This window comes from Python bivittatus, unplaced genomic scaffold (genome assembly GCF_059951505.1).
Source record: "Python bivittatus isolate LINGU-HERP-01145 unplaced genomic scaffold, Pbiv_v1 ctg000970_np1212, whole genome shotgun sequence".
Lineage (NCBI taxonomy): Eukaryota > Metazoa > Chordata > Lepidosauria > Squamata > Pythonidae > Python > Python bivittatus.
The window spans coordinates 987,242-1,102,085 of NW_028277121.1; the positions used below are offsets into that span (position 1 = coordinate 987,242).

At 42.0% G+C, this 114,844-nt stretch overlaps 1 protein-coding gene across 11 annotated transcripts; it reads right to left on the minus strand.

Moving 5' to 3' along the window:
• Positions 1 to 1,323: 1,323 nt before the first annotated feature.
• On the minus strand, positions 1,324 to 81,144 carry RBM47 (RNA binding motif protein 47). 11 transcript variants are annotated; one of them, XM_088131274.1, is made up of 6 exons: positions 81,082 to 81,144; positions 80,801 to 80,931; positions 25,186 to 26,345; positions 10,602 to 10,808; positions 7,590 to 7,783; positions 1,324 to 4,680 (listed from the first exon to the last, which is right to left on the minus strand). In XM_088131274.1, the coding sequence occupies exons 3-6, from the start codon at positions 26,312 to 26,314 to the stop codon at positions 4,429 to 4,431; spliced, it is 1,782 nt and encodes a 593-aa protein (XP_087987400.1). In that variant the 5' UTR covers positions 26,315 to 26,345; positions 80,801 to 80,931; positions 81,082 to 81,144; the 3' UTR covers positions 1,324 to 4,428. The 11 variants fall into 11 exon arrangements, with proteins under 11 accessions (XP_087987400.1, XP_087987402.1, XP_087987403.1 ...); XM_088131276.1 differs by lacking the exons at positions 80,801 to 80,931; positions 81,082 to 81,144 and adding an exon at positions 79,860 to 79,995; XM_088131277.1 differs by lacking the exons at positions 80,801 to 80,931; positions 81,082 to 81,144 and adding an exon at positions 79,291 to 79,352.
• Positions 81,145 to 114,844: the final 33,700 nt, after the last annotated feature.

The window sequence follows — 114,844 nt, forward strand, 5'->3', positions numbered from 1 at the left end:
TGGTTTCCCAGGCTTATGTTGAAACAATAAGGTTGCAGCTTCCAATACTGCCCAGACAGGAACAATCGGTGACCATCCTGTCTTTTTAGGAGACAGGAGAAAATCGGTAGTGATAAAGACCCTTGCTTATAAGGAAAGTTGCCTTCTCAAGAGCAGCAAGGGTCCATTTCAGAGGATTTTCTTTATACCTTGAGGATGAATTGAAAGTTGGCACACATGGAGAAAATCCAATACTTAATATAGAAAAATAATTTCATCTGGGTTTTATGAATTGCTTTGGGCATGTCTCTGCTTCTGCATCAGTGAAGCCCCCGAGCTATCCCTCTAAACCAGGGTTTCTCCAGCATGCTGGCTGGGGAATTCTGGGAGTTGAAGTCCACACGTCTTAAAGTTCCCAAGGTTGAGAAACCCTGCTTTAAACTATTTAACAGCATACAACGCTGCATTTGTAAGAAATGTGATATTAGCCTATTTTTTGAGGGATCTGGTGTAACTTTCCATTGAACTCTCAAATAGGGCCAAGAGCTTTCCTTTAGGCCAGGGTTCCCAACAGCAGCAACTTTAAGATGGATGGACTTTGACTGGCTGGGGAATTCTGGGAGTTGAAGTCCATCCATCTCAAAGTTGCTATGGTTGGGAAACACTGCTTTGGACCAACAGCGCCCTGTTTGCATGGGGCCATAAGAGAAACCCTTGAAATTACTAGCAGCAATATGCAACCATCTGAACCGAAGGGTAAAATGTGATTTGGAGCATGAATGAGTATGCACCTTGGCACCCACTGGGATCATCATAGAGCAACAGCACCTTTTCCTGGGCTTGCACAGCTGCCTTCCGCAATCCTAGGCAAAGACTTATTTATGGCGTTTCCAACAGTTGCCTCACACGTGCTTCAAATCACGTCTTGCTCTTGGAATCCCAAAAGTTATATAGTCTTTAAGACAGTTGGCTCCAACTCGGAGGTGCATTCCATTGCCGGTCCTAGTTGCCCTGCTACCTTGGCATTTGAAGAGCGGAGGCCCCCATATTTGGAAAGGGCCAGGTTGGACAGTCCAACATGAGATGCAACTTTGTGTGCCTCTGTTGCTCTTCACAAACTGCATCTGAAGACATGGAGGGCCAGCAGATAGATTCACAACACCAGGACACAGGTGAACAGGCCAGATGTGTATGGAAGCAGAAGCAAGCAGAGGAGTAGGTGCCCAAATCTCTGTTTCTGGCCTGAAGTGTGAGCAGAACACCTGGAACCCTTTTAATTAACTTGAACAGTGGTAAAATGCATGTCTAGAATGGAGGACAAGGGCCTGTTTTTTAAGGAATGTTTTATTGACTACATCCTAAGAAAGTACTTTTAAATGAAACCGCAACAGCACATACAAAAGAACAGAAATACAGTAAAATACCAACTCTAATACCTTAGAAAATAAGGAGATTTTATATCTATATATCTTTAGATATATAGATATATAAACATTTCTCTCGTTTGTTCTTAATCTAAGAAAAAGAAAAGTTCACATTTCAAGTCATAACCTGTCTCAGTAGTGTATCAATGAAATGGTTCAGAAACTGTTGTAAAGTCAGACCTCAGACTGGGCCGGTCCACGATTGAGCGGCCAGTGTCCGAACTGGTACCTGGGCCACGATTCTGAGTTCCTACGGGGAAGTGCATTTTTAAAAACGATGCCCGGCGTTCGTTTGGGATCCAGCATTTCTTGCAGGTTGGATGCATGTCTATATAAAATGCAGCGAAAGCTTCCTTGGGTGGTTGTTTTAAGGGTACCTGGGTAATTGGCACATCCTCCTTCCTTTGAGTTAGTTAAAAAAACCCTGCTCCCTCCCTCCCTCCCTCCCTCCCTCTCTCTTTTTGCAAGCCAGAGATTACAAATAAAGCCAGGGTAGAACTTTGTCTTCAGCGCCTTATTTCTCAGTTAAATCAGGGCCCACGGCGCTCGGATTCAAGGGGCTGGGAGGTTTTTCCTATCAAAAGATCCCCCTTCCCAGCCCCCGGCCACCTCCCATACATTCAGCGGCAGGAAGAAAAGTCGTGACCTTGACAGTAGTGTTCTGGGTGAAGGCCAGGCACTTGCGGTATGCAGAAACCCTGAAATATTTGAGCTCACAGGGAACTAGAGCCCAGACCTTAACAGCAAGTTGGCCTTACGATCCAACTGGTGGGTCGTTCGGACTCCCAGCTTAGAGCGCACTAGCTCTGTTGGGGGAAAAAAATCAGTAGTACCAGCAGCCCTTTGAGGTAGGGTGCAGCAGTAATTCAAGCCACGGGAGATATTTCCTAGGGCCACCTTTTAAAAAACCATGACTGCCATTTCTCTCTTTCACAGAATACTTTACAGTTTTTGTTTACGGTGGGAAGACGCTTCTTGAAAACATTGATATTCTGTGTTAGGGTTTCAGTTCAGTCAAGATTTGCTGGCAAAGATTATCCTTAAAAGCATATGAACTTGTCACCTTAAATATACGCCACGTGGCATATCCAAGCTTCGCCACAGAGGTTAATGCACACTCGAGTTGGGATCCCGGGGAATTGCACTTAAGCAGTTGGGCACACCATGACTCGCATTTCCACACTTGCTTTTGCCCGAGCCTCTATGTTGCAACAAGCTTTGAGGTTTGGGGGCCACGCTTCTTTGGGACCATTGGGGAGGAGGTTTTGTTGAAGGTCCAGTGTATGCCCAGAGTCTCCTTCCACAGCCCTTTCGATTCCCCCACCTTTGGCGCATTATTGCACACCCCATTTCAAAAAAGGCTTTAGGGAATATCAGGCATCTCACAGGAGGGGGATTAAACCACATTACAAGGTGCGCAAAAATGGGGTGGGCTTGGATCACCTGGGCACAGGCACCATCTTGATTGTTTTGACCCACACCTGGATGCCCCTGAAAAAAAAAGGAAAGAAAGCAGCATACAGGTATGCAGAAATACCTAGGCGAAAGCGTCCTCTGCATCTGCAGAATAGTTGGGAAATGGCAGAAGAAATGAGAGGGGAATAGATCAAAACTGGGTCAAACAAACCACAATTACTCTGGCTGTCTGCAAGACTGACCCTAGCTTGCTCGAAACGCCTGGAATCCATGTGAGCACAGCCATTGTGATGTGTCTATTTTAATGTCTATTTGATCTGGAAATATGGACTTCAAATAAATATAAATTTAGGAGCCTCTGACTGCCAGTAAAGATTTCTATTTTTCAGGAAGAAAACAGCCCTTTCATTCTTACATTAGCTTTTAAGCAATAAAGGAAGTTAAGAGACAGAAGATCTAGAGAATCTGGATAAAACAACTGCTATTTGCATATGGACAAAAGATTACAGGACTTTTTTGATTCAACCAAGATAGTCATGGAGTGGCTAAATAGCCCATGATTCTATGCTTGAATAAATAATGCCCCAGTTTCAGGATAGGACAGGGCTGTAGACCAAATCTGGCTATTTGTCCACGTTTCCAATATTGTCTACTTTTTAACAAAGTCAGCACTCTGAAAAATGAAGCCTGCAGCTAGGGCTTGGGGTAATTAAAGCCCTCTCTATGTTCACATATTGTGGGGTTTTTTTCTTCTTCCATCCTAGGAATATCAACTTTTGTAATAAATGAAGGAAAATAATATTTTTCCTACTACACCAATGACTTATACACCAAGTGTGAAAATCAAAAAAATGAATAAGACTCTCTGGAGAACGCAAAACAAAAATTCTCCTTAACTTTAAGGGTAGTTTTAACGGGGCTGGTACTTAATGAGAGGTCTCTACAACAAAACTCGTGGCTCTAGATTGCAAAGAAATCTCACCAATTGCAGAAGATAATGCAGAGGTCTCAGTAACTTTCAAATTGCACTTTCCAGTTTAACTTCTTAAATAAAACACACATTTGTATGTATATCTATCTATCTATCTATATCTTTTAAAAAATCTTTTGCATGTATTCTTTAAATATTGAATATATTCTTCAAAATATATTGTTTAAAAACTTTTCCCTACCTGCTCAGGTGCACTTTTTAATATTTAGTTGATATATTATTAAAGGCACTACAAAATAGACATCTCTGGAGTGCAGGACTTACTAAAAATAACCTTCATACCACAAATACGGTGAAAAGAAAATGGCTAAAAAAAAACAAAAACAAAAAACTACAACGGTATATAAACCTGTATGAAAACGCGGCCTTCAAAAACCAGCCACGTTAGAAACGTAGGAATACAGGCATGTTACTTTTTTTAAAAAAGCCTAAAAAGTTAGTAAAAACTTCGTCTGTATAAAAGATTTCAAACATGATGCTATATTTGTTATAAACTTCACTTCCAGGTTTTATCCTCAGTTTACTGATATCCAAGCATGTAATTCTACAGTGGGTTTTTCTTCATAAATAGTAAAATGTTCCTTCAGCTTTGCCCTGCCGTGCCTCTGGCCAGCAGCCTCAGTAGGTTTGGTAGACGTCATGGATTGGGACCTGGATCGCGGCAGCCGGAAACGCTTGGGGGATATACCCCGCGTACCCCCCGTAAGCTGCAGCTGCCGCTGCGGCCGCCGCGGCGTTCTTCTGTAGTGTGGCAATAGTTGTCGCGGCCGCTGGGGCAGCAAATGGCACGTAACCTGCGCCGTAGATTCCCGCGGCTGGAATTCTCTGCACGCTGGGCGCCATGGCGTACACGGGAGTTATCGGACGGCCCTGCCGAAAACAGCGTTCAAAAGTTAACCCTGCCACACTCTGTAAGGGACCAGACCTCATGGAAGGGTGTCTGCGGGGGTCAAAAAGGTCAAGATGGTGGCCACCACAAAAGGGCGGGGACACCATCTCGACTTCATCTGACGCACGCACGCACTCCGCAGACAACCGTTTCGTATGCTTATGAATCACATATTGGGAATCAGGCCAGTGCCTGTTTTGGGAGGGACTGTAGATTCATTCATTCATGTTCTAGATTTCCTGCCTTTTGTATAGGAGTTCAAGGGGGTGCACAGAGGGCTCCCTCCTTCCACTTTTCCCCACAACCACCACTGTACGAGGTAGGATGAGCAGAGAGGCGGCAACTGGCCCAAAGTCACCCAGGAATCCTCCTTGGCTGGCATCTAGGTCTGTGCAGTGCCAACCCAGCCCCTTTGCCACTAACCCACGTAGGTTCTCTACTTAGTGGCTGTGCATACTTGAGATTGGCAGTGCCCCACTATGTCCAAGTGATACGGAGGGGTATCGAATCCTCTCTGCTGAAATTACCTTTTCTTCTGAGACCATCAAAACTGCGTTAGACTGAGCCGTTGCACTGAGGCTATTCTTAACAACAGGCTCTCGGGTACAAGGGAATTTGCAGGAACAGGCCAAAAAAAGGAACAAGTTGTGCAACGGCCTTTTGTGACGGACGTGAGGCGTTGCTGAGCCTAGGCTGCTTGCAAACGTTGGGCCCTGGCAAAGCCAAACGAAGCACCCAGCGTACTGGGCGTAATGGTTCTCAAAAGATCCCAGCGGGCTAGCAAAATGATTACATCTTGGTGAAAGATACACTAGTTGGTTTGCTTTATCATCCATAATACACTCTGGATATGACTAGTTCAAGGAATAAAAATATGTACCAAACTGGAGAGATAAAATGCTGAATGCTAATTATTTCAGGGCAGAAATGGGACCGAGAGCTGAGGAAGGCGTCCCTCAAGTCGAGCTTGACTCCTTGGGAACAATATGGAAGTGGTTTTCCAGCCTTCACCCCTCAGCTCTCCTAGTGGTCTCCCATCTTTCCGACTGCAATTGGGACCGGCAACTCTGTTGCTAAGTGACTTGGTTGTAAAGTGAAACATTATGTGACCGTGCCCGACTTATGCCAGTTCCAGCTGCGGTGTTAAGTGTGACTGTGACTTGTGTCTTCCTGCTGCCTTCCACATTGACTTTGCTTGTCAGAAGCTGGCTGTGAAGGTCACAAATGGCAACCATGTGACTGCGGGATGCTGCGATCATCATAAATGCGTGCCGGTTGCCAAGCACCTGAATCACGATCACGTGACCATGGGGATGCTGCGACGGCCACAACTTCAAGGACTGGTTGTAAATCTCCTTTTTCAGTGCCGTCATAACTTTGAATGGTCACTGAACAAGCAATCGGTAAATGAGGACTACTTGTATGCCAATAACATCCAATTGCAGGAGACCAAGCTGGGTCTGAGACAGGGTGCATTATGTTAGCCCTACCAGTGTTCTTTTCTGATGGAAACAGGAGGGATGTCTGTAGGGAGGGGGTCAAAAAAGTCAGCATGGCAGCCAGAACAATGCATGTAAAAAAGGCTTTGACCACATGGTTGTGGCCGCCATCCTGACCTTTTTGACCCCCTCCCCATGGACATACCTGGAACACAGCAAGAGTCGTGAAAAGCAGCAGGGTCACGGTGACACATAAATGGCAGCCTGCACATAGCAACATGATGCAAATCTTGCCCTTATATACGTGAGTTCCAATGCCTGATGCAGGCTTGCAAATCACATTATTTGCATCACGACATCACAGCTCACAGATCATCCCTTGCATCCCCTCCTGCGTAGCTGCAAGCTTTAGCTTCTCCTTCCTGCTAGAGGCCCTGTTTCTCTCAGTGAAAGCCTTAAAATGGAAGCAAAATTACATTGTGCAGGTATTCAAAAAATAGCATTTTTCTCCTGCGTTGTAGAAACAAGTAAATTGACTGGGAGGGATGGAAGCAAATCTCTTTCAGAGCCAAGACCAGACGGAATGCTGATAAGCTCACATCCCATAATAAATCAGCACTATTCACCCTGCTCCCATTACCTCTTGGTCCCTTAATTCTCGCAAGTGCCCGTGCCTGAATGCAGCATAATATTCAATGCAAAATAAATATCATAACTGCATTTTAGACAAAACTAGAAAAACTTTTTTCAAAAAACCTCAAGGAGTCATGATGGAGGGACGGAATATTGCAAGATTCTGGCACACCAGGGGATTTCCAGAAAAGGAAGGGCCTCATTTTGACATCAAGCAAAGTTTTACATGTTTCGCGCCAGCAAGAAGCATCCAGGATGTTCAACAATGGTTAGTGCTAACTGCACCGAGTTTCAAAGGAGACGGCTTCAAAGCACGGTTTCTGAATCTGGGTTGTTTCAAAGCACCATCGTTAAGGTGACCACAATTTTGAGTTTGGACAAGATTAGAAGCTGCAGTTAACTAAACATTCAAGTTTCCAAACACAACCCCTCCGTCCTGTAGTTCCAACGCGAGTTCAAAAGGGCAGAACTTCCCTCGTGAAGTCAAGGCACGTTTCGTCGTTCTGATGGCGGAGTAACTGGCAGCAGACGCCCGACCGCTACGTAATGCTATTTCCTTCCCAAAGGCAGAAAATGAATTGTGACCTGATGCAACTTGGAATGCTCAAAATGGCTTTAAAGGCAATCCCACCTAGTCTGCCAGGAAAGCAGTGTCTGTTTAACTCGTCTACCATTACCCGTTCCCTGCAAGCAAAGAGGGCTTCTTCCCTTAATGCGAGCAGGGACCTGCTAAAGGGACCTTAATGCGGTACTTGAAGGGGTCGGTATTTCTACACCTTAGGAAAACCTCTTGAGAACCTTTAGATTAAAGAGCATACCTGAAAAGGAGGTGGGGTGGAAACCGCAGGTATTACTGCAGCCGCCGCCGCCGCCGCCACACTTGCCGGATCCTGCTGGACAGCGATGGGGCTGATGATGTGCTCAACCGTGTGGATCTTCCCGTCGTCAATCACCTTTGCTGCTGGCGTGGCTTGAAACATGGAATACTGGGTTCCAATGGTTGGAATTGCCACTACGACAGACCAGAGCAGTTCACGATCAGGCGAGCCTTGACAGTAAAACGGTAGCTTTTAAGCGAGCAAAAGTGTCGCTTGAGTTGTCCTGCACGCCGTGATCAAGCCTTAGTTATCGGATCAGAAACAGAGGCCCTGTTTTGATTCAACGCAATACTAGAATCATTCTGCCTGCTCTCTTTGGTTCAAGTACAGGGAGTCCCCAGGTTAAGAATGCCCGGTTTAAGGACAACCCATAGTTAAGAACGAAGCCTATTGTAGTAAAATTCGAGTAAAATACACAATGGTTTGAGTTCATTACACAATACTACTTATACAGTATTATACAATAATACTGTCCCAGCCTGTATACAAATTCAGCTTAAGGACAGACCTCGGAAACAGAACTCGTTCTTAAACTGGGGACTACCTGTAGTAAATACTCTCCTACGTGCATACTGAAGGGAGGATGTTTATTTTTTTCATAGAAGGATATGAAAAACAGCCCTGGCATATAGCCATGAGCCTCACTTCTGCATATTTCAGTACAAAACACAAGGAAATCTCTCCACTTCTCCATCGTTGTCAGCAAGAAAGAATGTGCCTCAGCAAAATTCATCATCTCATAGAAAATATTAGAGACGTCTGACAGCTGAGGAAAGAAAGCTAATTAGAAAATAGACAGAACTCATGCAGTCCAATTTCTGTCCAATTTTTTAAAGAACCCAAGATGGTTTCAGAAATAAGATGCGATAGTCCTTCAAAATATTAAAGTGTCACTTATAGATCTGAGGTGCAATTTGTAAGCTATGTATCTTGGCTGGCAGAGAAAAAATAGGACAGCATCATTAGTCTCCCCTGTTGAGAAACTCTCATGATGACTGTTTTTCCCCCCTAGCTTCTTTGAGTGGAAAGGGTGAAGATTTGCCTGGTTAAGCTAGATCCTCAGACAGAACAGGGTGGGGAACTGATGGTCCATAGCCCACAGTATATATTTCTCTGGGCCCAATCCCAAATCTGAATCCAGAAAGTGAAATGTCTACTTAGACGGAACAAGAACGTTTTCATCTCTTTTTGAAGTATCTAACAGCAACGGCGCAGCGGCCTTGCATGAAGAAGGCCCAGGGTCCTCTCCAGTGAAATGATTTTGCTGGGAGCTGGACCACCACTTCTGGTCAGAACCAGACATACTAGGCTAGATGAATCAATGGTCAAATTAAGGTGTGGGTTCTCCATCTCTGGAGGTTTTAAGAAGAGGTTCTCCTGTATAGTTTACATGGTATTCCTGCCCATTGCAGAGGATCAGACTGGTCTAGCTCTACATTTTTACGATTCAGTGCTAAGCATCTCTTGCACATCTCATCACCTGCTGCAGCCATTGGCTCCACAAAGACTTTCTTAAAGAGCCAAATTGCCTACGAAGCAGTTAAATTATGCTGTGGCCATGGCTAGAAGGACGACGTGGCCAGAAGCTGGCATTAAAAAAAGGACACACAAAATCACACAGTGTGATATTGAGTAATACAACCTCATTTGCCTTCACATCTTTAACAGAATGTTCAGAAGGAAATTTGTAGGCTGTTGCTACCTAACTTGGTGAATTCCAAGTACATATAAGCCAGCTAACAAGATTTAGATTAAAAAAATACTATGCTCTCTTTTCCAGAAATAGAAGTAACTTTGTTTTGTATACATATACGTACATATATACATGCATATACACACATACATACATGTGTGTGTGCACGTGCCTCTGTGTATGTACACACATATATGAATATATAAGTAGTTGGTATTTACACTGTATTTGGGTGAGCAAGGGACAAAGTATACAACGTATTAACTACATAGCATGCTACATAGCATAGCATCCACCTTCTGGATTTATTTAATGCTCTGTATTAAAAGCCCAGTGACTTGATTTGGACCAAGATCCCACCATTCAAGAAATTTTGGATGATTCATCCCTTGCATCTGTGGTAGGATGCCAGCATTAGGGGTGATGAATTTTCTCAAAGAGGAAACAGGGTTTATGTGGTTGTAGCCATTACAGTAAAAGCATGGTGGGCCAGAGTAGATACATAAATAAGGCCAACTCCATGTTATAATTGGAATTTATTATGTAGTTTGCTGCCAAGAGAACCTCTGTAACTCAAACTGGTATTATCTTGCTACTGTACGATCTCAGGACAAGCCCTGGGTCCTTTAAGAAGCGCTAATCAGTGCAGGATGGTCTCCATGCTGGATCTGAAGCACCGGTGCTCACTTTGGACCCAAAAGCTGCACACTTCTTTTCTTTTTTTTAATGTATATAATTTTTATTAGAGAGGTTCTCAACAGAATAAAAACAGTACAAGTTTTGAGCTGAAAGTAAGAAGAATAAAGAAAAATAAGAAGTGAAGAAGTAAAAAGAAAGAAGTGAAAAGGAAAGAAAAAGAAAAATGGAGAAGAAGAGGCTTCCAATCTTCTTAGCAGCAGTTATAAATGCATTTATATTTTATCCTCTCTCTAAAGTTAAATCATAATTTCCTTCTTTCCATACTCTACCCTAATAATCAAATCCATAAATCACGTTCATTTTTCCAGCAAAAAGTCCACACGGGGTTTCCCGTCACTAGTAAATGTAGTGGTTGATCTTTCTCTGAGCAAGCAAGTGAATTTTGCCATCGCGGCTAGTCCTACCTCCTTCACCACCCATTCCTCCAAAAGCTGCACACTGTTTTAGAGGCACCTATAACTCTTACCGGAATAAGAGGGTCCACCAGTGCAAGAAAAATAACACAAGTTTCTTTATATCCTTTCCCACTACCTTCTTCCCATCTCAAGAATCATACTGACCTGTACCAGGTTTAATTGCAACTGGGTTGACGGCAGGCAATTCCAAATTGGGAACCAGTTCATAGCCTTTTTCTTGCTGCTTTCCTTTCCCTTCGTGGTATCTGCTATATATGCCACGGCCTGCCGAGTAACCCCCCAGGTATGACCCTCTTGGACCGGGCGCTCTGTTGCCTGCCGCACCTCGTCCTCTGCCTCTAACACTGCCTGCTTGTAAATAAAAAATACAGAACAGACAAATTACACACAGAACCGGCAAGAGTGTTCGCTGAAAGGCTATGATGTAACACTAGCAAGGAAAAAGGCATTGCAAGACTCTGAAAACATTTTGCCTGATTTCTGATATGGAGCACGACATCCAGGAATTGGAAAGATTTGGCTTTGTTTGTTTTTAGCATTTTAATACTCAGCCACATTCTCATGTTATTTATTAACTATCCAGGCTGGTTTTTGCAATATTTTCTAATTCCATTGCTCTAGGACCTGATTTTGCAGAATAAACCTCGCAACTAAACCTAATTGGGACATGTTCAGGAGAGAGGACAATCTAGAACAGCGTTTCTCAACCTCAGCGATTTTAAGACGTGTGGATGCTGGCTGGGGAATTCTGGGAGTTGGAGTCCACACATCTTAACGTTGCAGAGGTTGAGAAACACAGATCTAGAAAGTTCAGAGGGAAGGCGAAGTTAGGAGTGGATGAGAGGACATGCTATGCTGAAAAGGAGCCTGATCTATACAAGCAGGTGCTTTGAATCCTCCCATTCCTACAGATACTCCTTAGCTTGATCTTGCTGGGATTGTCGCCACAAGTTCTCCATGGGGGCCACCACCAAAAACAGTTCAGGCATTTCAGCTTGTTCAAAATCCTATAGTTAGGCCACAGTTCAGGTTAGATAGGCAAACATGGAACTCTACTTTGAAAAGGAACACTAGCTGGGCAGCTCCATAATCCACAATGCTAGTTATGGCCTAGATGCCTTGATGCTAGACTTACTGGTTACAGCCCTTGGTGTCTTGCAACCAGGCTATCTGAAGGAGTCCGCCCGAACACTGAAAACTTTGGGAACTGCCTTGAGGGCTTTGGTGGCCCCAAAGAAAGGGTCTTCTCGGAGACAACCCAGATTTAGAAATTGGTTAGCCATTTGTGTGTAGTGTTTCACTGCCAAGGGAGCCAAAGGAATAGAAATAGAGAGGATGTGTGGCCATTTTCCCACTGTTGGGCTGATCTCAGTGCTACCCTCCTCCTGTTATGGAAAGAAAGATTGCACTGTGCCATCAATCGGAGCATTGTTCACTCTTCCCTTTTGCCCCGCTCCTACAGTCTAGGCTGCTTTTCTTAAAGACGCAGAAATAAAAGCAATAACAGACCTATGTAGAGAGAGAAACACATACAAGCTTACAGACACGTTGTAACATCTGATTTACAAACAGCAGCAAAACTCAATCAAAAGTTTCCTGAGAAGCAGCCCTGTTAGTAAGATCATGAGCGCAGAAAAGAAGTAACATTCAGTGTTTTTCTTTTTACTGTTTTCAGACAGAAAACAGGCTTTTAAAAAAAAAAAATTAGTGAAGAACTTTTTTTATAAGATAAAAACAACACAACTTTAAAGAAAAATTAAAGAAAAGTAAAAGTGATAACAGAAATGAAAGAAAAAAGACGAAGAAGAAAAAGAAAAAAAGATATAAAGAAATGGCTTCCAATCTTCTTTACAGCAGTTCTAAACACGTTTATGTTTTATCCTCTCTGAAGTGACATCGGGGCTCCCTTCTTTCCATATTCTACCCTTTCTAATCCTAAACCCATAAATCTCGAGTTCATTTTTTCTGTTTTCAGCAAAAAGTCTGTAAGGGGTAGAAAACAGGCTTTTCCGAGTCACCCTTGGAAGGCAAATCTGAACCAAATTGTGGGTGCGTCAGCAATATTACGGATAAGGGAGGAAAATCTATACTCCATCATCATCGAACTGTCGCACTCACGCTCCTGTATGGGATTCGGGGCTCACATACTATTTTGCACGTTATTTCTCAGCTCGGCTACTTTTATTACTGTTGGGTAGCAAGTGTTCCAGCAAGGGCTGCAATCGAAAAAGGGGCTCCACCTGTTTTGCCTCCTCCCGCCGTCTTTCTGAGCTCAGGAAAGGGGAAAACATTTACAAGCAGGAAATGCATGGCAGGCTTTTTTTTTTGCTCCTCTCTCTCAGTTGTCGTTGTTAAGGAGATGTTGACCCAAAGGACAGTGCAGTTGGGAAGAACCACACCATCTTTATTTTTTAAATCGACGTTCCTGGGCAGCTGTGTTGCAGTTGCTGGATTTCCCCCCCCCCCCAAATCAAAACCCAAACAACTTCAATCTCATCGCCGTTAGAGAGGAAAGGCTGATAATGTGTCCCCTGGACTCTAAGTTGCGAGAGAAAGTTGTGCTGAATTTGCTGGACTGCAATGGAAGCGTCGCAGGAACTTGCATTCCTACACAGGGATCAAGATTTTTGAGGATTTTTGTTTAAAAAAATAAAAGCAGCCTGAACAACAGCGTGTCTCCTCTTTGGCCTGAACCTTCAGTGCTGTAAATCAGGGTTCCTCAACCTTGGCAACTTTAAGATGGGTGGACTTCAACTCTCAGAATTCCCCAGTCAGCAAGGCTGGCTGGGGAATTCTGGGAGTTGAAGTCCACCCATCTTAAAGTTGCCAAGGTTGAGGAACCCTGCTGTAAATGGCTCGCTCTCGCTCTGCAAGCACAAACCACAGATGTACCTTTTCCAGCCCTGCCTGCTTCTCCTGCAATTCCAAATTGACATACTAGCCTGTCAAACGGTGTCATGTCAGAAACACAGTGGCACGTGTTCCAGGTTGCTTAATTTATGCCCACCAAACCACAGCAGTGGCACAGCTGAGCCCTAGCACTGGAAAAGCCCAGATGCAGTGGTGGTGCAGGGACTTCTAAGCAACTGCAGGTATGTGGAGTCTGGTGCTCTCTGAGCTTGGCTGTTTGCTTGCAGACGTTTCATTACCCGACTAGGTAACATCATCAGTGCTAGTGAGTGTGGGGTGTGGAGGGTCTCTTTTTTTATACAGCAGCTTGCCCTGCCAGTGTTGTTGGGGGTGTGGTTTTCTCCTTGGTAGATCCTTGATTAGGGTATTGTTTTCTGCTTGATTGTTTGTCTGGTGTTAATCCCTATTTACCTGAGTGTTGGTTGCTGGAGAGGATGTGGGTCTGGTCTTTTTGTTTCCTTCTTAGCTTTTTTATTGTCCCTTTTGAAATGGTGTGCCATTTCTACTGACCATTCATTTTGTCACAATGAAAACTCCTTAATCTCACAACACACGGACAGACTCAACCATAGTTTCAACTGGGAAACTGAGCATTCTAGACCAAGCCAAATCCAAAAATGCTAGGAAATTCCTGGAAGCTTGGCATTCAGCTAAATCAGCCATCAACAGACACATACAGGTAGTCCTCAACTTATGACAATTGAGACCAGAATTTTCATCGCTAAGCGATGAGGTCGTTAAGTGAGTCACACCCAATTTTACTTTTTTGCTGTGGTCGTTAAGCGAATCACTGCAGTCATTAAGCAAATCACACAGTTGTTAAATTCGGTTCCCCCCATTGACTTTGCTTGTCAGAAGCCTCCTGGGAAGATCACAAATGGTGATCACATGACCCCAGGATGCTGCAACTGTTGTAAATACATGTTGGTTACCAAGTGCCCAAATTTTGATCACGCAATTCTGATGTGTCAATGAATAATTTATATAACTGGAAATAAAGAACGCTTGTAGACTGCACGTATCTCTGAGCTGGTAAGAAGTGGACAAGAGTAAGTTGATTTGCAAGGTAGCCTCCCAATTAGAACATCTAACTTGCACAGAATAATGTGGGCATGTTTAGATAACACCTGTCTGCTATTGTGTCCTTACCTTTAGCAGGGAAAGTTGTATGTGGCATGGATATGATTAAGGCTGGTAACCTAAACTTATCTTTCCTTATCTTTCTGAAAAGCATTGTAAGACATGATTGACCCAACCGTGATGGGAGGCAAGAGAACAGCATTTATGGTCCCATCTGATTACTCTTTTCCTCTGTGTAATGCTACTAATCATGAAAGGGAATAGTATGATATGGACGGATGGATGGATGGATGAATGGATGTAAAATTGCTCTTATTGGACCACCCCAAGCTAAGGGTGCTCAAGTAAGAGAGGAGTTATGACATTTTGCAATTTGAGAATGTATGTTTTGTTTCTCTAAGACCGGGCCTAATTCTTGCAGTTGATTGGTTAGTTTACCATATTATTCCCTCTTTACATGAAGTTCTTCATGGTTCCAAATGACATCCAGAAAAGGAGAGTATCACTGGACTTGGGGATGTCCTAAGGTTTGCAGAAGTACAAACATTCTACGGGAAAAAGATAGATGGGCAAGTCCACCACCATGAAGAATAAATACTGAATACACCTAAGAGACTATACAATAATGATGGATCAAAATGTGACGGGAGAGGGAATGGAATAGATTACAGTGCAGGCAGGCATGGGTGGCTGACTAGAACGTCAAGCTGGAATGCTCAACACTGCAACCTTTTATTTCATCTCCACTTACGTTACCAATCAGAAATGTATTCTCTAATTGCTTATCCTTGGATCACCAAAATACAGGCTCTTAGAAAGGTGCCTTAAACTGAATTCCAGTATGGCTGGCACTTGACCGCAGTAGTTCTCCAGACAGATCCACTGGACTGCTTCTGCAGCCAGAGCATGTATTGGACCACCCACAAATATAGGGACAACATCTGTACACACAGATAAACCCTAAAATCTCCACCAGTACAACAGAACCATAAAAGAGAGAGAAAGAAAGCTATGAGCGAACAAAAGCAGCCCAAGAAAAATTGAGCATGACCTCTGGGCCACTGGAAAGCTGGAGGAGGACGAATGGAACGGACCATCTTGGAGAAAGGTATGGCTGGTCAGCTGACTGAAATACTCTTTCCTGAAGACTTTTCTTGCAGGTCTCCCTAATTACTAGAGAATACACCAGGGTTCAATTCAAAGGCGGTTCTCCTTTGAGTTGACTCTTCTAACTGGATCAGGTGTTTTTGAGTTGATTAACGAAATGATAAAGCTTCAAATCGCATCAATTCAGTTTGACAACTCATATCAAATCCCATGTTTAATCTTGGTGATTCGTATCACCCTAGAATACATCACAACCTGTAATAACAGTAAATACTAAATAAGATACTGAACTATTTTAGTTCAGCAAAGTATATTATGGTATGCAATTATTTGATTACATACAAAACATTTCATTTATAGAGAGGGAATGTATAAGGAGAAGCCTGTTTATATTCAAAATTTCTAAGAATTTTGGCTACTTTGTGGCAACAACCTTCACAAGGCTACTTCTGTTAGTTTGTTACAGTAAAAACAGTAATAAAGCAAAACAAAACAAAACAGGTTGTGTCATCTAAAAACTAGCAGGAATTAAATCCAAGGTAAATTGATTAAAGCATTATGCAGGTAGGCAACTAATAAAATCTTCTAACCTATATGTGAAATAATTAAAAATGGAAAGCTGGCATGATCAGTGCACTCACATCCTATCACGGATACCAATGGAGTTATTCATTTCTGTGCCCAAACGTATAAGCCTGTGTAGCTTTAAAAATATAACATATTAACTCCACGCCATGGACCTTTAGACATTCTATTGTCCAAACAAATTAACCGAATGGCTGTGCAATTTTACCTAAGTCACAAGGAAAAAAACATTTCCTGCTTAGATAAAATACTGGCAAAATGCATATCATTATCAATGAATGGGATCAATAAGATAGAAGAAGACCTCCAGAGTCAGGGTTCTTGGAGAGCCCAATTCATTTCTGTTTTCTCCGGATTTTGCCGTAGATTCCAGTCGGGAGAGATCACAGATTTTAATCTGCTGTGATCCAAAATGCTGGAAACTTAGATTCAGGGTCAAAAGATAAGACTTGTTAATTAATCACTCTGCCTCATTTATGGAATTTTACCCCCCGAGGACAAAAGTAGGAATGTAAAAGAAATTTGCCACAGATTTGCTTAGTGTTGGTCATCTATCTTTCCTATGCAGCAGATGCAATAAATTTGAAGGACCATTAACACATATGATTTGGTCATGCCCTACTGCCTCATTATTCTTAATATCCAGGTAATATTTTAATATGATTAAGAAGCACAAATGATTACATGGAATTCATTGGAAGAGAAAAAGCAATTACAGGATTTAATGTCCCTGTTAAACTGATCAAACATTTGGGAATTTACTTAACAAAATATATTTCACAGATTTGGAAAAATATAATGGCAGATACCTTAGGATGGAAAAGGTTAAACTTATTCTGATTAGGGTGAATATCAACAGTGAGAATGAATATTTTACCAAGGAGCAACTTTCTCTTTCAAATGATTCCAGTAAGAATTGAAGGAAAGATATTAAATCAATGGGCAAGACAAATAACTTACTTCATTTGGTCAAGCAAAAGACTGAGGATTACATTTAGGATTTTGCAAGACACAAAAGAATGAGGTGGACTGGCTGTATCAAATCTCCAACTATATTATCAAGTCAGTTGTTTAACTTGGATTACAGATTGGAGCATATCACCATATGGCTGGGTTACCTCTACTGAACGAGCAGGTCTCCTGAAGGCTTGAATAAATATCTTTGGTTGGATACAAACAGAAGTGTCCAGTCTATAAGAGATTATTCAATTATAAATAGTGTACTAAAACATGGGATAACTACAGAAGAAGTCCATTTCTAGCCCCTTGCTTCAATACTTTTTTTTTTTCATGAAGGTAAATGTTAAAAAAAAAAGATCAATGGAGAGACAATAATTCTTGGAGAGTGCAAAATTTATTTTTTAATAAAACAAGGGGGAATCTTTCGAGAATTTCTCCTTGGAATGTCAGAAATTGGCTCCAATATCTTCAAATAAGTAATGTCGTTCAAAAGGAATAAGGTGAAAAACTCAGTGGCTTGTCCAAATTCAAAACACTTATCTTTGCTATTTATTGATTTGATTTCAATAATAGTTAAAATATAAGATTATCTTTATATATACTATTAATCTAATGTTACTTGAAAATTCTTGTTCAATTTTGCACAACCTGTAAATCTTTCTTTTTTGTTCCTTTGCTCCTCTTTTTTCTTTGGTGGCACTTTTAAATATCTGTTAAAGTACAATAAAATGAACTTAAATAAAAAAAAATGATTAATAGGAGTGTTAAGATTTAAATATATTCACATGTTGTTAAATTATATACCCCAAACTTGGAATTTATTTATGAACTTTGGATATATTATTCTTGGATTTTTGCAAAAAAGGGAGGGAGGGAGGGAGGGAGGGAGATTGTTATGTATTCCTGGAAAGATATCTGTAGCAGATATCAAAGGTTGGTTGATGAAATTACACCACTGCATTCTCGGCCATTGAACTGGCTTTTTATCAACTCACGGAAGGACTAAATAGTATGATTCCATGTAGTTGAGGTTAAATTTGTTCTTTAAAATCTGAGCGGTGTTATTTCCATAATATTCCATTGTTGCATTTCACTTAGTCATCATTCCCCCCCCTTTTTCTTATGTATGTTCCAGTTGTTTTTCATGCTATTGTATTAATATTTTAATATTTTTAAGGTAATCAGATTGCAATATCTACCATAATAGATGGTAGAATTAAATGTAAGTCAACTTCTAGTCAAAAATTCACAAAGGAATCCCATTTGCTTATGAGAGATACTGTACATCATTTTTCATTTCTTTCTGTTAGTCACCTTCCAGTCAAGCTCAATTCCTAGTAATTTATAGAACAAATTCATGAAGTTTCCTTAGTATGATATGGAAATTGCTTGCAACTGCTTTCTTACATTATTATGGTCAGTTGCACAGTCAGCCAGATGTTTAGATTGGATTTGGCATTTGTATCCACCTATCGAGTCCTTCCCAAGGACCTGGGATAGGCAGATGTTGTTTGATGGTGTTTAAGGTATTGTTGCAGGATATGAGCTGTTCCAAGTAAAGCTGCCTTTTGCAATCGACTGATAGTGATTTTGTCAGTGCCAATGGTCTTCAAGTGATGCTCCAGATGTTTTGGGACTGCACCCAAGGCACCTATTACTATTGGTACTATCTTTGCTTTCTTTTGCCACAGTCATTCTATTTCTATTTGCAGGTCTTTGTATTTTGTGATTTTCTCCGGTTCTTTCTCTTCTATCCTGCTGTCTCCAGGTATTGGAATGTCCACTATCCAGACTTTTTTGTCTTTCTTATCAATAATTGTTAAGTTTGGGGTGTTACATGGCAGGTGCTTGTCTCTTTGAATTCTGAAGTCCTAGAATACTTTAGCTTCTTCATTTTCTATGACTTTGTTTTGTGGTCCCACCAGTTCTTGCTTGCAGGCAAATGGTATTTCTTGCAGATATTCCAACGCACCATTGTTGCTACCTTGTCATGCCATTGTTTGTAGTCACTCTGTGATCTTCTTGCGGCAGCTGACTAGGTGGTCCACTGTTTCTTCAGCTTCTTTGCAGAGGCGGCATTTGGTGTATGTTGTTGTCTTCTCAATTCTGGCTTTGTATGTATTTGTTCTTAAGGCTTGGTCTTGTGCAGCCAGAATGAGCCCCTCTGTCTCTCTCTTCAACTTTCCTGCTCTTAGCCATTGCCAGGCCTTGTTGTTATCTGCTTTGCCTGCTAGTTCTTTTGTGCACTGGCCATGTAATACTTTGCCCTGCCATGTCTCTTTTCTATTCTTTGTTTGGTCTTTCTTGTAGGCCAGTTTGGTCTTTTTAGTATTCAGTAAGCCTTCATGGTGTAGTAGCTTCAGTGCATCTTCTTCACCGTCCTCCAGATACTCTTCCAATGCCTATTTTTCTTCTTCAACTGTCTGGTGTACTTGCGACATTCCACACCCACCTATGCTCCTTGGTAAGTAGAATCTGTCAACTTCACTGGGTGGATGAAGGGCATGATTCATTGTCATTATTTTTCTTCCTATCCAGGGCTTCTAGTTCTGCTTGAGTCCAGTTCACTATTCCAGCTGGGTATCTAATGACTGGAATTGCTCAAGTGTTAACCGCCTTGATGGTATTTCTGCCACTGAGTTTGGACTTTAAATCTTCCTCACTCTTCTGATGTATTCACTACTAACCTTCTTTTTGACTTCAGTGTGCTTGATGTTGTCAGCTTGAAGGATGCCCAGGTATTTGTAGTGATCTTCTTCATCCAAACTCTTGATGTTATTTCCATTGGGCATCTTGATTCCTTCAGTTTTCACTATTTTTCCGCTGTTGATGGTCAGGGTGGCATGTTTGTCCAGTCCAAACTCCATTGCAATATCTTGGGTGTATATTTGGACAGCATTGAACAGCAATTCTATTTCAGATGGTGTTTTCACATAGAGCTTCAGATCATCCATGTAAAGGAGGCGGGATCACTTGGCAGATGTTTTTGATGTTTGATAGCCATGGCCTGACTTGTTCAGTATTGTTGACAGAAGAATCCATGCCATGACAAATAGTAGTGGTGATAGTGAGTCTCCTTGAAAGATTCCTCTCTTGATGTTAACCTCTCCTAGTCTGTCGCCATTAACCAGCAATTGTGTCTTCCATTGTTCCATTGATCTTTGCACAAAGCTTCTGATGTTTCTACTGATGCCTGTTATTTCTAGGCACTTGATTATCTAGTCATGTGGCAGGGAGTCGAATGCCTTCTTGTAATCAATCCAAGCTACATCCAAGTTGGTCTTCCTTCTCTTACGGTTTTCCAAAATCATCTTGTCAATTAGGAGCTGATCTTTTGTCCCTCTGGTGTTTGGGCGGTTTCCTTTCTGCTCAAGTGGAAAGAGCTTGATTTCAACTAGGTGCTGTTGGACTGCATCAGCTACCCTACCAGTTAGCAATTTGAAAGTTGTTGGGAAGCAGGTAATTGGCCTGTAGTTGCCTGGTGCTGCCCCTTTTGCTGGATTGTTCATTATCAGGTAGATTTTGCCAGATGTTAACCAATCTTCAATTTCACTTCCTTGCAGTATGTTGTTAAACTGCTTGGCAATGAGTGGGTGCAGAGCATTCAGATGTTTCAACCAAAAACCATGCAGTTCATCTTCACTTGGTGCTGACCAATTCTTGATCATTCTTGCTCTTTTCTCCATCATTTCTGCTGTTATTACAAGTTCTTCCATTTCAGCTTTTTTATTCTTATCCACTTCTTTTATCCAAGCTGCATTCATGTTGTATTTCTTTGGGTTGTCCCATAGCTCTACTCAGAACTGCACTGTTCGTCAGGTGTTGACTGGTTCATTGCAGTCTCTCCATTGATAGACTGGTAGAAACGTTTCTAATTCAACTGAAATTGGAGATTCTGCCTGTAGTGTGCAATTCAAGCTTCATATCTGCTGATCTTCTTGGCTACAGCTGTTATTTGCTACTTTATTATTTCCAGTGCTTCCTTGATCTTCCTCGTTTCTAGGTGATATTTCTTGATCAGGTATTCTTTGGTCTTCTTGTTCTTCAGCTTCTTTTCTTTCATCTGTTGTAGCTTGCTTGCATCTGATCTTAGTATTCTGATCTTATTTTCCAACCTGATCTTCCATTTTGGTGGTGCACTGTTTGGCTTTTTTTCTTCTTTGATGATTTTGCACCCAAGGTATTCAGTTATAACTGCAGCTGTGCTGTACATCAGTTGGTTTGTTTCTTGCAGTGAGCTGCTGATTATATTTGATATTACAGTATTGGCATCTTTTAATACTTGAGCTGTTTCTTTGTAACAGGCTTCAATGCAGGCAACCTTATTCTGTTGTTTTTGTGCTGTTCTAGATGCTGAGTTATTCTTTGCTTCAATTCTTCTTGTTTTTGAGTTAGAGGGCTTTGTTCTTTCTGAGGAGAAAGCAGAGGGGAGGGTGCCTGGTTTGGGAATGAAAATGATTCAATAGCTCTGCTGGCTTCCTCTACTGCCACCCCCACCCCCCTCCCCAGTTTGCCTCTACAGTCTGAGCTACTTCTGGCAAGGGTTTGGTTTCTTTGCCCTGGGTAGACCTTTGCAGTTCTTCCAATTCTACTTCTGTGAATACTTAATTTTGTATTATAAATTGACATTGATCTGCTAGCCTCTGTTGTTATTTCTGATTCTGGATGTTGTTCTTTCTAGGACTGGTGCATTCTTTTCAGATATCCTCTTCTCTTTGGGCTTGATTTGTAATAGCAGATCATTATTTCTTTGTTTTTAGTCTTTGTATATTTGTGACAGGTAAACAACTTTTCTTCCAATAGTTCTGCAGCTGCTGGCCCTGATTGCTCAGCCAACAGTCCTGAGTCCTGCAGCCCACTTGTCACCAGATATCCAGGAACTAGAACACCTAATATGGTCCTTGTTGACCCGGGCAACGACCAATCCAGTATGGGTTTCTGTAAATTACGTCTCACCATATTGTTCATGGGAGAGATGCTCTTCACCTGGCTCCTCTGATGAGACCTGTCCAATACGGTTGGACCTCTGGCTTAGCTCCCATCCTCCTTAGAGCACGAACGCCCCACAACCACATCAAGGTAGTGCCTTGCTGGGGGCATTGTTATTGTTACTGATTATTATTATTCCCAGTCTATCTTAAAGCTGTAAGGTTCTCTGATAGCCTCCCATCCATGAACCAACTAGTTCTAACCTTGTCTAGCTTCCTAGATCAGCCAAGGTGATTCGACAAACCATTTTAAAAAACCAGCCCATTGTGTGCTCTCACAAGCCTGCATCATAGATAAGTAACTATTAGTATTATTTCGTTCACTGGATTTATATCCCACTTGTTCTTTCCTCCAGAAGCATAAAGCAACCTACACCACGTTCTCCTCCGTATTTTTCTCTCCTCACAAACTAATGAAACAGGTTGGGCTGAGAGAGAGAGTGATTGGCCAAAAGTCGCTAAGCTGAATTTCCATGGCTGATGGTAAGTTTGAACCTGGGTCTCCTTGCAATTAAAAAAAAAAGTAAAAAAACCCTCCAACCCATGGGAATACCGCCTTACTCTTGCAAATGGTAAGAGACTAGCCTTCCCCTGGTCCCTATTTTCTTGGATTCCCCTTGTAACCCTCCCAAACCCCTAAGCTACGACTCCCAAACCTAGTAACTTTATTGTTATCAATCATATGGCAGGGGAGGGGAAGGAAAAAAAATCAGGAGAAGACATAAAGTTATTGTTCCTTCCTTTCCTCAAATCCTTCCACACTGCATGGAAGGATGCTATTTTAACTTTAGGCATAAATCACTCCCAATTAAACCAGCACTAAAAACTATCTATCTATCTGTCTGTCTGTCTGTCTGTCTGTCTATCTATCTATCTATCATCTCTCTCTATTAACTATTATCTCTCTCTCTCTCTCTCTCTCTCTCTATTATCTATCTCTCTCCTGGGACGTCAGAGCAGACTTTTGGAGGATTCCTTTCATCTCTCATTTTCCCTTTTAATTGATACAAAAATATGCCTCTGTGCCCCTTGGAATCTTCCAAGAACACAGAAATAACTTTCTTACTACTGTTTGATTTTCAAACCCACAGACGCATAATTCCAAATGCAATATTAGAGGGGTAGACAATTAAAACGGATAAAGATGGGGGTTGCTACGATTTCTCTTTTTTCATTCATGTTGTGTGTTGCCTCTTAAGTCAGAACTGAGCTATGCTAGAGCTGAGAAGCTGGAAATATTATTGACAGGCAGGATTTTAAAAATGTTCTATACGAGTTAAGCAAGGTCAAAGATCGAACTTCCCCAGTCTGAGGCGTTCCTCTGGGCCACAATGTTTAAGAATTCTAGGAACTGTATTCCCAGCACATCTGGACAGCATTCAAATGAGGAAAGCCACTTAAGAAAAATAGGCCTCAGCAGTGGAATAAATATAACAAAAATAATCTTTTACTTAACCTCAGCTCTTGGTGACTTCATGAGCGTGTCTACATTCTTTTCTTGGTAACAATACAGAAATGCTTTACTAATGCCTTCTTCCGGGTTGTTTTCTCCCCCTTCCCAGTCTAGCTTACAGCCTTGAGATCTCCTCGTGGTCTGTCATCCAAGTGCTAGTCAGGCTTTGTTTTTCAAGATCATGGAGCTTAGCAAGATGCTGCCAGCTAGCCAGACTAAAAAAGATATCATCTAGCCAAGCTTCAACCTTGATGACTCCATGGACACTCCCATGTAGATTTCGTGGCAACAATGAGGAAATAGATTGCCATTATCTGAATGCATATTACTGAATGCAGATTTCCAGAGAATAGCAAGGAGAGATAAGAAGGCCTTCTTAAATGAACAATGCAAAGAAATTGAGGAAAACAATAGAATGGGGAAGACTAGAGATCTCTACAAGAAAATTGGAGATATGAAAGGAACGTTTAGTGCAAAGATGGGCATGATAAAGGACAAAAAAGGCAGGGACCTAACAGAAGCAGAAGAGATTAAGAAGAGGTGGCAAGAATACACAGAAGGACTATACAAGAAAGATCTTAATGTCCCTGCTTATTTAACCTATATGCAGAGTACATCATGAGAAATGCCAGGCTGGAAGAATCACAAGCTGGAATCAAGATTGCAGGGAGAATCATCAACAACCTCAGATATGCAGATGATACCACCCTAATGGCAGATAGTGAAGAAGAACTAAAGAGCCTCTTGATGAGGGTGAAAGAGGAGAGTGCAAAAGCTGGCTTGAAACTCAACATTAAAAAAACTAAGATCATGGCATCTGGACCCATCAATTCCTGGCAAATAGAAGGGGTAGAAATGGAAGCAGTAACAGACTTCATTTATTTGGGCTCCAAGATCACCGCAGACGGAGACTGCAGCCATGAAATTAAAAGACGCTTGCTCCTTGGGAGGAAAGCTATGGCAAACCTAGACAGCATATTAAAAAGCAGAGACGTCACCTTGCCAACAAAGATCCGCATAGTCAAAGCTATGGTTTTTCCAGTAGTAATGTATGGCTGTGAGAGCTGGACCATAAAAAAGGCCGAGCGCCGAAGAATTGATGCCTTTGAACTGTGGTGCTGGAGAAGACTCTTGAGAGTCCCCTGGACTGCTAGGAGGTCAAACCAGTCAATCTTAAAGGAAATTAACCCTGATTGTTCATTGGAAGGACTGATAATGAAGCTCAAGCTCAGATACTTTGGTCACCTAATGCGAAGAGAGATCTCTTTGGAGAAGACCCTGATGCTGGGAAAGATTGAAGGCAAAAGGAGAAGAGGACGGCAGAGGATGAGATGGTTAGATAGCATCACTGAAGCAATGAGCATGAAACTGAGCAAACTCAGGGAGGCAGTGAAGGACAGGAAGGCCTGGCGCAATATGGTTCATGGGGTCACGAAGAGTCGGACACGACTTAACGACTAAACAACAACAACAACAATCTTTTTCCAGAAAGTTTTTTCAACTTTCCAGTCAAGCCTACAACCCTGGTACTTCCTGGTGGCCTCAAAGTCCCAACCCTTCTTAGCTCCCAAGCCCAGACAAAGTCAGCTATCGTTGAGATGTAACTCTAATCCCTCCTGACCTGTGCCAAAATTTATACACTCACCTTTCACAAAATATTCTCGATTTGGACCAATCAGGGCATTGTATGGATACCCGTAATAGGCTAGAGTGTACGGATCGCAAGAGTAAACATAGTTAGGTTGCTGAGTCACTTCAGCTGCTGTTGCTCCTCCTCCTTTCGCTGCTTTCTGGTATCGGGTGTACTGCTCTTTATCCACCGGCTTGGCCAAGGTGACTTCCAGACAGGATCCTTCGAGTTCAGTGCCGTTGAGGTTATTCATGGCGTGAACAGCATCTTCCCGGCTCGTAAAGTGTACAAAAGCGTAATCTCGGATTTTCTTAACCCGTTCTACGCTGCCAGGATTAAACTGACCAAAGACTTTTTTTATTGTATCCTCCGTGGTCTCAATCATTAAATTCCGCACATACAAGATTTTTACAGTCTCCATGACATCTTCGTCCACATCGATCTCTGGTTCGGCCCAGTCAACAGCTATCTGGTGCCCCCACAGCTGGATTCTGCCAGGCATCAGCTTCCTTCTTGCCATGGCGGCTGCTCTGTGGCTTTCATATTCCACAAAGGCAAATCCTCTGTTTTTCATCTTATCAGCTGCGCTGGCATAGACAATGACGTCGAGCACCCCTTCCGTCACCTTGGAGATCTCTTCCAAAATCTCCTCTCGTTTTTTCATCTTGGGGATTCCGCCAATGAACAGCCGGCAGTTGTCCACGCTACAACACACTCCTAACAGTCTTCCTGGACGGATCTCGTAGTTGTTCAGCTCTTTGACGGCACGCTTGGCTTCGTATTTCTGGGTGTACATCACAAAGGCGTAGCCACGGTTTTTCCCATCAAAGTCCATCATCAGGCGCATTTCGTAGATTCGTCCTGCAGCCTCAAACACAGGGACCAGCTCATCTTCGTAGACATCCCGAGGAATTTTGCCCACAAAGACTTCACATCCCCGAGGAGGATGTAAGCCTTCCCAGCCAGGGGGTGGACCGCCGTACTTTCGCTGCCCGTTCTCCTGAACCATGGTGTAGCCAGTACGATCTAATAATTGCAACAGCGCGGCTTCATTTGGAGCTCCAGATAGACCTTCGGGGACTTTATTTGTCTGCATGCTGGAGGAATCATTACTCATCCTTGTAGTAGAATCTTCAGCTGTCATTATGTCCTAATCATTCAAAGTGTGGGGATACCTGAATAAAGAGATCAGAAAGAATTCCATCAATTAGATGCCATTAACAAGAACCTGTCCATCCAAGTAATCTCATCAGTCACTTCTCAGGTTAACAAAACATGATTACTGAAAGACTAGTGCGCAACAAATTTAAGATTCATGCATTTATGATTCAGCTACAAACCTCGTTTCATGTCTCACTGTGTCTCCCCAAACACCCTTTCATCCTCTAATACTACTGGAGGTTTAAGACAGGTGGTTCCAAGATGAGGCTGACTGTGGATCTGCGATTTACAAAGTCCTGGAAAAACCCTACTGTAGCTATACAGTTTGTAAAGATGAATGTTATGTTAGAAAATCAATTTGCTATCTATTGGGTTTATATAAGAAAACTGCTGTAGAGCAGATTTCCAAACTGCTCAGTGCTTTTCCTAGTAAAGTTGTAGAATTGCTGCATTAATTGTTATTGCAACTCACTGATGAAAATGCTAACACAGCGGACTTTGTAGGGGACATTTAATTCTATTATTAAATGCAGAGCAGCCACCAGGAGCTACAAGAAGAATCACTGATGATTAAGGGCTACCTTTCAAATTAGAAAGAAGCTGTCACAACAGAACATCAGAAATATCACCACGCATTTCAATATGCAAAAGCAGTCTTCAACTAATTTACAAAGCGAGAGTCCAGCTGTTGATCTAGCCAAGCTCAATTTTTATTGCTGCAGAAAAAAAATTATTTTGTTGCAAATGACACAGTTGTTGCTGCCAACAAGATTATTCTAGTATTGAAGGTATCCTGGGCAATTTCTTAGTTAAGGGAAGATCGTTCTGTCGTGAGACCTGCATCAATCAATCAATATAAACCAGCGTGCACAGGAGTGCACTGTGAGTCCCGTGGAGTAAATTGATCAATGTGTTGCATAACAAATGTAATTTCACTCAATATAAGAAAGCATGCCTTCCTTCTGCCTCTCCTAATTGCCTGTTCAGAGGTTAATTAATAATCTTTTAATACATCCAGAGAACAAATTTCATGCTTTGAAATAATACACATCATGTCTGAAAATCTTATCAGAATACATGATTTGGAAATGGAGGAGGAAAAAAGGCATTAAAAATCTTAACACGTCACTAAAAAAATACTACAATTCTCAGGACAATTCTTACTAGCCTGCCATTTTTTCAAGGTCATTTTAATCAGAGTAATTTTCCGATCAGAACATGAAATACCATTTGTATAATAATGTATTCTTTTCTAAAAAATTCATGAACGTAAACTCGGCATACAGTACACATACAAAGTCAACATTTCCAGTCTATACTATTGTAGGTGTTAGATGTTATTTTATTTTTTTCTTGCAATAAGGTTTCGTGATATATCAGGGGTTATAATAGCAAGGCTTTGTTCCCATTTTATTTAGTTAAGCTTACTCTTCTCCAGTAGCCATGACAATGGAAGATCAGAAAAGTTAAAAGAAAATTGGGGAAGGAGGGGAGAGATCAGAACATTTCCTAAAATGTTCCCTCTAAGAAATAAAAGTTAGGGTTAAAAACTTAAATATATGATACTCATTAACATAGTAATGAATATTTCAGTTCTCTCTGTCAGACATTTTTCAAGCCATTCCCAAAATCCCTTAAAGGGATTGTCTCATTATTTTTTTTAATGCAGTGGGTAATCAGAATATTTTGATAAAAATACACATGATGTGGAGACTTTATTCTTTGACAGTGTATTTCCCCGCCAGACTAATGGCTCATACAGAAGAGGGACAAGTTGTTTATCTGAAGCTTACAGGTCATTTCACAACTGCATAAGAGTCCAGTTTTTGTCACCAGATAATTCCAGCTCTACAACCAAGACACATATTGTGGCTTTTCACACACATTTTAGCCTCCAGCCATTTCCCTTCTCCTCCAAACCATTCCTTTATTTTGTCAAAAGAGGTTGTTTACTTGAAGACCTACAACTCCATGGCCATTGCTTACTTAAGAAACAGGCAACTTTCAGCTTAGCAAAATGATTAATGAAAGTTATGGTACCTCCCCAAGAAATAAATAAAATAAATGTATCTGAGATTTCCTTCTTCTGTGACAGAATTTGCTTTGGCTAAGTAGACTTCATCTTAGCATGGATGGCAACAGCTGACCAACCGCACTGATGTTCATCAGGCTTTGGTGGAAAGGTCCCTAAAAACAGCATTTATTTTGAAAAGTTGCATACAACATCTGTATGCATGGATGATTATGGGGGAGGAATGTATCCTGATATTAATCAAATGGCATGACTTAAAGACTTGTGCCAGACACAATAACATGTTGCATTGTTTGCGTGATGACATCATGATGGACGTGTCACGATTATGACATCAGTGGTGGCTTGTTACAAACACCATTATTAGTATTTTTGGGGAAAGTTGTATACAGAAAATACATTGGCTCACTGTGTTTAAATAAAGCACGTATTAAGGATCACTGCATAGAAAAGTATATGTTAGGGACAGTTGTAGGCAAAACGACTATGTATACCAACAGTCATATAAGGTTGGATTTGGGTGATTTGCTGAAAAAGATTCACAGAATCAAGTGGTACACACATAACATGTAAATTCAGGCAGCATTGAGAGAGATCAGAATTACGCTTATGCCATCTGAGGAAGATGTTCAGAGCAAGAAGGAGGGTCAGGATATTCGTATGAGCCCCCTTCCCTGGATGAACCGGGCCCTATCATAGAACTGGGCCACTATAAGTCCCCATTAACCTGAAATATTCTGCCCACTACTCACCAGTAGCACTACCTAGCCCATCTGAATGCTGGTACTACTGGGTTGAATTATCAGAAGGAACAGTGCCCTTTCAAGGAAGAACACCTTAAGAAGAAAGGCTGAGAGAAAAAAGGTTGATTTGAGAGAAGTCCAGCAAGTCTGGGTGACCTTGGAACCAGATCACCTTTGCTAAACACCAGCTGAGTAAGAGTAGTATGGCTACAATTCCCATTATAAAGTTCTCTGAAGAGTTGCTCATTGTTGGAATTAACGTCTTCTGTTTGTGAAGATGGATATCCTTGTGCATAGAGGTGCTTTTCTGTTGTTCTTGTGCCTTCGAGTCAGTTTTTGACTCCTGGTCACTGCCTGGACAAGTTCCTGCAGTTTTCTTGGCAAATGGTTTGCCATGACCTCCTTCCTAGGGCTGAGAGAGAGCAGCTGGCCCTACGTCTCCCAGTTTCTAGCCTGATGCCTTAACCACACCACCAAACTGGCTCTCACATAGAGCTCAGACTCTTAATAGACTTCCTTGGTGCACTGACTCTCTGTTGCTTAGACCCTGGTCTTTGTTCTTTGGTCTTTATTCTTCAGAGCTTTATTTAGATTGGTTTGGTTTCTGACTTCCGAACTGTCTGACTCTTCTTTTCGAAGCCTGTTTAACTTTGGGGAATTAGACCTTGAACTGTCTCTAACCCTCTCTTCAAGCAGAACAACCAAGCTGCACATTCCTACTTGGAACTTTTTGGACATTCAAGCATGTGATTACTGAAAAATCAAACAATGCTGAAAGAAATATTGTTTCAACTAGTAATGTGCTCAGACCACATTGTGATGGACTGGTTGCAGCCAGGATCAGTTTGAATATATGTCAGTCATGCTAAGCACAACACATGTAAAATTACTTATAGAAATATCTCCTGAAAGAACATTCTCTGTGCAAGTTTGATTATTATAAAGCTGCACTTAATTTTTTTTTTTGAAGATTCAAAATCCACTTTAACGTAAAAAGTTAAACCATGTTCTTGTCAAGTTCTTGGAAGCACAATATCACAGCAACTGCTACAAGGATTGGCAGGTTTCTACTATGTCAAAGTATAACTAGAATAGAAATCAAGAGTTGCTGAGAAAGCAATCTGTTCTGCTATAAGAGCAGACCAAAATGTGTTATCTAAGGGAAGGGTAAAATAAGGTTTTTATATAAATAAAGGAAGTGAGAGACAAAATATTCAGATATGATGAGCCTAGATGGTTCTGCACCTTGAGTGTTGATGCCACCATAACAAGTTCATTCTTTTGAGACAAGCTCTTGAATTTTCCCTAATAGATGGAAAATGGAACATTCTAGAAGATTCTATGCAAGCTTACTTCATGGCACACCCATATTTTTCAAACAAAAGCACTTTCAGAAGCATTTACTTTAGTGAAACCATCTCCCTACCATAGCTGCAAGATGACTAAACTGAGTCCCACAAGAGGTCACCTACATTAGATAGTTAATACAGAATCTGTATGTTGTAGCAAGTTAAACATAGTCATGTAATGGAAGGCATTTTCTTCTGGCCTGCTGGATGGTTATGTCTGTACATGTGCTCCATTTATAGATTGCCTCATATACTTGGTACCCAGAAAGCACCAGGTAAATCCTTGGTATTTTCAATTAAATCTAGCTAAGAAATAATATGTCTTGAAATGCAAACGAGCTATTGTCAATCACAGTAACATTGCCAAAGAACAGTGGGATAACTGCATAGTACAGAATTAGTTGTTTAGGTTAAAATACAAGCTTTAATACAGATAGTCCTCGTTTAGTGACTGCCTCATTTAGCAACCGTTCACAGTTACAATGATGATGACGACGACAAACTTGGGCACAACTTTCACATCAGGATTTAAAACCAGGTCAAAACAATGTCTGAGCACTTCAGTTTCCCAGGACACTCCATTACAGATCTCAGAGTAACCATTTTGGAAAAACAAGACTTGAACAACATGATTGAACAACTGTTGAACCCAAATACATCGTAAGGTTTCAGACTCAACGAACACATGGTTTTTTAACACATAGCAATTGCTAATTCGTAAAGTACTTGTCATCTGTTTCTCTAGTATAAATCTACATCTGCCTAGCCAAGCTGCCTTCCCCTGCCCTCCCTCCCTCCCATCTCAATCCAATTTAAATTTTACATCATTTTAGCCACTCTGTGCATCTGATGAAATCAGCTACAGGTCACAGAAGTTTATCCCTTTTAATGACATGTGCTGGTCAAAAACGGTGACACCAGACTCCTCCTGACTTTCATCTGTAGGTAAATGTAAGAGTTGTAAGGAATGTGCATTCTTAAAGTTGCAGTACATGACTAATCAATCTTCGTCTGTTTATTCCAGAGCAGTGAGGCTGATTGTCACTAAGGCTGTAATCCTATGCCTGGGATTATTTGTGTCTCTGAGGTTGGAGGCAAAGCCCCCAAGGTCACAGGAGGAAACTCAATCATCTTCCATCTTGACTTGGTATCCAGCTCTTCCTGACGCGGTTGGAAAGCCCTGAAAGGGCCACGACAGGGTTGGACAGGGCTGTGGCTGAAGATGTGATGGGCTCCAAGCCCTTCCAAAGTTCTACCCATTCACCTTCTATGGAACATTTTCACCCCAAATAAAAATAGAGTTTCCCAATCAAAGGATGGAGCAATGTGTTCTTCTTTGGCATAGATTTTATGATATTTTATGATGTTTTACAATGATACCACTCTATCATTAGGTAATTTCCCTTTTTTATCTGATTATAATATATTATAAGGTTGGGTTTTTTGTTTTTTGGTAAATCAGTGACTATCTACAAGTACAACATATACAATACATCTTTAGTTTCGACCCTAATCTTTTTGTATTGTAATTTGTTAAATAGTGTTAGGGTCTAGTGGGGGGGTGTCTTTTTCCTTCCTTCCTTTTATTACTATTCTTACTGCTTGGATGGTTTAGTTTGATTTTGTCATTGTTGTGTTTTGGTATTCTGTTTAAATTTTGTAACCTTATAAAAATAAAGAATAGCATTTGGAAAATTAAAACAACATTAACGTTTCCTTCAAGTCAAGCTCAACTGCTAGGGAGTAATACAGACTCATCCATGCAGTTCACTTGGAACAATAGAGAAATACATCACCACTGCTCATTTTACATTTTTCCCCCTAGTTTTCCATCTAGCCTATAGCTTTTGACTTCCCAGATGATCCCCATCCAAGTATTAACAAGGTTTGACCCTCTTAGCTTCAGAGTTAGACAGTTGGGGACAATGCCTCGTAGCTAGGCAGATCCAAATATGGAGAAGATTTCGATGATCTGAAATCCTTTCCAGTGGGTCATGTATTAAAGGTGAAGCTATATAAATCAAACAAATAAATAAGTAACAGTTAAGGAACAGGAAAAAAACCCACAGTACAGCAAACGTGGTTTTTTCTGTCCTTCCACTCAACTATTTGGTGGACTACCCAAAACTTTTGAGCATGTTAAGGAGCTTCAACAGCAGAATATTCCAAAATTACCTTAAAATTACATTTTTGCTCTCCTATACATCATTAGTCAGAAATAAATCTCACTCTTTTTAAGTGTGCAGAAAGCGTGTAAAAGAGTGTGCTACTTTTTGAAATGTCAGATAAGATTCTAAAATTCTGATGCTGAGAAGTAGCTGGCAAATGTTATCAGCATATATTCTAACTTGTTTACAACACCTAAAGGAACGGCAAATATATTTTCATAAATCAAATGAAACTGACTTTCATCTAAGAAAGTTTTTACCTTATAAATTTGACAGTCTTCAAGATACGGCCGGATGCTTTGAAAATTAAAAATGCATGCACATTAATTTGGTGCATCAAAAAATAAATGATCTAAACCCCAAGAACAGAAGTATAATGCAGCTAGCTTCTTGATTTTCAGGATAAGCGCTATTTCTGTATGTAATGAATCTGTCATTAAAGTATGATGGATGTAAGAGAGGAAAAACTGTTATACTGTATAAGTGACTCCATATAACCCTATACTGATACTTGGCTCCAAAAATTAAGCAGAAGCTGGTCATTTTCTCAAAATCAGCATTATCTGCTCCTTGAATTTATGATTGACTGAATGTCAGTTAGCCAAAGTTTTTGAATCTTCTTTTAGAGGCAGCCAATATAAAGCATGTTGATTAACTGATTACATGCCATCAAGTTGTTCACATAGATTTTCACCCTGACATAAAGCACGTTAGAGTAATCAAAACAGAGAACAAGGAAAGCGTTTATTATGTGAACACTCACCTTCAGAATCATAGCACTGGTCCTTAGAATGAACAGAATGGGATAAAAATTGTCTAATAAAACGAATTGGCATGGATTTCCCCTTATGGTAAGCAAGACTATCTCTCGTGACATATTGATCAACTTGATTAAAAACACCCCCCCTTTTTGGTATCTTCACTACAGTGGCTTTATGGCTTGCCAATTCTCATAGTTCATTCCCGCTGTCAACCTACTGCAGCGTTTCTCAACCTTGGCGACTTGAAGATGTGTGGACTTCAAGTCCCAGAATTCCCCAGCCAGCATGGCTGGCTGGGGAATTCTGGGAGTTGAAGTCCACACATCTTCAAGTTGCCAAGTTGAGAAATGCTGACCTACTGGCTGAAAAACTGCACTAAAAGGCTATTCAAACAGACCATTTTGGTTTTCGCTTGATTTACAGTGCAGCATCTTTTGATGTCAATCAGACAACAAGAACTTCAGCAACAATTATTGTGGGTAAAGCAGCCATTTATTCTGCAAAGCAAAATAAGTTAGGACTAAAATGTCAGCATTTTACCTGATTTACCTTCCCCACTTCCTTCTCTCTGTCTTGCACACGCATGTGTATGAAGTCACCCCAACCCCCACCTCCAGACTCACCCTGCACTCAAAAGCTGAGTATCATTTAGTTATTCATTAAACCTGACTGCCAATAATCAGGTTGCACACATCATGCTTCAAACTGCCTGACACTGCCTCTGTGTAGAAGGGGAGAATGGGTGGACAAAGTGAGCGAACGCAATAATTACAGCTGTGAAAAGGCACCTATCACCAAAACCAAGCTGCGGAGCGTGGTAATCAGTGCCTGATCTCTGATCTGTGAAGTCTGTACAAACCTTTGAACCTCTGGCTGAAACGGAGAAATACAGTTATTAGCTCTGCTAACCAATGTCAGATTAAATTAGCTTCACCCAGGGTTAATGTACATTTGGTAAAAATGTTTAACCAGGAAAGGGTCCTTTCAAAAATATGCGTATGTTTCATGGGCTCGGAGAGATATCAGTATAAATCACATCTAATTTCAAGTTTGGTTGCTGCTGAAAATCAAGAGATTTTGAAAAAGTGACGATTTCATCGGTTCTCCGAATGGAGGAAAGTGAAAGACAAACTTTGAAATCTGCCCCTTCATTGGACACCACCAATGTCGTCATGCATAAACTTTGAGACATCTGAGATAAGTCTCTGGAAAATCAATGTTTTTGCAGCATAAGGAAACATCCTTTAAATATCAGGCAGATCACCGCATACCTGTTAATCTTTTCAGAAGAACAAGTGTGTATTAATGAAACATCAAGTCATTTCAGAACACGTGTGATACTTTCTCTTTCCCATAAGACTCAAGTCACAACTTTATACTCTCTTTCTGAAAACTGAAACGCTCTATTACAAACGTGAAGCTGCGTCAGGCTAATTCAAACCAAAGCCAACTCTACCTGCAGGGATTTTCAGCATTTCCTTTCCTGCACCTGAAACCCATCTCATACCCAGCAAGAACTGAGAAGTCTGGTCAGCTTTCTTATCTACCCACCCATCCATCCAAACGGAACCTTTAAGAAATAATTTAGCCAAACGTGGATCCTTAAATCCACATCACAGCGAGTTTTTCTTGATGGGAAACCTTTAGGAGATTTTTGCTGCCGTAAAAGTCCCCTAGAAGTAACATACAGCGCACCGAGTCAGCGCAGCAACCTACTGCAGAAAGAAAGTCCCGTGGCATTATTCTTACATAATACAGCAACTCTGTTTTCACGTCTTTCGACAGCAGTGGGCTAGCTAGCCTCCTTGAAATCTGAAAGCCCCAGGGGTAACGCCTCATTGTTTCAGATCTCGGGACCAAACCCATCGTATCTGCCAGAAGAACGAATTACTCCACAAGGCCAGGAGAGTCCGATCCAAGAAAAATAACAAAAGGTAAATTAATCCTGCTTTGCTCGGTTGATTTCAAAGAATGGCAACGTTACTTTAGGCATGTTCGGTCTGAAAAAAACTATTCCCATTGCATTTTAAGGTTGCTGAAGTCGGCGCGCTTGGCGTGAAGGTGGCTTAAGACTTGCCTACTTGGTGACTGAATCCTGTCCTCACCTTTTCCCATCCTTAACCCTGAAGAGTAACATATTTTAACAGACCAGAATAAGGCGCACATGTGCATTTAACCGTAGTTATTTAATGTAACATTAAGCAGACGCCTGAGCCGAAAAGGAACTTTCCACTTACCGTCCCAGTCCTGCAACAGGTTAGCTCCACTTCTACCTTTGCTAGAATAACCTTTCCTCCTCGTCACGAGGTCTGAGCAACTTTATTATACAGTACACATATCACTTTATTGGTCAATGAGCTTTGGTGATTTAAATTCCATGGCACTAGATTGCTAAGGGCACTTCAAAGAAACAGGAGGAGGTGGAGCAGAGAGGACCAACCACCCGCCCCGCCCCGAAAGTTTGCCGCAGCAGTTTGAAGAACTAATTGAGAAGTCCCTCTGTAGCAAATCCCTTTTTATACGGCCAGTTGGAAGCCTAAGAAAAAGAAAGAGGAGGCAGACGCTGACATTTTCCATCTAGGAGTTAGAAAAGAGGAATCCGATTTTGTGAAAAAGGGCAGGAAAGAAAAAAAGAGTGAATCTTATACAAACAACTCCTTCTCAGCACAAGGCATTGTGCAAATAGCTGGTGTGACTCAAAACAGATAAGATGAGGAGGAGGAGCAAATTTTGCTTGGCAATGAGATTGGTTTGGGGGGGGGAATCTATTTTTATGCCACTTTAGGCGACTGGTCAGGATCTTTCCGTAAAACCAGCAGAACTTCAGCCGGCGAGCAGAGAAAACAAATAGGAACTAAAACCAAGCCCCACCTTAAAGGGTTACAAAACTCCATGTGCTTAGTTACCCAGTATTAGCTATTTCTCAGCAAGCAAGCCGAAGGAGTCTAGCAGCACCTCTCCAACCAACACGTTTTATTAAAAGGCACCAGCTCCTGCGAGCTGCAACTCATTTCATTAGAGCCTTTTAATAAAGTATGTTAGTTGGAAAAGGCGCTACCCGATTCCTGGTTTTTTTGCCACCCACCATAGACTCTGATGGTTCTTCTCCTACAATGTCAGCAAACCAGGAGTCCATCATGATGAGAAACATATTGTATTTTAGTAAAGAGAAAGGGGGTGTACGTGAAGTGTGATCTAGGGCCCAGAAAGGCTTAAACAAGGTAAACATCACCCCTTTTAAAGAAGAGGACCAACCCCCAAGTCCTGCGGTGTTCAAATCTGTCCGTTCAGCAAGCTAAAAACAGCTCAGCCAGCTAGAGGAAGGTGAGGGGGGGAGGCTTGTTCTGAAATATGACAAATTATCAGGAGATTCTGCATCCTCCTACACAAGGCTAAATCCAAACACAGTAGCCTGACAATTTGCCCTCCATCTAGGATAAGCAAAGAACAGCTCTTCCCAGAAAGAGATTCATCGTTTTGGTCTTTCCTTTGCCACAGTCACAAATTCTTCAGAAAGCTCATTTCAAACGGGCTCAGAAATCATTGCAATCAGCAACAGAGCAAGTTAGTTTCTTAACCGGGCAGAAAAGGAGCGAGTGAGAAGACACACCTCGGCCATGCACTCCCTGAGCAAGGGAGGTCTTTTCCATCCCTGATCGTACTGTAAGGAGCATGGAGTTTTTGCAAATGCAGAGGAGCTGGGCATGGGGGGGGGAGCAGCTAACAAGTGAGCTATGGGCTGGGCCTCCACCTCTGGAATCCCCTCCCCAAATAAGCCAGGACTCCTATGCTGAAAATAACAGAGACTTTCTTCTGTCCTTCCCCTCTGGGGAATTCTGGGAGTTGAAGTCCACTCATCTTAAAGTGGCCGAGTTTGGACAACACTGCCATATGAAATATGAACAAGACCAAGGAAGCTGCAGAGCTGATAAACCTACAGCAGATGTTTCAAAGCAAAGAGGAATAAATGCAGACTGCCCAAGGAAGGCAACAGTCAAGCGGATAGGGAAGAAAGCTTCAGTATATTAGTGTACCCGTTGGAGGGAAGTTCTCTGCAGCCTACAATGTTATCTGAAATAACCCTCCAAATCTCCTGTACCTTGTGCTTTGCATACACTGAGTCATGTGCAAACGAAGGCTTTTTTCTTCTTCTTTCTGGGAGACCTGCCAACTTAACATGATAATGTCACAAAAAAGTAATGATATATTTGCAAATATGTGCTGACAGGAAAATGTGAAGAAATTCAGGTTGGACATAGCCAGAAAGTAAGGGAGCTCATTCCGCAGAAACATGAAGGCATCAAGCTTCCGTAGCTTTCTCCTCCACACCCCGTTTATGTCTCTCCTCTTGTACCAAGTGAAATTTGGAAAGCCGTCACCATCCTTTAGCTGGGTGGATTGTGGTCATCCACAGTGTCAACGAAAGAGCGTGCAAGTTTTCAAGTTCCCCAGCATTCTTGACCAGGCAACCTCTTATAAAATAAGGAATGGGAGCAAAGCAAGAAAGTTAATAAAATTTGGCCAGATGTCTCCACCCTGAAATCTGCAACACGGACACCAAACTGACTGCAGAGTGAGATCTGCTCATGACGACAGTGAGTTGCATGAATCTCAATTACGGTATTCAAAATGTTCAACCGTTAGAATATATCTTTGCTCTGTATGACTTAATCCACGCTACAGATCCTGACATCCTGCCAACAATAGTCTGTTTGGGTTTTAAGTATCAGTTTTATTTTTAATACTGTAGCATTTTCTTGCTGATTCACACATATAAGGAGGTAACAGCAAAAGCATTTTCCATGTGATAACACCGCGAGGGAAAAGATGCACTACTCTTAAAATTTACATTTTGCCACATTCTGGTACATTTTTGAAGATTTATCTTGATTGCTGAAGTTTTCTAGTTGTAATAAACAATTTTTTCCCCTCATGATTCATCACCAACACAGCAATTCAATGTCTTTACATTTAAAAGCGTATTACAATCATCAGACGACTGATAGAAAAAGGCAGACACCACCCAAACCTTGAATAAATCAGGCAATGAATGTAGCACGAATGGCTCCAAAGCATTTTAAGAAATATGTGTTGAACACACAAAGCTTAAGCAATATGGTTAGTGCTATTCTGATAAGAATAGTATATGCCTTTTCTGATCTGCGCTTCCTATTTGCTAAGAAAAATATTGTATAAACGAAGCGACGGTCTTTGTAAAATGAACATCATCGTGCACATCTAACCAACATGCTCGTTTTATTATGGTGGCATGTTCAGGTCTCAAATGGTTTATTCCTATGTATTCCGTGATGGTTTCAGGTTTAAGCCCTTGAAAGAGTATCTAGCAGAGGCCCAAAGTATATGAGCAATAACTAGGAATCTCTCCACGATCTTGATAATTTGTTTTTTCAGAAATTATTAGCTGGCCAGCCAAAGAAGTAACGGAGTTGAAACAAAACAACCCTGGGAGAAAACACCTGACTCTGAACTCTCCTCTCGGAAAACAAATGAAGCTTGTCATCTTCAAAACAACGTTGAGCTGGCTGAGCTATCGCAAGAGTTCAAAGGGCAGAAAACACAACGGCCACTTTTGATATTGGTGGAAAAGAGCAGAATCAGGCACAGCAGTCAACTTACATTTTGTAGGCAATCACTGGAAACAAGGATAATTTCTAACCTGGGGTAGGACTTTTGAACCACATGGCCTAGCTGAGCGATAAAGGGATCACCAGTCGGATGTTGTAGGAGCAACAATATTTACCATTAAGTTTGGGAGAAAAACCCTTCTGTTTCTAGCTTGAGAAAGAGAGACTAGTGTTCGGCTTGCAGCTTCCTACGTATCGCAACAGATTCGCTCTTCTGCTCTTTTTCTTCACCCACCTGTAAAGAGGCTCAAGATTGCCCACCATTCAGATTATGACTTTGGAAGTCTTGGGGCATGGTTTACATAACCTTCACAGTCCATCAACTTATTTTAAACAAACTAGTGGACTACTAGTTTGACATTAGGAAGAGTCTAGCAGCACCTTTGCCGAGTAATGAAGATACAAAAAAGCATCTGATGAAGGCAACTTCTTCAGATGCCTTTTCATAATGTTTATTGGATGGAAAAGGTGCTACCATACTCCTTCTGATTTCTTACCACCACAGCTCTCCTCCTACAATGTCTCCTCCTAGTTTGAAAGAAAGAGCTACTGCCCACAAAGGGATTTTCCATTTTTAATAGATATAGAGGGAAGAGATTTATTTTGGGTTCTAAAGTTAGCAGCTTTTCCATCTGCTTAAACATGTGTTTAAACAAGCTGTGTTTGTTATCACAATAAGATCTGGAATCATTAGCACTAACAAGCCATTTTATGAAGGTGGGCGTTGAGTAGATTTGAGCCTATAAAATAATATGTATTTCTGGTAGACCTGCCAGGTATTTATCGTGCACTTTATCCTAACTCACTGTACACCGTGCACTGTTTTTCTACCAAAATTGCCCATTGGGTAAAAACTTCCTTATCCAAACGGCATTTCTTATAGCTATCCCTCTAGGTTACAGCTCAAAATCCCACCTAAAAGGGAAGGAAGACAATCACAGCATAGAAGTCAAAAGCCATCTCTAATTCTTCCCTAAGACACTTGATTTTTCTCTCTTTTGCATACTTCTAGTGCCATTCATTTATGATATTCGTTGTCACACATTTTCAAAAGGCCTGGAATATATGGTATTTAATGGCTGGCAATATCTTGTTGATTAAGTCCTTCCTTGATATCTTGTTATCTGGCTGATATTTATATGGAAACATAACACTTTCCTGGTAAATATAAATACAGTTTATGTCCTAGGGCAGGGTTCCTCAAGCTTGGCAACTTTAAGACGGGTGGACTTCAACTCCCAGAATTCCCCAGCCAAGGCTGGCTGGGGAATTCTGGGAGTTGAAGTCCACCCGTCTTAAAGTTGCCAAGCTTGAGGAACCCTGTCCTAGGGAACACATAGGAAGAAAAAGCCTCTAATGAAGAATTGAGTGTTAGTGCTTTATTCCCATTCAAGCATGAAACTGCAGCTCCTCAGCTAGTAAGGACTGAAATTCAAAGAAGTGAATTAAGATATTCATTTGATATTACTCATGGTCTGGATAAAGGGGGAAAAATGCTTAATTCAGAGAAGCCAGATGTGTTCTCAGCCAGCCAAAGCAGCCCGAAGAATTACTAACTGCCTTAAGCATCCTTTTGGAGAGATGAACAGAATAGACATCAACTAAATATCTTCCCTTGCTTGCTTGCGTCCCTCAACTAGGTCACTTAATCTGGCTTTTGGACAGGGGCTCCAGAAGTTTCAGATCAGACTGCTTGACCACAGCGTTACGTGCACCTGTCCCACCAGGTCGGGCAGGAGGAGCGTATTACTGGCCCTGTCTGCTAAGGAGCTTCACCTGATGGGAACCAGGAGAGTTTTTTCTGCTGTGGCACCTGCCCTTGGGAACATCATCCCCCCCGAAGGTGGGATTGGCCCTGCCCCTGTTGACCTTCTCGTCACTGGGCCTAGGGGTCCCACGGAAATAGGGAGCCTGTAAAGTAGCCGTATGGCATGTAAGAGAAAGCACTCACCTGTGTTTCTGTGCTTTATATTTAGGGTTTTCATTGTTTTTAACAGTCCTAATTGTTTCGGTTGCTGTTATTTTACTGTCCAAAGTCACATATATGGCATGGGCATGCTATATAAATTAAATAAATAAACACTCAATAAATAAATGTCATACCGGAGCCCCACAAACAGGATTGCCTGGGCTCGTCCATTCATTCACTTACTCATTCATCTTTGTTTTAAAGATTTTTTTTATCCCGCCTTTCTTATTTTCATAAATAACTCCAGGCAGCGAACATGCCTCATGCTCCTTCCTCCTCCTATTTTCCCCACAACAACCACCCTGTGAGGCGAGTTGGGCTGAGAGAGAGGGACGGGCCCAAAGTCACCCAGCCGGCTTTCATGCCTCAGGCAGGACTAGAACTCACCATCTCCTGCTTTCTGGCCCGGGGCCTTCCCCACTAGACCAAACTGGCTCTCCTTCCAAACCCTCTCCCCCCTTCTTGGAGAACAGAACATTGTAGAACTTTTCTACAGTGACACATCCTGGGAGTTCATGAAGTCTTATCAGTCGCATTTCACATACTTTCAGAATTTACTCAAATACCCAGCTAGTTTCCAGAAAGAGAAATGCTGTGTAAGGGGAAGCCAACTGCTAACCCATTCTTTTATTTTCTTTTCACAGAGAAGAGGAAGAGATTTTTTGTTAAATTCTGGACTCACGAATGCTGAAATGAAATGGGGAAGGAAGCTGCAAACAGGACAATAACTCAATTCGGATAGGCACGAAGGCAATAATTAATTGATTAGTGTACTCTGCAAATACTCTGCCATCTCTACTCACAGAAATGGGCAGAGCAAGCAATAGGAAGATGAGAATAATAAGGACAGGTAAAGACGACATAATGCTCATTCAGATGCTTTACACCAGGGCAGGGTATTCCTATCTGGAACACATGAACTTTCTAGAGAACTTTGGTTGATCTGACGTTGTATAATACAGCTTCAGAAGTTCAGAGATATAAATATAATTTTAGAATTTTTCCCACATACCCGAGTAAGGTAGACAGATCAAACATTTTTCACAATATTACCGAAGGCAGGATTTCAATCGTCGACACTTCTCAAGTTATTCATATAGGAACTCTACAGTGTGTCATGGTGATCACCAAAATGGCTTCAACTGGTTACAAACATTTATTTATTTACTTCAGTTTGGACACTACCCAGCTCCAACTGACTCTGGGCAGTTCACAAACCGTAACATAAAAACCACTACAAACAAAAAAACAAGATGGGATCTAGACACAATTTATAACCAGAAAACAAAAATAACAAACACACCCAAGGGGGCCCATCTCATCCCAAGACCTGGGAGAACAACCAGCTCTTCAAGGCTTTACAGAATGCCATGGGTGCCACATGGATTTCAGGAGGCATTTCATTTATAATTTAGCTCACATGGGCACACAACACACACACACACACATGTGGGACAATCTGACTGAACCAGATCCAGGGAAGTTTCTGTCTTCACAAATAAGCCCATTTCTAAGAACAGACCTAGTTTCTCACCTTTCAGCTTGGTACTAATTCCAGCTCTTTTCTACTGGTTGTAAAAATGTCCTTTGGCCTTTTTTGGATAATTATTAGCTCTTCAACAATCCATGCTACGCATATAAATAACTTCCATGAATTGCAATACACGCATTTAATTAGCTTTGCAGTCCTCACAACCACTGTGAATCAGTCATCCTTTTGATTTGTGCCATATAAATTACCGAAAGGGGGCCCTGACCCCCAGAATTCACAGCCGGCGCAGTCTTCCACCAACCAGAAAGGGGACAGTCCCACTATAAAAAGGTAAAGAACAGCAGAGGAAGCTTTAAACTAAGTAATGCAGCAGAACGATTTACTGTAGAGGATGCAAGACCGAAAAGAACCGAAAAGCATGGCTTGTGAACGGCCATTTCTCATTCACATCTAGACCAATGCCAGGTTTGATAAGACCCTTCAAAGCTCCAAGCTCTACAGAGGCTAGAGAAGCAGGAAGATTCTCTCCAGAAGTGGGAACAGCACAGATGCTCTTGACACTGGAGCCAGTAATTTTTTCTTTAACTTTCGTTGTGTTTAAAAATGTATATTGTTTAATTTTGCAATTATTTTTACGCCAATTCTTTTCATCACTCGGTGGCTTACAATAAATACAATAAAACATCCATTAAACATTCATAAAGGGAATTAAGAAGTTCCAACCATTAAATGCTATTAATAAAAACTATTAATAAAAGCTGCCATAAAGCCTGTCGCTACTCTTCAAATGTTGCCCTGAAGAAGACTGTCTTTACTATTTTGGGGAACGACACCAGGGTGGGGAAACATCTAGCCTCAGGGGCCAAGCTGTTCCAGAGGGAGGGAGGCTGCTACTAAAAAGGTCATTCTGAGTCCTGATCCCCCCAATATCTTCCAGAGGGTCCCTGGGTATCCTATCCTTGCTAGATCACAGGGCAGGCCAATTCAACATGAAGAAGACAGAGCTGAAATAACAAAGACCCAACAATATACAGGTAGTCCTCGCTTAATGACCACAACAGGGACCGGAAAACTGGTAGTTAAGCGGGGCAGTCATTAAGCAAGTCACCATGTGACCAGACCCAATTTTATGACCATTTTACAACAGTCATTAAGTGAATCACTGTGGTCATTAAGCAAATCACGTGGTCATTAAATGAATTCCAGCAAAGCTTAATGACCATGTAATTCGCTTAACACAGTTTAACAACTGTCATAAAAAAGTCACAAATCGCGATCACATGACTGTGGGGGGTTAGTGCAACAGTTTGTGATGTTCGTAAGTGCGAGTACAGGTCATAAAGCACTTTTCCCAAGGCCATCATAACTTCAAACCATCAAAGTCATTAAATGAAAGGTCGTTAAGCAAGGACTACCTGTATGCCACTGTTCCAAATAAAATTTTCACACCGCGGTTTGCACTCAAAGCACTGCTTTTTAAAAAAATAAATATCTACAAAGTTTAATTTACAAATAGCACCATAAAATAAATCTCAACACAGACAACACATAAGTGACATACCAATGAGTTAAAGGGTTAGTTAAGAGCTGGTTAGGATGTTCTTGGACTGCAAATAAATACATACATTAAATTAAAATAAAATAAAACAAAAAGCTGGTGTGACACAGTGGTGAGGTATCAGAGTAGGATTTGGGAGACATCAGGGACTCTGAAGCTAAGGTAGGTCAGGGTTGGTGAGTATTTGAATAGGAGACCACTATGGAATAGCAGAGCTAGATGCCAGGCTTAGAAGCTGAAAAAAAATCCAGGCAGAAGGGCGAAGTAAATCATTTCCATGTTCCTGAAATTACAATTCAGGCCCATGAAATCACCAGGAATCAAGTCTGGTGTAGAGGAGCCTTGATTTAAAATGATGGATGTAGAAAGAGCAGTTGCTACTAAGCCCATTTCTTCCTTTATGCGTAGCCTTATTTAAGAGTGCGCCCAGTTACTCGCACCTGCTTCAGCAACCACCCAGAGATGTCAAGGAATTGTGTCTTCTGATTTCCCACCATCCCTTTTGGCAAATGAGGGATGGTGCAGACCTCTGACATCAGCCTGTCCACAAGCACATCACACTGCGAGCTTAAAAGGGACCCTCAGCATGGATTCACTGTGGCCATCTTTTTCTGCCCTCAATATTTTGGCTGTTCTGGAAAGCTATGAGCTCGGCACTCGTACAACACCGCTAAGGATGGGGGACTTCCTGCCTTATCCGGCCAATTCCACTGGATATTTTTGCAATACTCCTCGACGCGGAATCCACAACAATTCACATAGTAACTTGTGGAACTCCAAAACAGCAGCAAACCCAGAACAAGAAACCAGCAGACTAGCTGTGGACCTGGCTGACTTCAAGAGTGTGAGGATTTTCATTCTCAATCTGAGGATAGCTACACGGGATGTGACATCACTCTTCCGGAATTACATACTGCTCCAGATACCTCTCCCAAAGCTAACAAATACAAGAACAGTCACCATGGAAGATTAATAGACACTAACTTGAAGAACAGCTGAAAATTACGACATCACGCTCATGGATATACTTAAGCTCACCAAAGAAAAACACACATTTTACTTTGCATTGAGGCGTCAGTTCATTTTTTATCCAGTAGATCCACCTGCTTTTCCTTCCAGGTTTTCCCATCCATTTTCTTCAACCGGCCTCAACCGTTTTCTCCATGTGGACCTAGCATGCGACCAACCCGAATATGACCTGATCTGAAAAAGGTGGTGAATCCCTGCTTTTGAAAACTGGGTAGATCATTGCCAGGACACCACTACTGACCCCTGAGGGGCCAGTTGACCAGCACCATGCCATGAAGGCACCCCAGAGTGCCCGCTGCAAATTTACCAAATGATTTGTTCTCCTGCCTCTAGGAAGTCCAAATCGGAAAAATTGTCTGACCGTGACTGTGTCCCTGAGCTAGGTGAGAAAACAGAATTCTCTCTTGTGTACGTTATGGGGTGGGACTCAATGGAAGGGAATTAAACTGACTGGTTTTGCTGCTCGACACCAGCAAGAATGTTGCTTGTTTTGCAGCAGTGAACGTAACATCCAGGACTAGTTTGGAGCTCACATCCTGATGCTATTTTACATTAATTTTGTGGGATCGGTCAAGACCCTGATCTCTATCTTCTCCTGCATTTGGTTGCTAAATCATGTGCATTGTGTTCAGAACCTGAACTGGTATTTATCTCCAATATGAGTCCTGTCAGTAGTTCAGTCCTGCCAACAGATAATCCGCTCCTCTCCTTGGATGTAGAAACCTTACTCAAAAGTCTCCTACTCCTACTCACTCACCATTCCGCTTGCATTTAGTTAATCATACAATTCTACTGTTCTAAACTGCACGGCCTTCATGTTCTGAAAAGTGCAATAATAGCACCTTTCACTTCTCCAATCTATCCCTGACTTAACCCATATAAAGAATGACTTACAAGGAAGTGATGAGAAGCCAGCTATTCGTATTTTGTTAGGAAACACCCTTCTCTGTATAGCAGACAGAAAATGTAGCACTGGCAACGTACTCTTATGGCAGTACACAGAGAAGATCTTTTTTTCCACTATTAGGTGCCTTCTTCATTTCGTGTCCCTGTATTTTACAGCTTGTTCAAACAGGCGTATGTAGTGCTTCCCAGTCCATTGGTTTCTCATGTTCTTTAGGCTTACTGCTGTTCCCACGTTCTTCTCCACTGATCTGTCTGCCCCCCAGAATCTGTCTGGCAATATCCGCTGGAGCTGGCATCTCTACTTACAGTTTCACCCAGGATCCTCATGAAATCATATGCAACCGTATTTTAATTCCTGCTATGATCAGGGGTGCTGAGACTGCATTGGACCTCCTTTGTGATGGAGAAAGGAAAGAGATATCCATGTGCTATGTTATTTCAGCAACTGCAGACCTGATGAAGTTCTGATGACCAAGCCTAACTTTCAGCACTTGACCAAATAACCTAATCATTTGAAATCTAAGAATTTTGCATGCAGTGAAGTTCTGAGAATAGAGTTCCCTAGAGATCATGTCAGATATTCAAATCAAATTCTATATAGGAATTGGGGACAGCTACCTGACCTGCTCAGGTCTATTGCTTTTAGGAGGCTAGTCTTCCTGAAGACCCATCTTTTGATGGTAAAGATGCATAGGCTTAAAACTGTTGGTGATTTCTCAAGTCATCGGTTCCACACCTATTATAGGTTCAAGTGTTGACAGTCAACTGACTCATGCTAAGGAAACACCTCTAAGAGTAGAGTGACTTAGTTAGAAACAGGCTTTGTGTAGGTCTGAAGTGTGTACAACTTCTTCCACTTGAATGTTAAGAGCTGGCCTGCCACCTCTTAGGGATTCCTAAAATGTAATTTTTGGGCTCGTCCACACAACAATTCTGTACTTCAAAAACAGTATCAGATGTCTGTGAATCCACAATATTAGCTGTTGTCAAGACTTGGGCCAATTTATATAGCATGTTTAAAACTGTGTAAAATTAATATTTTTGTTTGTTTGTTTGTTCTGAAGCTGGGGCTTTGTATAAAATTGTTTTTCCTCTTGCAGGAACTCCTGACTCAGCCTTCCCATCAAATCCTGGCCTGCAGGTCCTTCAAGGAGAAAGATGGCCTGACAGCTTTTTAACTCCTCTTAGAAGCTGCTAAGATTTTTTTTTTTTTTAATACATGACCAGACAAATACACAAACCATGAAGTAAACCCATGGATTGTGTGTGGGTATGTGTGTGTGTGAATGCACATGCACTTTATTTTATTTTCCTTTTTGGTTACTTCAAGGCCTACAGAAGATCAGGTAGAGCTTCTTTTCAGTGTTTCAAGTTTGGCAGGGTGGTTTTTGAATCACTGGAAAGTAGCAGCAATGGTGGTGTGGACATCCCCCTTAATGTTTTATACCATCATAACATTACATTATAATATAATAGAAACCCAACAAGCAGACATCATTCTGAACCCACGACTTATCTTGAATGCTAACACAGGAGAACATTTACAAAATCAGGGCTTCAGATAATTGCAAAGCAAGCATGGAATCCAGGGTTTGTTTGTTTTTTTTAATTAAAAGCAATAATTCTTCACAAAGACAAGCAAAGTAATAAAACTTTCCATTCACAAATCTGAATACTGTAGAGAAATCCAATCACAGAACAACATTGCCTGTTGGTGAATTTTTTCCACAGCATACTCTTAGATAAATCTCTGAATTTCACAATACCACCTCTAATAAATCATCGTTATGTGAACTGGTCCTTTATGCACCTTGACCAGAATCTTAAGGTTCCCAGTATTATTCACTGGGAAAATGGTTTTCAACCACAGTATTATGGAATTTATCTTTAGATTCTTCTACAAAGTCATATACACATTTTATAATAGATCATATGGACTCAAAAACATCACCCTTACATTAATTAAGCCTTTGGCTTTACTCTGGTTGGCTGAATGGAACCGAATAGTAGTGAATAAACCAGTAAGGGCAATAAATTAAACTCTCTTCCATTGTGTCTCTTCACAGTTTTCTTATAATACATTCTGTGGGTCAGATTTTCGTTTGGTGAAATGCATTCCATTCAAGGAATTTTATAGGCAAAATATCAACACAACCAAGCATCTGTCTCTAGATCGCACGGGACATTTACTGCGTCATGCAAAAATCCTGCTTCCTGTATTTGTTCACGGAGCACATTAAACTAACCCTAACCTCGATCTACTTTATCCTCATTAATATTGCAGGAAGTGATACAAATGGTCCAGAATTTCCACCACACAACAAGGGGAAAAAATGCAGCAGTAACATTGCCTATCCGTCTAAAAAATAAAGTTAGCACATGAAACAGCCTTGTCCGCGCAGAGGCAATTATTTTCAGTACTCAACCACAGTCAGAGATAAATTACATTGCAATGGTTTGAAGGCACACACTCGCTCGCTCCGGTCACTTCCACCGGTAACTTCTAAATTCATCAACAAAAACAGCAATAAATATGAGGCAAGGTAGAATATTACTCTAAATGTGAGGAACTCACAAGACTCCACTAGAAGACTGGGTTAAGGGTAACCAAAATTGAAATGGAATGCAAAGCAGCCATCACACCTTTTCATTATCATCAAAAGTTTTACAAACTGGGGAGCGAGTGAGAAGGCAAAACAACCTTGCCCGTGTGTGGCGCATTGGGCTGAGAGAAACTGGCATTGTGCATGTGTGTATGTGTGTGTACGCACATGAGAGAGAGAGAGAGATGATGATGATGTCTTTCTCTGCTTAAGACAAAAAAGTGCCAACGAGCTTTTTTTGCAATATGAAGAGAAGCTTCCAGATTCCAGTTTTTTAAGAACATGGTTAGCCCTGATAGTCTGGAGGAGAAGCGGGGACCTTCCCCTTCCCTTCCTTCCTTCTTCCTAAGATCACTGATTCACCAGTTTCATTAGTAATAAGGATGCAGGAATCTATTCCCTGACATCCAAATGATGGCTGATTATGGGAAAAAGGGTGAAGCCCAAGACATAATCGGAGCAGCTGGAAGCACACCAGACCTTCTGTGATGTTCCTTCATAGGGTAGAGGACGTATCTTCTAGCTGCTTGGGGTTAAAAGTCCCACAGTTATTTTATACCTACTTTTCTGACTAGTCATGTACGTACATAAAAGTCCCAAATATCTTAGAGGGCACTATGTTGTTAAAAAAAAAGCTTGGAAAAGGCCATCCAATCACCTGGGTGAATTAGGAACTAATTTGACCGTCAAGGACACCAAGCTATTCTCCACACTTGCCCGTAACTGCTAGGGTGTTGTTACGCAACAAAACGAATCCTTTAATCATGTTGACACCCCTGATGAATTTGGGATGGATAAAAGTGGGATAAAAATCTAATGAACGAACGCATGAATTCACAACCACAAATGCCCACTCAATCGTTACTGACATCCTATGTCTTTTCCCCTTTCGCTATCTCAAAGCCGCACTGTCCGTGGGAAAGCGGAAAGAGTGACAGAGATGGCAAGGAAGGAGTGAGACACGTTCTGCTCCCTTAAGCTACAGGTCAACTCTGCTGCTAACTAATACAGCCGAAATGGTAAAACGGAAGACAGAAATTTGAGCAGGCATTCCAAAAACCACATTCCATAAGACTTATGAGCCTGATTATCTGAATATTTCTCTTTCTGCTACAACTTAATGCGAGAACGACACACTTAGAACCCGGAAGCAGATGACATTGAACTTCACAGAGGAAAAAAAAGGCCATTTCCTGCACACCAAACTCCGAAATCATATTCTGCTGAAATTGAACGCAGCCTATTTAGCAGAAACAGTGATGATTTTACATATCCCAGCGCTTTCTCTTGTCATCTTTCTTAATGCTAATGCCTCAAATGCAACTTCAAAATTTTACAGATGGTTTTACATCGCAATTTTTAAATTATATTACAATCTCACCCACTACATCAATATGGCCTTCAGCCATAAAAAAAAAATGGTCCTCAGTTGCTTGCTCTGGCTTTAAATAAACAGGTGAGACAGCATCCTAATTTAATTTAGTAATTAGGTGACTCTCGACTTTGTTGCCTTAAGTGAAGTCAAGCCCAAAGTCCTCATCAAGCTTTTTAACCTCCAAGCCTTCCATGATAGTTTTCTTCCAGCCCCTCCCTTGACAAAATTAATACAATCTTACCAGGGATGAACCCAGAACTTCCTATTATAGAGACTAAACTAACACAGGAGTGTAGTCATATTTGTGGACATACTTATATATTAAATCATTCAAATTAAGTAGGTTTACCCTAAAAAACAGTAACATTCACATCCTTTGCATTAGTCTCTCAAAAGAAGATTCTTCAGTTCGGTTGCTCTCTGCAAATAAACTACGCTTCAGGCCCCTTTTGTGTATTTGCACAGGTGTAACTGACTGGAACTTAGTAAACAAGGTTGCCCATGACAAATAGCATTGGGGTAATAATCACTTCACTCATAACATCAGAATACAAGCAAATATTCCTCATCCCATTTGTGAGCAACCTCAGTTTTCCTATTCCATGACCCCTTCCACAATGGCTGTGCTGCTATATCTCAGATGGACCTATTTTGGACTTTGTTGTCTCAAAAGAGCAGCAGCTCTTCTACAAAGTTCTGTCCTGAACAGAAAATGCCCTTCCACCAAGGAACTCAAGCAGTTCATACGTTCAACCCCTTTTCATATGCTCGTCTCTCACTATTCTCAAAACTTGACACCAGGTCAAGACATCTAATGAGCTTGAAGGTCAAGTGGATATGTTAATCAAAGTCGCCCAAATCCTGCTTCAGCCTTTTAACCAGAAACTGGACTCTAGACAAAATGTATGGATGACTGCCTTTGCAAAACTAAAGTTAGGATTTCTATTCTACATTTCCATGTTTACCACAGGATTTTTAAAAAAGTTTTCATGCCTACGTATGCTGACATTTAGAAACAAGCTTAAGAACTCTTCCGCAGACTAATCAACTGCAAGTGCAAACAACCCCCCCCCCAAAAAAGTCCCCAAACTCCAAGCCTAGTCAGAAAAAATACCCATACTTCCACATAAGTGAATACACCACAACAGTCTTAGGTTGCAAACTTAAATGTTTATGGGAAGTAAGTCGTATTAGATACAATCATATTTGCTTACCAGATGGTTTCATCTAGGCAAACGTGGCTGATCTTGAAAAAGCGAATCAGGGTCAGATTCGGTTAGTACTTGGATGGGAGACAAACAGGCTGTAGACCAGACAAGGGTGGGAGGGAGAATGTCCTTGAAGGCAATAGCAAATCATTTCTGCACTGATGCCAAGCAAGCAACACGGACTTATCCATGTAGCCGTCAAGAGTCAACTCAAACAAAGCTTTACCTTTTTAAATGCCTCTAAGATTGCATTGTGTGATTTCTCTCCTAAACCTACTTTAATTCTTCTGATTACCACTTTTAATAACCATATAATCATGGTTTTCAGTTATGCATTGAGGCTTTCCAGGCCCCAAGTGAAAGATTTATAAAAATGTTAAGTATGGCTATTTAGGTACACTCCTACCTTTTCTCACTGAAATTATAGAAACAGGCAGAAATGAAAACGAATTGAAATAAACATATTCAAGTTTCAGATTAGCTCCCTCCCTCTTAACATTCTGCACGTCCCTCAAGACCTGCCTATGTGATCAGGCCTGGGGCTCCCAGGGGACTGGGGGGATTTTACGATGGCTCCCTTATTAATCTTATCCCCTCCTGTTTTTGTGTGTTTTTACTGTTGTTCATACATAGTTTTTTATGTGTTTATTTTTTTAATGGTTGTATGCCGCCCAGAGTCACCTTGTGTGAGACCGGGGGGGGGGGGGGCTATATAAATAAGATAGATAAACAAACAAATAAATAATATTTTGCTTTAAGGCTAACCCTGTTCTTTCAGACACAGGGTTATGGAAAAACAATCATCTTTTTTACTTATGTTATTCCAATTTAAGAAGTGTTCAATCTGGGTGCTACCAGTTCTAAATAATCTGATGTACCATTTGAAATAGCAAAAAAGCAAAAGAAGGAAAGGAAAGGAAAGGAAAGGAAAGGAAAGGAAAGGAAAGGAAAGGAAAGGAAAGGAAAGGAAAGGAAAGGAAAGGAAAGGAAAGGAAAGAACAGAACAGAACAGAACAGAACTGAGTGCAATTCAGTGTATCAGTTGTGCTTGTGAAGTAATTGTGGTATGCTTTTCCCAGGCAATAGACATTTTAAATTTTGCCCAAAGCATTTGTGTAATATACCAGCAAAAGAAAAAAAAACCCAAGAAAAATAATGAATGGAAAAGTAACTCTCTGGTTGATTTCTGTAGTTTCTATAGTGCATTTATGGAGCAGCAATAGGGTTGGCAGCAGAACCAGCACAGGCAAGTTACAAATCAGATTTTGCCTTTGCCACATGTAATGGCTATGATAGGTTCTCAAAATTAAAAATAAAAATAAAAATACAGTGAGAGACATTATACCATCTGTGTAATCTATATCTAATTGTATATGGTGTAGTCTCCAATTACTAGCAAAAATCCTTCTTCAACCCCCTAAGAAAAGAAGTTTTCTTACTATCTCATTCTGACGTTAGAGCCTATTAAAGCACAAGATAACACGTAACAGAAATTGCTGGTTTCTAATGCTTCTGCTGCACAAACGGAATTGCCGTTCAGCAGACCCTCGTGCAGGGTTCAACCATGAACTTCGCTCGTACGGCAAACCACCATACATTTGCAAGCCCTAAACCTACGGCTATGTAGCCCTTTTAAAAAAACAGCATTAAAAAAATCATAACCACCCAACAGTGGGTGAACATTTGCTTCTGTGTGCCACGTTTCCTCCCCCTGCCCTTTATTTCGCGAAAGGAGTTGTGATCGCTTCCATTTCCAAGCCCAGCCATGCAAACAAGACACCCCTCCATCCATGTCTCTCGAAAACAAGAAAAAGAAAAATATTAGAGCGTACCTGGCAAGTACCTGGCGTCCGCCTGCTCACGTACTTTCGCTCTTCCCCCTCCCACAGCCAGCTTGGCAGTGGAATGCCCTTCAAATCTATGGCTGGCTGATTTTTGTAAATGTTTTACAAGACGCTCACCAGCCTCCCGTCCCACCCTCCGTGCAAACACGGTGGAACACAGGATCTAAGGACAACAAAGAACCTCAACCTTGTATGCAGGTAACACAAACACAGCAAGGACTTTGGATTTAAGGTTTAAGCCCAGCAGTCCCCAGGGTGAGCCAACCCCGGAGGCAAAAAGAGGGAACGGATCGTCAAAATTATTCCCACGTAATTGTTGGGCATAAATTATCGTAACCTTTCTCTTATTGTTAAATCTGTCCTGAAGTCAAGGCATGTTGGACTGGAAAAAACCGACAAGGAACAGTTAGTAAAGAACAGGCCACTATTAGATTTCTAAATAAATCTGCGGTCTAAGACCAAGACATCTCAATAGGGTTGTTTTGTTTTCTGGTTTTTTTCAAGCGAGCAATTCGTAACAAACTGAAGGCTGGGGGGGGGGGGAAGGTGAATGGGAATGTGACATGAAACTTTCACTGATATGATACACGCAAGACACAAATGTGGGCGCACGCGCGCGCACACACACAGTGTTTCCAGTAAGGCGGTCTGTCTTCCTCCCCTGTCAGTTTTCCACGTCTACCAAAAGTTAAAACTCTACTACCTTCAAACCAGACCTTCTGCATTCCATTCAAGTTAAAAATTACACAGGGGTGAGAACAGAAACTAGCACCACCAGTATCCCGAGAGTATCTAAAATGACAAGGTCCTTGTGGCAGACCAAAGATCAAACCTCCCCCAAACTGATCATCGCCAGATGTGTTGGATTTAACTCCCATAATTCCCATCCAGGAGTTGGATCTGAAGTCCAATCCATCAGGAAGGTACCAAATTATGGGAAAACTAAACAAGGTCTTCTAACCAAGACGAACCTTGTTCAATTTACAAGTGACACCAGCAAAAGCCTGAGGTTGCCACAGTCCATGAATGGAGCCATCCCGACATTATCAATAAATCAAGTACAAACGTCTACGATCCTAGCACAAGTCTAAAGCTGAGAAATTAGAAGTGTGGAATAAACGTACGGGTGGGGCGAAACAAGTCCAGGAAGAAAATACCCAGATATATTGTATTATAACTTATCCAAGATGAAGCATTCCAATAATACAGTTTACAGAGAAGATGAAGACGAGGACAAAGCTAACTCTGATCTGTCAACCACGTACATTGCAGCTGAACCCCACAAACCATAGCTTAGCATTCTCAGCTTGGGACCTTACAGTTTGTTGGACTATGACATCCATAATCCTCTTCCAGTGGCCACAGTGGATTACTGGCTGGGCTGATGGAAGCTGTAGTCCGACGCATCAGGTTGGAGATGCGGTTTTGGCTTATTCCAAGCATCTGACCAGCTTCCTTCAAGCTCTGCATGACTCCTTCCCCCCCCACCCCGTGAGATTGCTGCCATATTTAAGAGACAAAACTATTCCCAAGCAAAACAAGACTCCCTCTGCGTTCCAGAGCTATTATCACAGTGACACAAATAGCCAAAAGGTAATTTTGTTATTAAAAAGCCAAGGGCGGGGAGTCCTCTGACCTACTGAATATTTCAGCTTTAGATGCAACCTCTGCCACAGTCCACAGACCGCCCAAGGGCAACTTACTCCACCAATCTTTAGCAACGACTGGCGTGGGCAGAGATGCTGTGCGGCTTTGCAACCTTTGGGATGGTGGGTGCCCAAAAGAGCTTTATCGGCCAGCTCAATAATCCCAGAATAATTTAGAAGCCAGCAGAAAGAAAAGGTGGAATAGGGAGCCCAGCCTTGGAGCTGCAAATGCCTCTTTAAACCAGGAACTGAGCACAAGCGTTACATTTCAACAAGGGAGTGAGTATGTTGGGAGTGCTAAGCGGCCCTTCCCTGCCTCTGGCTGCGCTGGTGACATAAATGAAAAGATAATCTCCATGTTCACGGTGCCTGTAGCAAGGAGATTTTGCATATCCACAAACACTTCCTTGTGAGCGGGAAGCGTGGTGGCGGAGAGGTCCTAGCAGAAACACCAGGAGAGTAAAAGCTCTACAAGCAAGATACTAACGCTACATTGGGGGGGGCGGGTAGAGAAAAGATTGCACAGACAGAAATGACAACAGAGCCGAGACATGAGGGGGGAGGCAAGGCAAGGTGAGGAATCCGCCCCCACCGGAAAATAGTCCACCCCCATGGGCTGCATCAATTCCCAATGTCCTAACAGCAGCTGTAACCATGCAAATTCCAGAGGAATATCTGGCTTTTGATCATTTTGGAAAATACCAATGAAGGGCGGAATATTGGTTTAGAGATGGGAAGGCTTTACGTTTCCATGGAAAACTTTCTTCCCCATTTAACCGTGTTCTGCCTTTTTCCTGTTCATTTGGCTAATTTGGGCAACCTCGTTTCCCATGGCAAAGGGAAAGCGCCCTGTGCAAATGACGCTCTTTGGCGTCAGGAGAAATCCAGAGAATTTCTAGAAAAGCCGCATCGCCAGTGGTGTGAAATACCCAGGCGGTGAGGCATTCAAATGATAAAGATTACTTTGAGTTGAACTCGACTCCTGGTGACTACCTGGGCATGTCTATGTGGGTTGTTTTTTTTAGATTTTTCTTTATCCCGCCTTTCTGATTTTATAAATAACTCAAGGCGGTGATCATACTCCTTCCTCCTCCTATTTTTCCCACCACAACAACCCTGTTGGGCTGAGAGAGTGCGACTGGCCCAAAGTCACCCAGCCGGCTTGCCACAAGATCAATGTGATTTGTTTTTGACTTCTCAGCCTGGTCTACACTTTAGTGATTCTCCTGGTGGTCTCCCATGCAATACTAGCCAAGTCCTAATCTTTTTCAAGATCAACCAAAATCAGAGGCATTCTGTTGACGGAAGTCAAAAGATGCCTGAATATAAGTGCTGAATAATTCAGGGCATTCATAGCATTCATTCATTCATTCATTCACTCATTCATTCATTATCCAGCCTTCTGGTATACCAAGGTCTTCTTTTAGGGCAGCATTTCTCAGCCTTGGCCACTTTAATACGTGTGGACTTCGACTCCCAGAATTCTCCAGCCAGCACGCTGTTTTAAGGAACTGTAGCAGAGTTGTTGAAGTCAACTATAGCAGTACAATTCTGCAAAGGATTTGTAATATATCGATAAAGAGTTTTTAGCAATACTTCCGCTATTCCTTTGTTGCCTCAAAAGTGGGGACTCTGCCTGTTTTATCCCAGGCCTTGGTACCGGTCAATAAGAGACGCTCACAAATTAATGTTCTCTCATATTCTGTAGTTATAAAGAAAGACGTCAGTTGTAAAGGTAGCTAAATCTCTGGGCCTTCGTGAGAGATGAGCAACAGGGCGAAGGCAAAGAAACTGTTCTTTAGAGTTATAAGTTCTCTTTTCTTTCAAAATGGCACTCAAAGTGATTAGCAGCGGGGGGAGGGCCACTGGGGAGAAGTAAAAAAGAAAAAAATCAAGATGGGAGCCACACAAGTGCAAAAAACTGGCAAGACTTCAACCACGCAGTTGCGGCCACCTTGATTTTTCTGAACCCCCTGCAGGCACCCCAGTTAGCAGTATTAAAAATAACATAGAAACATACATATAAATACATCAAGTAAACCAGGTCGTAAGAAATCCATGAAATAAAACACATAAAAAGCAAACCATTTTAAAAGAGGTACGCCAGTGTCCTACCAAGTTCGCACAGTCAGGGCTATCTATCTTGGTTTCCCTGGATAGTCGGTCACCCACACCATCTTCCTTTTTCTCTGATGTTAAACGGGCAACCACACGCAACCTCTGGTTGGAGGAGCACACAAGCTAAAGGATGGCCACCGTTCCTAACTGAAGTAATGCAAAACCTGTATTGCATATCAGCTGATGACACAGAAAGTTGGAAAGCAAAGGAGAGCAAATTCCAACCCTACCCAAGTATCCATTTCTCCCTCTCCCCACTCCAAAAGGCCTCCCCGCATAGAGGCCGCGCTCTGCGCAAATCGCTGATGACGTTCAGAGAGCTATTCAAGACCTGGCTATTCTCCTAGGCTTAGGGGCCGAGGGAAGATTGAGCCTGGCTGGATGGGGGTTTTTTTGGTCGTACGTTGTTAGGGGGGCCATTCATTACTCCCTTCTGCCTTTTGTAATTTCTAACTGTAGGCTGTCCAGAGATGTTGGGACTCAGGTGGTCTATAAATTGTAGGCATAAATAAATAAGTACCCTGCTCAAGAAAGCTTTCAAAAAGAAGGGACGGACGGTTCCTTGGTAGTAAATATTTCCTTGACAGGCAGAAGGTACCAGGTTCAATCCTTGGACTTTCCAGATAAGGCTGGCAAACGCTGCAGAACAAACATGCTGCCGCACACCCCAGAGGTCCTGATAAGAGGCAACTTCCGGTATCCCTGTGATTCTCCTGAGAAATCAGATAGAGCTGCCAAGCTCCTAAGAAGAGACGTTCAGCCCAAAATAGTCCACATATTCTTAAGGTGAGGGGTACGGTGTATCCCTCAAGGAATATAGTAAGAAAAATGGGTCAGTGATATAGCAGGCTAGAAGTCACACCTCACGTTACTCGTCTATCTCTGAGAAAAGCTCCAAGGGAAACTCGCACTGGGCCCCTCTGAGCAGGAGGTCCAGCCCCAACCTGAAAGGGAGCGATGACCCAACCCTCTGTCCCCCAAAGTAGCCCTGCCAAACCACACAGCGGTAGCCCTTCAGTTGCATCTCTTCAACCCAACGGTGAGGACCTCTGCACCTTCCAGCCTAGGTAGATCTTCTCTTTGCTGTTGCCATGGTTCATCAGGTAACAACGGGGCTGGCAGCTCTGCAAACCCTGCTCAGGTCAAGTCGGGTCAACCCCAACCCTGGACTCTCGGTCCCTGCCCTGGGGTCACCAAAGTCAGCTCTTAATCCCCACTGAAGCTTGTCCAACCCAGAGTTCCCCAGCTCCACTTTCATCTTCGGTTCCATGTTGTTACTTTTATCACCAATTGTTTCTAAAGATAAAAGAGCTTCACTGGTTTTAAAGCCAAGATATGCCCCCTCCAGTGACCACCTCAAATCCCACTGGGTCAACCAAACTCCCAAGCAGAAAAACATCACCAACTTCAAGTTTCTTTGGTCAGTTAAAGTAGTTTTTCCCAGCCTGGTGCCCTCAATAGTGTTGGCATTGTGATTCCCACTCTTTATAGTGTTTGGCCACCCTGGACAAAAATTCTGGGAATTTCAGCCTCAAAACATCTGGAGATCAGATTAGGAATGATTACATTAGTTAACTGTGCTTACTCCTTCAAGCAGCTCCTGTTTGCACAACCACTTTCAAAGAAAATATCTGCTTTTAATTTATACATTCAAGAGCTCTCTTAATAAATGCTGTCTTTCCGTCTCCAGGGGCAGGTTAGAAAATTATATACCCTGTAACTTAGAAAATGCAGAACAGTTGTTTCACAACCTCTTCCCAAAGCCACCAAACCTGTTCCTACATATGCTTTAGTATTGCACCATCATGCCACGTAGGGTCATATTAAGAGCAAAAGCCCAGGGTGTAAGTAAAATACTTTAGGGGATGGAGGGCGGTGGGGGAAAGCAGAGAACGCTTTAGGCCTTTCTGGAAAGTTCAAATGTTGCCAAACATTTCTTTCATATTTTGAGAACAATGTAAGTATGCTGCGTCTTGCTGTAATAGTATTAGTGTATAGCAATCCAGTAAACTACATGTTTGGGCCAAAGGGAACACATTAAGGATGCCTGTTTAAAAAGGGCCAGTAGGTTTGTTGTCATTTTTTTTTTGGTAGTTATTTTTTTGTAAGGGTAAGTTTTTATTTAAAGGAAATAATGTGTGCGAGGGATATGCAAGCACATTTGCTTGGTTCAGTACAAAGAACATGATTTAGACCGTACACCAGCTAATGTGGAATTAGCACAGTACTGTGTATCCTTAGAGAATATATGGGACAGACTGGGATAGTTGACCCAGTTAAAGTACTCATTTGATCCATCTAGATTTGAAACAGAGATACCATAAAATAGTTCTATCAAAATGCCTAAATAGTTCATGCATTTGGGGAGAGTTGAGAAAAAGAGAAATTTGAGCAAATGGACTCATGTACAAAGCCAGGTTGCTCCTACCCAATCAACAACTCAGTTTAGAAGAAGGGACAACCCATTTACTTTCATTTTCCTTTAGAATTAATAGCATCTATTCATTTCCATGGGATAATCCAGAGAGACACCTGGGGACAACCAGACTGATAACAACTAAACTTCTCAATCTTTTTCTTAAATACATAGGAACGAATGGATATGTATTGAATTACTCCAATTAATTGAGTATTGTTAAGTAAGTCACTGAAGCAGAAAATGACATGCACTGGACATTCAGTAGATTTCCAAGTATGACTTTCTACAAATTAAGGTAATTCTGTGATAAATTTCAGTTGGAAATCTGGATGGAATTTTAGTATCTTCCTAATATTCCTCCAGTTGAATCTATAAAAATTGTAGATTCACTTGCACAGTCAGTTGGCAAATCTTATTCTACTTATCTATTTACTTGCTAGATTTCTACCTTGCCTTTCCTCCAGGAGCTCAAGGCAGTGTACATTGCATTTCCCCCTCCAACTTTCCTGCGCAACAACCTTGTGAGATAGGCTGGTTTGAGAGAGAGTGACTGGCCCAAAGTCAGTTAGCAAGTTTCCAAATCCATTCAAATCCCAGAATCGATTTGAACTCAGGTGTCCCCTGTTCTAGTCTATCACCTTAACTATTGCGCCATCTTATACACGACTACAGTTATTGCCCAAAAGTATGTAGCCGACGCTACCAATTGTTCCTTGACATAGCAATCCAACAGGACCATTTTAAATGAGAAGATTGGTAACTCAGAGCAGCTTTGCCTAAAAGACAGCCAGACTGCAGTGACTGATTACTCCTGCAATGTGAAAACTGTGAGGGAGAAGGTTGAGTTTTATTGTTGACATACCAGGTGGATCAAAATGTATGTGCCTTTAGGGACTGGTTAGTTCATGACTCTTGGCCAGCATGAATTTAGCACATACTCCCAATGGTTCACACTTCAGAAACTTTTGCCACCAGTTGAACATGGCAACCCCTTAAGTCAACTGATCAACGTGGAAAGCATGCTTCGAGGAAGATGGCTTGACAGTCCCTGCTGTTGGAAGACCAAGCATGTAGAAATCGCTGCAATGGTTTTAACTGGTCTCTTGGAAGGGCAAGAAGAATGATAAATTTAGAAAGTTAATATTTTAAATGCAGATGGGAAAGGTTGCTCGGAAGGAAAGAAGTATGTCCATGAGGAATATTACTTTCCCCACTATTAAAATACTAATTCTGAAGGTTATGAATTGGCTTGCCTTTTATGAAAAACTGTTCTCAAGTTGTAGTTGGATGAAATTGGTGCAGAGTAATGTCTAATTCATAAATTGCTTATGACAGGAATTATATGAAAGATTATTTTACATGCTAATTCAAATCTGAAGCAAGTAAAGGGTGTAAAATGTTACACAGAACTATGCCCAGCTCAAATCATGATAAATTTGATTTAATCTGGTTATAGCTCCCTTAACTTTCCTATGCTAGAGTAGCAGTTACTCTACTGTGTCAATTCAGAGAGCGCAGCCTCGAAATACTATTTTCCTCAGAGTCTTAAGGCTGAAAGTTTATTGACTTATGCTGTGAAATTTTAATTCTCTCAAACAATGATTTGATGCCTTTCTCAGCAAGGGCAGCAAATGTTGTAACTTATCCCCAGGCAAGGATTTTTATTTTTTTTCAGTTTTAAAGATTAACACTTAATGGGTGGAGCCTGTGTGTCTGAATCTTTTTGCAAATATGTGGGAAAGCTTCAGTTGCGGAGCTCTCCAGTTTGGAAGAAAGGAACAGAAAGCTGCTTGGCTACACCTACTGAAAGAGAAATCTGAAAGGGGGATTTGAGCAGCTGAAAACCAGAAATTCAGGCCAGGTATTAACAAATGGGCAGAAGCACAGCTTTGACCATTATCAGGCACTAAATGGAGGGAGCAAGTCAATCTTTGGACTTTCACTGGAGGGGGCAAATCTTGGCTTTAAAACCAGTGAAGCTCTTTTATCTTTAGAAACAATTGGTGATAAAAGTAACAACATGGAACCGAAGATGAAAGTGGAGCTGGGGAACTCTGGGTTGGACAAGCTTCAGTGGGGATTAAGAGCTGACTTTGGTGACCCCAGGGCAGGGACCGAGAGTCCAGGGTTGGGGTTGACCCGACTTGACCTGAGCAGGGTTTGCAGAGCTGCCAGCCCCGTTGTTACCTGATGAACCATGGCAACAGCAAAGAGAAGATCTACCTAGGCTGGAAGGTGCAGAGGTCCTCACCGTTGGGTTGAAGAGATGCAACTGAAGGGCTACCGCTGTGTGGTTTGGCAGGGCTACTTTGGGGGACAGAGGGTTGGGTCATCGCTCCCTTTCAGGTTGGGGCTGGACCTCCTGCTCAGAGGGGCCCAGTGCGAGTTTCCCTTGGAGCTTTTCTCAGAGATAGACGAGTAACGTGAGGTGTGACTTCTAGCCTGCTATATCACTGACCCATTTTTCTTACTATATTCCTTGAGGGATACACCGTACCCCTCACCTTAAGAATATGTGGACTATTTTGGGCTGAACGTCTCTTCTTAGGAGCTTGGCAGCTCTATCTGATTTCTCAGGAGAATCACAGGGATACCGGAAGTTGCCTCTTATCAGGACCTCTGGGGTGTGCGGCAGCATGTTTGTTCTGCAGCGTTTGCCAGCCTTATCTGGAAAGTCCAAGGACTGAGCCTGAAGGGCAGAGAGATCAACACCTGAATATATCTTAAATGCAACTGATGTGGCTCCAGCAGAGTTCCTCCAGTGCAGCTCCTCCTCTTCCTTCTTTTTAGAAGGAAAGAAGGCTGGTTGAAGGTGTGGTACGTTAAACCCTTGACTAGGTGATGCTGTAGACTTGTGTTTTCCAGTCTTGGAAATTTTAAACTCTGTGGACCTCTACTCCCAGAATTCCCAGCCAGCATGCTGGCTAGGGAATTCTGGGAGTTGAAGTCCACACAGCTTAAAACTGCCAGGTTTAAAAAACATTGCCATAGACGTAAAGCAGACTAGATAGTATGTTTGTGTGTGTGCATGCGTCCGTGCATGCCTTTGAGACAGTCTTGACTCTTGGTGACTGCCTGGACAAGTCCATGCAGTTTTCTTGCTAACCTTTTTGGAAATGGTTTGTCCTTGTCTTCTTCCTACGACGAGAAAGAGTGACTAGCTCAAAAATTCACCCAGTTGGTTTTGTGCCTAAGGGAGGACTAAAACTCACCGTTTCCTAGTTTCTAGCCTGGTGCCTTCAACTACTACACCAAACTAGCTCTCCTAGACAACATAAAGGCAGACAAATCAATTTCTACTTGATTCATGCAAATCTCTCTCATTTTAAGGCCCAATGTGTACCATATTGTGACTGCACATAATGTGTGGAACACACACACACACACACACACACACGTAGCTAACTAGAACCACACAACTCCTTCCCTGTCCATCACATCAAGCAGACTTAGAAAGGAGGATTTTGTCAGTATCATGATGTTGGGGAGAAAGTTAAAACCTTTTCCATGCACTTCAGTTTCAAAGCCTCCTCAGACATCTTTAGGGTTGCTGCTTAAAAGTCAACTCTTCCCCAAGAACACACAAAATGTAAGCAGACATTTAATGTACTGCAAAACTGCTCAGTGGCTGCGCCAGACGAGCTTCTCACAGCATGTGATGGCATTTGATCTGTTCAGGCACCTGGGAGTTGACTTGTTTGGCAGGCAGTAAAGGCCAAATCCAACTTTTCACCAAAAGATTTGGATTAGTTTGAGGGAGCCCCTGATAATTCTTGCATGGTGCAGTTTCTTTTTATTTGCTTTTTATTTCCTTACTTATGCATTTACTATGGCTGCTCGACTCAAACTACTGGCTTTGAGCAGCATACCAAAAGAAAACCATAGCTAATTAATACAAAATAACATATGTTTTAACGAGCTATGTTATTTTGTATTAATTAGCTATGGTTTTCTTTATGTTTTTCTGATATGTTTTATCAACTCACCCATCAGGGACGCCGCTCAACCTGAGCCCAAAGCCCAGATGATTAGGCTGGTAGGATCGGGAGGGACAATTTTGGATGGAAAGCCATGACGTGTATGTTTTTGACAGTAATGTGTAAGAAGCACTATGGATGTTGGAGAGGAAGACCCAAGTTTTAACTCCCTTGCTAAAGGCCTGTAGGGTTGGGCCAATTGTATGTCCAAGGGAAAACTCTTCCACTAGAGAGAAAACACACCTCCTGGGCCCCATAAGATGACATTGTTTCAGTGAAGAGACCTGTTCCTCCAGATCCCTCTCAGACTTTGCATTGCTGATTCTCCTTTCTATAACCACATGTAGAATCACAAAATCATAGCACTGGAAGGGTCTCTGGGGGTCTTCTAGTCCAACCCCCTGCCCAGAGCAGGAATCCCGTTACCCATCCCAGACGAATGGCCATCCAACCTTTGCTTGAAAACCTCCAGCGATGGAGCCCCCATGATCCCAGGAGGCCGGTGCTTCACTGCTTAACAGCTCTCATGGTCAAGAAATTCCTCCTTATTTTGAGTTTGGATCTCCCTCTGTAAAGCTTCCACCCATCGTAAGAGCGTCCTTTGTGCCATCCAAAGGAAGAGCGGTGTCAACCTTTACTAGATGGCGGGCCCAGGAATGTGACTGAAGCTCTGCCCCCTGAGCTCACCAACATCCATAGTGCTTCTTACACATTACTGTCAAAAACATACACGTCATGGCTTTCCATCCAAAATTGTCCCTCCCGATCCTACCAGCCTAATCATCTTGTGATTTCTTTTCCCTTGTAACTGTAAGCCACAAAAACACATGCTGAGTGCTCAGCTGTTCTGAGGAAAGAAGATGCAGAAAAGTATCTCGTAAGAGGACAATGTACAAGGTGACACTTTGAACAGCTCTTTGCTGCTGTACTGAAAACTCAGCCTGGTTGTGTTCACGTGTACTTCCAGTGGGACTGTCAACAAAGCAACGTGCACACACACACACGCACAGACAAGAAAAGCCTTCAAATCAACAGTACCAAGCTTTTGGAGGATATAGCTGTTTTGACACTTTAAAAATTTCATCTCAAAAGAACAACTAAAATAAGTGAAATTAAACAGCTATTCTGCTCCAATGAACTCAGAATCACTATTTGTCAATGGCAGCACCTATAGCTAAACGTGGCTGAATGCAGAAGCTAAGCAGGATCAGATCTGGTTTGGATCCTCGATGGGAGATCATTAGGAGAACCCAAGGATTATAGGCTAAACTGGAAAATCAAAAAAAAAAAAAAAAGGTTCTAGAACATGGCAAACCATTTCCAAATGGGTGCTAAGAAAACTACACTGGTGGGTCCTTGACCAAAAGTCAAGATTGACTCAAAGGAGGTTTGACCTTTATCACCCAGGTTCATATTTGGACCAAAGAAATTTGGACCAAAGATAACCAGTTTGGTCTAGTGGTGAAGGCCCCAGGCTAGAAACCAGGAGGCTGTGAGTTCTAGTCCACCTTGGGCATGAAAGCTGGCTGGGTGACTTTGGGCCAGTCACTCTCTCTCAGCCCAACTCACCTCACAGGGCTGTTGTTGTGGGGAAAATAGGAGGAGGAAGCAGTAGTAGGTATGTTCACCACCTTGAGTTATTTGTAAAAATAATAAAGACGGGATAAAAAATCTAAAAAAAAAAAAGAGAGAGGGAGATGCCTTATAGATTTATCAGTTGTCTTTGTTCATTCAAAGTCAGTGATTTCAGCTTTGGATTCCTAATCTTTAGAAATCAAAACAGTATGCCTGCGAGAATAATGTGAGATAACCGTTTGCACAATTCTAGTTGAAATGGAGAAGGAAGTTATTTACTGAGCGGCACAATTAATATTTTGCCTGCATATTTGAACAAATGCACCCCGTTGCTTTTCCTCTAGGCTGCCAAAGAACTAGGAGTTTGATGTCCTAACAGGAGGCCTCCAAGACGTTCTCTAGCCATCAAAACAAGCATCCCTCCACATCAAAACCTTTCTAAAGAAAGGACAAAAAAACCTTCCGTATCTGAAACGTCTGAATTATGCCGATGCCAAGAAAAATTCATGACCTACGCGTGCTGCTCCAGAACGCCCATTCCTGAGAAGACAGCCGCAGCATCGAACGCATTGGAGCAATCGCAACCAGAGAACTGAAGAAAGAGGTGCTCCAAAGCTGCTCCTAACGAACAGCTGCCTGCCTCTAAAAAATGCTGCCCTCTCATCGGGGAAAATCTGGGTTCCCGTTTATGGCTTTCTGCAATTCCAGTTACGCAGCTTGCGAGGTGACAACTTGAACAGGAAGTGCCACCAAATGGAAGGGAAGCGATAGAGAAGTCCAACAGGTTCTTCTTCAGATTTTAAAACAAGTATTTTAAGACCGGCGACGTGCCGTTTTTTGTTTTTGCTTTTAAATTCACCAGGGTTGGGAGTTATAACTGAGGTTATATAATTCTAGATTTAATGAAACTAATTATTTATAACTAGAAGCACAGTTGCTACTTTTCCATTGCAAAACAGGAACACCCAACAAGGTTTTTTCCCCCTGGAAATAAATTAAGCCATCAAATTAAAAACTCCTATAAAGACTTCTAGACTACCCTTCTTTATGCCAAGTCAAACAATATATTTCTTGAAAAGAGGTTTTGGTGAAAGGTTAATATTAACAATTCAGGAGTTTTAGCCTCTTAATCTAATTTTGAGTGCAAGTAGTCTGGGGTTTATCCCATTGCTTGACAGCATCTGTATGACCCTTGTCTGGACTTGGAGAGTATGTAGGTCAGACCTGATTAGTTATTTGGATGGGAGACCACCAGGAAATCTTGGGAAGTATTAAGAACACGTCAGAGATGGCAACAGCACATCAGGTCCATACCTTTGCCAAGCGGGTCAAATGGTGACCCTCAACTTGAAGGATTTGCCTTCCAGGATTTAAGAATCTATAGGCCATCTGAAAATATTCTGCCCCGGCCCAGTAAATTACTTGCTTTGGGAGAATGCTGTGGACACATTTACTAATTAAACTTTGCTATTAAAGTGGGACAGAATACCGAGATTTCACAGATATGCTTCTAGACAATCTTCTTTTTAAAGGATTTTACAGGACATCAATCAATATTACAGGAACAATCTTCTACATATTTATTTGAAAATAACGGTCAATTAAACCTTGCTGCTGAATATATATGCGGGCTTGTAGTCAAGGCAAAGCAGTTGTTAACAATGCCCTGGTTTCTCTAGCCAACTTCCTTCCTTTGGAATGAAAAAGCCAACGATTGAGAGGCATTTCAACACTGAGCACACTGCAAACGCAGGCAGTGATGGATATTTTGCAGAGCAGGTTGGGACAAACCACACGCTCCACAATATATCGTCGTGGCAGCTTCTACTCAGGAGTTTTTTTCCCTCATTACCTATTTTCCACTACAAAAAAACTGGAGAAATTTTGTGAGGTCAAAAGAAACCCAACTCAACGAAGCCCGCTGTCCCGTTGGACGCGTCCTGTTCATGATAAGGCCACATCCAAGGTGGCCCTTTTTAATGCCTTCTCTGGGTGCATCTCTTTAGGTTGAAGCAGCCCAAGGATTGGTCTCGATTGGCACCAGCAGCATGTTAAATATTGGAAGACACTGGAAGCCAAACAAAGCAGAGCAGAAATGCAAACTATCCTGCTGAGACGGCTGGGTCAGGATTTTCGCCAGTCACTTGAACGTGCGTGCCCTCTACCAGGACTGTGTCTCCTGTATTTGTACACACAGAAGGCCCTCAAGCGGCCACACGGGGCCTTTCAGAGGACTTTGGGCCACGGCTCGCCAAAGTACTTGCAGAATCCTGGTTTCCATACACCGTCTGCCTGTTTCTTTAGCAGCCTCCTTCAACCTGGGCTTCTCCAAAAATGCTGCCAGGAGATGTTGGGAGATGTCATGTAACATATTTGAAGGGCACTGTGTGCCAAAGGAAAAAAAAAAGACTGTATTTCCAGCAATGTATACAAAAATTGCACCAGTATTCCCTGCTCTTTCCATCAAGCTCTGCTTCCTGAGCTAGAAAATACCACCTATTCCATGAGTTGAATGTAATTGGAGGAGTCACTCTCGAAGCTGATTTACTCCAGAATTACCTTCCCATAGAGGTCAGTCCAGGGTTTCTCAACTTTGGCAAGTTTAAGACGTGTGGACTTCAACTCCCAGAATTCCTCAGCCAGCATGCTGACTGAGGAATTCTGAGAGTTGAAGTCCACATGAGGAATTCTGGGAGTTGAAGTCCACAGTCTTAAACTTGCCAAGGTTGAGAAACCCCGGGTCAGTCATTTGTACAGAAACAAGAGGAAAGGAGAGAAGGTCATTCTGGTTCTTAAAAGTCTTGCCAGGAGCAAAGAACTGCCTGCCTCTGGTTTTGCTCAGATGAGACCCAGTTTTTCCCTCATACTGCCCTACAACAAAGAAAGAACCAGGGGAGCGTGCCAGATCCGCCTTTAGGTAGTTTTATGGAGAATAAAAGGCATTAAGACTGAAAAAGAATGAAAGAAAAAAGAACAAGCAAAACCATAACCTATTTCCTCATTGCTCAAAATAATAGCCTGAGACAATTGAGAAATCTTAGTCATCAATCATAAGTGGAACTCTGGAGACGGTTTTTTTCTTTTTCTTTTAAGAGATGTGGAAATTATAATCACATGCCTGAATTTCATATTGAATCAAAGTGCTTCTCTTTATGGAGCCACACTTTGTGTTCAACCATTTAAACCAGATTGCATTTAAACCAGGATGTTCTACAACTCGATTCTTCTGATTTGCTACGTCACCACGGAAGGAGGTCACCTAGCTTTCATCTCAAGAGCACCAGAACACTGCGGAGATTTCTCTGCACATCTCAGCTTGGAATTTGACTATGGACTGTTGCCAATAAAAACTATGCTCTTAGTGTAAAATTAAGCTACAAAATAATTGCAACCGCTGTGGGTCCCTACATTCAAGGAATTTATGATCCAAAAGTTCAAGGCACGCTTCATAGCAGCCCAGACCTACAAAACTGATCTTTCTTCTTGTCATCCTATCTTACCAACTTCAGGAACTCAGCCCGTTCTGTCCCAAGGACTCGAGAATGTTGTAAACTCCAGCCTGTACATGGTTACAATTTAAAAACTCAGACAGTATCTTCTAAATAGCTCAAAAAACAAACTGAAATCAAACCAAAGGTGAATTCAAAGCAAGAGTTAAGACTTCTGTATTGTGTCCAGTTACATTTCCTTCTCTCTGTACCACTCCCCCACCCCTACCCTGAAAAACTGCTTTAAAAATCTCCAGTTTTACAACAGTAACCCACAACATATTTTGAAATCAAATGGATCTGTAAAATATTTCTAGCTCAGAGTAAACAAGTAAGAGCTGAAGAGGAATGTTGCAATGCACGTTTATATGCGATAAAATATCAAGATCTCCAACTAGCTAAACAGAAGCCCTCAGTTTAATATGCTAAGGGATGAAAGGGGTGTCCATTAAAGCAGAATATCCATTAAATCCAAAAAGGAATTATATACATGTATGGATATTTTACATATTTTACTAATTTTATGCCTGTGTGAAATGGAAATGGGTTTTTACTCATGCATGTACAATACTAGACAGGATTCTGTGCATACGCAGAAGTTTGAGGCATACAAACAGAAGTCTGTTAAACTGAGGTCTGTTAAATCAAGAGTGGATTGCACTGCATTCTATTACAATCCAATTTTCCATTTTTTCTTTTTGAACTGACATTCATTATTCTGTGCCTACTGAGCAAACTCAATTTTCTTTAATCTGGAAATGGATCCACGGATGTCAGGTTTTAAGGGAGAGGAGGTAATTCAGTAAATCTTTTGCCTTAACTGTCTGGTCCAATTTAGAGTGGATTGAGTTTTAGAGAGAACAACCAACTGGCATGTTCACGGACTGCTGTTTTTCTGCATTTGTTCAGAAGCTGGCCAATTGCGGATGGTGAATAAAATCCCAGAATAAAATGAGAGCTATCTTGCGTTCATGACTATGTGGAGAACAGGGATATAGGTACAACTGAGCCACTGTACCTGAAATGGGACATTACGGTACGTATTTAAATACAAATGCAACATTTCAGCACTTAATCTCTCCTTTTGCTTGTTGTTCCCCTTGACAAGAGAAACATCAGCATTTTTAACCACTGCTACCACCACCATCACATTTCCATATATGAGCATTCAGAAGGACCAGAAGCCCCTTTAATTCTTCATAGATTGCTATATTCTGTCTTCTAGAATAAAGCATTGACTGTTGGTGTTCTCAACATCTTACCACTTAGGTCAGTGTTTCTCATCCTTGGCAACTTGAAGATGTGTGGGCTTGGGGGAATTCTGGGATTTGAAGTCCACACATCTTCAGGTTGCCAAGGTTGGGAAACACGGACTTAGGTTCTAGGGCTGTTTAAGCAAATGAAAGATTTTGGCAGGAACAAGATACTGTACACAGTTGTGAAGACCAGAATTCATGATCCCCCAATGTTTAGCCTGGTGCCTTAACCACTACACCGAACTGGCTGTCACAAGAAAGTAGTATACCAATATATTGTAAATGAGGTGTTGAATTATACTTCTAAAATATGGAATTTAACATTTTATGAGAAACTTTGGCTTTATCAAGCCTGGAATTCACCAAAGAGATTTATTTTCCATAGATGGAAAAAAAAAATACATTTCTGATGTTAAAGAACAGATTCAAGATATAGGATCTTTATAAATTTTGGAAACAACTTTATATTCCATAAATGAGAAGATGGAGCAATGCGCTTCTATATGTTCTAGACTGAATAATAGAAGGATTGAATTAAATTTATATTGATCCTTTTTTTCCCCTTCCTTATGTTTTATTTTAATCACTGTAATGCATGTAACATTTTTAATGTACTCTCACTGATGTGTTAAGGTAGTTTTCATTTAGTGACTGCCTTGGATAGCAACCATTTGCAGTTGCAAGGTGATGAAAAAGGAATTTTGCAACCAATGCCTGCATTTAGGACAACAAAAGCCTTTAGTGTGAAACTGATTAAGGTCTGGTCAGTTTCACACAGCAGCTGCCAGCCAGCAGGAGGGCTCTAATCAACCAATTAAGGTCACAGAGCTGAGCTTAATTCCCAATTAGCATTCTTTAGGGACCCACTGTGTTGTGGAGAAAAGCTTAAACAAGAAGAGATGGCTTGTTTAAGCAATTTCTCCACCCTCCAGGGGCAAAAAAAAGCAGGGGGGAATGAGTTAGGTACAGGACACTGTATGAGAGAACTTTATCTGAATGAGACAGCAGCAACAGTGGTCTTTGCAGCATCTCACTCTCAGTCACGTGGTTCGCTTAGCGACCATTTTGCCGGAACCAGCTGCAGTCACTAAATGAAGACAACCCGTATTCTTTTGCGTTGTTGTGTACATTCTCTCTCTCTTACGCAGCGCTGACGTCTACATATACCAGTGACACATTTCATAGAAGTGATGCTTTCTCATCTGCCAAACAAACAGTTCATCCGATGGGTTTCCAGGCACTACTTGTGCGCAATGTGTCACTATCCTCTACGCCAAGTCTTGCATAAGAATAATTACCTCAGCAAGAACAAGCTCAATTTATTTCTGCAGGTTCACTTCTCTTTCAGGGTTAGCCTGAAGCTGTTCCTAGTTCTCTGAAAGCATCCTGAATTTTTATCTTCCGAAACTTGGCAATGCCGTAAACAAACCGTTGATGTTTTCAAAAAGCTAACATCCTTTTCTGCTTAATCCAGTAAGCTTAGCACACAATACAAGGCAGCCCTGATACTAGGCATAAACCAGCTTGGTCCCCCCCCCCCGCCCCAATTTTTCACCTTTCAACCAAGGAGACAGCAATTCCCTGTCCTCAGTGTTTGCCTTTGGAAATTCTTGGGTGTATTACCGCATAACAGAGTGGTGTGACAAGGATAAAGAGATTAGAATAATTTTTATTTAACTCCTTCAGCTCAGAATGGACAAAGGGTAATTGATTTTTTAAAAAATTGTGAGAGACTCTTAATTAAAAGTAGATACAATTCATACAATGAAACACAGGAATGGAAGGGGATTTTCTGGGGGGGGGGTCTTTTTCTTTTTCCTTGTTTTAAACACAGATACAGGCTTGTAGGCACAGGATTACCCAAGGGGAATAAAAAAGGAATCAAGCAGAATTTGCTTTGGGTGACGTGTCATACGCTCACAAGGATGACAAGAAACTTAGGCATTAAAAGGCAATTTTGCGTTAGCTTTCAAACCCAGCTATTAACTCTTGCTTTCTAAATGACGATTTTCAATTCAGGTTCCATTCAGAAATATTGATAGGACTTGGGATGATTGTAAAATGTTCTGGGATTCTTTGCATGAGTAACAGAATGGCAATTCTTTTAATGAATAAACAGCATTAACACTATCCGTGCACAGGGTTTAGATTATTCTGTGTACTGTTTACTCAACAAACACATATACATTCCTGGCAAAAACCATGGTTATGTAAGAACAAAGTACATGACCTCATATCTTGGACAATATTTAGCCATATCCCATACTGACAGCGTGACAACTTTTAAATATTCAAGTAAAATGAAAGACCCATGGGCAGATTTTAATACAGAGAAGAAAATCCAGATTTGCACAAAGGGTACGCTGAAACGAATAGTTCTACATTAAATGTACGTTGACTACTACGAAAGCAAATGAAACAGCCTCCAAGTTTCATCAAACTACTGCCCCCAGGTTTGCTTTACGCAGCATTACATGCACTGAACATGCACATATGATCAAACCCTGATCAAAATCAGGCCGGAGTTCTTATCCACAATTTAGTAATACATCTGAACCACACTTACAATGTAGGGAATCACCGCAATGGCAGCACCCAGGCAATCTTAGCTAATTTTGTAAGGAAAAAAAAATAAGAAGGGTCAAACCTGTTTAGCGACTGGATGGGAGACCACTAGGAGATTCTAGGAGGTTAGGCTAGAGCAAAAGTAAAGACTCTTTGAAATCAACCTGGATTCCTGGTGGCACATCCCTACAGCTTTCATGGAGCAATACAGAAATGGTTGCTCACTGCGTCTCCTGGGATGACATTCGACTTCCCAGTCCAGCCTACACCCCTAGAACTTCCTGGTAGTCTCCTCTCCATTTAGGACCCGAGTCCACCTCTGCTGAGCTTTTCCGCAATCAGCCAGACTCAGCGGTTGCCTCACGAGGGACCCGGAAGTTGAGAAAACATTTTGGAGACGTATTAATGACACAACATTGACCAAACAGAGCTTGTACTGTGGAAAGGAATGGAGGCTGAAAAAGATTAAGGAATTTCACCTCAGCAATTGCTTTAATTTGCAATTAATTCTTTCAAGGCAAATAAAAACGTGAACGCTATAGAATCCAATTTTAAGGTCCCATTTTAAAGTGGGGTGTTTGACTGGCCAATTTAATGCAATTTGTTGTACAAAAAACTCCACCTCACTCATAGTCTGTGAGAGACAATCTCATCGCCTCTGCTGAACCCACCTTAGGGTGCCAACGGCATCCATACAAATCCTTTTTTTTTTTTTTTTTACACTAACAGGAAAGCCATTAAAAGTTTGTCATAGTTTTGCTCCTTAATGTAAGGTTAAGACAACCAGCAGCAAATGTAAGACCCTCCCCAGGGTGAGCTCAAAATCCAAAGTCACAATATTAACGAAGCAAGCAAAGGATTTTGAGATTGCAAAATCCAAACGAGCAATTATGATCAAGAGAAGGCTGTAAGTATAATGCCTTTCTCATGTGGTTAATCATCTTTTTAACCTACTATACTTTTATTATTAACAGAAAGAACACTTCTATTCCATGGAGTCCTTGATGCACTCAAGCTGGTGGTTTTATTTCTTTTTTCTGAATTTTGCTGATCTGTCTGAATTCAGTTCTAATCTCCCCTTCCTATTATTCATGGTTGCAATCTCAGTTGATTGCAATTTTGACGCAATTAGTTTTTAACCGAGAAATTCATTGCAAAGGCACCCTCTAAATCCAGCTAGACTTCCAGAGTCGCTTCCCACATGCCAGAATATGATCTGTTTGATTTTACCTTGATATGACTTGTGAACACAGGCATTGGGGTATACTTGCATACTTGATAGTTCCCCACTGTGCTGGATAAGCCCAGCTCACTGTGTCTAATTCAACAAACTCTGCTTACCACCCACATTTGCAAGCACAGTTCATTTTTTAACAATTTTCTTCGTTTACAAGTTGGAATGTATTGATTGCCCAGAAAGACAGAATCACCGTTCTCCAAGCATGTGCAAAAATCAGAGGTTTTATGTTAAATTACTGCAGGGTTACTCAACCTTGGCAACTTTAAGACGTGTGAACTTCAACTCCCAGAATTCCCCAGCCAGTGTACTGGCTGGGGAATTCTGGGAGTTGAAGTTCACACGTCTTAAAATTGCCAAGGTTGAGAAACACTGAATTAATGGATGAAGAACCAACTAGGTGATGTTATTTGCCTGGGATCTGTAAAAGTTCTAAGAATGAAACTTATTTTAAATCGGTCAGAATGGGCAATTATTCTAGGCATATTCAGCTCATCTTGTACATTAATCTAGAGTTGAGATCACGTTGTACTCTGGCAGCAATTATTCCTTCACACTTATTTTATATTACTTTTTCTGCATCTGGAGAGCCAGATCACAGAAAGGAAAGCTGAACTACTGTAGTCAGTGCCAGAAGGACAGGGAGGAATCTCAGCAGGTTTAGACTTCAGCTAAGTCAGTGTTTCCCAACCTTGGGAACTTTAAGATGTGTGGACTTCAATTCCCAGAATTCCCCAGCCTGGGGAATTCTGGGAGTTGAAGTCCACACATCTTAAAGTTCCCAAGGTTGGGAAACACTGAGTTAAGCTTTTGAAGGGAGGCCTATGTAGGAGTGGACTTCAAGTTCTGTGCTTTTAAAACAGAGTATTGATTAACATTAACTATCAGACAGAAGTTGAGAAACTGTTACATTTCCAAACAGCCTTTCTGGAATTAATTGCTCCACCATTCAGAATATATATCTGTAGGGGTGCTGGAGCTAGAGACAGATGAAATGACAGACAAACCTCTGGGTTTCTTGCAATTTTATAAAGCAATCTCTTCTTAGGATCACAACATCAGACCTCAGTTTAATACAGAGCCTTCCCAAGGAGATTCATTAACCCTGCTGGCCAGGTTGATTTATCCTGCTAAGCAAAAGATCAGCAGCGTTTCAGGGACCGGACACCAAAATTTAAATATACAATTAAAAAAAAAAAAGATTACTGTAACAAGATTGTGGAGATCTCACCCTAAATCTGCGTGAAGATCTCACCCTGAATCATCCTTTCAGAAGGATTCAGTTTTTATTTGTCTGGTGTGGACAAGAACCAGACATCCAGAACCAAGCATGATGTCGCATGTCATGACAATCACTCAGTCATGTCATCCACACCATTTGTGCAAAGATGTTGTGACGCATGTGCTGTCATGTGCCACCCGGCCACCGCAAGGGCACCCCCACGCACCCCACGGCTGAGCCCTGCATTAAACCACGGCTGGATTTACAGCTCATAGCAAACCCAAATCAAACAAACATCATTATGGCTTCACGTGACCTGCAAACCCAGCCACCACTAGTAGATGGCAGACTGCTCTCCACGTTTCTGCCATTTGTACTCTTACTATTTTCCAGATAATAAAGATGGGAATCTAAGGGAAATATGCATGCGCTGGAATTCAGCTCTCTGAACCAGAACACCGGACATTAGGACACCAAAAAGCAGGCAACGGTCAATGAACTCATAAAGAACAGAAAGAGTTACAATTTTAATCATTGAATTGTATATATTTCCAAAACAAAGGAATCAAGGATTGTTTGCTTGCTTCTTCTTCCTGGCAAGCATCCATAAAGTTGCTGGTACACAGCTCACTTGGCCTATTTGGAGATACTACAAAGAATATGAGATATGGCTACAGATATGGTTTGAAAATGACTCATAGTTTTTCCTTTCTTCGCCCCCTCCCACCCTTTACTGGATTTTAAAATAATGTAACTTGATAAAGAGTCCTTGGAAATCCAAAAGCCAGCAATTCTTCAGTAAACATCCAGTTAGCCTAATACAGATGTTCACTCATTATGGATTTCAAAGATGTTGAAAAAACCTTTTCACCAAGCATCATCAGACGAGGGAGGCCAAGACTGAAAATCATGGGACGAAGGCCAAGATCTGTGAATTACACATCACCAGAAATGAATAGACGCCTGCACTCACAAGGGGGATCCAAAACGTCAAGATGCGGCTTCAGTGTTTTTATACTTTTTAGTCTGGGAAAAGAATCTTAAGTCTATACAACGGAGAACTAGGGTGCCTGTCTGGCAAGTTAAGCCACTTTTGGTATGCTGTAAGAAAGAACTAGGCCTTTTCAACTTTGGGCATGCTACTTACAATTGGGAAAAAATAGATTTAAGATAGTTGCTATCTGATAGTGTCATTGTGATTTAAGGATAGGCCAATCTGGAAGAATGTCTTCAGCCTCCAGCAATGCGGCAACCATTCTATCATGCTACCTGCATAAATCAGGATCAAAGATAATGATCCACCCTGGAAAGCAGAGAATGGGTCTCCTCTGTTCAGATGTCTGGATTAAGAGAACAGCAGAGGTAAGAGACGTGTACGCTGGAATAATTTAGGGGTGCTATTTAATAGTTCATCCATCCCATCTGTGGGAAAACATAGGCAGAATTTTGACAACCTGCTTCTCTCAATGGCACATGGATTTCACCCTTGGTAGGGTTGTGCACTTCACTTTAGAAATTTACAAGGAACTACTGACATAATAGCCCTTTGCTAGGGTTCCCAAGTATACGGTATAAGAAGAACATAAGATAGGACTTGCTAGATCTAAAATTGTAAGCAAAATCCCCGCTTACAGGTACTGCAGAGGGCAGAAATACTCCCAAGCGTTGGCAGTTTTGCTCATCAGGTCCTCTTCAAATGCGTTGGGTTTCAACTCCTGTTGACTCCCTGGGTGGGGATTATGGGAATGAAACCCTAACATATTTAAAGCCCCAGGTGACAAGGTTACACTAGCCCGTCTGTTGCCTTTGTGATTAAAAAGAGGCTGTTCTGCTTGACGCGTTATATTGTGTCACCAAAATCCTTTAAACTCCCTCTCTACAAAGCCAACCTTGTCTTGACAGTATTGAGAAGATGTAGCTGATCTCAGCAAGGGCTAGGTGTACCCAGAACCATATTATTAAGAAAACAGAGGATGGGGGCAGCAGGGGGAGAGACACAAGAAAAAACTCCTGATTACTGAAAGGGGGGGGGGAAACCCCTAATAGTATTATTTACCTTGTTAAAAAATTCCTAGAAGACCAACTTCACAATAAGTATTCTTGTTCTAGGGGCCAGGGTCAACTCGTGTGATAGTGTAATTGAAGACTTTTTTTTTTTAACATCTATTGTAAATGGCAGGGCTTCAATCACATGGTTGCACCAGCCATCTTGATTTTTTGGAGTCAATGAATGATGCTGCTCATACATAGGGGTAAAAACCCTACTCAATTTAGAAAACACTGCTTAATTTCTAGTACCGTTTAGGCCTGCAGGCCAGTAAAGTGCTGATAAAATCCTACTGAATCTAATCAGCCTTATTTCTAAACAGACACAAACAGCATTACGTGCATACATTTTATAAGGGCAAATAAGTAACTGATGAATGGGTTTGCAATAATATACAGTAAGAGCATGTATTTGAAAATCAGTCACTGAAGAAGCTAAACCAATAATAATAATTCTTACAAGTCTAAGTCTGTAAAGCCTCCATGGTTGAGTCAGTTCTTGCCTGACTCTGGCAAGTCAGAGCTGGAGCTGAAACTGTTACACAGAAAACTGAGTAGTTTGTCAATAAGTTTGAATGTGGAAAAAAAAATTCAAGTGTGTAATAGTGCACAGGTATATATGACTGCCAAACCTCACATGCTTACTTATTAGGTATTCCATGAGAATGAGTGCAAAGTTTTAAAAGTTAATTTTAAGCAAACAGTGGCATGAATCACTATTTTAAAGACCAGCACTTTGAAATTTTGATTTAGAAAATGTATTCCTCAAACTCATGCGCTCCAATTTTTGTCAAGTGTTGTGTCTGAACAGACCCCCTGGATGATTGACCCTCCAAGAGGGTATATTTCCAGTATCTAGATTCCCAAGGGAAGGCACACAAACATTGTGGAATTTCTTGAAATCACTTCCGTGCTCCACGTGGCTCCACGTGATTCCAGAAACAATGTTTTGGGAGCCCTTCGTTATATAGAACACATATAAACATTTTCCAAACCAGACCCCTACAGATGTATTGGTACTACAACTTGGAAAATTCCCAGCTGCACCTATCAGAAATGCTGAAGTGTGGCAGTCCCAACTTTACTCATTTGCAAGGCACCCTGTTGAATTTGGACAGAACCAGCATCCAACCTGACTATCCAAAAGTCTGTGCTGCAAAATCAATTTCCTAGTTTTTTCCAAAGGACGAAACCATTTCTGGTTAACCAACTGGTGCAAAATCAAGGCATCCTTAAAGCTGAAAAGCATGACTTTAAACAGATTTCAATAAAATAAAAAGATATGCAAATGGTCTAAACCAATTAGCTGGGAGACATGATTTAAAGAACAGGGTTCTCACTGTACAACTTGCAACAGGGGGAACAAAACCAAACATTTCCTCTTTTAGTTAGATTTATAAGCAACACACATTTTGCCTCCAACATTCTACCAAAAGAAAAAGAAACAAAACATCAGCCGATTTCTTCTCTTATTCTAATTTCCTCTTTCAAAGCATCCATTGTGTTCTGTTTCCCACCAGGCTTCGGCTCACACACAAATGAACATGCACCTTTGTGATCATGTGCACCTGTAGCCCCTAACCCTGAGCTAAATAAAACCAGCAAGACCCTAGGAAGGAATTAAGACAAAACACCTTGTTACATATTCATTGCAAGCATCACAATATTTCTGGTTCCTCCTAACGTCATAACCGCTCAGGGCCAGCAAACTTTGTTTTTAAACACACCCGTGCAAGTTGCAGGAAGAAAGTCTTTGCGCTCAGACTGAAAACTTTTCTGAGTCAAGATCAGGTGGATGGCCTCAATGGGCAGAATTAACAGCAGGGGCTGAGGTTAAAAGCCTACTCTGAGATGCAGCAACACTCTTCAATTTTTACAGTGCTGTTCTCCTCTTTCCCCAGTCAATATTTTAATTCCAAACAGAGGCAAATTGTTTATCCAAAGAGAGATTGATTCCACTATAAAAGAGCTCAAGCCTAATTTCTACTTACTACCTGTCCAAATCCCTCTAGGGATCAGACTGCCTCATCCCAGGCGTATTATGATACCCATGTTACGCAGGCTTCCTACTCAACATTGTAACCCAAATCACTTCAGGTCAAACTCATCGGTGCAAAAGGACCAGTTAAAGCCACCCATTTAAAGACCAGCCAACACTTACCCATGGATACTTACAGGGAAGCAAAAGATAAGTTTATTTTCCCTTCCCAGTAAATGTGCGCCGGTGAGTCGATAGACGCTCCAGAGGAGTGCCTATAAAAGACGGAGCCGTCTCCCGTTCCAGTTCCACCGGGAAAAGGGTCCTCTAAGAGGTCCCTGGTCAATCATCACCACCTCATAGGGGACTGGCAGGTTTACAGATCTGGAACGCGGGTTCCAGGGCAAGCCAAAGAGCCTTTCACGACATCCGAGGGAGTGCTCTGCTCATCATTCAGATGAACACACGCTCTGAGTTCATTCTGAGTCAAGAGGAGGCCGTGCCGATTTGGAAAGAGAATATTCTTGCTCACGGCGAAGATGATGATGATGATGATGATGATGATAATAATAATAATAATACTGTCGCTAAGAGACCGAGGCTTGACTTCAGCAGAACTTGCTTGGCGCCCACACGCACACCCTGTTGCCCAGTTAATTCAAAAGTAGCTCGGGCGGGGATGCGGACAGGCGAAGGTGCTCTGGAGGGGGGGAGACGGGATCGCGCGCGTCGGCCGCAGAAAGAGTTTACCTTCTCCGCCGTCCGCGGGACGGAGCGCGCGGGACAGGCAGCTGGCGCACCTTCGGCCCCCTCCTCCTCCTCCTCCTCCTCCTCCTCCTCCTCCCCGCACGCAGCAAGGGGGCAAGGCAAGGCAAGGCACGGCAAGGAAGGGCCTGCTTGGCGGAGACGAGGCGTCGGCGCTCCCGGGCCGCGCCACTCGCCGCGCCCCACCTGGCCGCCCTCCCCCGCCCACCTTTCGGCCCGGGGAGGGGAGGGGAGGGGAGGGGAGCGCCCGCCGGGACCTTGCAAGGGCTCAGTCGACCCAGCTGGGCCCGGGCGCTGCCCTGGCACCGGCTGCGCCGCGCATTCCGAAGGGGACGGGTGGCCGCGGCGCTGGCTCGGCCCGGGGTCCCGAAAGGCGGCGGGGTCCCCGCTCCGCGCGCCTCCTCCCCTCCCCTCCCCTCCCTCCCCTCCCCTCCCGCCGGCCCTAAACTCGCCAAACCAGATTTTTGCCTGGTTTCCAGCAGCTTCCCGTAAAGCCGGGCGGCTGAAATGCTCCCCTCCTCCGCGAGCCTTTTGTTCCCCGCAAGGTCGCTCACCTTGGCCCCGCTTTTTCGGGGCGGCTGGCGAGGCTCGGCTCGGCTCGGCTCGGCTCGGGGACACGGAGAGGAGCCCTGAACTCCGCTTCTCAATCTGCGGGTTCCCCCTCCTGTCCTGACCAGACCCAAATATTGATTGCCCGTGTTTTCAAAATCTGCTGCTTTGCTGACTCATCCGCTTCATTCTTGCAGGCTGTTGGAGAAACTCTAGAATCCAAGTGTTGAACAGTAAGCTTAATTCTTCCTCAACCTTGGACGTAAAGATGCCAACTTTCTACCACGTCTGTGCCTTTAGCGACCAGAGATAAGCACGGGAGAAAACCCCCATTTAGCGTGCGATTTCTGCCTATTAGGCTGCACTTACATTTATTCTTCTCATCTGACAGCTTTTCAGGCAGGGCACACTCAGTGTTTAAAATCCCCTCCAGCGCAAAGAGGGAGGCTTTCTGTGGTGACCCTAATAGAATTCAGCATCAAGGAGACACCATTTAGCCAGACAACCTTGTCTCTAATTGAGCTACCTTCTACAGACATTTGTAAGGAGGTTTCTGTCAGATAGCAAAGGCTGCATACAGCTTTCAAGATAAAAGTTAGAAACAATGGAGCTGGGCGGGTAAAAAATTGACAATATCAACCTCATACAATCATGTCTGCCCCACACCCGCCAGGGGAGATGAATTCAGATAGATGAGAGTTCCTTTAATCCTATCAAGAGCTTCCACCGTATGCAGTCACTTTTGCAAAGCAACTTAAGAACTCAGTGTTTACTCAGGAGTAAGTCACGTAAAAGCCCTGTGGGGCTTATTTCTATACAAGCGAACCCAGGGGTGTTGGAATCAAAGCGTATTAAGGAATTGCAAGCCTATGTTACGCAGACCGGAGTAGGCAATCTTAAACTTATAAATTGTAAACACCCAGCAAATGATGGCTAAGATACTCGCCTGGATCATAATGCGCCTCAGTTTTTGGAGCAATACGCGCAGCCTGGAACAACGGTTGGTTTCTCTCTCCTTTCTACGACGTATTTTGCAAAAAGCCCTTCTTCCACATCTCCAGACATACTATAGCACTTCTGGTTTTTAGAAATGAAAATAAAGGGAAGCAAATGTAAAAATAAAAATTAAGCTCTGTTTTAATCTACCTGATAGCTACACTGAGTCCCCAAACAAAATAAGAGAGTTGAGGAACTCCAGCTTCAGTCTACCCATGCTGTATTACCTACCCCTCTGTTGTGAGGCTAAAGTGATCAAGCCAGCGTACCCTAACATGCGAACAAGCTGAAGATCTGAAATCTTTTTTTCAGTCCTTGTGACTAAAACATCATACCACAAACCCTTAAAGAGGAAGCCTCCAGCATCCAAACTTTTTTTTTGAAAGTGGTAAGTCCTGCTTGTGCTATTATGCAATAGAAAAATGATACAGCGTTTTTCGTTTGGATGGTTGGCTTGATTTACAAAAATTAAATGATCTACTTAAATTGCACTCAGTGTTTCGTAAAGAGCACTCATAGCTATGAGGATTAATGAAAACCTAGGTTATCCACGGCTACTGGAATATTTTAACCCCAAGATTTCTTTTGACCAATGAACTCTACCTAATCAGTTAATTTGCTTTTGAAACTCTCCTTAGTAGTTTGAGATGATCTGAGCAAAAAGCTTGTAGTTCGTTCCTGTTTCTCATGGGAACACAGGGCAACCCGCTCTAGACTGCAAAAATCTAGAATATTGCTAATGGCAGCAATCTGGAAATGTTTTCCCTATCCTTTTGCTGCCAGGGGTTCATACCTCAGACGTAGCAGCCTGAATGTTGCAAAGTTTGATATACCTGTAAAATGTTTGATAAATTATTTTTCAGAACAGAAAGTTTTCATCTAAGGGCATGGCAAATCCTTTCCTGATTTAAAATGGTATCAGTAATAATGCTAATTATTCATTCAGATATCGGCAATTAACTTTTGAATGCTGTCAGACTACAATTACCATCATTCCTAGACAGCATGAGCTAATCATGATTGATGCTGGGAGTTGTAGTCCGACAGCAACTGAAGGCCTAGACCGGTGTTTCTCAACCTTGGCCACTTGGAGATGTGTGGACTTCAATTCCCAGAATTCCCCAGCCAGCAAAGGAGGAGGGATTTCTCGGTCAACAATGTGGTTTTGTAAAACTCAGGCTTAATCCAAGATGCCAACCTTGTCCAACTTTTGATGTTAAGGAAGCTCTTCGTAATTGTGGCAAGTCACCCCAAAATCCCAGGACTGAAGGCCAGGTCAGAAGACATCCAGAAGAACCCAGTGGGGACCCACTTCCAAATTGCAGCTAAGGAAATTACGTAGACATTTCCATGACCAGGATGTGAATCCGAGCTTAAATCCAAAAGAGAGACTGCATATTCACGCATGGCTTCGTGAGATACAATAAGTGTACAAAAATTATAATTTAAGAAACGGAACTTTCTACTCGCTGGAAGTGAACACTAAGTCATTAATGCAAGCTTTAATGTGTAGGTTTATTTATGGCAACCAATTATAAGTGGCCTCTACTGGTTAATCAACTGCTTAGTGGATGACTATAGCAGCATACATGGGCAGAATGAAGATGATATAGTCCACATATATTGGCAATTTGCACAAGATGGTTCCCCAAGTTAACCAACATTTGCCAGATTAATCTACTTGTCCAGCTGTACCTGACATGCTGAACCATAAACTACCCAAACTGGTTGCATTCACACAACACGCTGAGCCTCAGTTTTAGCTTAGCTTATTAAACACTTTGAAGCTGTGTGTATTTTGGGGTTTCCTGGGAACAAAATAGGAAGGGCCAGCCCTATCATTGGGCAGAATGAGGTAGCTGGAGGAAGAGAGAGGTAGGAAGGTGCTCCATCCAGCTGGCGTTCAACCCGCTAGGCCAAATATGGTGGACTAGTTTCCATGTCAGTTTGTGTTGCTCAGACCCAGAGTTTGTGGCTAGTTTATGGTTCAAGGGCTCATGGAAACCTAGGCAACCGCCTTACCTCAGTAAACCGTTGTTTGCTGAACTGCGATTTTGCATGTTGGCCAGCCTGTTGAGTTAGCCTTCCACTTTCACATAGAGTGGAAACAACTGGCCTTGAAAAAGGATTCTACACTGTCAGCTTTATTATGTATTATTTTGCTATCCAGCTGAGGAACTCAGGAGCCGGCCCTGTCACTGGACAGGCGTGGACAGGATAGCTGTGTTAGCGCATCAGTCGTGCATTGTATGTTACAAGCCTCTATAATACCAAGATAATTGCCACGGCTTCTCTCGTAATCCTGAAGATTGTCATTTGGCAGGGTTGTGAGAATAAGCTGCTACCCCAAGCCTCTTTCAGAGATTTGCAAACACCTGAGGGCTGCGTAGTGCTGAAAAGAGTTTAAGCATAGATAAGTTTCTGTTATCTGTAGATTGCCGGGTTTTTTAAACATCTTTCTTCAGTTCTCGAAAGCAGAGAATAAGATTTCTGCAAGAATAAAACGCATTTAACCGAAGAAGCTGAGACATCCCCTGCGTGCCTTGGATTTTCCTGTTTGACTCGAAAAATCATCGGAAGGGTTAAAACGTAGTGTTTCGATAAAGGCAAAGGTGATTAAAATTAAACCAAATAAATCGTCCCTTCTCAAACAGGATAAGCCATACGCTGTTGAATTAAAAAAAAAGGTGGGGGAGAAATACTAGTTCAGATCAACCTAAAATCAAATGTTAATGAAAGAATTCTTCTTAATGTATACTGTCCCGGAACTGGATAAACACTGAAATAAATAAGATCGTATTTGTCTATAGCAGTGTTTCTCAACCTTGGCCATTTTAAGATGTGTGGACTTCAACTCCCAGAATTCCCCAGCCTGCATGCAGGCTGGGGAATTCTGGGAGTTGAAGTCCACACATCTTAAAATGGCCAAGGTTGAAAAACATATTGGTCTATAGTATTCAGTGGCTTCTTTTTACATAGTTTAGTTTCAAATTGAGATCTGAGGACTCATGTTTGAATGATAGTTGGGGAATATTTTTTTCCATCATTTTTTTAGGACATGTAGCCCACGTTCCCTTTTCGGTTGTAACAACAGCTTCCCTTGGGCTTCTATAGAGCAGATACATTTATGGAGAGCAAAAATGAGTTCAGACAGGAAAATTGGTGGTGTGTGTGTGTGTGTGTGTGTGTTTCTTATTCATCTGGAAAGGCTCTTGGCATTCAATAATTCCTGCAGAAACGTTTGTTCCAATACGGAAGGGAAACTGAGGCAGAGATGTCACACGCATTTGATCAGGAAATGAGGAATTTGAAAGTTAGAGTGAGCTTCAAAATTATGTTAAAACAGAGTGCCACCAAAGTATAATATGGAAATTTTGCTGGGCTTTGATGCGAGGAGAAAAGTTTTTTTCCCAAAAAAGAACTGTAAAGCCATTTCAAGAATAAAATCACTTCAGTTCACTTCCTTGTTTTCAATTAGAGCTCGGACTTTAAAGAGCAGGTAAAGGTTTCTTGATATAGAAATCAGTGCAGTGATTGAAGTCAGATCTTCAAGCTGACTGGACTCTGGCTGATTTTATGGATCTTTCTGCGTTGGGTTCTTTGGCAAAACCATGGAACTGCTTTCTTCCACGTCTGACTGTTTTTTACTTCTGACAACCTGGATATTTCTTGGTGGTCTCCCATCCAAGTACTCATCAGGTCTAGCCCTGCTGGATTTCTAAGATCAGCAAAGATCTTTTAAAAATGTAAATGTAAAAATGTCAACAGCCAGGCCGTCTGGTTAATACCAGGGGGTCCACATAGAGAGGGGTCAAAAAAGTCAATTTTATTTTTAGCTGCTTTATTAGCTCTCACCGTTTGGGGATTTTTTTCCCATTGTTTTTACTGAACTGTGATTAACAAACAATATCAGGTAACTACATTAACATAAATCCAAGATGCATATAAAGAAAAAAAAGACATAGAAAATACAAAAAAGAACTATGACATTGTAAATAGACAAGTACTGCACATAGACAAATTTACCATATATGTAAAATATACCACATTATAGTCTTTTGCTATTGAGTTAAATCATAACATTCATCCAAATTTGATAAAATGGTGGTTCCTGCCTCTGATGTCTCATCATTTTAACTTTATATGTGATTTTTTTTCCAATACGTTTCGTTATTTTTCTTAAATATTGTCTGTTTGATTTTAGCAGTCAAAATAATACTTGTGCAACATTGGAAAACTCTAGATAATGTAACCCTTGAGATGTGGATTGACAAGGTCTCTCCATTTGGGGGATATGGCCAATCTTCCCAAACAGCCCTAGTGGAGCTCAGATTGGGGTATCTAGAGTTTGTTTGCATCTCTTGGATGTATAAGGAGCTAGAACACGTAGGCATGTGTCCAGTCTCCCCATACTTCCATGTGAAGGGACGGAGTTCGAGACATGGGTCCTTTGGAGAAGAGATAGCTTGCGTGAGAAACGTAGATGCTCAAAGAGGAACTCGTCTTGAAAAGCCTCCTCATTGGTAGGGAGCGGGGTGCAATTATGTGGGGTAAGGATGGTTATAAATAAAATATGCAATGCAGTGAAACTGACATGATCCTTGTTTGCAATCCACAATGTCTGTTCCACGCGGACATGTTCTGGGCCACACGGATGAAGAAGCAGAAGCTATCGCTGGCCGTCCAAAGACTGCCTGGAACGTACCATTCCGAAGCTCACTTACTTTAAAGTCCACTGACTGGACGTTTCATGCAGCTGGGTCTTCAGTTCTGCTTGCGCTCAGTTTTGCGCTCAATTTGGATTTGAGCTGCAGCATCTGAGACAACCATTAGGTGGTGGCAGAGAGCAAGCGTGTTCTCTGTCTCTGTACTGCCATCTCGTGGTCACCTGGAGCTGCACAACCCAATCTGGCAATCCCACACTTACTCACAAGGCGGTCCATTGAACACAATGGCCCTATTCTCCAAGCCGGCGTAAATACCCTTGCGCTTTAAATCTACTGAATGAAAATGTAAGTAGCCTTTCTACTGGCAGGACTCCTGCCATGTGTTACAATATACTCTGCCCTCCGACTGGAGTGTTAGAAACTTTTGTTAATTCTCCTTTAATTAGAGGCCCAAAGTCATAGGACAGCTCAGTGTGGGGTGGGGTGTTTTTTTTAATATTGGATTATTTGGCATATGGATAACCAGGATGTCTGCTCCCTTGTGACGCCTTATTTTAAAGATCAGCTCCTTGAAAACAGAGCAATAGAATTCGTTCTTATAAAGACACTCAATGTTTTTATTTGACTGCATACCGATTTGGCAGTGTTACAATTATTGGTGGCTGTTCCTATTCCCAAGGTTGTCTCCATTCGCTCCCAACAAGACCAGTTCCTCATTCAACAACCAGTTTGACGTCCCTACACTATTTACTGGAAAGTGATTGCAGACACCCGCCCTCCAGGACTCCCTGCTTTCCTTTCTTGTACTTCTGGGTTTCTTCCGACCCTTCCGAATTTACATTCTTAATAAGTAAAGAAGATAGTTGTCTGAAAATAAATATAAATGGGCAAGTTATATTCAAATGTATTAAGAGTACATATCCTAACATTAGCTACAGCTATAAGGATAAAATTATGCATTATGTTAAAGAGATCGTGACTGTTTTTACTGTAAAGTCAGTTTGTGGGACCTGAGTCAGATCAGGGCCGGGGTTTAACTATAAGAAAGTATTTTTAGCTATAAAAATCGCACAAAGGAGGGATTGAAGCTCTGTTTGTTTTTGATGTGATGGCCATCTTGACTTCTTTGACCACACCTTGTGGACACACGTGGCTGTTTTCCCTCCCACCAGTCCTATAAACTTTTAACCGTTGAAACTCAGCCTCAAAAGCCACTTGAGCCTTTCCCGTTCGATTGGTACTTTCACATAACATACTCAGCCATCCGACACGTCTCCTTTTTGACTAGGATGTTGTACACATCAAAGCTATGTTAGTTAGTTTATGGCTTAGTATGTCTTCTGATTCCAGAAAAAACAGGGAAGCCATGGGGAAGCTTGTTGTACGTACCGGGCATTTCCATCGATGGTATGAAGGACCTCAAATAATCATTGCCTACTTTTGCAAAAACGAACGCCAATTAAAATCTCCATCAAGAAAGTTTCTCGAAAAGCCATTTTCGATCGTTTCCAGAGAGGAAGCAACGTTGGCCCGTGGCAGCCAAAACTTCAAGGTCTCGCAGGACTTTCCGGACTGGCAAATCCCTTCCCTCTCCATGTTCCCCCATTGTTGCTTACCCTTCCTTGCTAAGATGCCTTTCAGAATTTGATTTAGCATCGTGGAATGACTGCCCGTTGCTGGCAGAATGTTAAGCTGTCTAAATCTATTCAGCGCTGTTTGTGTGGAGCTGCAGTTCAAAGAGACGCTGGTTAATATAATCATAACAAAAGGGATGTTTTCAGACAAATCTTGCAGCTCAGTCTAATCTCGGAAGAGCTCAAGTAGCTAGAATGTAAAGAGGCTTATCTGGAATTTCAGGGTGACCAAAAGAGTATAAAACTGGTACGCCAACGCTTCTGGGAGAGAAGATCTGACAGGCCTAGACTAGGACCCAGGGATAAATCCACAGGTTATTTTAAGGTTCGATTCACGATGATGCCAAAGAACACTTTTCCATAATCTCCGTCACTCATAATTTGGTTGTAGGTTGCATGTTGATTGGCAACAAGGCCATACAAATAGCTCCACAGACCGATATCTTCCCACGACTTACATTTATGTAGAAAGTAGTTTATTCAAGACCAGCAAGTGGCAAAAAATCAGGAATTTGGTAGCACCTTTTCTGGCTGGCACATATTATTAGAAGGGCTGAGCTTTCTTGAGCTGCAGCTCACTGTATCAGATGTGTCCATGAAAACCCCAGGAGCTGAACTTGAGGAAACTTCTTTTTTTTAGATGATTTATCCTGCCTTCCTTTTTTTATAAATAACTCAAGGCAGAGAACATCCCTAATACTCCTTCCTCCTCCTATTTTCCCCACAACAACAACCCTGTGAGGTGAATTGGGCTGAGAGAGAGTGACTGGCCCAAAGTCACCCAGCCGGCTTTCCTGCCTGAGGTCTCACAGTCTCCTGGTTTCTAGCCTGGACCAAACTGGCTCTTCATGTGTCTTTAACTTCACCTTATCGTTAACTATTTGTGGCTATGCCCTCATTATATTTAATGCACACAGTGGAAAGTACAGGTGCCTTGATAAAGGATTCAAGGTCAAGATCAAGATTGCCTTGGATCAAGCCGAGCTTCTGGTGAGATGTTCATGAGGTCTTCCTGACCACAATACAGAAATGGTTGACTTCTTCTGGGATGTTTTCTTGACTTCCCAGAAGTTACTTTGAGTGTCCATATAGGGGATCAAGATGACTTTTTTGACCCCACCACCCCATTATCCCAGTGTTTTAGGCTACAGCCCTGGCCTTTTCCTAATCTCCCATCCAACCCTTCTTAACCTTTCTTGAGATCAGTGATGGCTGGTTAGGCGTTACCATATAACTAGACATACGTTATAATTGTGAAATATGGGTAACATGGAACATCCTCTTTTTTTTTTAACAATCAGGATTTCAGCAAACTGATTTAGGGCTAAGGACCACTACCGTTATTTTAGCTAAGTCAGTGTATATAAGATTGGACTTAGGGTTACTGATATCTGAATAGGCAAAGGAGGACACAGACAATCGGAAAGGAGGACAAATGGGGGGAAAGCAGGGCCATTGTTTCATTTTCTTGGCATCCGCAACAAAAAATAAAACAGAAAATTGCAAAAAAAATGAACTTAGGCCTACAGGTAGTCTTCGCTTAATGACCATTCATTTAGCGACCGTTCAAAGTTATGACAGCACTAAAAAAAAAGCGACTTACGACTGGTGCCCAAAGTTACAGCTGTTGCAGCTTTTGACCTAATACCAAAGGAGAGACTGCGGGATAATCGTCTGAGACATTCTACGACTGATAGAAAGCTGCTTGTGCTTATTCAGTCACTTTGTCCAAACACCTCCCTGAAAATGAGATGTACCCCTTGGGGACATTTATCTAAAGCAATCCCAACTTAATAGAGGTGTATAACAAGGTTGCATAGTAGCTCCGTTACTTTCCAGTTTATATCTAAATCCAATAATTCAAGCGCTGGCTGTTCTAGCCCATCACCCACCCATTTGGGCTGATCATGCGATCCCAGCATGACTGCATGCCCATGATGTCGTTATTATGTCTGCTTCACAGGTGGGCATGAGAAAAGCACTTAGGGCTCTAGCTTTATTTGGCACAGCACATAAACTACTAATAAATGATCAGAAAACCAAAGTCCTAGTTTTTGCCCGACGCTGTCATAAAATTCACAAATGGCAAATAAATGGGATTCAGACTGAACAGGTGTGCACCTATAAATACCCCGGAGTACAGTTCCTTGCTTCCTTATCCTGGCATGCTAATATTTTCTACCGGGTCACACAGCGAACCTCTTCAGCTCTCCAATTTGCTCCTTTGCAAAGCTCAGTATGATTGAAACCATTCAAAATCAGTTTATTGATGGTTCCAAAACGTGTCAGAAATGCTATCCCACATGGAGAAACAGGTATGGTTTTGTTGGATGGTAGGGCATGGTTTCTTATTCTTACCTTCTGGTTAAAGTTAGTTCTACTTCCTGTAAGTTTAGCCCCGTGAGTATTTGGAGACGGCTTTCAATCATCACGGCTTACAAAAGCCTTAGAAGAAATTCAGTTGCTGGGCTTCTCTAGGGAAAGTCTGCGCTCCTTAGGTTTTGATAATGCTAGAGCCGCCCTTAATCGATGAATTTGGGATATAGATCTCTAAACAAATTTAAGTAAGGTGCAACATCCCAGTACTTCTCATCTTCTCCCAAAAGTGTTCGTGGCGGCCTCCTATCTATCGTCTGTGGCAGTTGTGAAATTTCGTAAGGGCTCCACCTTGGCCAGGCTGGATGTGCGGCCTTCAGCAGTCCTTTCTGGATGTTCTCAGCGCCCCCCATGCACCTTTGGTTGTGCCCACGTGGGGATGGCTCAGCAGGAGCCCTAAACCATCTGCTACTGCATTGCTCCCTGTGTAAGGACTCTAGACAGACCGATCTTGAAGAAATTTCCAGGTAGGAAATGCGATTCCTATTTAATGTTACTTCTTTCGGAAAAGGACTCAAAAATGTTCGCCCAAGTTGCCCAGTTTTGTGTTACCATCTGTATGATATGTTGCGCCATTACCTAGGTTTGGGATTTTTTACAATAGTGTTTTATTTTGATTTGTTTTAGTACTTTTATTCTTAATTATTTTAGACCCTACTATATTTACTGTTTTTCTGTCATTCATATATATATATATATATATATATATATATACATACATACATACACACACACACACACACACACACACACACACATACAGTATATATATACTCACATATACATACATACACACACACACACACACACACACACATATATATATACATACACATATATATATGTAGAAGGATGTAATACTGCTGTTATTAGATATTTTGGCTGCATCTGACCTTAGGGCTGTAATAAACTTGATTGATTGTCACAGTGCCCCTGGGGTCACGCGATCAATATCCAGACACTTGGCAACCAGCTCGCACAACAGTTGCAGCATCCCGGGGTCATGTGATCGCCATTTGCAACCTTCTCAGCCAGCTTCTGGCAAGCAAAATCAATGGGGAATTGTGTGATTCGCTTAATGACCATGTGATTCACTTAACGACTGCAGCAACTCACTTGACAACTGCGTGATTCACTTAACGGCCATGTGATTCCCTTAATAACCACAGTGATTCACTTGACGATCACCACAAAAAAGTTTGTAAATTGGGTTCGGTCATGTGATGATTCGCTTAATGACTGCATCACTTAGCTACCTAAATTCCAGTCCCAATTGTGGTCATTAAGTGAGGACTACGACACTTCAGCGGTTCGAGTCCAGCCTTCGTGTTAGCAGGGTGAGCTCCTGTTTCCTCCCCAGTTCCTGTAAACCCAACAGTTCAAAAACTCACGTGAGTAGATAAATGGGGACTCTCACTCCGGTGGGAGGAAAAATGCTGGCGGCGCCTTGCAAAAGGAGTCAGGAGCAGTTGGCAGTAAGCGCGAAAAACCGCGCGCGCCCAAAAAGGGTGCGAAGCAACGGAAACCCCGCCTCCTGCGCTCGCCAGCTGGGCTCTGCCCTAGGAAGGAGGCTCTGGCAAACCACTTCCGAAAAACAATTGCCTTGAAAACTGCAGGGACTCGTCCAAGCAGTCACTGCAGAGTCGGTAACGACTGAGCGCAGATTAAAAAAAACAAAAAACCTGTACATGTATATGAAATTATTTTTTCTAGCATCAGAAAGACTGGTTTTTCAATTGCAATATTTTTCCAACAAATCTTTATTTTCAAGAACATATTCTAGTGATAATATAGAATTGATGATGCGCTTTTCAAATTATACCATGGACGCGTGCAATGAGTCATGCGATCTACAGACTGCAGTGATCATAGATTTAAAGGGCTGGATTGAAGCAGGTAATAAATTAAATAACATAAATCTAGGCTGTCAAGTCTGTTGACAGACAAGGGAAAAAAAGAAGCAGGCAATTTACAAGATCACAATACCCAAAAGTATGAATGACTACTGTTGTGAAAACAGTCCAGAATAAAGAAATGAGGACACTCAAAAAGCCAGACAATATTTGATTTCACGACTCTGCCTGGCGAACAGAGGACATGAGGACAATCAGGAGGACATGTCCTCCCTTTGCCAGAGGTCTGGTAACCCTAACTGGACTGCACGTTTTAAATTCTATAATGGATGCATTGATGTAATTTCATAATATGCTGACAAGTTGCATTTTAGTGGCACACAATTTAGGTGTGAATTATTATGATAACATAACAACGCATGTTCTTTTCCTAGAGAGTAATGTCAGGGAGTCTATTGTTAAACCAGAAATATCACTCCTTGGTATCCTCCAGAAGCAAACGTAGATACTTTCTTTGTGCCCCGCCCTACACAAAGGCCTCCATCACACTTCCCAGTGAATATATCCTGGCTTCAGGCCACAGGGAGCTCCAGGTTGCCAGCCACGCCTTTTACCGGCTGAAAACGTACCTGAAGAACTGTCGTTCTTGACTTCCAGGCAAATTAAAACAACCATTAAAAAAAAGCAGTTCTTCCAGCGGTTTACCTTGGTTTGGATGCTGACATCCTCCCCTTTTCTAAGCTGTTCCTTTTATGTTCATTCCCCCTCACTGCTGGTTTGCCTCTTAACAAATTAACTGTTAATTTTTTTTAGCATTCCACTCGGTGTGCATATTTTTTTAAACAAGACATGCAAGCAGACGGTAAATTTGGAATTGCTCTATGGAGAAGGACAGAGCACAATACTAAATGTGTTTACTTAGAAGTAAATGCCACTGAATATTGGAACATGAATTTCTGCTGAGACTGTATTAGATTTTTTAGAATGACGTGGCATGCTGAGAGGTTAGAAGGTAGCGCTGAATCCAGCCCAAATCGATTCTTCACTATGCAACAACAAAGCCCAATTTTAAGATCAGTGGTGATGTTAAGAGTAGGACCTGTCTGTATAGTGAAGTAATTAAATGACCTCTTCTCTGTAGATACATATCCAAGCTAAGAAGTTCAAATGAATTAGCCACAATGGAAGTCGAAGTAACACAAATATTGGAAAACGTTGAGCATCATGTATTTATGGTGCTGGTTTTTAATAGTTTTTAATAGTTATTGAAACAGTATCTAGCCATCCTCCTTGAAAAAGCCTAATAGGATCAGATCTGGTTAGTAGTTGGATGGAAGACTAGGGTCTTCTCCAGGTTGGAAAGTCAAAACAATACTCAGAAGAAGACAGTAGCAAACGAGGCCCATTTGCTGCTGAGAAAATGACATGAGCATGGATCACCAGGAATTGGACTTGATTCAAGGAAGACTTTGCCCACCTATAACCCAAACATGGGAGGGACAGTCTGTACATTTGAAAATAAAAATAAATTTGCCCAGAATGATGTCTCTGAATCTAAGATGATATTCCCATCAAAGGGGAAGCTGATGCAGAATAAATGTACTTGGCTCTATTGGGAATTCTCAGTGAATTTTCATTTCTATTTGAAAGATAAATTTCTCAGGGGAAAAATCTGGTCTTCCTTTCAGATCAATACAGTATTTTCAAACTTAACAGAAACCATGTATTTATCCCCCAACTTTAGCCCCCTCCTTTGGCATCATAGTAAGACTTGGCCAAAGTCTGTGCCACTTCCTAGGGCATCGTTCATGTTCTGTTAATGTTAAAGCCATACCCAAAGCATTTTGTAGAAGTTTCAGAAGTTTCCCATTTAAAAGCAATAAACACTACACTGTTTAAATTTAGACCAGTGAGCACCAGCAAGCTTCAGCTTTCCTACCTTAGGGATGCCCTTAATGTTTCATTCGTTCGTTCATTCATTCATTCATTTATGGTTTTGCATTTTCAAGGCTGTTCAAACATCCCTTGCAACGTTACACATTTTTGAAATGAGTGTTATCAATTTCAGTTGCTCTCTTTTTTCATTGACTCAACAGTAGGACCTATGGTTATTATTATCAACTGTACTTCCCACCCCTTCATTATTCCCTTCCCTTCCCTTCCCTTCCCTTCCCTTCCCTTCCCTTCCCTTCCCTTCCCTTCCCTTCCCTTCCCTTCCCTTCCCTTCCCTTCCCTTCCCTTCCCTTCCCTTCCCTTCCCTTCCCTTCCCCTTCCCCTTCCCCTTCCCCTTCCCACAAAAAATGGGAGAGGGCCACAGCTGTTACTTGCCTTGGCTAGCAAAATGTCTTGGACCAGCCCTAGAGAGCCAGGTTACAGTTAACCAGAAGATACTGGAGGAGGATTTAAAGCAATGAAAGCCTTCATCCCAATCAAAGACAAGGAAAAAAGAGGAGATTTCTTACCAGATGGCTTTAATATCAGTCTGACATAAAAAATATTACACCCCTCCAACTTGAGGGGGCATTTGGAAGAAAAGATCACCATGCAAACATTAAGGTAATATAATTCATGTCTGTCTCCTTGCTAGTTGTTCTGCTGATATGAAATAAAGTAATGATTAATTGCTACCTAAGGAATTCAAAAAGTGATAGTCTATACAAGAGCATAGAGCAAACATTGAATTAATGCAGAAATATGTTGAATGTAAAAGGAATAAATACATATGGAAACTAAACTACAAGCATGATGAATGTATCTGAAGTCTAAGTTCATTCAAAAGTTTCGTCTTTGGGAATTTCATTTTAAAAGAACAGTTGTCCAGAAAAAGAGCACAATTTGAGTATACATCACTGACTAGGTCCTCATAACTTGCTAAGCTATAAACCATAGTTTACAACCTACAGTGGCTCAGGTCACAGAGCATACTAAGCCAAAATGAGGTATAGTTTCATGAGATGTTACACCCAGTCAGTATAACCTGATCTAGAAGGTGCCTGACCCTGTCTTCTGATCAATTTATAGTGGGTCAGTATGAAGAGAATTCCATCGTACAGATCAGTAATTTAGTTGGAGTTCCCAGAGGTCACCATTTTAGATACCGATCAAAGCAGGATTGCCTTCCCTGCAAGGTGGTTGCATTATGCATCTTTTCACAGGTCTTCCTGTATATTTTTAAGTAGCGCATTATCAATTTTTGTCTTGATATTTGCTCTAATTCATTTTACCCCACCCCCAATTGGAAAACCAAAGAAAAATGACAATTGTGTACTGTCCTCCTTCTGCATTTCAAAATCAAAGGTCAAGACACCTTCAAGTTAAGCTGGTGGCAATATGGATATAGGTAGTCCTCAAGTTACGACCATTCGTTCAGCAACCATTTGAAGTTATGGCAGTGCTGGATGAAGGGACTTACAACTGGTCCTTGAAGTTCCAGACATTGCAGCACCCCCACGGTCACATGAACAAAATCTGGGTGCCCCGCAACCAGTTTGCACTTATGACCAGTTACAGCGTCCCACAGTCATGTGATCATCATTTGCAACCTTCCCTGTCGGCTTTCCCCAAGCAAAGTCAATAGGAAGCCAGCAAGGAAGGTCGCAATTCACTGGGGAAAGTCTGTTCCTGCCACCCCAGCCTTTCTTCGCTCGCTCACTCACACGCACTGCACCCCCTTCCCCCTTTTGCTCACACACACCCCGTGCCTTCATTCCCCGGCCTTTCCGAGCACCCTCTCCCCCAACTCCCTTACCTGGGACTCCCTCCGCTTTCCACTTAACGACCTGTGCGTCTTGGGTTACAATGACAACCGGGACTGCCTGGGTTGCTGTTGCTAAACGATGCAGTCACATGATGTTGCGCTTTACAACCGCATCGCTTAGCTATGCCAGTCCCAGTCCCAATTGCCGTCATAACTTGAGGATTAACTGTACAATGGTGTAGCTTCTTGGTAACACAAGGAAGTGGTTTGTCATTCTGGGATTTTTTCTGACTTCCCAGTCTAGCCTACAATGGTGGGAACTTCCCATCCAAATCCTAACTGGGCCCAACCCGGCTGAGCTTCTGAGTCAAGACAAGATTGTTCAACTATAAGTACTTAAAAATGCAGCTGTATATTTACTGTGCAAGTAAACATTGTTTTAATTTAACCTTTGTTCCTTCTCTGCCATCCTCTTTCCTGTTAGAATCCTCATGTGCTCTTTGGTTGATCTCTCCATCACAAATACTAATTTTTTGACACTGGATTTATGATGCTATTTCATGCTAAGAGCAACCTGGCACAGAGCTCTAGCAAGAGAAGATGTTCAGATAAATGTTACTTCCATGTTCAAAGTGTTTTCCTGTTAAAAATTCTTTGTGCCCAACTCTTACTGAAGATACCAAAGCAGGACGACTATTTGCAACCATGGGCCACAACCTGTAAGGAAAGGAGACACAGCACCCAGTACCACGGTGTTTAGAGGCTTGGTAAATGGTGGGATTTCAGGCCGGCCAGATGTCCTCACCCTCAAAGTGGCACCCGAGGCTGGAATGTGGGGTGCAAGAGCCCTGAAGCACATGGGTGGAGCAAGTGGGGAAAATCCAAAGGGGCTCCTAGAAGGGAAGCAGCACAGAAGGCAAGGGATGAGCAAGCAAGAGAGAAGGTGATGGTGGGTGGCCAGCTATGCAGAAGGGCTAGATGATATACAGTGAGATGCAGTGATGGAATGGTCAGGTGGACCTGTGGTTGTCTGTACTGTAAGGCCTCTTGCCTGGCTGTCCTTCATAAGTCATGGGTTCATGGCTCATGCTGGTCCTATAGAAGTTACCCTAGAAATTCTTTTCGGGTCAGGATCCTACCAGCCTTTTTATTGGCCAACACTTCCTTCTTCCTGCATTTTGAAAGCAAAAGTCCCCAAAGCCTGCCATGGACAGACTGAGCTCAAAACTATGGGGAGAAGGAAGGGGCATGCTTTACCCAGCTCTTTGGTTCTTGGAGAAGTCCCCCAATGTATGAAGGAAGTGAAAAGCAAACATGGAGCAGTGGAAATGAAGGGGAATGACCCTACCTCGCAGCTTTTCTTGTATCCCATCTTGTTTTCCTGGAGATCTACTAGCTAGTTAGCCATGAGCTAATCATTAGTCTGCATTTGGATGACCCATGAGTTAAGCAATGGTTGGTGCTGTGAAACCAATTCAACTCATTGTGGGTAATGGCTTGTCACACACCATGAAGTGACTGTGTGCTTATGTTTCCATGTGCTGATGAGAGGGTAAGTTGAATCACTGTGTAGATAGGTTACCATGTCACACTGACAAGGTTTGGACAGGCATAAAATCTGATCTGAAGGAAAGAAAGGCCACAAGGTAACCTGGTACCATCTGGTGTCTTCCTAACATCAGTATCAAGGTGTATGTATGAATTAGTCTAGTTTCTGTGCTGTTTGCGTTGGTTCGAGAGTAGCATTCAGAGCTCCAGAAGATAAAATTGAGCTATTGCATCTCCTGAATATTTTTGGAAACTTTTTCCTATGTTGGTCATATGTTTGAAATGATAAGCCTAAGTGATCTCTTATGACGCTGTGTGATTGTGCTGTAATAAAACAAGGACGCTTTCCAGATCTGCTCCTATTGCGAGCTTGAGAATCTACTGAAAACTTTGTACTCTGTTCCTTCTACACACTCATGCACACAACACACACGATTGATTGACTGATTGAGTGCCATCAAGCTTGGCCTTCTGAGTCTCTGTGGTGCCTTCATTGCTGTGGTGATTAAATCCACCCACCTCACCACTGCTATCCTCTTCCTCTTGTTTCTCCAACTTTTCCGAATATTATGGACCTCTCAAGGAAACAGGCCTCTGCAGGATGAGTCTAAAATATGATGGTTGGAGCCTGGTCCTTAATGTTTGGTGTGAGAATCCTGGCTTGCTTTGTTCTATGATCCATTTGTTTGCTTTCCTGGCTGTTCATGGTCCCCTTAAAAGTCTCCTCCATCATCAACGTTAAAATGCGTAAATGCTCTTTCTAGCCTGCTTCTTCCAAGTTCTGTTTTTGCCCCAAACAATGTCACAGGAAAAACCTCTGCCTGAACGATTCTAATCTTTGGTGGCATACACACCTCCCAACGTCTGAATATCCTTTCTAAAGCCTTCATTGCAGCCCTGCGAAGTGATAATGTGCGCTCAATCCTTTGCTTCTGCTGACTGATCTCTTGATTGATCCCTGCAGAGAGGGAAAGGTTCTGATGAGAACTGGGACAATTCCGCTCTGCCCAATGATTTTCTCGTGGATTCCTTAAACTTTTAGGGGTGGGGAGGAATACCTGCAGACCATGGGTTTCCTACTTTGTTCCATAAAGAAACTCACTTTGCCATCCCTTTCTAGTGTTTCTTGTTCTGTCCTTAAGAGGCTCTTATGGACAGTTAACATGGCTTGGACTACTTGGGCCAAATTCTGCCTCTTGCTGCATTTGCTTCAGCTGCAGGTTTGTGGCTTCAAGGCTGGCAAGCTAAACAGCACCTCTGATTCCACCTGAGTCCTTCTGGTTGCCAGAGGCTGAGAAACGAACAACAGAGGTTACCTTCCAGAAATTGCTCATAAGCCAGTAATGGGTGTGCCACAGATACGCTTGTAAAGATGATGTGATTAACTCTATTTGTAGTGTAATAAGGAACCTGAGTCTCTGTTTAATCCATGACAAATAGTGTCACGTCTCCTGCTGAATTCTTGCCTAACTCTTTTACAGTTAAAGCAGTCTTCGTAATGCTTACGCTCAAGAACGGTGATCACCTTTTCATTTTTAAATTCTGGATAAAAATAAGAAAAGGAGAAAGTCCACAAAACACACACCTCTTACTCACTAAACAAAACTGGTCTTCAATGCTTGTGCTTGCTGTTCAGTTAAATTCTTCACACTTAAGAAAAAAGGAAATGTTAAAATACAAACTAGATACAGAGTTGAAATACAGTATCTAAACAGCGCTCCAATCGGTAGTAAAATGTTGTTCACCTCAGACCGTTGCATCCTTGATGGAGAATAGGAGTCCATCCACTCTTGTAGCATCTCTATCGCTGTGGTCGTAAAATATACCAACAGAACATGAACCAGCAACTTAGCTGTCTCAAGAGTCAGGAATGGAGAGATTTAGTGCGTCATCCCCAGATGGCGTGCTCTGATTGTAGCTTTCGAAAATAGTCTAAGCATCAGGTGGACATCACTCAGAACCACCAGATCCCGAGCTACAGACCAGGAACTACCTACCGTTCCTGGGTGAAAGAGATGGATAAACAAGAGGATATAAATGCTCAAGGATCATGACCTCAGCCTAATCCACGTTCAACTTCAAATATGGGATTTCCCTGACAAGACCCACACCAGGTAACCCAACATGGAGGCCCAAATCTCTTCATCCAAAGGAAGAAAGGACTTGTTTGCTTCCCAGAATGCTACAGTCAGTTCTGTGATGGAGGTTGATGGTGTTATCTTTCATGGCCAATAGGTCAGAGAAGATGCCCCGCCAATCAGCTCTTGGCCAGTGACCCTACATCCCTCAGTTTCACGCTGAAAGCAAATCCTCCCCCAGCCCCACAAAGTAACAGTAAATTGTATTCATCCCCTTTCCCCGCTATGTTGGTGTTGCTACCGTAGCAATCCTATATTTTGAACCCTTTATCCAGTTTTGCCTCCCTGCCGTTGGACAGACAGGAGACCAAGAGCTGGGAGGTAGGTCAAGTCAGGTGTTCCTTCCAAAGGAGGGCCAGATCATCCCGCCCAAACTACTGGAGAAAAAGACAGCTGCTTCTGTAGTGCCATGCCTACATGCTACATATGGAAGTTTCCGTGTTTGTGTGTGTTGTGTGTTTTTGAGGAGGGTGGAATTTGCAGCAACAGAAAGACGGGACCGAATGTGATGGAAGGTACCCGGTGACTATCTCACTGATTAGGCTGGAAGATTCATTTCACTTGGCGAGGGGACTGGAATACGTATTTGGTAACACCCTGAATGATAACGCATTTGTAGAATCACGTTTTAAGGGGAAAAAATGTGTTATTTTTCTTAAATTAAGGGGAGCATATCGATTGATTAGGCTCCATCAAGTCGTTGTCGACTCTTAGTGACCATATAGATTTTCTCCATGATCGGAACCGTACAAACATTCTGAAATAAAGTGTAATAGTTACAACTCTCTATTCTACTATATTTTCTAACCTTCATTAGTTGAAATCAGTTAACACAGACCACGTCATTCTAAAACAGTAAAGACACCCATTCACATGTATACATCATACAAAGAGTTAATTCCAGAGATCAATTCTGAACACACATCCAGAGACACGATGGTGGACCAGGAGCAGAAGGCTCTGTTTTATATCATGCCCTTCCCAGACGGCTGGAGCCCAGCTCGAGGCTTAATCTAAATTTCAATCTTTTCCAAACATATGCAATACTGAAGGAAAAAAAGACCGTCGTTCTCTTTCTCTCCCAGTGCACTAACAATGCCTTTTTGTGCAAACTGTTGGCTTTAGGGAAGTTATTTAGGGTGCTGGCTTTTTTTCCCCTTCTCTTTTTTGAAGGGAGAGAGAAAAACTGTCAAATCCTTAGTGATGAATGATAATTCATATAATAATCTTTCTTTTTCACAGGCGCTGAGTCTCCACAGGAAGCGTACATCAAATGGCGATCCTGCTGGGTCAGCATTCTTACATTCTTTTGATGAAATATCTTACTTACTTGCTACACTAACTAACTTGGAAGCAGCTGGCAAGGCTGCTATTAGCGGGAGGAAGTGGCTGTGTAAGCGGCTGATCCTGCTGGCAATTATGACATCACTTCCTCCCCCATCTGGCTGCGCAGAGTGCTGATTGGTTAATTCTGGAAACACGCTTGATATCCCTGCCATGGCTCTTTCTTGACCTGGCAATGCTGGAGAGCCTGGGAATACCCCTCATCCACAGAAGCTCACTCACGTTGAGGCAGCCTCAGCAGTGACCTACCTCACAGGGTTGTTGTGGGGAAAAAACTGGAGGAGGGAGAGCTTTGTATACCAATTTGAGCCCCTGATGGAAAGGCTGGATAAATTATAGAGAAGGGGGGAAAGAGAGAGAACAAGACAGAGAGAGAGAGAGAGAGAGAGATGGTGTGCATGTGTGTGCAGAGAAAGAGACTCGCACTGTGCACTAATCCAATGAACTACACATGTGAATGCCGCCGAAAAAAAAAAAATCAAACAAGCAAAGCTAAAACTCTCCCCTCTTCATTTTTCCAAAGCAAACCATTAATTAGGATGAGAGGAGAAGAGGCCCTGCGTTATAAATTTTTGCAGGGTCAAAAGAAGGTAATGTTCTTTTTGGGCCAAAGATGCAGTTGCTCAGGAAAAAAAAAATGGAACAAATTTGGGGAGAAAATGGAACCTTAAAGGAAAAGAAAAGCACCCTCTTTTTTCTGTGATTTTCTGCTTTTCTGCTAATTTTTCTGGTGAGGTCAGCCAGGTGCAAACGAGAACGGGGCTCTTGAATCAATTAATCACTGTGCAAGAGGAAATTTCAGCAAAGGCAGCTTTGCATACAACTGTTTTATTCCCTATACACGTATGCCTTTAGCTTGGCCTACATTCACGAGGATCAAGCTGATCATATTCCTTTATTTTATTTTATTTTATTTTATCTTATCATCAACCTTTTAATGTCCAGCTCTCACAAGGCCCCGGTTTGTGAACACAAGATCAACTTCTGGAGATCGAGGCCTGAAAAAATAGCCTAATGAAATGCCCTGCATCCATTTCCATGGGACGTCTCAAAAGGCTTCCCAGGGCCTTTCTTTCCTTCCTCCGCAGGGTCTGCTGAAAAAGTCAAAAAAGTCAAGATGGCAGCCACACCCCAGGGCTGAAGCCCCACCCCTTTTCTACACATCAAACAATCTTGACTTTTTTTTATTGCCCACCCTGTGAGCAGAGTTTGGGTCAGAGGACCTGGTTTGCTCTATTGCAGTGTTTCTCAACGTTGGCCACTTTAAGATCTGTGGACTTCAACTCCCAGAATTCCCCAGCCAGCCAAATGGGAACACGGTTTTGCAGGCTGAAGTAGGAAAAGGCACAATGTGATCTTTGCTGAAAAATTTTAAAAAAGCAAGGTAGAGGTTGGGAAAGGATTTTAAATGGATCGCAGCTCCTACGTACCTAGGACCAAGTCCCGGTGAATTCAGGATAATGAAATAGGAGCAACACAAGGGGATCTGTGAAGGGGGGGCGGTCAAAAAAATCAAGATGGTCCTCATGAGCATGCCATTAAAGCCCTGCCCCTTTTTATGGGGCCGATGCATGTCAAAAGGAGGTGGGGGCTTTGATGGCAAGTAACAGCTGCCATCTTGACTTTTTTGACTCCCCTGAACCTCTTGGACCAAATGAAATGCCCGAACAGCATTGAGACACCATTCCTATCATCAAGAAAGAGTATTTTTTTCTGCTTCTTTATCCTAGCAGCCTAGGATAGGAGCATGCGATTTCTTTCGTGCTCCTGAAGGATAAAGATATTTTAAGAGCTTTTCCAGGGACGAGCCTCTCTCGGAACGACTAGGTTGTGATTTAGGATTTTTCCCTTTCTGTTTGGATCGTATCTCTATTGACTTCCTTCTCTCTTGCTGTGGTGCGACCCACTGGGAAATACCTACCCTGGCGACCTTAAAGACATAGAAGCCTGGGGTGTCCACAGGCAGGGAGTCAAAAAAGTCAAGATGGAGACCACAACCATGTGTTCAAACCCCTCCCATGCAAAAAAGGGTGGGGCTTCACTCGCATGGATGCGGTCACCATCTGTAGGACAGTGTTGCTCCAGCTTAGCAACTTTAAGATGGGTGGACTTCAACTCCCAGAACTCCCCAGCCAGCCATGCTGGCTGGGGAATTCTGGGAGTTGAAGTCCACCCATCTTAAAGTTGCTAAGCTTGAGCAACACTGCTGTAGGAACTCCACCATAAATAAAAAGGTGGCATTCCTTATTACAGATTTCAATTCTTTGACTGAATAGTGTGGCCTCTTTTTCAGCCTGCACTTATTCGTTTTTCATTTGTTCCTTCCTTCCTTTCCTCCTCTTCTTCCTCCTCCTCTTCCTTCTTCTTTCTCTCTGTCTCGGCCTCTCTCTCTCTGGCATTTAAAAAATTGACAGGAAATGTATTTCGTAGAGCATAACACGAGAAGTTTAACACGTTACAGAAAAGCAGTTTCAGCAGAAATTATTTGGAGTGGTAAATCGGTTGGGGATGAGACCTTCATCCCTTCCTTGTCCTTGTCTAATATTTTTTCCCGTGCTCTTATTTGAGAATTGAGAATATTCTTATTTGACAAAAAAGAAGAGGTGCCTTCTGATCTTCCTAAACTGCTTTTCCTTAAAATACTGTATGTGGCCCCCAAATACTGTATGTGGCCCCCGGTGTAATGTGCCCATGATCCACCATACTGGTTTTCTGGACTCTTTAAAGACAGTCAAGGTAGCCAAAGGTTCATTCCCTGAAAAGTCACTATCCAGGCATAATCCCTGGAGGACAGCAATTTATTCAGAAGCCAAGTTCGGGATTATCACGTGTTCTAATATGCAGCAAAATTTACAAACGGAAAAAAGAAATATAGGCCTGTACACCAATTTTCCAGCAGGTGGCAGTAATAAATTGCTTATAAAAACATGAAGATATTGATTAGAAAATCAGGAGACTCCCCTCTAGGATAGTGACTAATACTGTAAGCAAAGGAATTGCAGGGTATTTATTGCAAACAAACTGCATTGACTTCAGTGAGGTTTAAATGTGAGTAAACATACATAGTACTGCACTGTAACCTGAAGCTGAGTCCACTGAGGTTTCTGCTTGCTCTGGATCTGGCACGTGACCATCATCTTCACATTCCAGGGTTACAGGCAATCCCCGGTTTAAGAACGAGTTCCATTCCCAAGGTCTGTCCTTAAGGTGAATTTAAGGCAGAACGGTATAAGTAGTATGGCGTATTCTGATCGTTATAAATATATGCAAGTATTTAAAATAGGAGAATTTGGTAGTTAATTCCATACAGAGTCCTGTATAGTCCTGAGATGTTGGTCTATACATTCATTTTGTTATTGGGGGAGGAAAAAGGAAGAGAAAAAAAATAGGCTAATAACTAAGTTTAATAGAAAATAATTGCGCTGAAGATGTTACCTAGTCAGGTAATGAAACGTCTGCAAGAAAACAGCCAAGCTCAGAGAACTGTACAAAAATAATAGAATTTCAAGTTTTCAAAAATGTTTTGCAGGCACAATGAGTAAAAATCCTGAATAAGAGAAGTGATGGTGGGGAAAAAAATACAGCAGACACATTCCTCCTTGCTTTCCGTTTTTGGCATTAGAGTTTAGCCATGTCACCCCACAAAGCAATTTGGGGATCTTACGCATTCTTGGGCCAGACAAGGCTTAAAAAAGAAAGACGCTGCCTTTCAATCAACTTTTCTCAAGGGACTTTCTCTCTTGCCCATGAAAGAGAAGAATTCTTCCTTAAGAGGATTTCGCAGTATGGTAAACTAGGTTATTTTTAAAAGCAGCATGTTCTACAAACTTGGACCTTGGCTAAAAATGTGGCTAAGGGACAGCTCTTCGACTATGCTTTTTAGATCGTATTCATTGGAGGCTCACGGTTGCTTGTGTGATCTGAACCTAGCAGCTTTCTGGACTTCCAGACACAGAGATGAGAGGCAGCCACAAAAATTGTCCTTTTCCCCCCCTCAAGGCTGAATTATGGAGGAGTGTGTGTGTTACAGAAAGGGGAATCATGCTAGAACTGCTTGCGAGGGCTTGGAGTGGCCACAACTACTTCTACGGACAAGCAGATCCAGAGAGGATCTTTGCTTAAGAGCGAAGCCCCCTCCAAACTATTTGCACAGGCCTAAAATATATCTGTGTTCTGTGTCTATTTTCTGATGGGAACAGGATATGGTTTGGAAAGTACCATATATACTTGTGTATAAGCCAAGAATTTCAGGTGGCAAAATACACCCCCAAAATAGCGTTTGGCTTATCCATGGATGGGCTTATCCATGAGTATATACGGTAATACTTTTTAAAAGTGCCTGTATATCCTCATGGATAAGCCCATTCGCAGATAAGCAGACCCTTGCATTTTTAACCAAAATACCAGGAAAATGTGCCACCCACAGATTAGCCAAATGTGGATATTAAAACATACAAAAGTTTCAAGGTAAAATCTGGTTAAAAGTTTGAGTGTTGGCTTATCCATGGATGGGCTTCAACCTGAGTATATATACTTTATATATTTTAACACTATTGCCTTCCTAGTAGATGGAGATCCCTTTTTCCCACTTTGCAGAAGGATTCAGGCAGAGACCTGTGAGAATGGTAAATGTTCTAGAAGACAAAGCACATGAAGACAGTGGGATGTTTTCTAATATTAGTCAAAAACAAGAAACTTCTAAAGACAGGAGTTCTCGTATTTTTAAAAGTCTATTAACAACAGTGAGGTATCTCAGGATTCTGTACCCGGCCCAGTGTTCTTCATCATTGTTATGAATGACTTAGACGAGGGGATAGGACAGATGTTCAGCAAATCTGCCTAAGAGCCGGGTGATTAGAGAGAGCTCAGTCCAAAATGGAACATGGGTCAGAGACATATGCATAGTCCACAACTATCCTGAAGTCCAGTCACCAAGGAGATTAGGCAGTTGGTCTGGGTCCAGGTCCACGATGCAGGATGGAATCAAGGATGCAGGAGCACGGACCCCAGGTTGCCATGGTCGTTTCCAACCAGAGACTGGCTGCTGGTAGCTGCTCTGATATAGCCCTGCCACAGATGGGGCTCAGTTAAGGATGTTCATCCCTTTGTCCCTGAGTTCCTGATGTATCCTTGGGCTGCGCGGTTGGCTGGGATGGGGACCCTCTTCGCCTGACTTAACCTGACTTGACCTGTACCCGCCCCTGCTGATGGCTGGCTGGGGGGGCTGATTGCGCACCAGCATCTGAGGCTGACAGTCAGCAGGATCAGGGCCCTCAGCCTCCGAGCGCTCCGAGTCAGGGGAAACCATAACAAAAGCTAAGTACATTTCACCTTGGCCAGAATCTAATCTGGGAGCTCTACAGAAAACACTGAGAAATTCCTGAACGCTGATATATAACCATAGTCTTGGGGGGACTGAACCTTGATTTAATGAAGCTCTGCTGGAAAATGTCTGTGAGAAGGCCTTAAGAGCAAAGTTAATGGCTAGGCTTGATTAAAGTAGGAAATCCCTTGGGAACACTAAATATCTGGATGGGCCATAAAATACCTAAGTCTTCAGATGACATTAAATCATTCAGGCCTATCCAATGGAAAAGAATTTGATCTGTCCAAACTGCTAAATGAGCAACAAAACAATAAATGTAGTTTAGAGAAAATAAACTTGATATGACACATAATTAAAAGAAGATAAGGTCATCTGCAAGTTTAGTTCTCGGTGACTTCAAGGACACATCCGTGTAATTTTATTGGCAATGTACAGTAGTGATTTGCTCTTGGCATCTTCCGGGATATTTTTTCAATTTCCCAATCCAGCCGATGGTCCTAGAATTCCCCAGTGGTCTTTCATCTCTATGTTTATCAGGCCCAATCCTGTTTAGAGCAAAGATTGATCAGGAGCTGCCACATACTAAGGCATGATACATAAAAATGGTAATCGTAGAATTCTAGAATCCTAGAACATAAGGGTTGAAGCGGATAAAAGATCTAGGATAAGCATCTTAACTTTAGACTAAGTAGGAAATAGATCTTGGGCTTATAATGGACTGTTCCATGAAAAAATACATCGCACGTGCAGTAGATCAGTTCCACACTATGGGTAGCAGAAGGGTTGAGAAAAAGTGCCAGCAATCCAGTGCCATTCTACATAATTGAAGTATTTTTCTCACTGGCACATCTGAAAAAGGGATGTTATACGATAAAGCTAGAAGAGAAGAAGAAAGAGACAGCAAAAATATCCTATTACTGAATAAAGCATCTGGGACTTTAGGATTTGGGGAAACAAAGAAATAAAGGGAGGGACCAACAGAACATTATAGAATTGCACTTGATGTGGTGATAATGAAGATGTCCTTTGTTTTCTTCTCTCATATAATACTAGAACCTGGGTTTATCCATCATTCATGTAAATGCATGACTTATAGTATTTCTTCACGTAACAAATATTTAACTGATGAGATTCATTGCTAAAGAACCAAATGGGCTCTTCGACAGCTGATCTCAGGATGTCCATCAATGGCTATCAGTCGTGAAAGTGTTACATTGCCTTCCTATTCAAAACTATTCCAGCAGCTGGAAGAGAAATTTAAGAGGAGGAACTGTGGTCCTATTCGGCTGTGGCACCTGGGGAACGGGATAACCAAATCTGGATCTAACCCAGCAAGATTCTTATGCTTTCAGAGGGTGCAAAATGTATCAGTGAGGTAGGGAGACAACCTGCTTCAGAATATTTTGCAAAACGTTTTATCTGTACAACCTACATTTTATCACCAAAGTATCCTCCTAGATATGAGGAAATTCACGCCAAAGCAAAATCTAGATTAGAACCCTTCATATTCGTAATCATTTGCTACGTGAAGGGAAATGGTCCAGATACAGTTTCATTGCTTGGGGTTAAATTCTACTTTTAAGAAAAAGATTTTTTTCTTACCATCCAAGATTGTAAGTTTCTCAATTAAAAGTTAACAAATTTGTCATCTTTAAAGTGCCACACAATTCTTGGTTGTTTTTGCTGCAGCAGATCAACATGGCTAATCCCCAGGAATTGTCAAAAAGAACCAGATCCTAGGTGCTGGGCAGCACCTAATTTAATAATAATATTAAATAATGTAATAAAATAAATAAATAAAATAATATAATTTAATAAATTTAATAAATAATAACGTAATAGGAATATCATTTCAAGAAGTGGATCAACTTTTTCCAAAGGGTCTCATTGCCCCAATCAGCAATTCCTCCATACATGTCTGTTCCCTTTGGATTGTTGAAGAGGAATTGGCTGAAAAGTAGCCATATGTCCTCTGTTCTATTTTATCTATTTATTAGGTTTATATCCCACCTGTCTTTCAAGAGCTCAAGGTATTATACATAGCTCTCACTTCTCTACTTTTCCCCAGCGCTATAACTCCATGGTTTTTTCTTGGAGTGATTGACAAAAAGTCAGAAGTAGATGTTTCCCTATAACACCATATCATGGAGTCTCAGGGGCTTTCCATCTATAACCTGCTTATAAGTACAGTCAAAACAAGTTAAATATCTCAGTTACTTTAAAAGTAATTGTTTTTGAACATAGCTGTAACTGGCTGTTTAACCAATATGGAAATGGACTTGATTTTGGCTTTTCTTCCTTGACTGAGAGTGACCGTACTCTGCGCACACCTCTTCATTCAGTTTTTATGCTGATTAAAGGGACTTGGTTCTCTTAGGTATAGATTGAATCTCTCCAGATCCTGGCCATTTTTAATTATATACGGAGAGTCAATATTCCTGTCCTACCTCTGAGATTCTTTTTCATCAACTTGCTGCCGGATGTTTTTTGGGCAGCTGCTTTTGTTTCTCAGTGGCCCCAATTCTGGCTCCAATCTCTAAGTTCCCTCTTGGAAGGAGTGGTGTGTACACCAGTAAGAACATTGCACTCAGTGCCGTTCCCCGACTTAGTACAAGAGCTCACGATTCGGTTACCCTTAGATACTGCAGTAATTAACTCAGGTAAGTAAAACAGTACATTACCAAATGCAAGATTAATGGCCAGGCAAGTTACCTAATTCTGTTCCATCTATTCTTCAGAAGAGTTTGCTTCAGCCCCATTTTGTGTGCAGTTATTCGCTTCTGAAACCTTGGCATCATGGGTAGAAATGGTACCCCACTGGCTCATAATGGTGTCTACCATAGTGTTTTACAGATTTCAGAGTCTCCTGTGAGGTTGCCAGCACAACCAGCAGCACAGCAGCCAATGCTGGTCAAAACGGACAGCCTGCACCACCACAGAAACCGAGATCGTCAACAGCCCTTCCACGCATGGGCATCCAGGAGAAGCCATGATGACCTCGTGGATCTCATGATGTAATTGTGCAACTGATGCAAATTATACCATTATGAATGATAACATTTGCATTATTTTGGGCAATTACATCATGCTGTAAAAGACGCCACTTGCCTTATCTCCAGATGCTTGCAAATTACATCATTTGCATCATTTGGGTGATTCCATCATGCTGCACATGACATCACTTCCCAACTTCCATGGGTGCCGTGCTTTCCTGAGGATTAAATAAGGTGAAGCACAGAACAAGAACTAGCAAGGGACCAACCCAAAGATTAGTGGGACTTGTTGAAGGAAACGTCCTCATGGCTGTGATGAAGATTTGATTTGGTGAAAGAGAAAATAATTAAACGTCAGGTCTTGAAGTTCTGCCAGCGCAGACGCGCTCTTGAAGCAGATCATTTCCCATCCCTTAAATACACAGTGCAAAATCCAAAGGAGTGTGCTTTCAGATCTTATGTAGTATGTTTGCCAACCAATATGCCCCAACTTGTTTGGTGGAATTTACCTCGAGGTACAAATGCACAGGTGACAGCAAGGGCCATGCGGAATTAGTCAAGCACCCTCTTCTCTGAATAGGTAGGAGCCAGGTGTGGGGTGAAAAGTTCACTTCTTCCCTCAAATTAATATATTTCGGTGTGGCTCTCACGCTCCATTTTCTGATTTTTGTTCCGCTCATACAGCGATCACCGAAATCAAGAGGGGAGTGTGAATACCACACATTACGCAACATGGAATATCAGAGCTTCGGTGAGGTTCTTACTGCTTCCAACCAGATTTGAGGATATGCGGCAAACCCCAAATATTTGATCAAGAGGTTATGGCTGCCATCTTGACATTTTTGACTCCCCCTGTGAATGTGCCTGCTTTCCTTCCCGAGTTGCTTTTATGCCTCCTCAGCTTCCCACTTCCATGTTTATGACACAACATTAACTCCAAGCTTCCAACAAAGGAGAGGCGAGGAGGCCCCTAATATTCTGTAATGATGGAAGAAAATTGGGCTTCTTAGATGTAATTCTATATGAAGAGTCCTCTGAAATGGCACCCCGGGGGATATGGATCTTTAAATCACTGTTTCTCAAACTTGGCAGCTTCAAGACATGGGGATTTCAATTCCCAGAATTCCCCAGCCAGCCATGGGGAATTCTGGGAGTTGAGGTCCCCATGTCTTGAAGCTGCCAAGTTTGAGAAACACTGAGTAGCCTTGCTTTGGCCATTGCAGTGCCCAGAAAAGGATTAGGGATGTTGACCCGGAGAGAAAACTTACAGTCCTATTTGTTTTGGGTTACAGTAATGAGTTTTACGTCAAGTCTGGACGACACTTCCATTTGGAAAGAAGAATATTCTGAAAATATTATGAAAAATGGAGTGCAAAGGTCTCCCTAGCAAGCGGCTGTGAACGGAGAGCAAGTGCACGAAAAGCAGTTAAGATTTGAATAGAAGCGATTGGAAGGAAGAAAGATAGCTTACAGAATGTAATTCCGTAAGGGCTCAAAGAGCAGAGTTGAAGAAATTGTTCATATTGAAACAGCAGAAAGAAGACAGAATCTAAAACAGCTAGACTGCGCATAAGTTTAGACCACACCCTCCCTGTCTTTGTGCTATTGCAGTTTTTTAACTGTAGTTTTAACTGTTTTTCAGTTGGTTTTAATGGCTGAATATTGTGGCTGTTAGTTGTGTTTTAATTTTTTACGCTGCCCAGAGTCGCTTGCAAGTGAGATGGGCAGCCGTACAAATTCAGTACATACATACATGCATGCATAAAAATAAAATATCTATGGTATTTTAAAATAATCTTTGGGATCTGCTCACACATCAACTTTGCAGGCATGTTAGAATAAAGGTGTGAAAGAATAGCTGAAAGACAAGGGCGATCCAAACAATTTTATGGAACAGGAGGTCAATTCTCCGCTGGGAAGAGCGCACCCCCAGATTACAATCTTGGATTGTCAATGTGCGTTCTCTTTCTGTATACACACTAACTGTGTAACGAAAAGACCGATCTCCGAGGGATAAAGCTTTTTCTGTGCTGGTACCTCATTTAAGGCATCCTTCCCCAGGGAGGCTTGACTGGCATCTACCTTAGTGCCATTTTAGTACCACCTTTCTATTTTCCCAGGCTTTTAAATGGGCTTTTAGTTGTATTTTCATTCATATTTTAGATCTGGAATGACCGCCTTGTGGATGCTTAGTTTGTATAGTATTTCCATTTTGCATTTGATCTGATTTATGTATATTTTTAAAATTCAAACTGCGTATTGTTACGTGTGTTCTTGAAAACCACCCAGAGTGCTTCGGCTAACGGGCTGCTTAAAACATTTAAATAAATAAATAAACATCATCCTGTGTGATCAAAGGTTAATGGTGTGTTTAAACATTAAGGATATCTGCAGGGAGGGTCAAGAAAATCAAGATGGCCACCAAGCCCTGCAATCAAAACCCTGCCCCTTTTATGTGTATCACAACTGCCACCCCCACTCCCAAGGCTGAGTGGGTTTTTTTGTCTCTGCTTACTGTGATATGTTTCTGCTGTTTCCTTTTTCTTTCTTTCTTTTCCTGTTATTGTGGGTTTTTTAATTTTTTCCTCTGTTTTTTCTTCTTTCTTTTTTGTCTATTAAAGGAATAAAACTGGCCAAAAGGACAATCAGACCTCAGGGCGGCAGCAGACTCATGTAACAGTACTAAAAATGAATTCCCAAAGCTTAGGATTATTAAGCAAATAAGGCTTGGTTCCGAATCATATGAAACCTACTTATTAGCTTAGAAGCAACAAACAACTGGCTCTGCATGGAATTGCTGGAGCACTGCATTGCACAAGGACCTTGATGCTGCCTTTTGCAAACCAGTACCAGAATCTGATATATATAAAAAAAGAAAAATTAAGAACTGTCTACTGAAAGGTTCGTTTGTCATTGTGTTGGTTCTTAGAGATTTACATGAAATGAAACTGCCATTCTGTGTCGGACTAAGGATCCATTGGGCTCAGCGTGAGCTACAGCCATCGCAGAGAAGACAGATCTGTTTGCAAGGAGATTTGAGACGCAACACTGGCCAAAAGGGAAGCTTATTGCATGCTAAACTCCACCAGGTGACTGTGCCGTAGCAAATCCTGCAGGTGCATGTTCCTTGCAGTCTCAAATCACTTATAAAATTCCCGAAACTTTACAAGTGGCTGTTGTTTTCACTACAGCAACCAAGAAAGGAAGCCGCAGAGTAAAAGTGCATGAGTTGTGCAAAATGTCTACGTTTGCTCTAGAGGAGTGGCATATTTGTCCAAGGGCTTTTAAAAACACGAATTCTCATATGCCTGGACAAGCTGTGAGAATAGAAACCATCTAACTGTATCACCTTGGGTTTTGAGTCAGTTGAAAAGAAAATAGTGAAAATTAGGTGGTTGAAAAAGTAGCACAGGTATCCACCGATTGTATCAAATAAACAGTGAATTTAATAAAACAAAGCAGGGTTGCTGATACCCAACCTAGTCAGAGGGACAAAGAAAAGGTATCCTGAAAAGAAGTGGAGTTAGCTATAATGGACAGGCTCCGATAGGCTCTGTGGTCTGAGACGAACCGTTCTAAGCCACTCCTCTGAATCCACACTGTTCTGCTCCGGCAACACAGAAAGGCAAAAGGAATAAAAGAAGCAAATGATATGGACAATGTCGTGTGTGCAGCCTACTCAGGACTGGTGGCAACAAAGCGGATGAGAGTAAGGGAGGATCAAACGAACATTTAGATCCAGTAACCCGAGAAGAAAAAACAGGAGTCATCTACAACGTACAATGTAAGGACTGTAACAGCCACTAAGTAGGACGGACAGGCAGAAGGCTAGCAGAGCGTATCCACGAACATGAACTAGCAGTCAGAAGACAGGACAAAAACTCCTTAATCTCACAACACACGGACAGACTCAGCCACAGTTTCAACTGGGAAACTGTTAACACTTTAGATCAAGCCAAAGCCAAAAAATGCTAGGGAATTCCTGGAAGCTTGGCATTCAGACAACTCAGCCATCAGTAGGCATATAGAAATAAACGCCATTTACATTCAATCAATCAATCTGAAGGGATCAAAACTAAATTGGCAATATTTAAATTGGCAATGTTAACTTCATAGCTTTAGAGTATGCGCAGAGTTCTCTATAGCCAAGCTTCAATACTAACAGCATTTAGTGAAATTGCAAGGGAAAGCAACCGACCACAGACGAGCTAGCTTAGATAATAGGGAAAACTCCTCCTGGAGAGACTAAGTCTGAGGCCTGAAAAGGAGGGAGGACCCAGAACAAGGGTCTGCAGGGACTGACAAGGTATAAGAGTTAGGGGCAACTCCTTTAAATTAATGTAAGCAAACAAGGGCGGGAAATAATGTATTCCATTTAAGTTTCTTTGACTGGCTGTAAAATTCATCTTCATTATAATGGTAATAAGTTCTGCCTTTTTAAAAATACTATAAAAAGGCTGTGGTTTTGTCTCCAAGGGTGTGCCACCCTGCTCTCTTGGTGCATGGTGTGAGCACCCAGACTTTTGCTTGGCCAAATAAAACGCTGCTTAGAGAAGTCCCTTTTGTGCTGCTGATTGATTTCAAGTTTTCTGGGTAGCCGTGAACCTTGCAAATCAATCAATCAATCAAAATACCATCAAAAGCCTAGGAAGAAATCAAACAGCTAGAACACATCTTCTCCAGCAGCCAACACCCAGATAAGCAGGAAACAGCACTGGATAAACCATCATGGAGGAAACATACCCTAATCAAGGAACTATCAAGGAGGAGCCACACCCACAATCAAGACAGGAGGGCAATCTTCTATATATAAACAGCCAGCAAACCCCACTCTTCTTTGCACTGATGATGTTACCTAGTTGGGTAATGACACATCTACAAGAAAACAACCAAGTTCAGAGAGCATCAAGAACCCAACAAAAATATATGTGCATATGCTCAGTTAAGAAAGACTGCTGCTAAGATATGTGCCTTTACAGCTGAATGCAAATAATTTTCAGGGAGCTGGAGGATGGGGGGACTAGGAATAGAAGATCATGTGGGATATGAGTGGGAGATGCTGGCGACTGAGAAGATCATGCTCCCACCAGATATAATGATCCACTAAGAAGAGAAATGATGGTCTAGCCAAACAAAATTTGATAGAGTCTCTGCCCTGGTGGATTATCTGTGGTGGGGATTAGTTGGAGGATACGTTGATTATCTTGAATCATCTACTGTCTTTTTGTAGATACACAGGAGTGCCTGGGTGATCGGTTGTAGAAACCATGCACCACAGTGATTTTACTTCTATTGTGAGGTAGATTCCAGATGTTATGGCTCCAAAACTCTTGCTCTGCCTTCTCCTAACAGTCTGCCTGAAAATAAAATAAATAAAAAATAGATCCATAGTTTGTTTTACTAAAATCCATGTAAGAACTAGGAGCTAAACTTCTGCATTTAGCTCCTAGTTCTTACATGGCAGATAGAATAATGTATTTTCTGAGATGTTTTTTAGATTAAGAAATGTTCTAGTTTCTCAGGGATTACAGGGTGATAAAGTACCCAACCTTTTTACAAGAGAACCAGGAGCACTCCTGTACAACCATTTCCACTCCCCAGCCTCACGAAAGCAGTCTGAATATTCTCTGCAATTGTCTTTACTTCTGTCAACCTCAACAAGTTGAGAACAAGGAGTAAGATTATCATTTAACATTGTTCCGCTCTAAGCTGCCCCAAGTTCTAGAGTAACAAAAATCCTCTCATTATTATTCTACACAGAATAATTAGAAGAATAAGTCCTCTCCACCAACCTTACATACGACTCTGTGCATGTGTGGTTGTGCCAAAAAGAAAAAATTCTCTTCTCCTATGAGGGGGAGCTGAATATCTGTAAAGCCACCATTCCACCTGAAAGACCCCTCAGGGAAGCTCAAGACCAGAAGCCAGGAATAGGATGAAGCACAAGGCAACAGTTCCTGAAAATGGGAAAACAGACCATCTACAAGCTCCACAGAACCTTGACTTAATTTTCACTGCAATTTCACATCTAGAAGTGTCCACAGGATGTGGTCAAGAAAGGGAGCCATGAGGTACAATTGCATCAACGCACCTACAAAGCAGGCAGAGCTTCAATTGCACTGTCATGGCCTCCATCTTGACTTTTTTGACCACACCCTGCAGACACCCCTGTCCACATCCACTATAGCTGAGCCAGAAATAAACCCCCGAAATTGGAATCATCAAGTTCCAGAGCGGCTTTTAGACTGGTGCAAGATCTTCATCTGGAAGTGGTCACGGCTAAAACGTTTGCTGACTGCGACTTGCCCAAATTGCTCTGCTTAGAGGTGTGTACATTTGTATGAAAGGAGCCACACCCTGCACCTTTTCGTGGGCTTGCACAGTAGCCACGTTTGAGTGAATTATGGAAGCCGCAATA

Coding starts and splice junctions, on each gene's coding strand:
- RBM47 (XM_088131274.1), bottom strand. CDS start 26,314: ATGACAGCTGAAGATTCTACTACAAGGATGAGTAATGATTCCTCCAGC. Junction 10,809..25,185: donor TCGAGAATATTTTGTGAAAG/GTGAGTGTATAA, acceptor TTTATTTACAAG/CAGGCAGTGTTAGAGGCAGA. Junction 4,681..7,589: donor CCACCCCACCTCCTTTTCAG/GTATGCTCTTTA, acceptor TGTTTTCGGCAG/GGCCGTCCGATAACTCCCGT.